The 144,179-nt window shown below is 43.5% G+C and overlaps 2 protein-coding genes, 1 long non-coding RNA gene and 1 pseudogene across 6 annotated transcripts in view; 2 read left to right on the top strand and 2 right to left on the bottom strand.

The window, feature by feature from the left end:
• Positions 1–45,543: 45,543 nt before the first annotated feature.
• Positions 45,544–47,402, bottom strand: LOC140525203 (protein LZIC pseudogene; annotated as a pseudogene).
• A 422-nt stretch (positions 47,403–47,824) lies between these two features.
• On the bottom strand, positions 47,825–91,200 carry FAS (Fas cell surface death receptor). Of its 4 annotated transcripts, XM_072628981.1 has the most exons (11): positions 90,915–91,191; positions 90,698–90,741; positions 69,908–70,073; positions 65,239–65,376; positions 62,345–62,453; positions 61,257–61,318; positions 60,993–61,058; positions 59,914–59,966; positions 56,354–56,378; positions 54,413–54,499; positions 47,825–53,553 (listed from the first exon to the last, which is right to left on the bottom strand). In XM_072628981.1, exons 2-11 carry the CDS (start codon positions 90,737–90,739, stop codon positions 53,213–53,215), a joined length of 1,089 nt encoding a protein of 362 aa, XP_072485082.1. In that variant the 5' UTR covers positions 90,740–90,741; positions 90,915–91,191; the 3' UTR covers positions 47,825–53,212. The 4 variants fall into 4 exon arrangements, with proteins under 4 accessions (XP_072485082.1, XP_072485084.1, XP_072485083.1 ...); XM_072628983.1 differs by lacking the exon at positions 54,413–54,499 and having other exon boundaries at positions 90,915–91,200; XM_072628982.1 differs by lacking the exon at positions 60,993–61,058 and having other exon boundaries at positions 90,915–91,192.
• A 5,994-nt stretch (positions 91,201–97,194) lies between these two features.
• LOC140517593 (uncharacterized) lies at positions 97,195–101,409 on the top strand. Its single transcript, XR_011971647.1, has 2 exons — positions 97,195–98,990; positions 101,279–101,409. It is a non-coding gene; the product is annotated as an uncharacterized lncRNA (long non-coding RNA).
• A 32,818-nt stretch (positions 101,410–134,227) lies between these two features.
• Positions 134,228–144,179, top strand: part of ACTA2 (actin alpha 2, smooth muscle) — a 14,264-nt gene continuing 4,312 nt past the window's right edge. Inside the window, exons 1-3 of the mRNA XM_072628980.1 lie at positions 134,228–134,579; positions 141,049–141,197; positions 143,720–143,848. Of these exons, the coding sequence (XP_072485081.1) occupies positions 141,069–141,197; positions 143,720–143,848 (258 nt within the window). The 5' untranslated portion in view covers positions 134,228–134,579; positions 141,049–141,068. The remainder of the gene's footprint in view (positions 134,580–141,048; positions 141,198–143,719; positions 143,849–144,179) is intronic.

Genomic DNA, 144,179 nt, shown 5'->3' with positions numbered 1-144,179 from the left:
CAGCCTGTCTTGTTAGCTTCATCCCTGGCCCAAGTGGTCTTCTCTCTGCCAGACCCTTCCACGGTCACCTCTCATCTTTGCACCAGCTGTCCTGGAACGCTGTCTCTCCTCATCCTCCCTTCATTTACTTCAAGCATGACCTTCCCCTCAAAACTTTCCTGAGACCCTGAATGTCAGTCAGTCTCCACCAACTCCCTTGAATTGAACCACCTTGTATCACATTATGTGTATTCTGTGTTTATTTCTTCTACATATTTTCACATGTGTACATGTTGTTTTTCCCACTAGGGTTTAAGCTCCCTGAGATTAGAAAAGTTTTGTCTCTTTGTACCCCCATCCCTAAGCATAGGGGCCTACCCCTAGGATATGCTTCAGAAATGCTGGCTGATTTATGGAGAAATCATTCCCCTTTCCCAGACTGCACTCCTCCTTCCACATCAATGTCTCTGAATCCTCCCATCCCTTCTCAGCTCAGTGTCACCTTCTATGAGAAGGCTTCCCCCTCTGTCTCTCTCCTCCATCTGCTAATGTTCTCATCCTCCTCAAATGACCTTGAATTTTCTTTTCTGGGGCATGTTTTGCACCCTGACCAAATGTAAGGGACTTGAAGTAAGGAATCATTCTTTTCTTGTCTTTGAATCCTTTGTCCTCACCACAGGGCTGGACCCCCAGTGGGTGATTAATAAATGCTTGCTGAATTCAGCCAAGAATCAAAGATGACACTGGGGTTTCCAGTCTGTGTGTGTGGGCCAATGGTCAACATGTTCAATAGCAGCAGGGAAGCCTGGAGGAGGGGGAGGGGGAAGGCGGTGTTGGGCCAGAGGATGAGTCCTATGTTGGGTGTGTCCAATCTGGATTTGTTCCTGGAAAACAAGCTCCACAGAGACCTCTTTTAGATTTGTGCTCTCTTCTTCTCTGTAGGTCCCCGAGATCATAAAGGGTCAGCTACAAAGCATCCTGACCTTAGGCAGACCAAAGAGCAGAGTGTTCTGTCAGACAGAGGCTCTGACAGATGAAGGATGTTTGGAAAAAGAGAGAGGGAAACAGCTTCATTGAATCCCTGTATTTCACAGGAGAACCTGGAACCTGGCACATAACTGACAAAGACCAAAGCATCCCAGGCCAGATCTACTGTTTCTAAACACGTTGTCTTTGGCCCTAACTCACTCTCCTCCATATGTCCACTTCTTTCTTCCTCCGCCCACCTTCCCAGGAGTTAAATTTTATAACCAGAGGTCAGAAGGACACATATGGAGTTCCAGGAAAGAAGTTGCTAGCTCTTGATGTGATTTGGCTCAACTGGTGACTTTCACAGCTTTTCTGGTAAGCCCCGGCCATGCATAGGAACTGACATTGTATAAAAGTAGTCAGCAAGGCTGTCTGCAGAAGGTCATGTTTGGGATTCTTGGGAGATATTTGGGGAAAGCTAGTATTTTTTGTCTTTGGCTCAAGTGTGAAAGTATGAAAAAAATAGGATAAGGCTTCACATGCTGCATCAACAGAAGGATTTCTGGTCTAATGGGAAAGAGACAAGGACCATGGAGTAATTCCCTCTTTCTGGGACCTTTTCTTAATTTAGACAACCAGAAATCAAAAGGCCAGAGGATCAGTTTAACCAGATACAGCAAAGTAAATTTATGTGCGTGCACTTTTAAAAATATTCAATAAATTTTTTAATGTAATGGGTTTCCTTTGGAATCTTATGTATATATAAATTTTCTTTTGCATTTAAAAATGATTCTGAGGAGTCCAGTGTTTCCTCAAAATGTGAAAGGAGAAGGGTGAAATGATGCCAAGTGAAGAATCCATGAATTAAATGAAGATATTGATGATATTATGATTGTGTTTGGATCATCACGCCATTTGGGATCTTCTTGGGAAAGATACTGGAGTGGTTGGCCATTTCCTTCTCCAGCTCATTTTAGGAGCCCTTATTATCCCCATTTTATAGTCATGAATGAGAAAATTGAGGTTCTGAGAAGGCTGATGATTTCCCCAAAGTCACATAACTCCTATATCTCTGAGGCATGACTTGACTCTACATCTTCCAGTGTTCTAAGGGACCTCAGAAGTCATCTGGTCCAACTGCTTCATTTCACAGATGAGCAAACTGAGGCTGAGAGGGTAGGAGTGATTTGCTCAAGGCCATCTAGATAATGGGTGACTGAGGTGAGCTTTGAACTGGTGTTCAGTTACTCCAAATCCAGCCCTTTTGCTTTTAGATTCTTCGAGGCTGGTGCCCGAAGATTTTTACTTCCTGGTACCCTTAGACATCACCTCCATTTCTCATTTTATATTACAAAATATAAGACAGCTCACCAGAGTTACTGAATTCATTTTAGCTAGAATGAATAATTTTATTGGATTATTTTTATCAAGTTAATAATAGACAGAATTTATATAGCGCTTTAGGGTTGTAAAGTGCTTTGTAAATATTTCCGTATTTAATCCTCATAACAACCCTGGGAGGTAGTAGTAGCTGCAAAAACAGCAGCAGTAGCAGCAACAGTAGTGAGTAGAAGTTGTAACAGCTAACATTTGTGTAGTATTGTTAACTATTACATAGTTCATTTTAAGAAAGACAGATAGAATTTGGATGCACGTACATGTGTATTCCTCTCAAAGCTGGTAGGTTGTGCATCTGGAGACATGCATGGCAATTCATTGTGGAAATGAATCCAAGGAAGAAAAGACAAAAGGGACCTTATATCTTCACTGCAATTCCCTCTCACCCCTAACTCCCTCCTTTCCTGGCTCAGGATGCCTGTGTCAGCCAAAATTATAGTCTCCATATGGGTTAACCATACTATAAGAAAGGAAATTTCTTAATAGGATATATTGTAAATACAAGATGTGTCAAAACATAAACTGAAATTATAGTTCCAGGATGCCTGCGTTTCTTCTATCAGTAACATGACATAATATAATACAACTCACCTAACATAATATCTGTCCATAAAATACCAAGATACAAAAAGTCCCAATATTCAAAATAGTGTCTGGTTCAAGGTGTCCTGCCCTGGACAAACACAACAGAAGGATGTGCCTGGTTATCATTGCTGACACAGAAAGGGACATTTTGGGTTCATTCAAAGAGAAAAGAAAAGCCTCCCTCTTACGACAGAGCGCATGAAACATTATGGTAGATAAAGCTCAGAGGGGGCCAAAATGACTTTCTCCTGATGGGTCCATTCAGGTATCAGGCCTTTTTCAGGTACTGGGGGCTCAAAATCATCTCCAAGGATCCTTAGCACTTACTATATATCAGGCACTGTGCTAAGCACTTTTCTACCAACATCTCATTGAATCCTCACACTGTGAGGTAGGCATCATGATGATCCTCCAGAGGCTCCTGGCCCTACCAGCTTGATTTATCTGTTTGTTTATTTGTGTATTTACTTATTTTCTGTTTAAAGGGGCCATCCCCTGATTACTTTTTAAAGAGGCCTATTCACTTAATGGGCATTATCTCACTCTAAGTGAGTACCTAAAAAGGCCTTAGCCTAAAAGTCCAAGGTCTCCCATTGCGTCCTGGGCCATCTCCAGTCATCCTGATGAAAATCTGGCCACTAGATCCAGATGGTACAGGAGGAGAAAGTGAGACTGGTCACCTTGCACAGCCCTCACTTACTCAAAACAAAGTCAAGTGTAAGTCATGTCCTCATTTCTCTGATGTCATGGTCCTCTTAAAAAATGGAAGATGAACACAACAAACCCCTATTTTACAGATAAAGAACTAAGGCAGACAGAGGTTAGGTGACTTTCCTAGAGTCACACAGCTAGTAAGTATCTGAGGCTGGATTTGAACTCAGATCTTCCTGACTCCAGCTTCATTACCTTATTTACAACACTGCCTAGTTGAAATGAATTGAAATATTTCCTAACAGAAATAACAGCTAATGTGAGCTGATCCAACCATTCTGGAGAGCAATTTGGAAATATGCCCAAAGGGCTACAAAAATGTGCATACCCTTTGAACTGGCTTCTAGGACTGTATCCCCAAAAGATCATAAAAATGGGAAAAGGTCTCACATGTACAACAATATTTACAGCAGCACTCATTGTGGTGGCCAAAACTGGAAATTAAAGGAATGCCCATCAGTTGGGGAATGGCTGAATAAATTATGGTATATGAATGTAATGGAGTACTACTGTGCTATAAGAAATGATGAACAGGAAGACTTCAGAGAGGCCTGGAAAGACTTATATGATCTGATGCTGAGCAAAAGGAACAGAACCAGGAGAACTCTGTACACAGCAACAACCACAGTGTGCGAGGATTTTTTCTGGTAGACTTAGAACTTCATTGCAATGTACGGACTTAAAAAATTCCCAAAGGACTCTTGAGGCAAAATGCCTTCCACATACAGAGAAAGAACTATGGAATTCAATTGCAGAATGTAGCAGATGATTTTCTTTTGTATTATGTTTTGGTTTGTTACATGATTTCTCTCATTCATTTTAATTCTTCTATACAACATGACTATGGTGAAAATGTATTTAATAGGAGTGTATGTGTAGAACCTACGTAAAATTGTATGCCGTCTTGGGGAGGGAATGAGTAGGTAGGGGGGAAGGAGGGGGAGGGAGGGAAAAAATCTGAGATATGTGGAAGTGATTGTAGAACACTGAAAATAAATAAAAAAAGAAATATCAGCTAACATTTATAAAGTCCTTTAAAGTTTATAAAGTGCTTTATATTATCTCATTTGATCCTCATCACAGCCCTAGGAGATAGGTGCTATTGTTGTTGTCACTTTACAGGTGAAGAAATCAAGGCTTAGTGACTTAAAGTGACTTGTCTATGGCAAAAGAGGGGAATGGACCAGGGAACATTTGTATGAGGTGGGGGAGGAGAAAACTGGAGCTGCAGCCAAGAGGCCTGGGTTTAAACCGCAGCTTTCCTGCTTGCTTCCCTTATGATCTGGGTTAAGGAAACCTGGGTCTGCTTTTCCTCCTCTGCATAATGAATGTCTTGGACAGAATCTCTTACATGCCTTCTGTTTCTGACTTAGGAACAGAACTCCTGATTGTCTCAATAATCCACACAACAAAAAAGGAGCAGACCCAGCAAAAACTTGAAACTTCTCCAATCAAATACCTTAGAGCTGGGGGTGGGGGACCCAAGAGGCCCCTTGGCTTCCTTTCTCATGCCACCCTCATCCTCACATGAGGACACAGACTCAGAGAGGAATCATACAGGTAGTCATCAGTCTCGTGGGCAAGACAAACTCATATCTTCAAGATTCCTGCCTACTTTTTCTGTGGAACCACTCCTTCCAGCCCGAATCCTCCCAGCATTTGGCCCCAGAAAGGAGACATTTGTCCTTCTTGGCTTATCTTTGTCAAGGAGACACAGAACTTGCTTCTCCTATGCCCTGACATCATTCCCTCCGTGGGCGTCACTAATGGGACATCACAGTTATGCAATCTGACTGCACATCCACAGGGAACTAGCAAGTCAAAATGACAGCTCTGATTGTGGGAAGAGAAGGTGGGTGAGCCGCTGAAGCACACCCATGGTGGGGCCGCCTCATTCCCGAGGCTCTTTCACCTTTCTTCTCTGGGTAGAGCCTCCTTGCCAATCCTGGGGCAGCCACCTACCTTCTTCCATATTCTTCTCAGGGAGCTCAGATCCTTGCTCACAGGTTTTTTCCTTTCCACCAAGCCCTGCCATTATACTTGGGGTTTCAATATACCTATTGAATAGGTATATTCCCTATGAATAGGCAAATTCATGAAATTCCTCAATCCTTATGATCTGCCTCTTCAACCTCCTTAACCACCGATAGGGATGGTCACATTCTTGAGCTGATCATCACCCATAACTCTTCTACCTCCATGATCCAAAACCATGAAATCCTTTCCTTTAATCATAACCTTCTAAGGGGAGCCAAGATGGTGGACTAGATGTAGAGACCTGCTGGGGCTCTCTTCTCCAAACTCCTCAAGCTCCTCAAAAACAATCTGTAAAAAATGACTCTAAATAAATTCTAGAGCAGCAGAAGCCACAAAATGACAGACTGAAGCAAATTTCCAGCCCAAGACAATCTGGAAGGTTGACAGAAAGGGTCTATTGCACCAAGCTGGGAATGGAGCACAGTTTGGGATTGGACATGCCAGTGGTACTGAACTGGAGCAGGCCTTGGGGGACTGAATCGCTGGCAGCTGCTGTGGATTCCAGACTTCTCAACCCACAAATGCTAAAGACATCCTCAAAGGTCAGCGGGAAGGGTCTCTCACTTACCTGTGAGGGAAGCATGGTCCGACCCCAGCCCCAGGGTGGCTGCAACCACTGCTAAAGCTGAGGCTGCTTCTAGAGCCCTCAACTTAACAAAGCTCAAAAGTCAAGTAATTGACGGGGAAAATGAGAAAATGGGAAAAAGAAACAGACTATATAGATTCTTACTTTTTCAGTGAAGAGGTATTTTCTTACATCATTGGTGACAAGGAAGATTAAAACAAATAGCCAGAAGAAGACAACAAAACCAAAGCTCCTCCATCCAAAGCTTCTAAGAAAGATATGAATTGGTCTCACGCCATGGAAGAGCTCAAAAAGGATTTTGAAAATTAAGTAAGAGAAGTAGAGGAAAAATTGGGAAGAGAAATGAGAGTAATGCAAGAAAATCATGAAAAATGAGTCAACAGCTCCCTAAAGGAAACCCCCAAAATGCTGAAGAAAATCATGACCTATCTCTCTATTCCTGTGCTTTATTCCTTCTAAGTTGACTATCCATCCTTGCCAAAGTCTTCTGTCACTCAGTAGCTCCTTATTTACCCAGGGCATTACCCTGCTCTGACCTAATTTTCTTCCTTCAAAATCTTGACCCTATGGTTAATTCTTTAATTCTTGACTCCTTCAGCACCTTTGTCTGACACCCATTTGTCCTTATCCAACCCTCAGTCCTGCAGGACCTCAGCCATCTGACTTCACATCACTGAAGAGAGCCACATACCATGCTTGCTACAGGTCACCTGGGCCCTTACTATGACAGGCTAGTCTTTAAAATCATTCCTGATGGATTCTCCCAAACTCTCCACAGCAACTGTTTCCAATAAACATCTCTCCTTCCCTTCAATTCTCTGCTCCATTGCTTGAGTATTGGAGAAAATGGCTCTTTTCTTGCCAATGTCAACCAACCCACATTGGCCCTTGATCCCTTGCCACAACCTGGGAGACCTCTGCTTCCCTCTTCAATCATTCCTCCTCTAATCATCAATCTCTGTGTATCCACTGGCTTCTTCACTGTTGCCTATTCAGATGTCCAAATCCCATTTTTGAAAAAATTCATGTGATCCCATCATCCCCTCAATCTATCATTTTCTATCCCTCCTCCCTTTCACAGATAAATTCCTAGAAAATGTTGTCTTCCCTGATGGCTCCCACTTCTTCAACCCTCCTTGACCTCTGATTTCTGACCTCTGCCCTGTCATCAGTGATCCTTTTGTGTATCACCTCCTTTGGGGCACTTGAACTATTACTAGGATTTGAAGGTGCCCAGAGGGTGACTGCTCCCTTGAAGTGTCAGGTTCTTCATGGTAGAAGGAAACTGAATTTGACTTTGAAGAACAGATAGGGCTTTGTAGAGTGGACGTGATCTGTTTCTGTTGAGGATACCATGGTCTTCTAGACCCCTCAGATCAGAACCTCTGAGCAAGCTTAGGTTCTTCTGTCCTCTTCACCTTCCACATCCCAAATTGCCAAGTCCTGACCCAAATATTTCCTGAGCATCACCTGTTATGTGCCTACCCTTGTTCTCAGTTCTGGGGGGAAGGTAGTAGGAGGAACAGGTCCTGCTCATTAGAAACTTATGGTCAGTTTGAGCAGACAGGCTACTTCCATGGAACAATTGGTGACAACAGAATTCTCTAGCAAGGGTACTATGTAGGTTGATGGAAAGAGCTCTGGATTGAGAATAGGAAGATTTGGGGTACAGTTTCAATTCTGTCACTCCCTGACTAGGTCAGACCTTCCCTGTCTGGGCTTCATTGTCCTCCTATGTAAAATAAGGATTTCAGATGGGATAATCTCTAGGAATGGAGCTTTACCTTCTACATGAAACCATTCTTGATACCCCATCTTCTGACACCAACTAATGACCCCTCTCCCCATCCCCTGGCAGCATGATCCCAAGCTACTTTGTAATTATTTTGAAAACATACATACAAACATATGTACATATACATATAAAAACTATATATATTATATATAACTGTATATGCACACACATAACTATATATGTGTGTATATCTATCTATGTATCTATCTATCTATCTCTCTATCTGATTTCATAAATTGATGATACATTTTCCCTCAAAAGAATAAAAGATTCTTGAGGACAGAAATTATTTTATCTTTGTATTTCTTGAGCCTAGCACAGCACGTGGATTATAATAGGTACTTTATAAATGCTGGTTGACTGCTTGATTCTTTCTCCAAGACTCAATAACTCTAAGCTATTTTAAAAGATTAATTCAATGTAGAGACCAAAAGCAGGCTCCAAAGTAAACATAACTTCCTGCTGTTACCAAGTTCCAAGAAGAAAACAACATAACTGGAGGCACATTGAAATCCATTTTTTTTTCCAGGAATGATAAATGTGTTAGAGCTGTTGGAATCCTTTTGTAGTTCTTTGAAGGGATATAGATGGATCAAAAGGTTGCCCTCAATTTTTCCTGCTGGTAAAATCCTGACCTTTAGTCTTGATGGCTTTGGAGCCAGGCCAACACTAGTCGTGTGTTTTCCTTTGCTTAGAAAACTTGGTTTGCAAATTGATTCTCTACACAATGACAAGTTCTTGGAATGGAATATGGGTTTCCAAAGATTCTGAGTAGAACATGAGGGCAGATTACAGGAGCAACCATAGAGATTGAGTTCTTTATATAAATGGCAACATCTTTTAGAGATAGCTGATATATGGAATAATTGAGGCAGGATCCAAAGAGGTCACAGCAGATGAGAAGATGAGGGAGCTATTAATGGTTTACACCAAGAGTTTTCTCTTGTCTTCTTGTCCTCTTTCCTTTCAGAAACATCTACAACTGTATCTCTTATCAATAAATCCTGTTAAGCATCCTCAGAGGCAACATGATCTTGGATATATGTTTCCTCTCCCACCATTATATTTCAGGACATAACCACTGTAGACTTCTGGCTCTTGTAAGGACTTTCTGATGTCTCTTTATCTCAGTTTTCCAGCATCTAACTCAATTCTTGGAACCTTGTGATTGTTCCTTATCACTTCTGTCTCAACACAATACTCTTCTTAAGGCATTCTTTCAATACTCAAAGCCTTCCAAACCAATTGACTTTCCTTCCCACCATCTCTCATCACACTGAAGCTATAGACCCTTAACCCAAAATCTCTAGTCATATTGGAGCTATAGACCCCTAATCCTATTTGCCCCTCCTTACACAGAACCTCCTTATTTAGGATTAAAGTTTGAACTTGAGACCACTACTTCCTTAGCATTTCTTGGCTGGGTATGTCCAAGACCTTCACGCTCTTCTTCTTGATCTGGGTTCAAGACAATGGTTATCAGTACTATCTGGCAGTTAAAGGTGGGAGCTCAGCTGGGATACTTTGATTTTTTTAGCAGAAGATGAAGGAATGACTTACAATTCCCAAGGGTCAAATCTTCTAGGGAACTTTTCTAGGGTCATTTAGTGGTACCTTTTGAAAAAAAAAAAGCTGGATTTATCCATTTATCATATGGTGTGTCAATACTTCTTAGCCACTCTTTAGTGATGATTTTTTTGAGCTTGACTACTTGCCCTAGCATGGGATGGATTAGGACAAATTGGATGGGATAAGTTAATGAGGATTTTTTTTGTTTGTTTTCTACAATTGAGTAAACCAGGAAATCTCAGGAGAGGTTCTCCAAGAATGTTGTATTCTTCAAGAAGTCATATTTCTGGGGCTTACTTGAACGCTTTCCACTTATTTTCAAGGGGGAGGAGGAACTACTCATTTGGGGGGAAGGAGGAACTATTAATAGTGGCTTTATTTTAAAATTTTAACCTAATTGTTTTTTTATGTGCTTGGAACCAACATTTCCAAGCACCAAAACAGGCATGAGTCTAGGGACATTTTGGAAAACCTTGTTTGTTTATTCAATGTGTACACATAAGTGTTGGAACTGAGCTTAAGCTCTAATCCTACCTAACTAAGGGAGGTCTGACCCGTCACCAGACTGTTAATTTGAGGAGCTTTGAAAACTGGGTCTGGTGAATATGATTAGGATTTTTAAGACAAGTCATGGGGCTAAATCATCCAGAATCAGACAAGGGCTAAAGTCCTCTGGTTCCACAGAGAGCTGTCCAGAACTGGGGATATGGAACAACCAGGGATAGAAAATATCTACCTAGGGGGAGAGAGTAGCAAGGGAATTATTTAGTGAAGTTGATGAGCTTACAAGATGGTGAGTCTTTGCCAGAGATGCACAACTCCCTATAGTGCGTGCCCATTGGTACCATGTCAAGATGACAAAGACAACTAGATCCCAAAGGTTGAGGTTACCTCAAGGGGAATTCGCTGATTTAGAGATGACCCCTTAGCAACTCCCAGGGGATGGACTTCAGTGACTGGTCACCACCTAGGGCCTTTCTCCTGGTGTGTAATGGGCAAGGAGGGAATTTCCTAGACTCTGAATGTTGGAAGGGGCCTTAGAGATGAGCCAGCACAGTCATTCTTTACCTTTTTTGGTGCTATTGGTCCTTAGTCTGGTGAAGACTATGGACTCCTCAGAATAATGTTTTTTAAATGCAGAAAATAAAACATACAGATTTAAAAAGGAAACCAATTGAAATAAAAAAATATTTTTTCCCATACAAGTTCACAGATCCTCTGAAATCCAGGAACCCACGGACCACAGGTTAAAGAAATCTTGATCTAGGACAAACCATCCATAAGAGGACCCGCTCAGACTAGCCATATCCCCACCAGACAAGTGGTCCTCTAGAACTACCTCACTTACCATTGGCTAAGGGCTATCTTTATCCAGAAGCATGTGGCTGGCTGAATGGGAACCTCCTTCACATTCCTAGCTGTCTCCTGCCTTTCTGTTTCCATTTCTGAGCACAAGCCAGAGGCTAGCAGAATATAAGACCAGACAAGAAATGGCATTAGCCTTGAACAGAAGCACCTTTGTATTTACTCATGTGGCCCAAGAGGGGAGTCCATGGACAGTCCCTGCACCTTCACATTCCCAAACCCCTATGTTGTGTAGAGAAATGGGTGTGTATGGGGGGAGATTCCTGGCAGCATGACCCCAGGGTTCTGCCCTCAAGAACGGAAGGGAGATTTCTTATGTAGTTCCAGTGTTGGAGAGGGAACCCCAAGTTTAGGAGTTCAGAGAATTCCTCCAGAAGAGAGGGAATGACAGAGAAGTGAGCCTCTTGAAGAAAAGAGGGCATCACCTCTGGAACCCTCTCCTACTTTTTAATCTCTTGCATTTTACAATACCAGTGTAATGGAAAGGGGGCTCCCTGTCCTGGGATCTCAGCTTTGCTTGTGTCTCCAGGGCTCCTTGCCACATTATGAAGACTTTCTGGGATAAACCATTCTGGATGGTCCTCTTCAATCTGTGATGCACATTACTTTCCCTGACTGTATAGAAGTAGCAGCACCTATTTTTGTAGCTGACCTTATTTATGTCACAGGGCAAAGCAAAGGTTTGGAAATTGTAAGTTAATGACAGGGAAGTAACATCACAGTGTACCACACTGTGGCACCACAGTGCACAGAGTGTTGGGCCCTGGAGTCAGGAAGACTCATCTTCATGAGTTCAAATATGGCTGAAGACACTTATTAGCTGTTTGATGTTGGGCAAGTCACCTCACCCTGTGTGCCTCAGTTTCCTTGCCTGTAAAATGAACTGAAGGAGGAAATAGCAAACCATTCCAGTGTCTCTGCCAAGAAAACCCCAAATGGGGTCATGGAGAGTTGGGCACAACTGAAAAATGACTTAACACAAGTAACTATACTTTGCTGGGTAGGACCATCAGCCTGTGCAGAGAGACAGAACAACTCGAGACAGAATTCCTGGCACTCAAACAGATGAAATGCAGTAAAAATGATCTAAGTGGATTGAATCATTCAGCCTAAAGAGCCAGGATGGGCCTCAGCTTCCTTGTCTATAAAATGGAGATGGTCTTGAATTAGATGATCTCCATGTCTTTTCTTGGCCTGAATTCTATGGCCTATGATCCTTCTGGTTGTGGGGTCCCAGGAGAACAGAAAAAAACAGCCCAGGATGAGGAGTTATCAGGAGGATATTTTTGATCCAAGTCTGTAAAGTGTCCCTGGAGAAAAACAAAATAAACAGACAAACAAAAAGTCCCCAGACCAAATGAGAGATGTTTCCTTATGGAACTGAAGAGTTCCAAGACAGCTCTACCTTGGGCTGCATGTGGCAGCAAAGCAGAACCACGAAAAGAAATAGGACTTTTCCAAAATCCTAACAGAGTGAGGAAGATGCTGAGCACAGTTGAATTTAGGGCACTTCAAGCCCAGCCTTGTATATCATGTTCTGCACAAGCTGGACTCCACTTTTTCTACTCTACAAAAGCCTCACATTCATGATGTCTACACCTGTGCAGTTGTTTCTGCATTCTAAAGGACAGAGTGTGTGATATCCTGATGACACCCATCTGAGGAGGGGCAAGGGTAGAACTGGGAGGTCAGGGTTCCCAGGAAGAACTCCTTTTTTAGGTAGCAGCTTGAGGTGGGAAAAGTCAGAAGCAAAGGACAATTCTTCCTTTCTGAGGATGACCTGGGACTTTTATTCTGACATTTCCTCTTCAGCCCCAACCCCATCCTGGCCCCAAACCAGATAATTCAGTGTTTGGTGCTATGATTTGGCTGCTTTTCCCCTGTCATTGCTTTTGGTGTACTGGAAGGGACAGGCCAAAGAAGGTTCTGGAAATCTTCCTTCTGAGCCGATTCTCAGATTTGGGTCCAGGATCAAAAGATTGGAAGGGAGTTCTTGTCCATCTCGAACAGCCAGTACGTGAACAAGAATTCCCTTTCCCAAACACTGGACATGGCTGGTCATTCATCTGTGGCTTGAAGACCAGCAGGAACACTTCCTTGTGGGCAGAAGTTCCTGATGGAAGCTTAGCATTGCCTCCTTTCACTAGTTCTATCTAGTGGGACCAAATGGAACCTGTGGATTCCTCTTCCATGGGACAACTCTTGAAATGCTTGAAGACAATTTATCATGTCCCCCCTTAATCTTCTCTTCTCTGAATTAGACATGCCCAGTTCCATCCATCCATCCATCCTCTTTTTATGAGCATGAGCTAAGACCCTCCTCCATCCTGGTCACTCTTCTTTGGTCTCCAGCTTAATGTCACTCATTCAAGTAAGAAGAGAGTATGTACTTGTCGAGTTTGATCCTCAGTAGATGGTTGGGCATTTGGGTTGAGCCCTTATATGGTCATTTGGGGTTCACAAGATGCCCAAGAAGCTTCAGCCCAAAATGGGAAGGAAGACTCTGTGTTGGCTTGAGTGGCTGAAATTCCGTATCTTTCTGTATCTTCTAGTGACTGTATTTCAGTTGTGTTCAACTCTTTGTGACCCCATTTTGGGGTTTTCTTGGCAAAGATACTAGAGTATTTTGCCATTTTCTTCTGCTCATTCTTCAGGTGAGGAAACAGAAATCAACAGGGTGATTGACTTGCTCAGGGTCACACAGCTAATAAGTGTCTGAGGCTGAATTTGAACTCAGGTTCTCCTGATTCCTGGGCCAATAGTCTTCTATCCACTGAGCCTGCATCTTTCAGTAATCAGCTACTAAATGTCATTAAATTCTAAACAAGAAGAAAAGGTCCCATGGGCCATCTAGTCTGCTTTTCTTTGTCATTAATTCCTGAGTGCAGGGAGATTTATAACCTGTTTCAGCTTGTGTGAATTTGTCATGCAATTAATTTTTCAAATACTTTTAATTCAAGTTCTCTTCAATTGTTTTCTACATCAGTGGTAATCTGTCCTCATATAAACAAGCAGACTTAGACTCCATGTGGTAAATCCTTGACTCCAACATCTGCCAAGGGACTTTTAACAACAAAAGACCCTGGGGCTGTCAGGGTTCCAAGGCTGGCTTTGCCTCCAGTGTAGCCTGGTTCATGTTTTTTTAAAATCTCTCCTTGTTTTTGGCTGCTTGTTCTTTCCTAATTCTACTTTGATTTTTAAATGGTCATTTGATTAAGAGCTAGGATTCCTATATGCTCCTCACCAGAGGAATACCTCTGGCTTTTTGGCAAGTGGAATCAGACAGAGTACAGCTGTGTGAGATGTTAACAATAATAGCTCGTGCTTACATAATGATTTTAATTTAGTGAAGGGCTTTACAGATGAGAATACTTTATAGGGCTATTGTAACAGCCCTGTGTGTACGTCGGGGTGAGATGCTTATTATCCTCACTTTACAGATGGGGTAACTGAGGCTGGGAGCAGTTACATAAATTGTCCAAGGTGATTTGGTTGTAAAGTATTTTGTTCATGCAGACTCCAGGTCCAGGGTCTCTACACCACTCTGGTGTATAATGTCAGGTATTTATGTCCTTCTTTCTTGTGAGGAAAGGGACTGAGAGTTTAAGTGACTGCCTAAAGTACCATAGGTTACAAGGTAAGATTTGAACCTACTTGAACCTGTAAAATAAAGGAGTCAAACTCAATGATCCCAAGGTCCCTCAAAGGTCCCAGCTCTTGGTGACTGCCTCCTTGGTGCCATGTGACCCCACCCTTGGAGGAGCTGCTGATGGAGCTAGCCAGAAACCGGCTATCAGCTCCTCTGAAATGCTGCTGGGAAACATTTTTTTCAAGTCTCAAAGAAGCCAAGTCTCAGGGAATACCAGTTGCTGCCTGACTCTTGCAGGGGAGGGTTTATTGTTTCACATGTGCTTTTCCTTTTAAAAGGAACTTTGGAATAGTAGCCCAGATCATATAAGACCCCAGGCAAGAATCCATGCCAGGTGCCACGAAGAGTGGGGAACTCTTCAGGGGAGGCAGAGGCAGGACAGAGCTGCTGCCATGTTGGGCCACACCTCTCTCATGGACCACTGTGTACTGTGCTCTCTGTGCAAGGCTGGAGAAACTTGGGAAAGCCAGACTGCGACTGGGCCCCAAAGGAAAGGATCAGGAATGACAGAGTGAGGGGCAGGGGCAGAAACTTCAAGGAAGCAGATTTGGGCTGAAGGTTTATCTGGAGGCAGACAGACCCATGGCAGGGTGCTAGAGAGTGTCTTGCCAGATGCTGGATGGAGCAGAGTATCTAGGAGCCCTGGAATCTCTGAGATTCTGAAAGGAAGACAGTAAGGGAGCCACTTTGGAGGCCTCCTGTTGCAGCTGAGGGAACTGATGCCCAGAGATGTGAAGTAACTTGCCCAAGGGCACTAAGGTGACAGTAAAGGCCAGAGCTGGGGGATTCTTGGTGATTGATTGATTTCTATAAAGCTAGGTTTTCTGCCTCCAAATCCAGCACATTCTCCATCTGGCTGCAACCTTTTCTTCAGCCTCATTGAACATCATTTCTCCTGCCACCCTCAGCAAGACAGCCATACCAGCCTCTCAGGCTCTGTTCCTTGCAATGAGATGGAGATCTCCCATCACCCAGCCTTTGTGCTAGAATGATTTCATTCTTTGTGTCTGTATCCCCTGTGCCTAGCATGGGGCCTGGAATGCAGTAAGCACTTAACTGCTTTTCATTCATTCATTCAAAGCCAATAATTGAGGCCAGGTTCACTCCCTTTGGGCCCCTTGTCTTCCTGAGGTGGAAGGTAGATGTTGGATGTTCTGAATGGGAGAGTGCTGCTACCTTCATGGAGTGGGCTTAGCCCACTCTCTCCCTAAGATTGGGGATCTGGTTCATGCCTTCCCCAAGGCAGAGCTCCTCCTTGCCCCCTTTTCTGATGGAACCACCTCCTATGTCTGATCATTCTTGCTAGGATCAGAGAGAGGAGGTGGCTGGAGGCGGATCATGGAGCAGAACCGGGGAAATCTTTCCGCAGTCTTAGAAATCAAATCCTGTCTTAGACACTTAGTAGCTCTAAGACCATTGGTAAGTCCCTTTGACCTCCCAGAGACTCTTTCCTCATCTTTAAAATGCATTCAGCAGGATTCCCACACAATAAAGAACTTTGGAGGTGTGGGCTATTGTCATTCTCTATTATCAATATGAATCTCCTAATTTTGATGCTGCTTTGTAACCTGATGATCAATCAACACGCATTGATTAAGCACTTAGTCTCTACTTTGCACTGTGCTCAGTGATGGAAAAGGTGAAAAACAGTCCCTGCCTTCAAGGGGTTTTACATTCTAATGGAGGAGACAACATTTTTGAGGGAAAGCCCACCTGGGGTCCCTAGCCATTTGGGGGCTGGCTCAGGTCCTTTCTATCCTGGATGTGGAGTCCCTCTTGTCCATTAATCAGTGGTCATTATATGAACTTGAGAATTCTCCAGAGGCTTGGCTGTTGTTTGTTCAGGACTAGGTTTGAGCCACATTTAAACTGGAGTAATTCATCATCCTCCTACCAAGGCTGGCATTTTCTTTTCAATTTATGTATACATCCTATTGCGTCGGCCTCAGATTCTTTTTTTTTTTTTTAAATTTGTTCAGTTCTGGATGACCCTTTTATTTTTTTAAAATTAATTTATTTGTTTTCAGATATCAACGATTCCTTCCATAAGTCTTAAATTTTCTTCCTCTCTCCCCTTCTTCTCCAAGACGGCATGTAATCTTATATGGGTTCTACACATATGTTGTTTTAAAACACATTTTCATGTTGCATAGAAGAATTAAATGAATTGGAGAAATCATGAGAAAAAGCAAACAAAAACAAAATATAACACAAGAGAAAATAATCTGCTTCATTCTGTATTCCGGTTCCATAGTTCTTTCTCTGGATGTGGATGGCATTTTGCCTCAAGAGTCCTTTGGGAATGTTTTAGGTCCTTGCTTTACTGTGAAGGGCTAAGTCTGTCAGGAACAGTCCTCACACGCTGTGGCTGTTACTGTGTATAATGTTCTCCTGGTTCTGCTCATGACACTCACCATCAGTTTACATAAGTCCTTCCAGGCTTTTCTGAAGTCCTCTTGTTCATGATTTCTTATAGCACAATGATATTCCATTACATTCGTATGCCACAGCTTGTATATTTCCCCAGTTGATGGGCATTCCCTAGATTTCCAGTTCTTCAACACTGCCAAGAGAGCTGCTACATGTGCCTCAGATTCTTGAGCTTGGGACACATCTTGGTGCTTTGGTAATTTTTCAGTCCATACACAAACTTTCCCGGTTTGGCTCTGAATTACCAGCGGTTCAGTGTCATAGGCTGAAGGCCAGAGGGACATAGCACATCCTATACTGCCCTTAGATCCAGCTAGTGTTAGTTCGATCTGTGTGACCTTGGCAGCCTTGTCCTGCTCTGAGTTTCAGTTTCCTGCTCTTTAGAATGGGTACATAGGATTAGATGAGCTCTAAGATCATTTCATGGCTTAATCCTATGATCATGTGACTCCCTTTCCTGTACTTTTGGCCCCCTGCTCTGCTTAGCTCTAAGTGAGATTCCAAAGCTCAATTATCTTCACAGAAAAACAGCTCATCCCAGCTCCCCTCCTCCAGGCAGACCCTCTCCACACCTGGTTTTTGACTTACTCAGTTCTGGACTTTCCCCATGAAAGGAAAATTTGTGACCATCCTTAAAATTTCTCTGTGAAAATGGGAGGATCTGACTCAAGAAAAATGAGATATAACTAGACAAGTTGGATCTGGCTTCTGTTGGAATTTGAATTTTGCTTACACCTGATTCTCTTTTCAAAGAAGCTGGATGTCACCTGATAGTGCATCTCCTTAGCTAAATACGGAGCAGGCAAGCGCTCAGTGGTTCATTCATTCAGCAAACATTTGCTGAAGCCTTGTTCTGTGTAAATTCCTGGATCCTGTGCTAGAAGAGGGCAGTGAGAATGTCCCTCACTGTTTTATGTGTCCCCAAGCTGACTTGTAAGCACTTGCCTGCACACATACATAGTCACCCTCAAGATGGAATGCTTTCTGAGCTGAGGCAGAACTAGGAAAGTGGAAATCCAATTGGGGTCAAGAGGGCAAATCTCTCTTGGTGGGTGCAGCAGCTCCCAGGAGATGGGCTAGCCCATCTCCTGGAGAGTCTGGCCCTGGCCTCATGCCCCCATCCATGCGTGAAGGTAGAGACAGGGTGAGGTCGTGGGGGATATGACATGGTGGGGGCAAGTAGACCCTAGGAGAGGGTTAACTCCTCAGGAATGTCTGGGGGTCCTATGGAAGACCTGGGGTTGTCACAGGTCAACAAGTGAGATCTGCTCCTCAAGGGATTCCATGAAAACAATTCACTTCATTCCAACAAACATTTGTGTGAGAGGCACAGGAAACACAAAACCAAAAAGGAAACATCTCTTGCTCTCAGGGAACTTGTTCTCCTGGGGGACAGCAACATGGAACTACAAAGTGTATGCAAAGTGACATAAAGTAATGAGAAAGAGAGAGGAAACAGAGAGACAGAAACAGAGACAAAGAAACAGAGAGAGAAAAAGACACAGAGACAGACACACAAGAGAGAGAGACAAACAAACAGACAGACAGAGATATCTTTCATCACACTTCTTGACTGGCTCCCAAACTATGTTTTCTGCAACAGCTAAGTGAACCAAACCAGGTAGAGCTCCCTTGTTCCTGCCCTGTTCTATTTGTCTGTAAGACAGTCCACTTGGAGACTGGTCTAGCAGAACTCAAGAGTGCCTACTATCCACGCCTAAGCCTGCTATGGGAAGGGCAGACAATGATTGGGTCATGGTCCAGGCCACTTAGGTGGATAAAGCCTGCCTTCCCCAGCATGTTAAACCCTCTTTCTCACTTGCAAGCATTTCTTTACCCTGAAACTAATTAAACTTCTGTTTAATTCCCAACACACCTGCCACTGGCCTGATGTGGTTGGCTCTGGCCATTCCCAGGATAGAGGCTGGTTCTGGTCTGGTTGACAGGTTGCTGTTAGGAGGGAAGGCATTCCAGCCATGGGGGCTGACTTAGGCAGGAGCTTGGAGGCAGAAGATGCAAAGTCATGCATGGAGAAGAGTTCAGGGGTTGGTTGGACAATAACAGAGAGGGCAGGAATTAGAGGAGAATAAAATAAGGGGTTAAGGACTGAAGCAGATTCAATTGTGGCCAACTTTGAGTATCAAATTAGGGATTTTGTGCTTTCTCCCTGAGGTAATAGGGAGTCATGTTTTTTTAGGGGGTTTAAGAGGATGGGTGCGGGGAGGGGACATGATAAAATCTTTGTTTCAGGAATTCAGCAGCTGGGTGGGGGGCAGAGAATTAGAGGTAGGAGAAGCACTTAGAAGGCTCCTTAAGAGTTCAGGCTAGAGCAGTAGAGGCCTGAACTGGGGAAGGGGGCTGAATGAGTAGAGAAAAGAGGACAGATGGGAGGAAGCCGTGGAAGTGGGAGCAACAACTCTTGGCAGCTGAATGGACAAGAGAAGATGAAGGAGAGGGAAGGCTTGTGCCTGGGTCTGTTGGTAAAGAATCTTTGCCCTCATGGAGCTTATAGCCTAGCAGCAAGGGGTGATATATGTCTGTATGTGCATGTGGAGGGGGTGGTTCTTGGAGATAACGAGGTTTCAGCACAGCAGTCTAGATCCGGCTCTCCTCTTCACTCCTCCTCCCTCTTTAGAAGACTATCTCTGGACTCTGCCAAAACTCGCTAGGACTTGTTAGGCTCCTCACTAGCTGATCAACAGCCTCTCCATGAGGTGGACAATGACTCAGACATTCAAGGAGGCAAGGCATTCAAGAAGACCTCATCTCCCAAGAAAGTCCATGACCCCAGCCTCCTGAGGCTATTCTGAGCTGGGTGTGGCCCTGTCTAGATGCCCTGGCCACCCTAGTTCGGGGCTTTCAAGTGTGGAAGGTGGAGGAGAGAAGTTCACCTTCCATACCACCTCAGGAGACTTGATCTTCTGAGAAAGGAAGCTTGGCATGAAAGGCCCAGACCAAGGAGTAGCGCTCCCACCAGCCATCACTGAAGCCCCTTCATCCTGCTGTCTCAGCCCAAATATGACGATGCCCAAGGTGTAGAATCTCTCTGCTTGCTGGTTCTGCCTTTTCTTTGTGCTCCCATCGCAGGTGTCTCCTTCAACCTTGAGTCTTCCCTTAATCAAGGCCTCTTACCTCTAGGATCCCTAGCTGTTCTGAGGCCACTTCTGAGTCCTTAAACTATTGTGACAGACGAGAACAGCCCCAGTGAGTGTTCAGCATCAGTGGGCAAGATGGACAGGTGGAGATGTCTAGGAAATATCTGGAAATAAGGACAGAGGGCAGTCCTATGGATGCGGAATCTACCCAGAGGGCCCAGCACTGTGCTGAGTTAGCCCTGGGGAGGCAAAGACAAGACCAAAGCAATCCTTGCTTTGATCTTTATCCCTGCTTGATATTCCATCAAGTGTGTGTTGGGGGGGAGGAAGATCAGTGAAAGAGAAGACCAAAAGCAACATTGTTGGGAGCAAAGAGCGAGAATTCTATCTGGTGTGCTGTGGTACATGGTGGACACAAGATTGTGGCAGGTGATGGGCCGGGTGGTGAGGGCAGAGATGCACCTAGAAGAATCTGATTTGGAGGGCCAGAGCCTGGAAGGAGCTGAGCCCAGGATGGATAGATGGGTCTTTCTGAATGGGTTTGGTTTGGTTTTGTTTTTTAAAGTTATGTTGGGTGAAGAAAGAACTTCAAAGAAGGAATAGGGTCCTTGGTTTGTAGTCAGGTGAAGGGGATGAGGTGATAACAACTTAAAATGGAGAGAGGCCAGAGATGCTCAAATGTGCCTTTGCTTTGATATTCTCTGCTGAGAAGGATGACCCATAGATTCCAAAGGGGAGTAGGAGATGGATTCCCCCACTAAGTAGGGCCAGTTACTAGCTAGCCTTTCCATGACTGAGACATTGGAGGTGAGCATGTGGTAAGAGAACACCTAGTGATCCTTGGTGAGTTGGAGTCCCCAAGGCTAGGAGAGGAAGCAACAGATGAGACTGACTGAGCCACTGTCAGTGATACTTGGGAGATCACGGAGAGTGGGAGATGAGAGAAGGGCAAATAGCATTCCAGAAGGAATGAAGACGATGGACTATAGGCCAGTGAGTTTGACTTAGAATTTTGGAAAACTTTGAAAGATGACTAACAAACACCTCGAGAAGAAAGCAATGACACCAAGCTTTGCTAAGAACAGGGGAGACTTGCCTCCTTCCCTTGTTTTACTGAATTCTAAGATAGGTAGAAATCTTCCCACAGACTGGCCCAGACCTTTCCTGACCTTCCCCTCTTCCAGTTTCTGGCACCCTCCTTCCCTCTCTTGATTTCATTTTGTGTTTATTTTGCACGTGCTTAGATATGTGTCTGCCATTTCCTTCCAATAGAATGGAAACTCCAAGAGCAGGGATTGTTTGGGACTCTTTTGTTTTCATATATTCAGAGCCTGGCATAGTGCATGGCACATAGTAGGTGGTCATCGTGTGCTGGTTGTTTGACTAATCAATTGATTTTAACAAAGTGGTACACAAGGTCCTTTCTACTGCTACTCTTGTGGATAAGATGAAGGGATGTGGACTAAACCATAATGAGTATATTTGTATAAACCCAGATGTTCAAACCCAGCTGTGGGGAGGTCTATAGTGGATGGTCCAAAGGAGTGGTGCTTGGCTCAAAGTTATTTTGTATTTTTTAATTTTTTGTAAGGGGGAAGGCAATGCAATTGGGGTTAAGTGACTTGTCCAAGGTCACACAGTTAGTAGGTGTGTCAAGTATTGGAGGCCAGATTTGAACTCAGATCCTCCTGACCCCATGACTGGTGCTCTACTCACTGTGCCACCTAGATGCCCCTGTTTTGTATATTTATCAGTGACTTGGATAAAGGCAGAGATAGCATGTTTGTCAAATCTGCACAGATTCAAAGATAATTAAAACACTGGATAATAGACTGAGGACCCCCAAAGATCTAAACAAACAAGAAAGTGGGTTGAATTGTAAAAGATGCAATTGAGTAGTCCTTTAGGCCTCCTCGATGGCTTTGGGGGAGCTTTTGAGGTTGGCTGATCAGCTGCAGATTGGGTCTGTTTCAGTAAGGATCCCTCCCATGTATGGGTTCCAGGGAGGTTGCTTCAGGCTTTCCCACTTTGTGGTTTTTGTGAAGCTGAACCTCCCCAAGGGGGGGGTTGTGGTTAGTCAGAAGGTGCTTATAATTTCTTCTACAAACGAGTAGATTTTCTAAGGGACATGGTAGGATGACTCTTCCTTCTTTTTGGTTCCCTGCATCAGGTCTAGTGGCCTGACTGGTGCTGCCAACCCTGGAATGAGAAGCTAAGCTCATTTCTTAGAATTTACTTGTGTATCTTGAAAAGGATGGGGGTGAGGAGCTGTCAGAAACTGCCCTCTTGGCACACTTCTTTCTGCCTCATGAGAAAGTTTGCCCTTCCTGCCTCTTAAATCTTAAGAAAGGGACTTCCCTGAGTGCATTCTGAAGCCATTACTTCCCCCTCAAAAGGATGAGTCAGGTATGATACATTCCCAGTGGTCCTTGTAATGTACGGGCTTAGACTGGATCACCCACCCTCAAGGCAAGAGAAAGGCAACTTTGATCTCTGTCAAGTCCCCACTTAACCTTGAGCAAGTAGAAGTGATGATTGTCAGCAAAAAGTTTCCTCTTCTAGGCTTTGAAGGCTTAGCTGAAGTGACTTTAGTGGGAGGAGGGGGGTAATGGCCAAGGAAAGAAATGACCTGGTCTTTGGAATGGGGATGGAGCCCTCCAAACTTCTCAGGGCTGGTCCTTGGTCAGAAGACACACTTGGAACCCTGACCCATATTGGGAGACTTTCAGGCTGGCCACCCAAGGAAGCAAGGTTTGGTAATGGGAGCATCACTGACCTCTATGCCAACTTCTCACATTATCCTAAAACCTTCAAGCTGGCCTACTGTGTGTTTGGTGTCCTTTCTCTCTCCCAGCTCCTTAGGAGGCTAACCTTCTTTTGAAATGTCCATGGGGCCTGGCAGTCAAAGACTCAGGCTAAGCCCGTGAGCCTGCCTTTCCTGCTAAAGGTCTGTGTGCCTTCTCTCCTTCATACAAAAGCCAAGGGATCAAGGGCATCTTGGCCACTTATTTCAAGTCTTACAGTCATCAAAATGTGGCCTCTATTTTACTCTTCTCCCTTCAGCCCCCTGCCCTGAGTTCAACTCAGCTGAAGAAATATGCTGTTCATCTCTAAAAAGAGGACCCCCTACTTTCCTTTCCAATTTTATCTATCTACACATTAAGTAAAACAAAATGTGTGGATTTTTGTTGCCCTCAAATTTCACCATATTTTAAAGACTTAGGAACTGAAAGGGGCCCTTTGAGGACAGCCACAGCAGGGAACAGGACATCAAGGGGTTGACCAGCATCAGGGATGCTCACTTTTGCCTGGAGTGGGGAGGGCTTCATCATCTCTTCTGCCTCCCTCTGGGTCAGGAATCCGTAGAACTGCCACACTCTGTAACAATTTTCAGTGACATCTTGGAGGGTGATGTACTCAGGGACCCTATTCCCTGTTTCCATTCTCATTTAGGCCCCTCTTCCCTCTACCCACCACTCACCACCCACATGATCATGATTCCAGCTAGCATTTGCAGAGCAGCCATCCAGAACAGATTATCTTGTCAGATCAGTACAGATGAATAAACTGAGGCCCAGAGAGGTGAAGTCACTTTCCCAGAGACATACCCCTGGACAGGATTCAAACTCAGAACTTTCCAACTGCCAGGTCAGCACTGCCCAGCTTGTCACTTTGCTTTCTCTATTTGCCCCACCTGCCTGATCCTACCACCTCCAGACCTGCTGGCTTTCTCCTGATGCTTCTTTATCAGGGTCCTCTAACCACTCTCAACTGCCTTGGGTCAGATCCCCATGTCCTCTCTCTATACATTGACAACATCACACCTTTGCTGACATGGAATACAAACTGCTCCATTGGCCTCCTCCAGTCCTGAGCAATATGGCTCCCACCTGGCTCAGCAGGCTGATTGCATGTTGCTTGGACTTCATATTCCAGTCAAACTACCTGTTCCTTCTGCATGATCTTTGTATGAACTGTCTCCCATGCCTGAAGCGCAGTCCTTCACTTCTGACTTTCAGAATCCTGAGCCTCCTTCAAGACTGGGAAGGTCTTTTCTTGAACCCCCTCCCTCACTTGCTTCCTCTCTCCATTTGTGGTGCGTTTTCAATGTATTTACACATGTAGTTCCCCCTAGAAAGTGAACCCTTAAGGACAGAGACTGGTCAGCTGGTTCTCCTTGCCCACCTACCTTCTCCTTCTCCTCCAGGCAGTCTCTCACACAAGTCCTGTAGGAATGCTTGCTGAAGGAATGAATGCTCTTTTTGCATTCATTCTATAAATATTGCTTGGGCATTTCTTATGGAGAAGGCTTTGTGCTGGGCACAGGCCCCTTCTCCACCCTCCAAGCTGGCCCTCACTAGAAGCTTCCAGGCCTTTTTTCCCCCTTCCCTATTGCCAGCAGGGATGGTTTTTGTGTTCAAAGACTCACAGGATTTGGAGCTGGGGAAGAGAGAGCCCACGCAGATCTCCACACATAGGAGGCAAACAAACACTGTTATATAACCACAGAAATCACCAGTTATGGCAGAGTAGCATCCCGGGGATATTCAGCTAGGAGGGCCACAGATCCAGGGCCTCCTGTGGGAGCTTTGTTCTCCTTGGGCCCAGAGGTCAGAATGGTGGCCACCTTGCAGGAGAGGGAGTTGGTCCCTGAGGCTTGAAAGAAATGGCTTCCCCTGGAGAGTTCCAAGTCGAGTTGGCTGCCTTCAAAGAGACTGGTTTTCTCCTTCTTGTGGTTGTTAAGTGAAGCCTAACTGACCACCGGCTGATGATCAGAAGCTCTCCTGGCATTCTCACCAATGACTTTTGTGACCTTGGGCAAATCCCTTCACCTGACGAACCTTTGTTTCCTCCTGTGGAACATGAGGGAGTTGGAGATGACCCTGAAGGGTCTCTTCCAAATCCAAGACTCTCTCATCCTGTGTTCTTTACCACAAGATTGACAGAAGGGAACAAAATAAAGGCAGCAAGGTCCAGAGTCAGAGGCCCTGGCTCAGATTTTGGCTGTGGCATCCATGGCTTGCTGGTGTGCTCTTAGGCAGGTCACTTAATTTCCTGGACACCTGTGAAATGAAGGGTTTGACTAGATGGCCTTGGAGGTCCCTTCCAGCCTTAAGTCTATGATCCTGTGAAGGGTCTGGACCACAATGGAAGAATCTGGAAGCAAAGGTGGGCATGGTGAATGCATTGAATAAAGAGCCTGCCCATTACCTTTCTGAAGGGCTGAAGGTGGGAGGGTATGAGCTTTTTCTGAGATACTGGTTCAAACGCTTGGCAGTGCCCTCCCTCCCCATCGCAGTAGATGTAAGCATTCTGGCCTTTGATGAACTGATTTCTTTTCAAAACAAGGAATTACTTTCTTCTTAGAGTGTATCAAACTCTCAGCCCAAAAGCTGAAAAATTCTCAAAGCAGACTGATGTAGTATGAGCCCTGTACTGGGAAGACTGTATGTCTAACGGGACTGTGGGTGAGAAGATCTGAGTGGCTCATTTTGGCACCTGGCATTATTTAGAAAAGAAAGTTCTGGATTTGGAGTCTCAGATCCTGGATTCAAATCCTGGACCTCCTACTACTTCCTGAGTTAGTTCAGGCAAATCCTTTCCCTCCCTAAGACTTCATTGACTCATTTCTAAAACAAGGGGATTGTGCCCAGTGGTTTCTAAAGTCCCTTGGAGTTCTCATTTCTTTGAGCCCAGCCCTAATTGTGCTGTAGAACCCTCAGTCAAGGGCAGGGGGAAGTGGGCACATCCTCATCTTCGTGTAGGAAAGAAGGCCCCTTCTGCTTTGTTGATGTCCCATTTGGTCCATGCCCTGGAGATCCTAACTGGAGATGTGCTCCCTCTTGTGGTCTTGTGAAGAATCTAAATGAGGACTATTTGGAAGGATGGGATGATCAGTGAATGGAGAATGTAGGCTTGTTGTTTTAGAGCTGGAAGAGTCTTAGGGAGGATGCTACTCAATACCCATTTTTATAGATGAAAAAGCTGGAGAGGGGCCAGGCCTCAGGGTTGCTGGTTGACCACCTGAAGGACATGTTCATGGCAGATCCTTTCCCTCAGTGTCTGGCCTTGTGGCCCTGACTAGACAGGCAGCTGGATGCTGAGGTTCCTTCTAGCTCCGGACCTCACAATTTGGGTTCTAACTGATGGATCCAGATTGAGTCCTTTTTAAACATGTGTGTTTCTAGGCCTCCAGCACTGTTACCATGGTTACTCAAGACTGAGGAGCAGCGTAACGTTGGATGGGAGGGTTTGCTGATTGCCTCAAGTTAGGGGTCTTTAGGGAAGGAGGCTTCCAGCAGGGCTTGCACAGGCACAGACACAGAGTTCAGGGCTGCTGCAGTTTGTGGGAAATGACTCACAAGGGAGGAGAACAGCCCAAGAAACAAGAAAATAATATGAAGTGAAATTTGTCAAGAACTGATGCCCTCATGATGGTCCAAGAGGATCCAGGCAGCCATGAAAACATCCCCATCAATTTACCAAGCTCTTCCATGCTCTGTGTGCCTTGAACCCAGTAGATGCTTCATAAGGGTTCAGGGTTGGCTTGTCCCACTCGGAGGTCCAGCAGGAAGAGCACAGGATTCAGACCCAAGAGGCTGGACTGGGGTCTGCTACTTGCTAACTACATAGACCTGAGACAAGGACCTCTCTCACTGGACCTCAGTTTTCCCATTTGTCTAATAAGAGGGTAAAGCTAGCATGGCTTTGAAGGTCTCTTCCAGGTCTGGCTCCCCCAAGGCTAGAACCCTGCTGGAACCCATTCTCTAGTGTTCCCTCCACCTCCTCCATGATGACTTGGATAGAACCTTGGTTCTCTGGAGTGGCTCTGGAGGGCATGGTGTCCTCACTCTTTTTATGTCCTGGACCCCTTTGGCTGAAGTCTGGTGAGGCCTGGGGTCCCCTTCTCATAACTGTGTTATTAAGTACACAAAATCCAGCTCAATTATATTAGAATAGTTATCAAGATATGAAAAAAGCAAGTTTACAGACTCCAGGTACAGATCCCGTGCTTAGGGCTGGCTCCTTGGTTCACCCTCCCCCCCCCCATTTCTGCCTCAGAGACAAATGAAGCAGTCCTTGTTCTAGGGGTGCCTACATTCTGAGAGTGAGGAGTGTATGAGGAACCACAGATAGGACTGGACCTGTGATTTCAGTACAGAAGGCACTCCCAGATGAGGAAATTCCCTCCACTAATACAGGTCAGTGCCTTTCTTCCACTGGAAGTGTTAGAGCATGGCCCCTTGGTCACCTAGACAGTGTGTATAGGAGGCATTATTTGAACCCAGGATTCTCTGACTTGGAGGCAGGAATCCTTGTGCCTCCAAGGAGCCTCATGTCCTCCCTTTCTCCTTATTGTTATGATTATCTATACGATGGGGGGGTTATTGTGATTAAAGGCTCTTTCTTTAGAGGTTTTCCTTTATCCCCTCAGATTTCAGGCAAAGCCCAGGCGGGGGGAGCCAGAGCCACATCCAAGTAGGAGAATAGCCTGAGTCAGTTAACAAACATTGATTAAATACCTAGGATGTGCCAGGTACTTTCATGCAAGCAATAAACATTTATGAAGCACCTACTGTGTGTCAGGTACTATGAGAAGTACTATAGATACAAAGAACTTCCATTCTAACAAGAGAAATAATATCTAGATAAATGTGAACATATAAGATCCACATGCGGTCACTTTGCATGTGGGGTCACTAGGAACTAAAAGGATGGAGAAAGGTCCCCTGGAGAAGGTAAGGCTTGATCTGAGTCTTAAAGAAAGTGAGGAATTGTGAGACGTGGGGGTGAGGAAGGAAGGAATTCCAGGCAGGGGACATGACTTACACAAGGGTGTGGAGTTGGGAGATGTCACACTGTGTGCAAAGAACACAAGTCAACTGCAAAGGCTATGTTGTAATGTGTCAGGAGAGAAGTAACAGAGACAAGACTGGAAAAGGACAGACAATTTTGTATTTGGTCCTGAAAGTAATGGGGAACTACTGGAGGTTTTGATTAAGGGGATAACATGGCCATATCTTCACTTTAGGAAATTCCTATTGACAGCTGAGTGGAGGATGGGCTGGAGAAGGAAGAGCCAGGAGGCAGGCAGGCCCATCAGCAGCGATTGCAAAAGGGCCAGGCATGAGGTCAAGGGACCCTGCACTACGGTGGTGGGCTGTGTCAGAGGAGAGGAGGGGGCAGATGTGAGGGATATTTGTAAAGAGAAGCAAGATTTGGTGATTGATCAGAATGGGGCAAGGGCGAGTGAGGCCTCAATGCCAGCACCAGCACCAAAGCTGCAAACCTGGGAGACTGGAGGGACCCTGATGCCCTTTACAACTGTAGAAACATTCCCAAGGGGGAAGGGTTCAGGGAAAGACCATTAAATGGGTTCATGGGCAGGAAGGAACAGCTCCTGTCAGTCCCAGGGGCAAGCAGAGCTCTGTCTGATGTCCTGGGCATCCAAGCATAGAGTCCTCCTGCTCTGGGCCTTTTAAGGACTCCAGCTGAGATTGACCTGAGCTGAGAGCTTCAGGGCATCCCACAGAGAAGGAAGGGAAGGCCTCCACACAGATCAAGAAGCATGACCCCCCCCCCCAAGGACCCTCCCAGGGCTCAGGTCCAAGGGGCCCCAGGAGTTCTTAATCTATCAACCCTGAGAGTCCAGCCCCCAAAAGCAAAGGTTCTTGTCCAGCCTATGACTTTGAGGAAGTCCTTCCTCTCTATGAACCTCAATTTCCCCAGTGTGAAAATGAAGGAGGTTGGGCTGGGTGACCTTTAAGGTCCCTCCTAGCTCTAGTTCCAAGCTCTCAGACTTCTCATTGGTACAAGGAGGGGTTTGGACTGGGTTTTACATCTCCAAGGAGGCTTCCCAGGTTGGATCCTAGAATGGAGAACAGGAGAAGCCAAGAGAAGTGGTGGAGTCTGACCTTGGTGGCTCGTGCCCAGGCCCTCAGGCCCTATTCTGAACCCTGGACAGCAGGGCTTGGACAGAAGGCCAGTAGGATGGCACAAATTCCAATGTCTTCAAACCTTAAAGCAAACTGGAGACCCAAGTGGGCACTTTCCTTTCTGGTTCCTTACTGTTGACTGCCACCCTGTGGCCAAGGAGGGTAAGTCCGACTGGGCACATGGATGCAAGGTACCCCTGCTCCAGCTTTTCTCCCCCAAACTGGTGACAGGATTATGCCAAGTGAGGCAAGTCAGGTGAGATGCCCATGTGGGCCAGATGTTGGCACATACACTCAACCAAGGAAAGGCAATAAAGAGAAGAGATAACATTCCTGGAGGAGATTTTATTTTTTTTTAATCTCTAATCATTAGGAATTTTTTCCTCAAATTTATTTATTTATTTGTTTTCAGTTTTCAACAATCACTTCCATAAGTTTTATATTTTCTCCTCCTCCCTCCTCTCTCCCCTGCCCAAGATAGCCTGCAATCTGATATGGGCTCTACACATACATTCTTATTATTTTCATATGTTCACATTAGTCATGTTGCATAGACCAATTAAAAAAAAAAATGGGAGAAAGCATGAGTAAAACTAAACAAAACCAAACATAAGAGAACATAGTCTGCTTCACTCTGTGTTTCGACTCCATAGTTCTTTCTCTGGATGTGGATGGCATTTTGAATCCAGAGTCCTTTGGAAATATTTTAAGTCCTTGCAATGCTGTGAAGGGCTAAGTCTATCAAAATCAGTCCTCACACACTGTGGCTGTTACTGTGTATAATGATCTCTTGGCTCTGCTTGCTTCACTCAGCATCAGCTTATACAAGTCTTTCCAGGTTTTTCTGAAGTTTACCTGTTGGTCATTTCCTACAGCACAATAATATTTCATTACCTTCATATACCTTTCCCAATTGATGGGCATCCCCTCAATTCTGGAGGAGATTTTATATAAATATATGGGCATGTGTTCATGTATACACAATTTATATACACAGTACACAGAGTTCATGTACACATAGAGTACATGTAGTATAGAGCATATGTAGAGTTTGTGTGGAATATATAATAATATGGTATTTGTGTATTAGATGTGTGTGTGCATGTATGTATGTGTAAACAGGTGGAGGCAGTTAGGTGATGCAATGGACAGAATTCTGAACTCAGGTCAGGAAGACCATAAGTCTTGTCCGAAATAACTCACTAGCTGTGTGACCCTGGGCAAGTCACTTAATTGGTTTTTGCCTCAGTTTCTTTATCTGAAAAATTGGAATATAATGCCAGAACCTGCCTCACCAGATTGTTGAGAGAATCTCATGAGATAAGATTCACGAAGTCCTTAGAGAGACACATAAATACTCATTAGCCTCCTCCTCCTCTTCCTCCTCCCTAAATATATGTCAAACATTTACCAGGCATGCTGTGGGGTAGGGTGTGCCTCTCTGGGCAGGGGAGAGGAGCCAGGAAAGACTCCAGGTAGACAGTTTGGATGGAAATAAGGGATTTTAACAGGTGAGGGTGAGGATGGGGAACAGAGAGGCAAACCTCTGTTTGGGACATGAGAGGAAGCATCTTTCTCCAGAGTTACTCTGGGACCATACCCCTGCAGACATCATGGTGAGGATGGAGGATCGCTTGTGAGCACCAGGGATGATTTGTTTACCTTGACTCCTGTGGTGCTCCCCACTTCATGGTAAGACTGCAATTAATCAATCCACAAATATTTATGAAACCTTACTGTGTACTGAGGTCTCTGCTAGGTACTGGGACCATAAAGATGAATAATGATGCCTTTGAGGACCTTAACATTATTGGGGGATATAACATGTAAACATATAAGTATAGGGAGGGGGTGTAGGGGATGATCAATGGACCCAGGTTTGAATGTTACCTCAGACACTCCCTTGTGTGTCCTTGGGCCTTTGACTATCTTTAGGCTCCTGTGATTCCTTTTTTTCCATTTTCTGCATTATTTATGGGTGCCTGGCACATAGTAGGCACTTAATAAATGGTTATTGAATTAACAACAACCACAGTGAATACTTATTAAGCACCTACTAGACACTGAGAATGGTGTTGAATGTCAGAGATACAAAGAAAGGCAAAAAGCAGTCTTTTGATGGAGAAAGACACAAGTAAACAACTTTGTACAAACAAGATCAACACAGGATAATGGAAGAGATTCTCATAGGGGAAGCTTTGAGATGAAGGAGGATTGGGAAAAGCTTCTTGTAGAAGGTCAGATGTTAGCTGGGCCCTGAAGGAAGTCAGGGAAACAGAAGGCAGAGATGAGGGGGCAGAGGGTTCGAGGCTTGGGGGGCGGCCATGCAAAATTCAGAGTGAGAAGACAGAATGTTTTGTTCAAGGAAACCAGTAGAACAGCATCACTGGGTCACTGAGTGCATGGAGGAGGTAAGATGTTAGAAGACTGGAAAGATAGGAGGGGGACAGATTATGCCTGGCTTTAAAAGCCAAATGGGATTATGTGTTTAATCTGGAGGTAACAGGGAGTTACCAGAATTTAATGGAGTGGGGGGTTTACTATGTCAATAGTCTTATGACTTAATAGTTTCATGAAAAAATGTTCTAATACTTAATTGTAAGTGAAGTGCTTAACAGATTTAAATACATCTATTATAGAAATTAGAAAACAACCAAAAAACTAAATACTGAGGAAAATGAAATCTTGTATTACCAGATCTCAAAATATATTATGAAATTGTCATGATCAAAATTATTTAGTACAAATTTAAAAGCAGAAAATCACATTAATGGAACAGAATATTTAAGGAATTCAATAAACAATAATGCACAGATTAATATTTGAAAAGCCAAGTTGGTGGAGCCAAGATGGTGGACTAGAAAGACACACTTACCCAGGGTCCTCCCCATAGCCCATAAAATACCTGTAGAGAAGGACTCTTAACAAATTCTGGAGCAGCAGAAGTGGAGAACAACAGAGTAGAGGAGATTTCCAGCCCACGGTGACCTGAAAGGCCCATGGAAATGTTGGTTGCACCAGACTTGGAGCTGAGCACAGAGCCCAGCCAAGCGTTGGCCAAATGGTGGTGTGGCGCAACGAGACTCTGGGGGGAGGACACCTCAGGAGGACACTGTCACAGCAGCGGGCCCTCAGATCCCTCAATCCACAGGCGCCAAAGGTCAGTGATGGGGTTTAATCAGCAGGCCAGGAAGGGAGAAGGGCTTTCCCATAGCTCTGGCAGCAGGCAGTGGCCACAGAGCCTGCACAGCAGCCTGTACGGAAGCTCCACTGTTGGAGTGTAAAAACCCCTGGGGGCATTGAAGAGCTGAGTCTTGCCTCCGCCTTCGGTGGAGGCCCTGGCTGAGCTGGTCTTTGTCTCACACTGAATGGCAGCCCTGCCAATCCAGCTTATCTGAAAATCATACCCAAGTGCTGACTTGGGAACTGGAGGCTAAGTGGCTGTGGAGAGGTATCTACTAACATTATGGGCACAAAAATCTCTCTCTGCATCCAGACCAGTATATGCTTGATCATGTCACCTTGGAGGAACTGAGATCTTGCAGATTCCCAGAGTTTACCCTACTCTTGACAAAGGACACAGAAGTCAAGTAACTGGTTGGGAAAATGGCCCCAAAAGGGAAAAAAAATAAGACCATAGAAGGTTACTTTCTTGGTGAACAGATATTTCCTCCCATCCTTTCTGATGAGGAAGAACAATCTTTACCATCAGGGAAAGACATAGAATTCAAGGCTTCTGTATCCCAAACATCCAAAATAAATATTCAATGGACTCAGGCCATGGAATAGCTCAAAAGGGATTTTGAAAATCAAGTTAGAGAGGTGGAGGAAAAACTGGGAAGAGAAATGAGAGAGATGCAAGAAAAGCATGAAAAGCAGGTCAACACCTTGCTAAAGGAGACCCAAAAAAATGCTGAAGAAAATAACACCTTGAAAAATACGCTAACTCAATTGGCAAAAGAGGTTCAAAAAGCCAATGAGGAGAAGAATGCTTTCAAAAGCAGAATTAGCCAAATGGAAAAGGAGGTTCAAAAGCTCACTGAAGAAAATAGTTCTTTCAAAATTAGAATGGAACAGGTGGAGGCTAATGACTTTATGAGAAACCAAGAAATCACAAAACAAAACCAAAAGAATGAAAAAATGGAAGATAATGTGAAATATCTCATTGGAAAAACAAATGACCTGGAAAATAGATCCAGAAGAGATAATTTAAAAATTATGGGTTTACCTGAAAGCCATGATCAAAAAAAGAGCCTAGACATCATCTTTCATGAAATTATCAAGGAAAACTTCCCTGATATTCTAGAACCAGAGGGCAAAATAAACATTGAAAGAATACACTGGTGGAGCCAAGATGGAGGAGTGAGAGCAACACTCACCTAAGCTCTTGGACAAACTCCATCAGATACCTCTGAAAGGAGAATCTCACTAAATTTTGGAGGTGCAGAATCCAGTGGGAGACAGACTGGGACAGATTCAGAGCCCAGGTTAGACTGGAATGTCCACAGGAAAGATCTGTTCCGCGGGGGTGAGCCCCCAGCACACAGCTCAGTGTGGCCAGCGCAGCAGAGTGGAAGGGACCTGAGAAACCTGAGAGCAGCGGGCAGAACTGGCGGAGTGGCACCGAGGGTGGGAGACAAGCCGAACTGAACCACTGAGAGCCCCTGAGCACCAGATATCAGCACAGCAGCTCCTGAGACCTTCATCCCAAAGATTAAACTTCGGTAAGACACCTATTTGAACTCCTGGGAGCTGGGATGGTGGAGTGATCAGTAAATGCTCTCTCCTCCCCCCTTGATGACCATGAAAGATCCATAAAATATTTCCCCTGAAAAATCCTGAATCAGCGGGAACAGCAGAAGGGGGCAAATAGTCTCACAACACCTGAGGCTAGAAAAATAGCTAAGGGGGATTCCTCCTACTGTGGCGGAGGCAAACCAGAAGGACAGAGGACACAGGGCAGAGAAAACTCACACTAGGACCCAAGCAAGCCTCCGCTCCAGGAGAAGAGCACCAGGAGCGGTGGGAACATGCATTAGCATCTAGGCATGCCTCAGCCCTCCAGGGGAAATGGGAAGACAATAGAGCAGCTGGGATCACCATCCCCTGAGCTTGCCTTTGCCTCAGTTCAGCTGAGAAGATCTCCTGGGACCAGACCACTCCTCCCCCACACTTAACAAGCCAATGCCAGGGTTGATAGGGGAAACACGAAACAAAAACCTGCTTTTAGCTTTTTCACACATCAGCTCAACACAAAGTTCTGCAGCTTCTGACTGAAAGAATCAGAAGTCACAACACTCAATCAACATCATGAACAAGAAAAAGCAGAAGGGAGAAAAAACCATAGAATCTTTCTATGGAGATAAGGACCAAAACACAAACACCAAAGAGGTCAGAGCTGAGACTGTACTTCCATGTGAAACTTCAGAAGGGACTATGAACTACTCACAAGAACAAGCAGCTCTCCTGGAACAGCTGAAGAAGGAAATAGAAGAAAAACTGGCCAATGATTTTAAAATTATAAAAAAAGAATTCACTGATGAGAACATCTCTTTGAAAAGGAAAATTGAACAAATGGAAAAGAAAGTTCAAAAATTAACTGGAGAAAATAATTCCCTAAAAGGAACAGCTGACCAAATGGAAAAGGAAACCCAAAACCTAACTGGGAAAATTGGTTGAATGGAAAAGAACGTACAAAAATTAACTGGAGAAAATAGCTCCTTAAAAGGAAAAATTGGTCAGATGGAAAAAGAGATGCAAAAGTTAACTGAAGAAAACAATTTGATAAAGATTAGAATTGGGCAAGTAGAAACTAATGACTTAATGAGACATCAAGAATCAGTCAAACAAAATCTAAAGAATGAAAAGATAGAAGAAAATGTAAAATATCTAATTGGAAAAACAACTGACCTGGAAAATAGATCCAGGAGAGAAAATTTAAGAATTATTGGCCTGCCAGAAACCCATGATGGAGAAAAGAGTCTGGACAATATCTTCCAGGAAATCATCAAGGAAAACTGCCCAAAAGTGCTAGATTCAGAGGACAAAATAGTCATCCAAAGTATCCACCATTCCCCTCCCAAAAGGGATCCCAAACTCAAAACTCCAAGAAATATTGTTGCCAAATTCCAGAACTATCAAGTGAAGGAGAAAATACTACAGGCAGCCAGAAAGAAACAATTCAAATATCAAGGAGATACAGTCAGGATCACACAGGACCTTGCAGCTTCTACATTAAAAGATTGGAAGAACTGGAACCCAATATTCCGTAAGGCAAAGGAGTTGGGACTACAACCAAGGATCAATTACCCAGCAAAGTTCAGCATAACATTTCAGGCAAGGAGAAAGTCATTCATCGAAATAAGGGATTTCCAGAGCTTCCTGACCAAATCGCCAGAACTCAATAGACAATTCCATCTTCAAATGCAGGTCTCAAGAGAATCATAAAAAGGTAAACAGGGGGGAAAAAAAAAACCAAAAACTTGTTACTCAATTAGGGCAAACTGTTTACCTCCATATAAGGGAAGATGATATCTGTTAATCTTGAGAATTGTGCAGCTATTATGATAAAAGGGATATACATAGAGGGAATGGGTATAAAGTAAATGATGTCACGTTAAAAATATGATTTAAGTATGCAAAGGGATTGTAATAGGAGGTGTGAAAAGGAGGAAGCAGAAAATGGCAAATTACATCACAGGAAGAAGTACAAAATTATAGTAGAGGGAAAGAGGGGAGGGAGATGAGCATTGTTTGAGAGGTACTCTCATCGGATTTGTTTAAAGGAGGGAACAATAAACCTAAGTAGATAATCCTAACTAGCTCTATAGGCAGTAGGAGGGGAAGGGGGAAGAAAGGGGAGGGAGGCTAAAAGGGAGGGAAGAAGCAATAAGAGTAAAGGGGGGTAAAAGGGAGGGGGGCTAAAAGAAGGAGGGGAAGGCTGCAAGAGGAGGTGGTGAAAAGTGAATACTATTGAGGAGGGGAAGGGAGACAGGAGAGCTAAAGGCACCAATGGTGGGAAAGAGGATGGAGAGAAATACACAGATTGTAACCATAACTGTGAATGTGAATGGAATGAATTCTCCCATAAAACGGAGATGGATAGCAGAATGGATTAAAAGCCATAATCCAACAACATGCCGCTTACAAGAAACACATTTGAAACGGGGGGATACACATAGGATAAAGGTCAAAGGATGGAGCAGAATATATTGTGCTTCAGCTCATGTAAGAAAGGCAGGAGTAGCAATCCTAATCTCAGACAAAGCAAAAGCAGAAATAGATCTAATCAAAAGAGATAAGGATGGAAACTATATCCTGCTAAAAGACACCATAGACAATGAAGCAATATCATTACTAAACATGTATGCTCCAAGTGGTATAGCATCCAGATTCTTAGAGGAGAGGTTGGGGGAGATGAAGGAAGAAATTGACAGCAAAACTATACTAGTGGGGGACCTCAACCTCCCCCTCTCTGAACTCGATAAATCTAACCTCAAAATAAACAAGAAAGAGGTTAAGGAGGTAAATAAAACTCTGGATAAGAGAGATATGATAGATCTTTGAAGAAAACAGAATGGGAATAGAAAGGAATATACCTTTTTCTCAGTGGTACATGGAAGATTTACAAAAATTGACCATGTACTAGGACATAAAAATCTCACAATCCAGTGCAGAAAGGCAGAGATAATCAATGCATCCTTCTCAGATCATAATGCAATAAAAATTACATGTAATAAAAGGCCATGGAAAGATAAACCAAAAATCAATTGGAAACTAAATAATCCAATCCTAAAGAAGGAATGAGTTAAAGAATAAATCATAGAAACAATCAATAATTTCATTCAAGAGAATGACAATAATGAGACAACCTACCAAATCTTATGGAATACTGCAAAAGCAGTTCTTAGGGGAAGTTTTATATCTTTGAATGTCTACATAAATAAAATAGAGAAAGAGGAGATCAATGACTTGGGCATGCAGCTGAAAAAGCTAGAAAAAGAACAAACTGAAAATCCCCAAGTAAATACCAAATTAGAAATACTGAAAACCAAAGGAGAGATTAATAAAATTGAAATTAAGAAAACTATTGAATTAATAAATAAAGCCAATAGTTAGTTTTATGAAAAAACTAATAAAATCGATAAACCTTTGGTCAATTTGATTAAAAAAAAGAAAGAAGAAAATCAAATTACTAATATAAAAAATAAAAGGGGTGAATTCACCTCCAATGAGGAGGAAATTAAAACAATTATTAGAAACTACTTTGCCCAGCTTTATGGCCACAAATTCGATAATCTAAACGAGATGTATGAATATTTTAAAAAATACAAATTGCCCAGATTAACAGAAGAGGAAGTTGAATACATAAACAACCCCATCTCAGAAAAAGAAATTGAACAAGCCATCAATGAACTCCCTAGGAAAAAATCTCCAGGGCCAGATGGATTCGCAAGTGAATTCTATCAAACATTTAAAGAACAGTTAATTCCAATATTATATAGACTGTTTTTGAAAATTGGGGAAGGAGTCCTCCCAAATTCTTTCTATGATGCAAATATGGTTTTGATACCTAAACCAGGGAGAGACAAAACAGAGAAAGAAAATTATAGACCAATTTCCCTAATGAATATAGATGCAAAAATTTTAAATAAGATTTTAGCAAAATGAATGCAGCATCTTATCACGAGAATAATACATTATGGTCAGGAAGGATTCATACTAGGAATGCAGAGCTGATTCAATATTAGGAAAACTATTAGCATTATTAATCATATCAACAACAAAACTAACAAAAATCACATGATTATCTCAATAGATGCAGAAAAAGCTTTTGACAAAATACAACACCCATTCCTATTAAAAGCACTGGAGAGCAATAGGAATAAATGGAACTTTCTATAAAATAATAAGCAGTATCTATCTAAAACCTTCAGCAAGCATTATAAGCAATGGAGATAAGCTAGATGCATTTCCAATAAGATCAGGGGTGAAACAAGGATGTCCATTATCATCACTATTATTCAATATGGTACTAGAAATGTTAGCTGTAGCAGTTAGACAAGATAAAGATATTGAAGGAATAAGAATAGCCAGAGAAGAAACTAAGTTATCACTCTTTGCAGATGATACGACGATTTACTTAGAGAATCCCAGAGATTCAAGTAAAAAACTACTTGAAATAATAAACAACTTTGGCAAAGTTGCAGGTTGTAAAATAAACCCACACAAATCTTCTGCATTCCTATATATTAGCAACAAAGTCCAACAGCAAGAGATAGAAAGAGAAATCCCATTTAAAGCTAGGGTACACACTATAAAATATTTAGGAGTTTACCTGCCAAAACAAACCCAGGGATTATATGAACACAATTACAAGACACTTTTTTGCACAAATAAAGTCAGATTTAAGTAAGTGGAAAAACATCAGTTGCTCATGGGGAGGCCATGCCAATATAATAAAAATGACAATTCTCCCTAAATTAATTAATTTATTTAGTGCCATACCAATTAAACTACCAGATAATTATTTTCTAGAAAGGGATAAAATAATATCAAAATTCATTTGGAAGAACAAAAGGTCCAGAATATCAAAGGGACTAATGAAAAGAAATGCTTGGGAAGGTAGCCTATAAAGCAGCAGTTATCAAAACCACTTGGTATTGGCTAAGAAACAGAGAGGTAGACAAGTGGAATAGACTTGGCACTCAAGACACAGTAGGCAATGAACATAGCAACCTCCTGTTTGATAAACCCAAGGACCCCAGCTTCTGGGATAAGAACTCACTGTTCAACAAAAATTGCTGGGAAAACTGGATAACAGTGTGGAGGAAATTAGGCAGAGACCCATGCCTGACACCAGACACAAGAATAAAGTCCAAATGGGTACATGATTTAGGTATAAAGATTGATACCATGGATAAACTGGAGGAGCAAGGAATAGTATATTTATCAGATTTAAGGAGAAGAGAAGAATTTTTTACTAAAGAAGAGATAGAAAGCATTATGAAATGCAAGATGGATAATTTTGATTACATTAAACTGAAATGTTTTTGCACAACCAAACCTAATGCAACCAAAATTCAGAGGGATGTAGTAAATTGGGAAAGAATTTTTATGGCTAAGCTTGGGGATAAAGGCCTCATTTCTAGAATATATAGAGAACTGACTCAAATGTATAACTATACAAGACATTCCCCAACTGATAAATGGTCAAAGGATATGAGCAGGCAATTTTCAGAGGAAGAAATTAAAGATATCTATAATCATATGAAAAACTGCTCTAAATCACTATTGATTAGACAGATGCAAATCAAAATAACTCTGAGGTACCACATCACACCTATAAGATTGGCAAACATGACAGAACAAGAAAATGATAAATGCTGGAGAGGATGTGGGAGAGTTGGAACACTAATTCATTGTTGGTGGAGCTGTGAGCTCATCCAACCATTCTGGAGAGCAATTTGGAACTATGCCCAAAGGGCTACAAAAATGTGCATACTCTTTGAGCCAGCAATATCACTACTAGGACTGTATCCCCAAGAGATCAAAAATATGGGAAAGGGTCCCACATGTACAAAAATATTTATAGCAGCACTCTTTGTAGTTGCCAAAAACTGGAAGTCAAGAGGATGCCCATTAATTGGGGAATGGCTGAATAAATTGTGGTATATGAATGTAATGGAGTACTATTGTGCCATAAGAAATGATGAACAAGAAGACTTCAGAGAGGCCTGGAAGGACTTATATGATCTGATGCTGAGTGAAAGGAGCAGAACCAGGAGAACTTTGTGCACAGCAACGACCACAGTGTGAGAGAGTTTTTTCTGGTAGACTTGGAATTTCATAATAATGCAAGAACTTATTAAAAAAAAAATCCCAGAGGTGGTTTTCTAAGGCAAGATGCCTTCCACACTCAGAGAAAGAAATATGGAAGTCATTCACAGAATGTAGCAGATCTTGTTTGTGTGTGTGTGTGTTTTTGTGTATTATGCTTTGATTTGTTATATGATTTCTTCCATTTATTTTAGTTCGACTACATAACATGACTAAAGTGAAAACATACTCAATAGGAAAGTATATGTAGAACCTATACAGAATTGTATGCTGTCATGGGGATGGAGGGGGGTAGTGGGGGGTAGGTGTAGGGAGGATAAAATCTTAATTTTATGGCAGTGATTGTAAAGCATTAAAAAATAATAATAAAATTAAATTTAAAAAAATAAAATAAAATCCACATTCAGTTAAGTTTAAAAAAGAAAAGAAAAAAAGAAGCCACCGATCACCTCCTGAAAGAGATCCAAAAAGAGAAACTCCTGGGAACGTTGTGGCCAAATTTCAGAGTTCCCAGGTCAAGGAGAAAATATTGCAAGCAGCTAGAAAGAAACAATTCAAGTATTGTGGAAATACAATCAGGATAACACAAGATCTAGCAGCTTCTACATTAAGGGATCAAAAGGCATGGAATAGGATATTCCAGAAGTCAAAGGAACTAGGACTAAAACCAAGAATCACCTACCCAGCAAAACTGAGTATAATACTTCAGGGGAAAAATTGGTCTTTCAGTGAAATAGAGGACTTTCAAACATTCTTGACGAAAAGACCAGAGCTGAAAAGAAAATTTGACTTTCAAACACAAGAATGAAGAGAAGCATGAAAAGGTAAACAGCAAAGAGAAGTCATAAAGGACTTACTAAAGCTGAACTGTTTACATTCCCACATGGAAAGACAATATTTGTAACTCTTGACACTTTTCAGTATCTGGGTAGTGGGTGGGATTACACACATACACACACACACACACACACACAGAGCACAGAGTGAATTGATTAGGATGGGATCATATCTTACAAAAATGAAATTAAGCAGTGAGAGAGAAATATATTGGGAGGAAAAAGGGAGAAATTGAATGGGGCAAATTATCTCTCATAAAAGAGGCAAGCAAAAGACTTTTCAGTGAAGGGAAAAAGAGGGGAGGTGAGAGAAAAACATGAAGCTTACTCTCATCAATTCGACTAAAGGAAGGAATAAAATGCACACTCATTTTGGTATGAAAACTTATCTTACAGTACAGGAAAGTGGGGGAGAAAGGGATAAGCAGGGTGGGGGGGATGATGGAAGGGAGGGCAGTGGGAGGAGGATGCAATTTGAAGTCAACACTCTTGGGGAGGGACAGGATCCTAAGAGAGAACAGAAGCAATGGGGGGCAGGATAGGATGGAGGGAAATATAGTTAGTCTTACACAACATGACTATTATGGAAGTCATTTGCAAAACTACACAGATATGGCCTATATTGAATTGTTTGCCTTCCTAAAGGGAATGGGTGGGGAGGGAGGGATGAAGAGAAATTGGAACTCAAAGTTTTAGGAACAACTGTCGAGTACTGTTCTTGCTATTAGGAAATAAGAAATACACGTAATAGGGTATAGAAAGTTATCTGGCCCTACAGGACAAAAGAGAAAATGGGGACAAGGGAAGGGAGGGATGTAAGAAGAGAGGGCAGATTGGTGATAGGGGCAATTAGAATGCTCTGTGTTTTGGAGTGGGGGGAGGGGAGAAATGGGGAGAAAATTTGGAACCATTTTGTGAAAATGAATGTTAAAAGTTAAATAAATAAAAAAGAAAAGAATAGCCAAGTCATAAAAACCAGCCACAATAGACTTAGCTCTTGTCAGTAATACAATGATCCAAGACAATCCCAAAAGACTCATGATAGAAAATGCTATTCATGTCCAGAGAAAGAACTGATGGAGTCTGAATGCAGATCGGAGCTTATTGTTTTCTTGTGTTTTTTTTCTTTCTTGTGGTTTTTCCCTTTTGTTCTGATTCTTCTTTCACAGCATGACGAATGCTGAAATATGTTTAATATGATTGTATATGCATATAGCCTGTATCAGATCGTTCGTGGTCTTGGGAAGGGGAGAAGGAAACATTTTAGAACTCAAAATCTTATAAAAGTGAATGTTGAAAACTACAAATAAATAAATTAATAAAAAATCAATGAAAGGAAAGTTAGGAGAACTTGGGGGAAAGGATAACGAGGTTAGTTTTAGATGTCCACTGGATACCTAGTTACAGATGTTCAATAGGCCAGGAGAGAGGCTGGGGCCTGAGAATCATCTTCGTGGAGGTGATAATTGAATCTGAGGGAGTTGATGAGATCTCTCAGAGAGGTGGTCTGGAGGGAGAAGAGAAGAAGGGCAGGACAGAGTTCTGGGGGATGTTCAACGGTTAGTGAGCAGAACCTACACCAAGATCCAGCCAAGAAAGCTGAGAGGGAACGGCCAGATAAGGAGGAGGAAAGCTGGGAGAGAATAGTGTCCCAAAGACCTAGGGAGAAGGAGTAGTCTGGGAGCTTGGCCACAAAGGCAGGAGGGTTCAAGGAAGGGGAGACATGGGCATGTCTGCAGGCAACTGGGCAGCTGTCCACAGACAGGGAGACACTGAAGACTGATGAGAGAATGGGGCTCACAGAAGGGGTGGTTTGTTGGAGAAGACAAGAAGGGATGTGTATCTAGAGGGATCTGCCTTGAAAAGGATAAGGTCCCATCTTCATGTGAGACTGGAAGGGGGAGAGAGTGAAGAAATGAAGTTGTGAACGATGTGAGATGGGGAGAAATAGTCATACCAGCCATCACGCATTTATTTAATTTTTAAGATTTGCAAATCGCTTTACACACTACAATACTGTCCTTACAACAGCCTTGTGAGGTTGGTGTAATTATTTCCATTTTATACAAAGCTGAGCCTCAGAAAGAAAGTGGCCTGCACAGAAGAAATTTAGACTTGATGGAAGGAGAGTCTTCTTAAGAATGAGAAGTATCCAGAAATGGGATGAGCGACCTGAAAAGGCCATCCCTCTGTAAGAATGGGTCTGGGTATGCCCAATGGGCCTGGTCCTTGTGTGTATGTGTGGCATGCTCCCGTGATGGAATTTCCACATAGACTTCAGACTAGGCACAGATATTGGTTTGTTTTGTTTTTTCCCTTTGATGAACAGGGAATGCAGAATAAATCCAAGAGGCAATGACTAAATAAGATTATTCCTGTCCCTAAGAAGACAGAGACAAGACTTGAATCTGACCTGGTCTTCTTACCAGGCCTGTCTAGGCCTGTTACCCCTATAGCACTCCACAAGTCACCTTGCTAAGGTGCCTGGACACACAGACATGAGAAAGACAAGGTCTCTGTACTGAAAGGACAAAAAATTAATTGGGAATGGAATGAATCTAAGACCCAGTGGAATGGGTACAAGACAGTTGTATGCCACACAGACTCTGAAGTCCAGGCACTGAACACTCTGGCTGGGCCAGAAGGCCAGGAACAATTTGTAGATGAGGAGGGAATTGAGCTGGGTCTTTGAGGACTCATAAGATTTAGAGAGTCACAGAATAGTGGGGATTGGAGGGGACATAGTGTGAGCAAAATCTTAAGCTGTCTCTTTGAGGCCTGGGGCCAGTAGATGAAGCAATTTAATGGAGATAAGGACTTGGGAGGGGACTGTAAGATGACATCTCTAGAGCTGAACAGGACCTCAGGGCCATCAGTCTGAACCCCTCATTGCACAGATGAGGACACTGAGGCTTAGGGAGGTTGACTTGCCCAAGAAGGCATGCCGGGACTTGAGCTCATTCCATTCTTGTACATTGTCAGGAAGGTCCCTTGAATGTCCATCTGAGATGCCTCTTCTTCCAGGGCTAGATTGTGCTGGGCCTCAAAGGTCATGGAGATGCTTTAAGAAATGCATTTTTGTGACCCAGGCCAGGTTCCTGAGAGAATCAAACTCTGATTAAACACATTATTCACACAGCAGAATAAATGAGTCACAGCTGATCTTCAAAGATGCCCTGAGTTTGCAGGTTCTCTGGCTGCCCAGGGGTTCAGTTCAATTATCTTTCTGTCCCCTGTGGAGTGCTGAGTGCTTACAGGAACCTGTCAGCCTCACTCAGCCTCTGGTACCTTCCCACGCAGCCCTATCAGGTGCTCATTGCTAAAAAGAATGAGGCATCAATTTGTATGTGAGATGTGTGCATCCTGGTACAGGTGATTCAGTGCTCCTCCTATCCCCCCAACAACAGAAGCAAATGCCCCCCATTGTTCTCCCCTCTACCATGGCCCCCAAAGGTCACCTACCTCCATCCTCCCTCTGTCTCAGAATAGCCTTTAAGACTACTCCTCTCAAGGAGGCCAGTCTGGCTTAGTGGACAGACACCTGGTCTCAGAGTCAGGAAATCTTGGGGTTCTTATCTCCAGCTCAGTGAGGGGTCTGCCTCAGGTGAAGCAGGTCATTCAGAGCCTAAGATCTTGTCTGGCTCCAAAAATTGATGTTCAGATTATGAAATAAGATCCATAAACCCCAAGAGCCGAGAACACCCCAACAATCTCCTGCTTAGGACCAGAGTCTCCCATGAGGTCCTCTTGGCTTCCCCCCAATCTCTTCCCAGAAAGACTTTTATTAGAATAAAGAGGAAGAAAAAAGGTCAGAAAAACTAACCAACATATTGGCAAAGTCTGAAATTACTGTGTAATGCAGTATTCCTCTCCCTCAGTTCCTCACCTCTATAAAGAAGTAGAGTGAGATGTCTTCTCATTTTTCTTCCATGGAGCGAAACTTGGTCATTATAATTTCAAAGGATTCAGTTTCCATCTTTGGTTGTTTATTGTTGTTTAAAGCCATTGACTATACTGTTTTCTTGACTCTGCTTAAGTTACTTTGCACTAGATTCTTAGGTCAGGAAGACCTTATCCCTACCATTTGACCATTTTTAGTACCTTGAAGTCCTGTGGGGACAGACAGTGTCTATGCAGCAGGTGTGGATACTCCTGGAGCTGTAGTCACAACCCTGCACACAGGCATCCCAGGCATGACTGAATCCACAGTGGGATTCAGAAGCCCCCTAGGTGTCTGGGCAGCTTTTTTTAAGGCCCACACTGCTCACCTTCTTGCAAGGAGAAAGGATTAGAAAAGGTAACCTACACATTATCTGCTTCATCCAACCTTGGCCTGCTTCTCAGGACAGGTTGGGACCCCACCCTCATGGATGATGCCATGCAGCCATGAAAGAATCCCATGCAGTCAAACATCACAGGTAGGGTGAGCTGGAGTGGGGGGCATGTGGTCCGATGTTTAAGGTCATCTGGCAAACATTCATGTGAGATGAAAAGGGCTAGAACAAGCCATGGAGAAGGCAATGGTGGACCCCTCCAGCTTCTCTGCCAAGAAAACCCCAAATGGGGTCATGAAGAGTCAGGCTCGACTAAGAGGAGTCAACAGCAACAACAAATGCTAAATAAACAAAGCAGAGCAGAACAAGGGTAAAAGCAAAAGCCACAACTGCTGTGCAAACAACATGAAATATCCAATCAATTTAATTTAAAACTTTTGTAATTTAATTTTTTGGTTATTTTTTTTATTAAAAAAAAACTCTCTTAACAAATATACCTGGACAATCAGAACAAATTCCTGACTTGGCCATGTCCAAAAACCTGCATCTTGTTCTGTGTCTCGAGTCTGTAGATTCTTTATCAGGAGGTAGGGAATATGCTTCAATTCATCCAGGAATTCTATTTGATCTCATGTTCAAAGTGCATTTTTTTCAAAGTTTGAAAATTATTTAATGACTATGGTTTGCATGGGATGTGATTCACTTTTTAAGGTTTCTCCTTTACTGGAATACCAGATGTGTAGCAGAGTCCACGGCACAGACAAAACCATTCAGCAGTATACTGTCTCTCCAACAATCTCCTACTACATTCCACCCTGGGCAGACTTTGGGGAGCACTCAGCCCAAAAGCCATTTAGGAAGAAGTGAGGAGTTTCTCAGTGGTCGAGATCTCACCTCATCTGAAAGAAGCCAGCAGGGACTCTTTTTACTCTGGGCATCACAAACCTGACCATTTCAACCAAGTTTTTTAAGTTTTATTTTAAAGGAAAATCAGCTTCAAAATGCACACAATCAAACTCGAGATCAAAATGATCAAAGTCAAGTTATGTTCTAGAAGGTCATGACTTGGTTTGAAAACAAAACAAAAACTAGATTCCAGGTTCCTTGATCCCCTTCCTAAGAGGGCTTGGATAGAATCTATTTCTCATTTTCTCGCTATGGTAACAGATAAGAAAAGCAGACTGCCGAGGAATGACCACAGAAGGAAAAGAAAACAGAAGCATGAGATGGTGAATGGCAGGTGCTTCTAGGTGGTGAGCCACAACCTCATCCGGTAGGGGACTGGGGTGTCACTTGTGCTGTGATCAGTGGCCAGGGATTCTACACAGCTCCTCATCATTTTTTTTTCTATTTCAAAACTTGCCAAAATGAGGACTTTGTCCCCAGAATCAAGGTCAGTGGAGACTTTCTCAAACTGGCTGAAGGCAGTGCCTGCATTTGAGGTCAGGAAGGCCTCAGCTTTTCTCCAGGTTTCTGCAGGATGGTCAGTATCTTCAGCTTCTGCAGGCTGTATACATCTCTTTCCAACCATCAGGTCTGTGTCCATCTCTGTAAATCTTATCTGCAGCTGGCCTGGCTGCTTCTTTGCAAACAAACTGATAACCTCTGGTGTTTTAAAGGTCTGGCTGATGGCCGCCTCAATGATCAGTTGCACCCCACTAAGTTCATCTACCAAGGCTATGTTTCCAAATATAATTTTCTTTAGTGAATCATTGAATTCACCTAGTTGTTCCAAAGTTTGCTTTTTGTTTTCTTCATGCTCATCTGCTTCAAGCTCTTCTCTGCATTCTTCCAGATCTTATAAACTGTTGCATTTGTCTGCCCAATTATTCTTCTAAGTTCTATTTTAGTTTGCTTCTCTCTCTTTCCTCTAGAAGAAATTTTAATTTTTTCATAGAAAGATGTATAAATGTACCTGAAGGCTTGAGCCAGACAGCCACCGGAGTGGGCAGGCAGACCTGGGCAGGGACCACTTCCCCAGGTGCATTTTTTTTTGAAGCTTCGCTTGTTTGGAATTTATTTAGGAGTCCTTTCTGTTATTGCTGACCCATTCTTTAGACTTCCTTCTTGAATTGGAACTTTGCATTAGTAAGAACCCTGGCATACACAGAATGACCTGCTAGCCCAGGTTCTTTGATATGCTTTTCTAAAAGGAAAGTAACTTTTGAGGGACCAACAATCTACTTTAATTACATTCACCAACAGAGAAAATAGAAGCAGAGAAATAAAGACCAACAGACAGGGCTTCTCATTGTCTGACCATAAGCAATACATGCATCAGAGATCCACAGAGAGATCCAACTGTCTGACCATTACATACATACATAGTTACCAGAGAGAGAAACACCATCTTTGGGGTTTTTAAAGCTGGGGGGCTTCTTAATAGCTTCCCAGAGTCTCATCTGGCACATGAACCTTCTTCCAAAGAGTCAGCCCCAAAGCAAAACCTCACCTCAGAGTGTATATATATATATATATATATATACATATGTATATGTGTACATATGTACATATATGTATGTGTGTGTGTGTGTGTGTGTGTGTGTGTGTGTGTAGGCAGCTAGGTGGTGCAGTGGATAGAGCACCAGTGCAGGAGTCAGGAGGACCTGAGTTCAAATTTCACCTCAGACACTTGATACTCACTAGCTGTGTGACCTTGGGCAAGTCACTCAATCCCAATTACCTCATCCTGGGTTATCTCCAGTCTTCCTGATTGTGTGGGATGAAAAGACCCTTACTCAGAATTTTAAATAAATGAAGAGGCTTCTCAATAAGAACAGAAAGAAAAAGATTTATTACAATTGTAGAGAAAGGGACATCCTTTCACCAGGTCTGGGAACCTGGTGGAGGGAGGCAACTTACAGAAATTGAAGCACAATTTTTATACCCTAACACAGAGAATCCCACCTCCCCACTATCCCACCTCTCCATTGGCTGGGAGGCAGGCTCACAATCTAAGCGTGAAAAACTAAACAAACCCCAGGAAATCTTCACCTATCCTAACACAGTTACCTCATCTAATATCTAACTGAACTGCTGATGTGGCTTTAGAAAGGAGGGGAGGGAGAGAAGCGGGAGCTGGTAGCATTGATGTGGCAACAGTACAACAAACAAAGGGAAGATCTGAGTAACTCCCAAGTTTTGGTTATAGCCCACAACACTTTCACAAAGAAAGCTGGTAGCTGGTAAGGGGTGGGTGGAGGGGAACCAACTGACTGTCCACAAGCCCTGAATACCTGAAACTCAGGTATCCAGGGAGAGAGGCCTTATGGAAGAGAAATTTTATTCAGAAAATCCAATATTCCCCATATTTTTATTATGAAAAGTCTTCACAATTTCCTTATCTCACTCAATCCCTCCTCTTTTCTATCATCTGAAGACTTTTCACACCACTACTAATACAGATTATCTGTTAATTGATCTCCTTCACTTTTCATACTCTCATACCACTCCTTCTTCTCCTTCATGCTTTTAAAGGAGAAGACCAAATTTGGACAAAAACATGGTCAATCTCTAAAATTAAATACAATCCTCACATTCTTTCCCCTATACATTATTTCCTTCATCTATCCCCTTAAATGAATATAGGTAGAGAGCAAAGTTAATCAATACATTGACAAATTACAAGGGGACTGTCCCTATGTTATAAGTACAAATACAGATTTAAATCAATGAATTATCCATTCAGAGGTTCCATCTCATCTGGGGAAGGACATCATCTGATGCAGTTTTCTGATCTAGATGCTCCTTCGGGCCATCTTCAACACAGCATCTCTGCACATTTCTTTATCTTCTTGTAGAAATCCAGATGTCCACTCTCCTACAAAACTGACCTTAATACCATTTTAGATGACCATTCTTAAGCTTTATACACTCATCACTCTACAAAATCAAAATTGGGACTTTGGCCAATTATCATATTTAAGAAATCCACTTAGAACCCAGTATTTACATCTTACATCCAGGTAATATTTCTTTTAAAGCATTTACAATAAAGGCCACAAACCATTTTTCTTTTAACCAACTGAGACACAATAATGATTAGCTATGTATGCTAACCTCACAAGCCTTATTAACCTGATGGTCTCCACACTATTACTAGAAATTAAAAAACCCTAATTTATTGTTGTTAAGTCTTAAGTTAATAGCTAAATCTTAGACTTAACCTCAGATGTTCCCCTACCAACAATCTGTTATTTAATAAATCTGACATTAAGCTTACAAAACTTTTGACTACAGGAAATTGCCACTAAGAGTAGGGACATTGCAGGGAAACAATATCTCCCTAACTTCATGTCAGTTCCAGGTAGGAGCAGATTGTCAGCTGGCATTCAGCTAGGCTTAAAATCCACCAGGTGTCAGTGGGGAAATTGAGTCAGGAGAATCCTACTTCAGCCCAGGCTGAACAGCCACTCGAGTTCCCAACTTTACCATGAGATCACCTTTTGCAGTTCATGGCCAGCATCTCACAGGCTTACTGACATCATGGATCAGAGGCTCAAACCACCTTTCTTGCTATCCATACCTGGAGTTAGACTCAGAAGAACAGTCAGTTAATAGTCCCATAAAATCTTAGAATAGCAAGTTCCAATAATCAGGTTTCAGATATGACTATAATTTCACATTGGCTAAGGAACATCTTTTGAAGCAAGTCTGAAGGCTTGCATAGATTTCTGTACATGTTCTTGTTCCTTATAGATTTACATCTGCTTCCCAAGCTTCTCTATACCTTTATAACTCTGCTCAGTCTAAGAGAATGAGCTACACATATGACAAATTCAAACATTAATTTCTTGAAATGAATTCAAATCAAAACAGAAACATTTAACTTTTCCATAAATGCCAAATTTTACCAGAGATTACCTGCCTCTAAGAAACTTAAACTAAAATTCATTTCCCTAAACTAAGAATATCTGATTTTAGTCTCAGTAATTAATTCAGTCAATTGTTTTAATGCTAATTGCCTTATATCACTTTGTAACATGTAAAATCCTTATCCCAAATTGGGACCTTTGTCCATTATCCTCAAAGAGTTATAGTCCCATTTATCTAAAAGGGCCCTGGAAAACCTCACCTTGTGCCACGTACTGACTCTCTAGAGGCCCGTAAAGGCATGTCACTATGCCCTGTTAATCCAATTGCTGGAAACCCCTAAACCTCCTGGAACCATCCTGGACTCCTTCCTCAGTCCCTCTATCACAATGGGGAACTGAGCCAGAAGGATCCCATTACAGGCTAAGGGCACAATTGTTCCCTGAGGCTTGTCCATTAGATAATAAATTTCACTTAATCAAAAATTTTACCGGGACTCACTACTTAAATTTTAAATTTGTCCTAAAAGCCAATCATTAGAAACTATTTACCACCAAAACAAATTCCTAGTTTAGGAATTCTATACACAGCCTACACTTCACATAAAGATTACAACTTTAACAAAGTGAAGGGCCACACCTCTTAGGTGCTCACTTTAGACTCTTCAAATCTTAGAGGCCCCTAGATGGGGCTGGGGCCACTCTTTTCCTTCACCATAAAAAATAGTTAACATCTCTCCTCTGAGTATCTCCAGTTCAAATTAGATCTTAAGAAATCCTTCTGTGATGACTGAACTTCCAAATAAAGAGAGGGGATGGGACCAGGAAGCTTTCCTAAAATTTTCCAGAGAGCTACCTGGAACCATAAAATTCCTTGTCTCCTTTCTTATAACAGATTAGCTTACAAATATAAATTTGATAGGTAAACCTTTCAAAAAATCATACAAAAATATATTATAAAGCATTTCTTAATACAACAAATATCTTCCTCTTTTTAAGAACAGTTTACAATTTATCACAAAACCTTCATGAACCTAATTGACAAAAAAATTACAAGACCTAAAACGTAAGGTCTTTTCACATTTAGCCATAAGCTTCCTTTTAAATACTTTTGTAAATGCTTTATTCATAGCAAAAACCAATTTTAGTTAAAACTTCTTTCTTAACAACAGAAATGAACTTTTTAATCTACTTGCTACATCCTTAAATGGAACAGGCTTAAGAATCACAAACCAATTCATCATTAATGTAGCAAAGCAATTTCTAAATGCTAAATAACGATATCTTTCTGCTTGATCCTGATAGGAAGAGTATTCTCAGATGCTGCCTGTTATTCCTTCAGGACAGATTTTAACTTGAAACCATATCAAACCTAGGTTTATATTAAAAAAAAAAAAACCATTTTAACCCTCCTCTTCTTTTACTCTACTTCTTTAAAGGGCTAAAGAGCCCTCTTCCATCTCCCTCCCCTCCCAAGTCCAGCAGACCTGCTCTCGGGGTCTCACTCCAACCTTTAAATCATATGGGAGGGGAGTAACTTTCCCTTTGTCCACGTTGTCTAAGCACGTGGACAGAGTTAACACTTCTAAAAGAAATCTCATCAAAATTCTAAAGTGTGTTTGCAATTTTTACACACACAGCCTTTTGCTATCAAATGTATTTATTTAATTGAAACATAAATTACAAATTTTAGCTTTCAGATCTCATTAAATCAAAACTCAGCTTTTCACTCCAGACTGCCTGTCTTTTACTCTGCTAATTTCCATTACTGATCTTTCTTCAGGTAAGGTAGAGAATTGCCTGCCACTCCTGTATAATTAAAAAAACCCTCCTTACCCAGGCAAAAGGGACTAAATAATTTAATAATACTTACAAATCACAGCAAACAATTTTTAAATGCAATAACCTTCCATAACTTTTTGGTTTCCTAATCAAGCTAAGCATTTTCTTAAGTGGGAAAAGGAAGGAGGAAGCACAAAGTCTAAACACATCCCACCCATATTCCTCCCTTCCTTTTGTATTTTAAAGGAACCAAATACTCACTACCTTTTCCTTAAAAAGAAACGTAGAGGTTAAAAACCTAACCATTTAATTTAACTTCACAATTTAACGAATAGAGCCACTATGCAAGTGCTCTGCAAAGTATCATAAATCTTCCTTTTCAACTTCAAAAACTGGCCAGGCATTGGTAACAAATTGTAGTTTAATGTTCTTGAGTTTAGGGACAGCATTCCTAATGCCAGTTATAATTAACTCTCCCAAGTCCTGCATATGGATTCTATGGACTTCGTTATTATGGTCCCACCAAAGGTCCTGAGTTAGATAGTTCTGGACAGCTGGCACCACCCCGGCCGTGGGTGGGTGCTGGCGTTCCCATTCTATCATAGCAGCCCTTCTTATCATGTCCCATTCTTCTTGAGAGAATAAGATATTTAAGACATTCATTAATTCACTCCCAGTATATATTTATTAGGTCCCCAAAACTGATCTAGTTGCTCTGATAAGCCCTGTGGGTCTGCCATTAGGTCTTTTATTTCTTTCTTAGAATTTCTCACCTCAGCTGCACTAAGAGGTGCATTGACATAAATCAAGCCTCCTTGAGCTGATTGGACCTCTCTTAAAGCAAATAACTCAGTGGATGTTTTTGATTTCATTTTTAAGGGTAAATTTTCCTGACCTTTTAATAGTTGTCTCTGTTCCTCTAAACAGAGGACCACATAGCTCACTAGAACTACATAAGTCCTCTTCCCCTTTTTCTTTAGGTTCAGAGTGGGGGGGAAGTGGAGCCACCAAGCCCTCTGCATAGGGAGGGGGGAGTGAGAGGAGCGGATCCTTTCTCCTCTTCCTCCCCCTTTTTCCCTTTCAATATCATCTGCTGCACTTCTGGCATCCAAAGGGCAGCAGAAATGCCTTCCTCTGAATCAAAGGGGTTTTTAGCATTTACATACAGATTCAACTTTTAGCATACCCAATCTTCTAAAGACCCATATTTGTACCATATTACTCCTCCTACATATGCTTCACCCCAGATAAAACAACACTATCTTATCATTTTTTTTTAATCTTTTCCCCTATATTTTGGTTACTTCATTCCAATTCTGAAGTCTATTCCCCACAAGGCGGGGGGAGGTAGGGGTGACCTTCCCCAAATCCCTGATTTACACAGGTAGATTCAGATATATTTCTATATAAATATCTATGTCCTGACAAAAGAAGAACTGCTCTTAAAGTTGTTATATTTATACCCCAAACTACTTATGACCCTGAAAATGAGGGCTGATTTTACTATCCCCCTCCCTCTGCACTGTCTCTGAGATTGCCTGGAGAAGCACTGGGCTCCAGAGACCTCTAGCTGGAGGCCAGGCCTTGGTTATGTAGGACATTGGGGTTTCCATTCTCATGTTCATTCTCTGGGGGGGTCTTGATGACTTCTTGTAGCTCTTCAGCAACAACTCTCAGCCCAATCTCCCGAAGGCCCGACATGAGTTGTGCGTAAGCCCCCTTCTTCCCGTGGTTCTCATACCAAAGTCTGAGCAGCTGGAATTTCTGCTCCTCTGAGTCACTGATATAATTGTGCTTGACTCCGTCAATTTTGACTTCATCTAGGCCCACCTTCCGGACAAACTTCTTAACCTGGTCTAGTTCCATTTTCTCAGCAATTTTTGGAATATATTTATTCAAGTCAATATCTGAAAAGCAATAAACAAACACAAAGAGAAAATATCCCATGAAACGAGGAATTTTGGAAATGAACCTCTGCTCCTTCCTTTCCCACAAGGGCCCAAAGGATGATGTTTTTATGACTTTTAATTCTGTTTTTTAGGAACATAGGAGCATAGCTGTAGGGCTGGGGAAGACCCTCAAGGTCATTGAGGATAGGAGTTTGTAACCTGAAGTCTGCATGGCTTTATTTCAATACACTTTTTAACAACATTTTTCTGAGAAGGGGACCAGAGACTTGACAAGACTTCTAAAGTGGTCCAGACACAAAAGCGGGACTCCATTTCTCATTTTACATCAGGAAACTGAGACCCAGGGACTGCATTGTTCCCTCAACAACCAAGTGACCCCAAGAGTCAGAAAGAAGAGAAAGGCACCCCTCCCTCTGATCTCCTGATTCCCATCCCCCAGGGGAAGAAAAACGAATTCTGTGATTTTACAGAAGCTTGCAGAGTGCATTTGGATCCATTCTCAGGATAATGTTTTTAAGTGTACAAACATACACAGGAATACAAGGGAACCGACTATTAATGTGGTTATCAAAATAATAAAAACAATAATTGCCACCACTAAGCTTGCAGACCTCAGGTTAAGACCTCCCATTTTAGAGCACTAAGGGATTGCCAAGCACAATCCTCTAATTTTACAGATGAAGAAACTGAGACTCAGAAAGGTTGAGGGACTTGCCCAGGACCACACAGACAAGAATCCAGGTTTTCCCAAGCCCAAATCCCATGCCCTCTCCTCTGTGCCACCTGACATATAGATTTGGACTAGCTGCTTCTGTCTCTGTAAGACTGAGCTACCCCCACCTCCTCCACCTCTAACCTGAATAGCAGCAGGGTTCAGTGGATGAAAAGCTTGCCTCCGAGTGAGGAAGACCTGGGTTCGAATTCTGCCTCTGCCACAATGTAGCTGCACGACAATGGACAAGTCACTTCATCTCCCAATGTCCCAGGCAAGTTTCAGATCTACAGTGGGGGAGGTGGGAGGTTTCCATACTGGGAGTCACCCAGGCTGAGGAAATCAAATCTGGATGAAAATGTACTTCTCACATAGAGTTCTGAATTAGACTTACCTGTGGGGACACTTGATTCCCACCCCCACTCCCAGCCCCAGCTCCAGACCATAAGCCCTGTGAGAGCAGGAGTTATGTCTCATGTAAACAACCAACACCTAGCTCAGTGTTCTGCATGCAGTAGAGACTTACAAATTGTCTTGGTATGGTTATTATCTGAATGGTATCGTCTGGTTTTGAGATGGTATGACATTGCAAGTAGCTCTGGAATCTTTTTGCCTGCTTGGGATTAAGGTCTAAATCGGGGGGTGATGAGATAGGAAACAGTGGTCAGGGTATTTTTTTTTTTTTGGCCAGGGTCCTATGAAAGATGGAGTCTGCTGGTGGGAGCATGGCAGAGACAGCTACACCCCAATCAAAGATTTTGACTCAACAAAAGGAACAACTTGATGACAATGAAAGCTATCCAAAACCAGAAAGGGACTGCAATGAGTCCCCCATCACTGGAAGTATACAAACAGGCTAGAGTATCATTTGTTAGAGGGAGCCAGGAGGAGGACTCAAAGATTGTCCATTTAAAGCCAAAAGGAAACTAAGAGGTCAAGAACTGAGTCCAAGAGATGCAGTGTTCCCCAGGTCCTTACTGCTTCCTCCCAATAACATCTAGATGGCACAGTGGAGAAATCACTGAGTTGAAACCCAGTTTCCATTTCACTCTTATTAGCTGTGTGGCCCTGGGTAAGTCATTGAACTTTTGTCTGTTTCCTTTTCCTCCACTGTAAAATAGAGATAATAGTAGCACCTCCCTCACAGGATTGTTGTGAGGATCAAATGAGAAAATATTTATAAAGCATTTAGCACAGCGTTGGGCACATGGGAGATGCTTGATAAATATCTATTTTTTTCCTTCCTTCCATTTGTCTTGCTAGAAAAGTGTAAGCATTTAATGGGACTATTTGAGTTCATTTTGCTTTATTCTTGGTCTCAGGATCTCAGGGTCAGAGGCGATCCCAGAGTTTATGGAATCTTAGGCTTACAGCAGAGACTGCAGAGGTCACTAAATCTAACCTGCTCATTTTACAGAGGAGGAAACTAAGGCACAGAAATGTTAAGTCCAAGATCGCATAGCTACTAAGTGTCTGAGGTGGGATTTGAATTCTGAATCTAGCTCTGCATTCATTACATCAAGTTTCTGGTCCAGTAGAGTCTAAACAAGAATCTTCTTTATGACATCTCAACAAGTAACCTGACAAACAATACTTGAAGACTACCAGTGAAGGTGAACCCATTACCTCTCCCCATCAACTCCTGCCCTTTCAGTTAACAGGCATTTATTATCCCTCCCTTCCCTTCCCAGTACCTACTGAAAAAGAAAAAAATAACCCAGCCCTCAAAACCAAAGTACAAACAAAACAAATTCTCTCATTGGTTAGCTCCAACTCTGCATCTTGAGTCCATCCTCTCTCTGGGAGGAGGTGAGCAGCAGAGTTTGCCATTCATCTTAAGGAATCACAGTTTGTTATCCCACTAATCAAAATTCGAGTCTTTCAAATTTTGTTTTTCTTTATAATGTTGTCATTTCAATTCAACAAACAATTACTTAGCAGCTACTGGGTACATGCCACTATTTTTTAATGAGCACGCAATGATGTAATTTAATGCATGTAATTAATTTAATGATGTAGTAGAATTGGGGAGAAGGCAATAATTCTGCAGTCTATTGCTTCTGGGGAAATAAAATAATATCTTACCTCTATGATTCAGAGGAATATCTTCCTATGGGAGAAAGAAGGGAGTGAGAATAAATGTACATGATAGCATTACAGAATTTTACAAACTGGACAGGACATTAGAGGTCATTCTACTTGACACCCCCTTCTTCTCTTGCAGTAATCTTTTCTACACACCATCCCCAAAAGATGGTCACCAGATAACTTCTGGGTTTGGTCATCCTGCCATTTACCTGAGCTGTCTTGCCACCTGCATCACTGCCAAATTTCTCCCCTCATAAATGAGCCTATTTCAGAAGGGACTCCCACAACCCATGTCTAAACACTTGAAGAAGTTAATTGATTCAATTCTGGAACTTTAATCTTGTGGCTGAATCATCTTGATTGATTAACTTAGCCCATTCTCAGCTGGTGCTGAGATGCCTCACATCTCATCCAGATATTTACATATTGTCCCATATTACATTTCTTGCCATCTGCCTTGATGCCTCACCCTCTTCCATCTCTCCAGTTTTCTATCTCATGTTTTCTATCTCACAATAATCAAAACACCAATGGTACTAGAAAGAACATGTCAATTGATTGGCTTATGGATCAAATCACTGTCCTTGAGATGATACCCCCTGATCACCATTTCCTTTATGAGTTATCTTTCCTATTAGAACATAAGTTTCTTGAGGGAATGGACTATCTCACTTCTTGAATTTTATCTCCACTACTTAACATAGTGCTGCGTACCTAGTAAGTACTTATTAATTTTTTTTTTTTACTAATTCATTCATTGGCCTTAAATATTCAATACTTTTATCGCTGACTTGGATATATGTCATTTTGGTCGATTTTTCAGATGACCCAAACCTAGAAGGAACAGTTAATTAGGACCCCAAAAGATTTCAGTCAACTAGAATGATGGACCAACCCTGAGGAGATAAAATTCAATAGGGATACATGCAAGGTTCTATGCTTAGAAGTAATAAAAGCCAAGATCACAAGTAAAGGATGAGGAAAGAGTAGCTTGTCAGTTGTTTGCATAAAAAACTTTGGGAATTTTGGGGGACTGCAAGCATAGTGGATGAAAATGTTGGCATGAGAGCTTAAAGTTAGTGTGACTGTGGGTCAAATTAACACATGCATTGTGTCTGGAACAAAGAAAATGGCAGTCCAGTGGCCTTCTGCTATGGTCATACCATGTATGGAATACTGTGTTCAGTTTGGTGCCGCCTTTTAGAAAGAACTCTGAACTTGGTACTAGAAGGCACCCAGAAGAGGACAATCACAGTGTCTGAGGTTCTGTTGAGGCAATGAGGATGTTTATCAGAGAGGAAATAAGACTTGGGGAGGAGGGTCTTCAAGATGGATTAGACTTCTTCTTAGCCCTAAGGGACAGAAGCAAGAAGTGGGTGGGTGTCACCAGAAGAGATCAAGTCATGATGTGAGGAAAACTTTCCTATCAGAACTGATCCAAAGGCTTCAAGTAGAGGCCACATGAGCAGCCTAGTGGAATGGAGATTCTTGGTCAGGTATGACTTGGACTCAATGCCCTTGTTGCTCTGAGATTCTAGGATTCTGCTCTACCCAATAAAACCTAAAACAACTCCAAAAGACTCATGATAGAAAATGCCATCCACATCCACAGAAAGAAGTATGGAGTCTGAATGAAGACTGAAGCAGACTATTGTTCTCTTTTTTGTTTTTTTCTGTCTTTCATGGTTCCTCCGATTTGTTCTAACTCTTCTATACAACATGACTAACGTGAAAATATGTTTAATAAGAATTTATATGTAGACCCAAAACAGATTGCACATTGTCTTGGGGAGAAGGGTGGGAAGGGAGGGGGAGAAAATTTAAAACTCATGAAGTGAGTGTTGAAAACTAAAAATAAAGAAATAATGTTTTTTAAAAATCTAAAAGAACACTCTCTACTCCTTCTTTTGCACCATGTTAGGGCCTATCTTTACTTCTCATTCTCCCCCTCTTTAGTTCCATAATAATTATATATTTAGTTTCATTCTTAAAACACCTATACAGGTCAACTAGGTTCGAGTTATTATTTAAAAAGACAGCCTTGGTATAAATGATGCTAAGATAGACATAAATACATACATACATACATACATACATACATACATACATACATACATACATACCCAAAACTTCATATGCACAAACACACACACACACACACACACACACACATACACACAGCCTTCTAAGCTTGTCTTTGTCCAAATCTGATAGACTATTTAACTTTCTTACATTTTATTTCATTGGATTGCAGAGCCAATGGTCAAACTTTGGCCCAGTTCAACCCTGTATTGACCTGGTAGCTCCAATCTACTCTATGATAAGTGGACCATGGATATAGAGATGGAAGGGCCCTTCAACGCCATCTCAACCAACCCCTTCAATTTGCAGATAGGGAAACTGAGTGGCTAAGGTCACTCAAATAGTAAGCCGGGATTAGAACCCAGTCTTCTGATTCCAATTCCAATTCCAAATCCAGTGTTGCTTCCACTATACTGCATGACTGCACTGTACTCATAAGCCTCATCCACCATCTGAAAATATCTGGGTGATGAGGGACCACCAGGAAACAGAGCTGTGGTTCAGTTACCTTGCTCCCAGGAAAGCAACTTGGAGCCTTGGCATAAATGATGGTGGGTGGGAAGCAATATCTTTGCATGTGCAGGACTGAACAGTGTTTTCAACCCTGTCCAGAGACTTTCCCCATCAGCAATACGGGAGTTCCTTGGAGCAAATGAGGTCCCATAATTTTTCTAAAGCCCTGACAGAGTGGAAAGAATGTTGCAGCTGGAGTCAGGAAACCAAATGCTGATCCAAAATGTGACCACAGCAGGTACCTCCTCCCAAGAACCTTTCTATTTGGAAGGACCTACTAGAGCTTGTACTTCACTGACAGAGCCAAGACTCTAAGAACCCACCTCCATATTGAGATGTGGTATCAAAGGATGACTTTCTGTTGTCATCATAAATATAGAGTGCTGGACTTGGGAATCAGAAGAACCTGTGTTTGAAACAAATCTCTGATACTTATTGTCTTTGTGACCTTGAGGAAGACACTTAAATCTCCCTATACCCCAGCTTCCCCATCTGTAACATGAGGAGGATGGACTTGATGGCATCTTCTATTGAGATAACTCCCCTGAAGCTCTTGTCTCATATTTTCCATGCCTGATGACTAAAATCAAAGGATTTCCTAGCATATCTTGATATTATTTCTCCACCACTTCAATTGCCTTTTCCGAGATCTTTTCTGGAGCATGAAACTCATTCTTCATCCTAGTATATACTATCTCCAACCTCCTCCAGAGTCCCCCACTCTTGTCATGTGGTCTGAGATGTCTTTTACCTTATTTGTAAGGGAGAAGACAAAATGGCCTCTATGGATGGCCACCCAACTTATGGTCTTGTCCATATGTTACGTGTTACTCTAGACTGAGAAGTCATTCGTTTCATGGCTAGAATCTGGTCCATCCAGTCTACTGTGACTCATCCATTCCTCTGTGAATGGCATGAGGACTGGACTCATCCATTGTCCTTTAACAAAGGTTAATACCTACCTCATTTCTCCTATCTGAGGTATGGGAATTCGCTTTATGCTTTCTTCTCCAGACTGAAAAGGAAAAACAAAAGCAGAGTGAATCATCTCTGAGACAGAACAAACAAAGCAAAGTGCAGCAAGGCCCTTGGAGAACATTGCCTCTAATGCCCCAGTATTCAGAGTACAAAAATTCAGACAAGAAGTGAAATCTTTCCCACTAGGGATGGGGGACTATTCCCTGGGGAGACCAAGGCAACCAGGCTTTCCACAGAATTTCCAAATGTGTTTGATTTTAAACTCTCTAAACCTCCCCAGCAAGAGTCTTAGGACTGGTCTGAATTCTGTCATCTGGTCACTGGTCTGATCTAAAGCTGCCTCTGAACCTCATGTGGGAGACTGTCACCCCTCATTTGCACTCATCCACCCCCATCCCCACCCATCCACCCACACTCCCACCTACCCATCCCCATATAATAGTGAAGTCTAATGGTGTAGTGGATAGGGTGCCAGAGTTGGAGTCAAGAAGTGTTCCACTCCTGCTTCTGACACTTAACTAGCTGTGTGACCTTGAGGCTTTCTGAGCCCTTGTATTCTCAACTGTAAAATCAGGTGGTTGTACTTGATGCCCTTCTGAAGTCTCTTCTATCTCTAAATAAATCTAAGATCCTACAATCCTACAAAATTCCTGCCTCAGTTTTCATATCTGTAAAATGATGGCATTGTAGCAGAGGAAAAGTCCCTTCCTATTGTGGATCTAGGACCCGATGGTCCAGAAGTCAGCAAATTCCTGGTCTAGTAACAGATCTCCAAGAGCTTTAGAGTTTGGAAAGTGCTTCACATAAAAATCTCTCACTCATCTACTTGTAAGGCACTATAGGAATGACAAGACCCATTTTACAGATGAGGGGACTGAGGCTCAGAAAGGATAAAGGCCCGTGGTCATCACTCAGTAAGATCAGTGATTATTCCAAGTCCAAGGAGTCTAATCCACTAAGCCATGCTGCCAGTCAGAATATAGATGTCAGTTATTAGGTAATTATGTGATTAATAATAATCTCAGCCCTCTCCAGCAACAATGTGAAAAAAGAAAGAACTTACAATAAATGATCAGGATGATTACAACTGGGATTAACAGCAGGAAGAGCAGGTAGATGTTTCTATTCTCTGGGATTTAAGGAAGTGGCAGGTTAGATGAAAGCCAACCACCCACTGTAGGGCTCCCATGAGGCTCTGCAGAAAGCAGGAGAAGCTCCTTCCAGAACAACCTGGTATCCTCCTCCTCCCTCGCATATCCAGATGCTGCCTTGCCTCTACCTGGGTTGTTCTTGGGGTTGGGGGACAGAGAGGAAAAAGACCCATTACCCTGAACTTGGCAGATGGCATTTCTGTTCTCAGTGCATTCCTCGAGGACGCCATGTTCACACCTGAAAGAGGACATCACAGAATATCCACTTGAAAAGGTGGGAGCCCTTCTCACTTTACAGATGCTAAAAGGTTGAACGGGAGTTCATGCTTGTAGCTTGTTTTTTCCTGACCTATGAAATCTTCAACCATTAAGAGTTTATTCATTCATTCATTGAGAATTTATTAAATGTATCTCCTCTGTGCCAGGCAGTGGGGCTACAAGGACAAAACCAAAATCATGCTCATCCTTTTATCCTCTTTCCTCCCCTCATCACATTCTTCCACCACCAGCACAGCTTCCTAGGCCTCTCAGTAGGTTTACCTATTCAATCAATCTGTTAATCAGTTGACCATCTTTACGAAGCAACTACTTGGTGCTAAGCTCTGAGGATACAGAGACAAAAGCACAGGAGTCCCTGCCCTCGTGGGGTTTATGCTCAAGACTATAATTATCAGCCCTGCGGTGGTCATGGTACTCTCTACAGTGCCAGGAAGCTATGCCAACGTAGGGGACAAAGTTTCTAGGTAAAAAACAAGGATGACATCAGAGGGGCAGGTTTATGCATAGAGTTCAAATGGGGGGTATGGGACAGTGATTTGTGGCAATGGAGAATCTAGGAGGTTAAGTGAGAAGCCATGAGGGATGAATGTCCACATTCCCCCCGCCCCTTGCCCTACCAGGTCCTGCTACCCACCTGGTTGCCATGAAGCCATTTTGGGGGGTGGGGCTGAACTCAGAATCTCTTGGCAGCATTTTCCTCCACCCAGCACTTAGGGAGGGAGGCAGTGTATTCTATCCCTTGCCTCACTACACAAGTTACGATCATGGAAATTCTATGAGAAGCATGCTGGAGAGATCATCTTAGGGAAATCTCTCATAGACAAGGAAATAGACCCAGAAAGGAGAAGTCATTTGAGTAGGATGAGAAATGAGGGTCCTGGTTCCCAATTTGTGTTCTGCCCTGGGAGGCTGCCTCCAGTAAGCTCCCCTTGAGAACTCATACCCCGAGTGGCTTAGACTGAGAAATGAGGAACATTGGACTTACTGGGTACAGGGTTCACAGTGCTTACACTCAGGAGTGTTGCAGAAAAAATGCTTGGCACATCCACAAACGACATTATGAGCCATGGTACAGTTCTTTCTGACTTCTAAGCCTAAAAAGAAATTCCACAGAGTTCCACATTTTTATCTGGAACGTCTTCTCTTGGTCCACTAACTACATCTTCTCTCCTCATCCCCACCAGTTTTACCCCATAGTCCTCAAAAATCTCCAGTAAATCTCTATTGTCTCTTCCCCTGGCATCAAATGCCCTCCCTAACCTGGCTCCTACTGACTTTTCCCATGATTCCTTCTCATGCACTTGACGTGGAATGCCCACCTGCTGCCTTCCCTTGCCTGGTGCATTCCTGTAGCCCATCCCTTAGCTCTGGAAATGTGTCCTCCTGCAGAACCCCTGACTTCTTGCTCCCTAGCTTAGCTGGGCAGCCCCTCCCCATAGATGGATGGCTCTCTTCCCTCCTCCAATCTTCCCAGTCACCTTTGCCTGGATTTCTCTTCTGCCTCATCTCATCTAACCTCAGAATAACCAGGATAGGATATGTATACATTTTTAAGGGTAGGGACTGTGGCACCTTTTAGCTTTGTAACCCTGGCACCCAGCAACATATGGCTTACATAGAGTGGGTGTAGTTAGAAATATTGTCCAAATTAAGAATGAATAAAAGGATTTTTGGTAAAACATAACTTTTCCCCCATCTATCCATGTTTATCGATTAACAAGCATTTATTAAGAGCCTACTATGTGCCAGGCATTGTGCTAACATGGACACATTCCCTGAACTCAAGGAATTTGCATTCAAATGGATGAGATGACATGCACATAGATAGGTGGAAATGAGAGTTGTGCAAAGCAGAAACAAGATAACCTTAGAAAAGAAGGTGCTATCAGTAGGGGAGTTAAGAAAAGCTTCATGCAAGAGGTGACTACTGAGCAGAGTTGTCAAAGAAACCAGGGATTCTGAGAGGCAGAGGTGACAAAGGAGAGAGGGCATTCCAGGCATGAGGCACAGCCAGGGCAAAGGCCTGGAGGAGGAAGATGGATTTAAACTGTGAAGGGTACAGAGCCGGATGACAAGTGGGCAGATTGCAAGGAGCCAGGTCTTAATGAACTTTAAGTGCCTGACTAAGCACTTTCTATTTGATCTTACAGGTAATAGAGAGAGTTTATTGAGGCAGTTCTGATCTGAGCTGTAAGAAAATCACTTCAGCATTTATATGGAGAGGGGAGACAGGGAGACCAGGTCGGAGGTTACTGCCACAGTCCAGGCCAAAGAGAGAGTGAGGCCCAAACTAAGCTGGAGGCTGGGTGAGGCTGAGGAAGAGCAGAAACATTAGGTGTGGTGGAGGCAGAAATGACTGAGCAGAGAATGAGAGGGAGGAGCCCAGGACTCCCCAAAGCTGCAGATCCAGATGCCTCTGATGGCCATGGCAAAGCATAGATGAGGGCAAGGTTGGGGAGCCTCTGATCACCGATCCTTTTCCCCTCAGTGAGGAATGTGGGTAAGCAGGAATCAAAAAGGAAGCCTGAATAATCCACTAGCCTTAGGAGAACTGAAATGGTCCCACATTTCAGATCACTCTGGGAAGTGACCGATCCACATCTCAGATCAGAGGGGAGGGAATTCATGTCCCTGAGCTCTTTCAGACTAAAACCAGTCCTTTTGGAGCCAGTGGGAAGCCTGGGAAAAGGCTGAGAGGAGGCATCCTACAGCAGAATGACCAGTTCTATTCCTAGGGATGCAATTTCTGACCTCCTTAGTTTGCTCTCTCCCCTGCCCCAGGCCACATAATTATATTGTTTCGATTCTGTATGTACATATTTTACATGTACATGTATGTATTTGTATGTGCATGTATGTACATTTACGTATACGTTCCCAGAGGGAAGAGACTTTTTACCTTTCTCTTTGCATCCCCACTGCATAGTCCAATGCCTGGCTCACAGTTAGTGCTTTAAAAATGCCTATTGATTGACTGGCTGATAGTTGTACCCCTGACCTTCTCTGTGTGGTCAGTGCCAGGCAGCCAGTGGCTCCTGGCTCTGAGGAGGGCACCTCCCTCAGCCTCCTTCTCATGCTAGTGCTGCCCTCAGTTGGCACATGGAGACTGGCTGGGAAACAGCTAAACCAGAGGCATGTGAGGCTGAGGGAAAGAGAGGAGAGAGGCCAGGGATTAGGCATTGGGCTCTGGGGCCAGGGATTCTGGCAAACTCTGCCCTGTGTCCGAGATGCTTTTCTCTGAGCTGCGTCTGTGTGTTTCCTGGTGTGGTCTTATGTGCTGGCCATAGTGCTACTGAGGTGAATGAACATGACCCACAAGCTCAGGGAAAGTCACGTTCCTTGGGCATCTTGGGAGCATCCTATGTCTCCTCAAGGTTCACTGGTCTACAGAGACTTTCAGCATCCTCTTGCCCTTCCTGTTGGCTGGGCTCCCTGTCCAAGCCCTCTCTCAGACTGTCCCGATCCATTGTCCCTTAGGTACTGGATGCCATTACACTCCTTCACAAATGCCCTTGCCTCACGAGACCCTTTCTTGGTTCCCCTAGTAGTTGGCATCTCCTCTAGCCCACCCCTCACACATCACTGTGCATCTAATGAATGATTTTAGTGAATATAAACTACTTTCATTCTCAGTGTACATCCTGGATTTAGTTCTCTGTGAACATTTATGACCTTCCCTTTTCCTTCCCCCAGATACACAGGAGAATGTCTTTATGTACACAAAATTTCTAGCGTGGCTCCTTGAACATCACAGACAGGAAAGAAACATTTCCTGAACCTAACTGACTGGCATGTTCTGTCTGCAGCCCTGTCTGAATGAAAGGAACATGGGTTCCATGTGGAGTCTCAGTTTTTTTCATTGTCCTTTGATAGACTTACCATGCTCTCCATCACAAAGGCCACATCGTAGACATTTGTCATAATAGTGAGGACGGTCCGTGTACTCCTCTCCAGCGGTACAGTTTGTGCAGCTTGGTTTACCTCTATCCTCCGTACAGTCAAGAGTTTTCTTTGTGCCTGTGCAAAAGTAGAGAAAAGTTTGCAAGGGTATGCTGCAAATGTTTAGCAATCACCTCTCCAAAAAAATGTATGTGTGCCACACTTATAGGCTTAATCTGCATTATCAATGTCTTCTCCATCATTTTCTTAAGTCTAGACACTCAATAAGACAATGAACCAAGCCCTGATAAATAGCATTTGACCATTTCTGAGAGGTAAATGTTCACAATGAAAATTTAACAACCAGTTCTCAAAAGCATGGGCGAGTTTCAGCACACCCCTGAAAATATGCAAAAATGTGCTCAGAGAAGGAACGAGTCCACCCTGGTCTTCAGCTAGCAGAAAACTCATTTGGATGCGGGTGAGGATAACACTTACTCTTATGGTGGGGCTGTAGTGTACTCTCTCTCTTTGGGAGTCTACGGGCAAAGTCTAGTGGAACCTTGGGCACAAGGTGGAGGAGAATCTTGATCAGAACTGGACTCACCAGCCTCAGGAGTCCTTCCTGTTCTGACATTCTGCGTCCTACTTCAAGTTTCAGCTGAAATCCTGCCTTCTGTGAGAGACCCCTCCCTCTGATATGATGCCCAATGTAACCTGTGAGCATAGAGAGTGGGGAGCCCCACAAGGGGAGACATGTCTTTGCCTTTCTTTGTATCCTCACTGCTTAGCACATAGTAGGTGCTTCATAAATGTTTGTTGACTGACTAAAGTTGAAGACAAACAGGAAGAGCTCTCTAAAGTGAAGGGGAAAGAAGGCTAATGGATATTTATAAAGTACTTTTCAGATATCTTCTCATATGAACCTCACAACAGGCTGGAGAGGTAGAAACTGGGTAGTATTACACCTATTTGTAGATAAGGAAACTGAAGCTTAGCTGCGAGACCCTGGACAAGTAACATTAACTCTATGACCCTCTATTTCCTCTGCTGTCAAATGGGAATAAGAACCCAGATATGCCCTGCCTCATGAGGGTGCTGAAAGTGCTTTCAACATGGGTGTTATTTTGGTGATTGTTACTGTTCTCCTACAGAGACTTCTGGGGGTTCTCTTACATGCCCATTCCCCTGTGAATCCTTTCCCCTTTCCCTTCCCCCTACTCTCAGAGATCCATGAGTCCTCTTCAAAGGAGAATCATAGACTCTGGGTGTTGAAGGGGATGTCAGAGCCCATTTGGTTCCACACTACAACATGTGGAGAGGAGCTGTCCAGCGTTTCTGTCATCTGAACACCTCTCTTCGTTGGGCATTTTTTTCCAGAAACCAAGACAGTTTGCCTCTTTGTACCTACTTTCCATTGCTTCTGGTTCTGCACTCTGGAGATGGACAAAATGATCATTCTTTCCATGGGGAAGGATTTAATGGGCCCTTCCATGTGGCCCTTCAGACACTCACACACAACCCTCTTTCTTTTCTGGGCTAAACATCCCCATTTCCTTCACATAAATTCTCATATGGCATGACTTTGAAGCCCTTATCACCATGGTTGTCCAAAACATGCCTGAGATTGTAAAATGTTCTTCCTAAAACGGAGTGACCAAAATATCTTAAAGGTGGTCTGGCTAGAGCAGTCATGCCTTCTGACCTCCTTAGGCCTGGTCATCAGGATGCACAAAATGTAGCCAGAGACCACATTCCAGCTGAACACAAGGAGGGAGGAGGGGAGCATGGGTGGGTCTGATCACAGCAAAGGCCTCTCTTCCCCACCTGCCTTTGGGCATACTTAAAGAAAAAAAAATAAAACAAAGGAGTAATAGGAGGAGCCTGAAAGTGAAAAGCATCTTTACCAAGGCTTTAAAAAAAGTCTTTCCTAGGATACTTGGCTATTGACAGGGAGGAGAATTAGAAAGAAAAGATGAAAAGGATGGATGAGGGAGAGACGGGCAGAAAATGGCATTATTAGTGGCACCAGGTGAGGAAGATGGTGAGAGAGAGAGAAAGAGACAGAGAGAGAGAGAGAGAGAGAGAGAGAGAGAGAGAGAGAGAGAGAGAGAGAGAGACAGAGAGACAGAGAGACAGAGACAGAGAGACAGAGACAGAAAGAGTTAGAGAGAGGAAGGGAGGGAGGGAGAGGGAGAGAGAATGAGTACTGGCCTTGGAACAATGAACATTTGGGCTCAAGCCTTCATCACCTGGCCTCTTGGTGCCCCAGGAAACACCTGAAGCCTACCAGCTGCACAGCAGGGCCCAAGCAGATTTGGAAGAAGGAGTTACTTTTCTGGGGATTTTCTTACACCAAAGAAATCCCAAATCCAATCCCTATATCTAGCCTAAAGGGGCATCTTAGTGGAGCATGCCCACCATGTGCAAACACGTTTGCAAAGAAAAGTGAGAGGGAGGTGAAATTATCAATATGTTGCCTGTTACTTACTAGGTGCTTCACAAACGATTGTTTGATTGATCTGAATTCAAATGCCACCTAACCATCTACTGTAGACATCTGCTCTATTCAAAAGGGGCTATTATTATTACCCCTAGTTGAGAGATAAGGGAACTGAGGCTTAGACCAGGTAAATGATTTGAAACAGGATTTGAATGTTTTTTTACCTCGTGTCCACTGTGGTTTCCACTGAACAACACTGCCTCTCTACATTGTCATTTGATTATCTAAATATCTCTAAGTAGCCCTCTGAGCTAGGAGTTAGACCCATTTGACACCTAAGGAAACTGAGTCATGAAGAAGTCAAATGACTTGCTAGGGTCACACAGCTAAGTGTCTGAGATGGGATCTGAACTCATGTGTTCCTGACTCCAGGTCTAGTGTTCTAAGTAGTGCACTATGTTGCCTTTATAGTAATACATCTGGGAAACTCACCAAGGTCTGACTCCAAAGTCTCTGTTATTTTCATCCCATCATGGGTCAGTTCTCTCATTGTTGCCTGGGAGATCACATAGACTGTGTATCAGAGAGTGAGAACTGGCAGGGACTTTGGAGGAAAAATAGGAACCCCCTCATTTTATAGGGCAGGAAACTGAGGCCCAGGGAAATGAAATGATTTTACTGGATCATAGGATCAGAGGCACCAGGGATCTCAGAGCTGATTCTCACTGAAGAAGAGCCCAAGATCAAGAGAAGTAACCTAAAGCTAAGGGTAGTAAATACTGATGGCAGGATTTGAACCCAAAACCTCTGACTCTGGAATGAATAGATCAGGTGGACTCTGAAGCCCTTTGAGGTGCAGAAGCACTTGGCTCTCAGACTCTCACCCCATCTTAATGCTCTGACATGCTCTGTCTTCCTGTCTTGTCTGACTGAGGTTTCTGGGAGGGCCCAGGGCTATTCTGAGCTGGAGATCTCTTTGCCCTCCTCCTTCAAAAGCTGCTGCCATATTTGCATTTTGTGGGATTTCTAATTTGTTGCTGCTGTTTGCAGGCTTTCCTGCCCAGGCTGGGTTTCCTATTGCAACCAGTACTGGGGTATTGCTGTCAGTGGTATATCCAGCCCACTCTGCCACTTGGATGAAAAATGCAAATACTCTTTGCATCCCCCAACTCTGGGCAGACCCTGTTTGCTGCATGCTCAGTTGTCTAGGGGGAGGTGCCAGGCCAAACAGGGAGGGCAGAGGCTCCAACCCACAGGTATGACTCATCTGCCTCAGAAATGGCGCCAGCAGTTCAGGCCCTCCCTCCCCAAGCATTCTGGCCTTCTTGAGAAGGCAGGCAGATATTCAGTTTGAGTTGATTCGGCAAGCATCTGCCATGGGCCAGGCACAGGGCTGGGCACTGGAGATACAAAGATAAAAATAACACTCTCCGTTCTCACAAGGCATTTGCATTCTGCTGGGGTCTATAGTATTCACACACACAAGTAAATGATGAAGTCATTTCAGAGCAGGTGAATATTAATAACTGAGAGATGAGAAGAGGAATCAGGAAAGGCATGGGAGAGACAGCATGCGGATGAAGCTAGGATTCCAAGAGATTACAGTAATAAGAAAGGGCATGCCAAGAATGGGGGCAACCATGCCTTTGCATGGAAGCAAGAGATTGAATTTCATAAATGGGAAAAAGCAAAAAAGTCAGGCTGACTGGAATGCCCCATGTGTGAGGGAGAGGTATATGCAATAAACCTGTAAAGCTGGCAACTAATTATAATAATAATAGCAGTGACTAATATTTATATGGTGCCTACTATGGTCAGGCACTGGGCTAAGCTCTTTGCAAATAGTACTTCATTTGACTCTTACAACAGTTCTGGGAAATAGGTGCTATTATTACCTATCTCCATTTTACAGATGAGGAAACTGAGCAAAAGGGTGAACTGGCTTGCCCCGGGGTCACACAGCTAGCAAATGACTGAGGCTGGATTTGAAGTCTTCCTGATTTCAGGCTTCTAGTTCTTCATCCCCTAGTGGCCACTAAGCACTTATGACTCACCAATCTTTGTGCTAAGCTCTTGGGAATCATACAAGTCAAAAGAAAGAATTCCCAACAGCCTTCGATGCAACCATCCAACAGAGGAAGATGATCCATAAAAGGAAGTTGAGGTTGGAGTGAGATCATGAAAGAAGGCTTTAATACCAAACAGAGGGGTTGGTCAGGTACCTACCAGAAGGGCATAACTGGCAGCAGATGTCTCCTACACGGTGATGGTCTATGGGGCATGTGGCCTCCCTCTTAGTGAAGTTTTTCTTTACTTGAGGCCACTTGGAATCAATATCAAGCCAAGGAGACATGATGTTTCTGCACAAGGTTCCATCAATGCCAATCAGAAGCTACAAAAGAAACATGGTAAGGTCATCTTGATGAGCATTACCTAGAGCTGAATAAAACTCTCTGCTCAGGCCTTGTTTACACAAAGAAGCTTATAATTAATTTAACTTATCCTTGAAGCATTTATAAGCTATGCCATTGGGTTAATGTCTGTTAAATTCTAAAATAAACGTTATCTTTCAGCAAAACATAGTTTCTCTTTTTATCTCTTTTAATTTAGTCTATTTTTTCCTTCTCTGAAATCATAACGAAAATCATAATTTGTGTGTTCATCTACAAATAACAGATTTTGCCCCAACCTCTTAGTTTAATTTCATGTGAATCTTTATTTTTCATGTGTGTTTCTTATAAACATCAGTATTGTTGGATTTTGCTTTCTAATCCATTCTGCTAACTTTTTTCATTTTATGAGTAAGTTTAAACTATTCACACTCAAAGTTATGACTTAATTGTTTATTCCCTTCCATTCTACTCTCTAATACTTTTTCTTCTCTATATTCCTACTCTCTACTTATTTTGAGTTTCATCTTTTCTCTTTTTTCCCTTTTCTAACTAATCCCTCCCTGTCAAAGCAGAAAAAGAACACTATAGACCATGATCCCTAATGAACAGACATGTGAAACATTTAAATAAAATATTAGCAACGAAGCTAAAACAACATATCACAAAGATTATACACTACGATCAGTTTGGATTTAAATAAAGGCTTAGTTTAATATTGGGAAAACAAAAAACACATCCAGTCATATTTATTTTTCTTTGACAATATATAATACTGATTGTTAGAAGGGAGGGCAGATTGGTGGAAGGGGTAATCAGAATGCTCGGTGTTTTGGGGTGGGGGAGGGGAGAGATGGGGAGAAAATTTGGAACTCAAAATTTTGTGGAAATGAATGTTGAAAACTTAAAATAAATTAATAATTTTTAAAAATAATTTTAAAAATTAAAAAAGAAAGTGTGAAAAAAGGTTAGAATGACAAAAAATATATAATATTGCTTTCTGTCAAAAACACTTCAAAAATAGGAATAAATAAATCTTTCCTTAATATGATAAATAGTTTATATCTAAAACCAAGAGATACTATCATTTAAGATGGATTTAAAGCAGAATCTTTTCCAATGCGTTCTGGGGTGAAACAAGGATGTTCATTATCACCACTTCTTTTTGACTTAGTACTACAAATGCTGTCCATAGCAATAAGACAAGAAATAGATTGAGAGAATAACACCGATAAAGAAGAAAAAAGTTAACCCTTTTTGCAGACGATATGAGGGTGTACTTAAAGAACCTTAAAGGGTCAGCTAAAAGTTCATTGAAGCAATAACGTTAGCAAGTTTGGAGAATATAAGCTAAATCCATGTAAATCATCTGCATTTCTTTATAACAGCAATAAAATCTAGCAAAGAAATAGAAAGAGAAAGTTCATTTAAAATTTCTGTAGAAAAATACATAGGAGTCTGCCTTCCAAGAGAAACACAAAGCTACGTCACTGCAAACAAACGGTAACAGAAATACAGAATTAAATAACTGGGAAAATATTAATTATTCAGGTAGGATTGGTCAATATGATAACAACAATACTATTTACATTAATTTACTTATTCAATGCTATATTAATTAAACTTCTAAAAGATTACCTTGTAGATCTATAAAAAAGTAGTAATGAAATTCATATGGAAGGGAAAAAAAAGTCAAGACTCTCAAGAGAAATAATGAAATAGAAATGAGAATAAAGAGGAACTCACACCATCAGATCTCAAACTATATTATAAAGTAAATTTAGTACTAGTGAAAAATAGAGAGAGTGATCAGGGGAACAGTTTTGGTACTCAACATACAGAAAAAAGTATATCTGATATCTTAACACAAGGCTCCTGCTCCGGGTATGAGAACTCACCATTTGACAAAAACTGATTGGAAAATTTGAAGAGCAGAATACAAAAAAATAGATTTAGGCTAACACCCCATACCTTGTACAAAGAGAAACTCCAAATGAATGTGTGGCCTAGATTTAAAAGGGCATTTCAAACACAAATTAGAGAAAAATACCTATCAGAGCAATAAATAGGGGAAAAGTTCATGACTTAACAAGGGCCACAGAAGATAAAATGCATAATTTTGATTAAATAAAATAAAAAAAGGTTTTGCACAAACAAATCTAATAAAGTTAAAAGGGAAACAATGAACTAGGAAAAAGCTTTACTGATGATTTTTCTGATAAAGGTCTCATTTCCAAGATACATAAGAAACTAATTAAAATTTACAAGAAAAAGAACCATTCTCCAATTTACAAATAGTCTAAGGATATGAACAGATATGAACAGACAAGGATAGAAACCTAGCTTCTCTATCTATAATCATATGGGAAATTCAAAACCATTACTAATTAGCCAAATAAAAATTAAATTTTATGGTTACACATTGCATCTATTAGAGAAGTGAAGAAGGTAAAGAAAAATGACAAATATTGGAGACCCTGTGGGAAAACACACACACTGAAGAACTGTTAGTGGACCTATGAATGGGCATGACCATTCTGGAAAGCAATTCGGAATTATGGTTAAAAAAAAAAAAAAAAAGAACATGCTCTTTGACCCAGAAATACCACTGCTAGGCCTATACCCAAGAAAAATCAAAGAAACAGCAAACAGTCCTATATGTACAAGAGTATTTATAATAAGTCTGTTTATAGTGGCACAAACTGGGATGACTGAATAAGGCATGGAATATGAATGTGACAGAATCAATCATGTGGTAAGAAAGGAGAAAATAAATGGTTTCTTTTTTTAATAGTGTTTTATTTTTCCTCAATTACATGTCAAGACAATTTTTAGCATTTATTTTTATAAGATTTTGAGTTCCAAATTTTCCTCCTTCCCTCCCTCCTAAAATGGTAGACGTGCTATCATGTAGAGCATATTTCCATATTCGTCATAGTTGTGAAAGAAAAAGACAGATTAGAAGGCAAAAAAACAATGACAAAGAATAAAATAAGTGGGAAAAGTATGCTTTGATTTGCTTTCAAGGTCCATCAGTTCTTTATCTGAATATGGATAGCATTTTCCTTCATGAATCTTTTATACTTGTCTTGGATCACTGTGTTGCTGAGAAGAGCTGAGTTATTCATAGTTGATCATCACATGATGTTGCTGATACCGTATACAATGTTTTTCTGGTTCTGTCCATTTCACTTTGTATCAATTTATACAAGTCTTTCCAGGTTTTTCTGAAATCTGACTGTTCATCATTTGCTGTTGTGCCATAGTATTCCATTATTTATATACCACAGCCAGTTCAGGCATCCCCCAATTGATAAGCATCCCCTCAGTTTCCAATATTTTGTCAACACACAAGGGGCTGCTATAAATATTTTTGCATATGTAGGTCCTTTTCCCTTTATAATGATATCTTTGGAATACAGACCTAATACCCTTATTTCTGGATCAAAAGATATGCACAATTTAGTTGCCTTTTGGGAATAATTCCAAATTACTGTCCAGAATGGTCACAACTTCACCAACAATGTATTATTGTCCCAACTTTCCTATGTCCTCTCCAACATTTATCATTTTCCTTTTTTTGTCATATTAGACAATCTGGCAGGTATGAAGAGGTATCTCAGAGTTGTTTTAATTTTCATTTCTCCAACCAAAAGTGATTTAGGGCACTTTTGCATATGTCTATAGATTGCTTTGACTGCAACATTTGGAAACTGCCTATTCATACGCTTTGTCCATTTATAAATTGAGTAATAGCTTGTATGTTTTATAAATTTGACTCAGTTCTTTATATATTTGAGAAATGAGACCTTTATCAGAAACACTTACTATAAAGATTGTTTCCCAGAGTTCTATTTTTCTTCTAATCTTTGTTGCATTGGCTTTGTTTGCACAAAAGTTTCCTAATTCAGTATAATCAAAAAGATCTATTTTGCATTTCTTAATGCTCTCTATCTTTTGTTTGGTCATGACCTTATAACTCACTTAATTTCTCCTTTAAGAATTTGGATGTTCTACCACTTGGTGCATATATGTTTAGAATTGATATCACTTCATTGTTTATGGTAACTTTTAGCAAGATGTATTTTCCTTCCTTATCTCTTTTAATTAGGTCTCTTTTTGCTTTTGCATTGTCTGAGGTCAGGATTGCTCCCTCTGGTTTTTTTTTTTTTTTTACTTCAATTGACTCATAATAGATTCTGCTCTAGTCCCTCATCTTTTTACCCTGTGGGTGTCTCTCTGCTTCAAGTGTGTTTCTTGTAAACAACTATTGTAGAAGTCTGTTTTTTGATCCACTCTGCTATCTGCTTCCATTTTATGGAAGAATTCATCTCATTCAGAGTTATGATTACTACCTGTGTATTTCTCTCCATCCTATTTTTCCTCGTTTGTCCTCTCTCTTTTCACCCTTTGCCATCTCACTAGTGTTTTGCTTCTGTATACCACTTCCTCCAGTCTGCCATGCTTTCTGTAGATCCCCCTTACCTTTACTTAATCTCTTCTCCTCCTACTTCCCTGTTGGGTTAAATAGATTTTTATATTTGATTGATTGTGCATATTATTCTGTCTCTGAGACAATACTTATGAGAGTAAGGTTCAAATGATGTCTATCACCCACCCTCCCATCTTTCCCTCCACTGTAATAGCTTTTTCTTTCACTTTCATGTGAAATAATTTACCCCATTCTGCTTCTCCCTTCCTTCTGCATCCAGTGCACTCCTCTTTCTCATAGAGTCATTGTCTTCTACTTGTCCAATTCTAGCATTTAAGGAGTTGTTTTCCTCAGTTGGCTTTTGTACCTCCTTTTCCACTTGGCCAATTGTACCTCTTAAGGAGTTGTTTCCTTCAATGGATTTTTGTATCTATCTCTTTTTCCATTTGACCAATTCTATTTTTTAAGTAGTTGTTTTCTTTCTCTAACTGTTGACTCTTTTTTCATAATTCCCTTGCATCACTCATTTTCCCCCAATTTTTCTTCTACCCTCTTACATGATTTTTAAGCTCCCTTTTGAGCTCCTCTTTGAGCCCTTTTTGGGCTTGAGACATTTCCTGTTTATCTTGGGGGTTTTGCCCATAGGTGTGTCTTGGTCTTCCCTGTGGTCTTCTCTATGGTCAGATTTCTTTTGTTTATTTTTTGTTGATCTTTTTTGATCTTTTTCCTTTCTTTTCAATTTGAGCTTTGCTCCTGGAGTGGAAGGGACATTATCTCAGGCTTCTTGTGCCAGGAGCTACAGGTCCTGGCTGTTTACCTGATGGTGGGCTGATGTTGTCCTGAAGCCCACAGGGGACCCTCTGGTCTAGTGCTATGCTGAAGGGGTGGGGTGGGTGGCACTGCTGGAGGCACTGCGAGTCTGGCAGCTTACCTGATACTGAGCTAGGGTCCTCATGCTGGTATCTGGTGTGTGTTCAGGCTGCTGAGGGGTTTCTGAGTTTCCCAGGGTGTACGTTGAAACTGCCTGTTTGTCTGGGGCTATGCTGAAGCACTCTGCATTTCTTGGAGCTGGAATCTGCCCATTCTTCTGGCTATACTGAGACACATGGAGAGCTGGTGTTGTCATTTGTCTGTTCCACTGCATTGGGATTCAGGTTCTCCTACTGGTTTGCTGAAGCAGGGCTTGCTGCCGACTTGCTGGGATGCTTTCTGTCCTGGGTTGCCTTCCCCTTTTACCTAAGTGAGACAGACCTTTCTTGCCAATCTCCCAAGTTTCTTGGGCTAAAAGATTGTTTTACCCCATCTTTTTGCTGGTTCTGCTGTTCCAGAATTTGTCTTGGGGTGTTGTTTGGAGGTGAATGTGGGAGAACTATGTCAATTCACTACTTACTCTACCGTCTTGGCCCAAAACAGATGATTTCAGGGAAACATGGAAAGACATGTATGATAAATGAAGCTGAGGAAAATGAACTAAAGTGGGACAATTTACACTAAAACAGCAATATTATAGAAATGAATCATTTTAAGATTTTTATAAACTAGTAAAGAAGGAAATGTGCAGAACCAGGAGAATAGTTTATGCAATAACTACAACGCTGTGAAAACAAACTCCTTTGAAAGCTGAAAAGAGAAGGATTGATACAATGACCATGCATGATTTCTGACAACCAATGGTGATACATGCCATTCAGAACATGGAGGTGAGGAATTTAGGTGCAGAAATACAAATCATGTGTAATATAATCAACATATTATATTATGTTATACTAAATTATATGTTGTTGCATGATATTAATTATAGACATGCATATTGTTGTTTAGCCATTTCAGTTGTGTCTGACTCTCCGTGACCCTATTTTGGGGTTTTCTTGGCAGAGATCCTACAGAGGTTTGCCATTTCCTTCTTCAGCTCATTTTACAGGTGAAGAAACTGAGGTAAACAGGGTCAAGTGACTTGCCCAGGGTCACCCAACTAGGAAGTGTCTGAGGCTGGATTTGAACTCAGGTTTTCCTGACTCTAGGTCTGGCATGTTTATTATATTGTGATACATACACACATTATACATATATATACATATATATAATATTTCGATATACATATGTATGCTATATTATTGCGCTATGTATGTATACATATAATATGTATAATTTGTTATGCTATATATATTACACTATTGTGCTATATATATGTGTGTATGTGTGTGTGTGTGTATATATATATATATATACACATGCACACACACACAACCCCATATACACACAAATTCCACTCACTGTCTCTAGAGGAAAGGTGGCCTGTCCTTGGGACCCAGAGGCACATCACCCATGCTATTGCTCCATAAATACCCCAAGGAGAATGCTGGAAGCCTCCTCACTCTTCCCAAGGAAGCCTCTTTGTGCTGTGGATTTAGTTCATGCTAAAACTCTCACCTGGGTACAGCAGATCAGACATGGTAGCTGGGAATGGGGAGGGAGACACAGCCAGGACAGGAGGAAGTGGGGGTCGTGTGGTGTCTCATGGAGGAGGCTGTGAAGAACCTGCCACCCAGACAGTGAGTACCCAGGGTACCTCCCACTGCACTGACCTGCTTTTGAGTTTTTTAGTACCTACTCAGGTCAGCAGGATGAAAACCCCTGACTCTACTGCCAGGCAGCGGACAGCGTGGAGGGTCAGGAGGACGGAAGCCCATAAATAGCTGGGTGGCCTACATAATCAAAAACCTTTGAGAGAGACTCATTGAGATGTAGGGATAGACTGGAGAGGGGGGAAAGTCTGAAAAGTATGGTGGGTTGGAAATTAAAAGACCTTGATCTGTCACTTTCTACCTGTGGGATTTTGGACAAGTCCCTTCCACACCTCTCTGGGCATCAGTTTGCCCATCTGTAAGGTGAGGGGCTGCATCTCCAAGGCCCCTTCTAGATTCAGCTCTGTGGTCCTCTAACTAAGCCAAGTTTCAGCCAGACAGGTAGAAGGGTCAATACAACTGGCCACAGGGGGGAGAGAAATAGATCTAAATCTGACCACTGTGAGTGAAAGTCAAAAGCTGGAGGGCTGAGAACACTCAGAGAGGCTTACCAGGGAGCAGAGGTGGAGGAGAAAGGGGGCCTACCATGTCAGATGCTGGAAGACATCTAGTCTGGCTCCCTCAGTGTACACAGATGGAAACTGAGGGCCAGGGACAGATGGCCCACACCCAGAGTCACACAAAATTGGCCTTTAAGTCCAGTCAACTAAAAACTTAGCATTCAGCAGAAGTGAGTTCTTTGAGGATAGGAGATTTCTTTTGTTTCCTTACATAACCCCAGCACTCAGCACAGGGCCTGGCATACAGCTGTTGCTTAATAAATACTAAATGACTTGAATTCAATCTCTCAGGAAGGACCTAAGGCTAAGTCATGCTCAGAATGTCACAGCTAGGATTCACAGTGTGGTCCCCTGACTCCAGAGCCCTGTCCCAGCAGGATGCAGCTCACTTAGAACCACTAAACATCAGGATTCGCACTTCCACAATTCTTCAGGGAAGCACAACAATTGTTTGGCTAGGAAGTTTATTCAGAAAAACAAACGCCTGACATAATGGGGCTGTTTCACAATACTTACTTATGTACACATGAATCTAAAAATAAACCCAAATGAGACACACCCAGAAAACAGAGCAACAGCTCCAGAAAGTACCAGAGAGATGATCTTTTCCACTCTCATTTTGCAGGGAGGCGGACCCTGCACCGAGAGGCATGGCCCTTTCTTACACAGGGCTGCCTAGCAGCTAATCTGCTACTCAATTCACAATAACCAACGTCTATCAAACACCTCCCATGGGCCAGCACTTGGACCCGACTCAAGACACAAGACCAAGATCTGCCTTTGGAGGGGGCAGGCTTTCCATCAGGGGCTGGATTCCTGTTCAGGTTTGGACTGGACTGCATGGCCTTCCAAGGTCCTTCACAACTCTGAGATTTTGTGAGGATACTGTCTGTATTTCTAGGAGAAAGACATCATAGGGAGTGAGTAAACTCAGAGACAGGGTGAGAGGAGCAGACCTGATAAACCTAAGGACACTGAATCTTGGGCTAAGGATTCTCTATTCAACAGAACCTACTGGAAAAACTGGAAAGCAGTCTGGCAGAAATTAGGCTTAGACCAACCTCTCATATCACATACCACAATAAACTCCAAATGGATGCATGACCTAGATGTACAAAATGTTATATTATAAACAAATCCCACAGGTAGAAAGCGGCAGATCAGGGTCTTTTAACTTCCAACCCACCATACTTTTCAGACTTTCCTCCCTCTCCAGTCTATCCTTACATCTCAATGAAAATGGGAAGGAGGCATTTTTCACAATGATGGATGGGGGGAAATTCTTGAGTAGAAAAGAGGCAGAGATGATCATAAAAGATAAAACTGAAATTTTTGGTGAAATTAAATTGGAAAGCTATTGCACAAACAAGACCAATTCAGTTTAAAACTTTGCTTTTGTATCTGCTACAGATGAGGCCAATGGAGGAAGACCAGGATGGGCCGTCACTTCCCTATCTCATCCTCTCAAGGCAGCCCAAGCCTGAAGCTCTTTTGCTGGGCCTCAGTTGCTGCACGTACCAGCTCCCCAGAAGAAGAAAAATAGAAGTCCTTGGCGGGACCCCTGGGCACTGACCAAGCTAACAGAGGCCTGCATTGCAGATAGAAATCTGGCCTCTGGTGGCTCTGAGGCCACAGTATCTCCTAACACTCAACACACCACTGTGAGTCATCGGCACAAAGTCAGAGTGAGAGGTGCTCTCCTCCCAAAGTGGCCCACTAAGGGTTTCCTCTCTCACAGAAAACAAAGTGACGGAGCCCCAGGAAACAGGAGTAACAAACTGACTTTTATTCTGCAGAAAAACTGAATTAAACAAACTAACCAAGACAAGCTTTTAAGATTAAGATTCTGAGAAACTGCTTTGTTTGGACACAAAAGCCACATTTATGTTATTTTTGCAAACTAACCCAATGCCACTGACCATAGTCCAGCCCAGCAGGGCTGACTGGGTTTGCAACTACTGCACCTGGGATGCTGAATTATGATAGACAAAGGCCCAAATTACCTTTAAAAAATACTAACGTATCCTGGACAAATATCTAGCATGGGGCACCTCTGACTCCTCTCTCCTTCACACCGATGTATTCCTGGCCCCAGATTGTACAAGACTCCCCTCCCTTCCCTGCCAAAGTGGAGGGTTAGGATGGCAGGAGAAAGGGGAATGTCCAAAGAACTCCAGCTTCCTTCCAGGACCAATCTATGAGGTCCTTCCTGATGGCCCCACTTACTAATACTTCTTCTTGAAATGATGTTCAATTACTTTGTATATAAAAGGCAGCGTGGTGGAATGGCTTGAGAGCTGGTTTTAGAGTCAGGGAGATCTGGGTTCAAGTTCATACTGGCTATATGTCCTCTTAGTGCCCTAAGAGATACTCCAAGATGAAGGTGCAAAACAGGGGCTGATTGGAATTGGTAGAGTAAATTTTTTGTCTGAGGGTTCTCATGGCAATAAAATTATAGGGTCAGAAAACACACACACATACGCACGCATGCACGCGCACACACACACACACACACACACACACACACACACACACACACACACACACACACACACACACACACACACCCCTCCTAAAAACCTTGGTATTTACTTCTATTTCCTGGGTGACTCTACTTCCCCATTATCTCTAGCATGCCTTTTCTCTCCACTTCCTCCCCTCCCCTCACAGCCACTGGAACACATGCCCTCCTCACTGCTCATCTGCCTACTGTAAGAGTCCCCTGATAACCCTTCTTGCACGCATCCTCTCCCCACTTGGTTCCATCTTTCACACAGCTGCCAAAGAGATATTCCTACATCACTCTCCCATTGTCATGTCATTTTCCCATTCAAGTAGCTTCCATTGCCTGTCAGATAACATGCAAACTCCCCCTTTTGGCATTTAAGACTCTTCTCAATCTATTTCCAGATCAATCTTGCCAGACTCATCACACATGAACACTGAACCATTGTTTGATCCAAAGTGGCTTCCTTGCTGTCCTCCTTATGTAGTATGTCATACACCACCTCCATGCTTTTGTACTGATTCCCTCTCCACCTGTGAAAGTGTCTAGCAGGCTTCAAGACTCATCTCAGGTGCCTTTCCTGATTTTCCCAGTTGTCTCGATTCCCGTCCCTCAACAACCAACATTTTTTTATATGTATTTGTATATTGTTTGCCTTTACATGCTTCCCCTCCCCAATAGAATATAAACTCCTTGAGGGTAAGGATTATTTGAGTTTTCTTCTTTCCTTTGTATTCCCAGCACAGTGAGTGCCACAGAGCACACAACTAAGAGATGCTTGTTGAATTGAATTGATACCATGTACATGTTTCTCTCCTCAAATGAGATGTTTGTAAGATTCTAAGCACAGAACTTGACACAGAGTAGATGCTTACTAAATGAGTATTCCCTCCCTTTTCCCCTCAGTACAATATAAGTTCCTTGAGGGCAGAGATTGTTTCCTTTTTGCCTTTTAATTGCATCACATCACACAGTAGCTGATTAATAAATGTTTGTTTAACTGAATTATATTTTTACATGGTAAAGCCTTCCAGTGGAATGTAAGTTCCTTAAAGCCTTTTTTTCTGGTTTCGTAACTCCCATCTATAGTAGGGTGCCTTGCATACTCCTAATGTACTCTGTTTTTGCCCATTCTTTCGTGCCTGCAATGTGTATTTGTGGGGACAGCATGCCTCATTTGAGGAGGTAGGATAGGAGGATACTTTGTAGTTGCTCTTTTATTTCATTTTAGTAAATTATTTTGCTTTGAGTTAATTGTGTCTACTGGCTTACTAGTAAAGGAGAGCTCACCAATTGAGGTTTGTGATCTATAGTTTTAAGTTTTAAGAGTGTACCTTAGAAACCTGAAAGTTATAGTCACTTCCTGAGGACCCAACTTGTGAGTTGAGGGATGCTATACTAAAAAATATTAGCTGAATCCAACTGAAAGGAGCTCTGGTTTTGAGTCACCCAGCTGGATGACTGTGGGCAACTGACTGCACCTCTCTGGGCTCAGAGTCTTTATTTACAAAATAGGGGTGTTAACATAAGGAACTGTACTTTATAAGCCTTGACATGCCACAAAAATGTGAGTCAATATTAGCTGGAAGGCCAAATTCTAACTTCCTCTTTCCTTTCTTGCCCAGGTGGGATATGAAGCAAAGCAAGGCAAGGCAAGGGTGTCTCCAAGCTCCCACTGACCTCCTTTCCACTCTGCCTTCCACACAACTCAGCCCCACTTCTGCAGCAGACAGGTTACTGGCAGCTCAGATAACTTACTTCATTTAACACTGTTTGGCTGATCTGGAGAACAACGGCAGAGGTGCCCCAATCTCACGAGAATTGAAAGAAAGACTTCTTCTTTTCAAGGCAAATATATGTCCGGAATAAGGTGGGGTGAAGACAAAATGGTTTTTTATCATCACCATCAAGTAGAGAAAGTATTTACTATTAGAATAAGAGGCAGAGTAGTAAAGAGGTTAGAGATGGTGTCAAAGCCAAGCTGTCTGGGAGTTACGTTCCACTGTGGATGCAAAGTGATTGTGTCACCCTGGGCAAGTCACTTAACCTCTTACTGATCCCAAGTAACTCTGTAGGAGTTACATAACTTGTAGAGAAAGTGATGCCCTGCTTTGCTAGAGAGTTGTCTCATTCTATACTAATGAAATCATGAGTCTAGTCTGTAATATTTGAACACTGCCATACCTTTGCTCAAAGTGATCCTTATGCTTGGAATTCCATCCTCCTCCTATTTTACTTGTTGAAGACTTACCCAGCCTTGAAAGCACAGGTCAAATGCCATCTCCTCTAGTAAGACTTCCCCGGTATTCTATACCTCCCATCATTACCAGCAGTCAAGGCTCCTACCCCTCAGCCTTCACATATCTCTGCTCGTGTAACTCATTAATGCAGCTATCAGGGGGCAGCTAGGTGGCACCATCATGTACAGAATGTTGCCTCTGGAGTAAAGAAGACCTGAGTTCAAATGTGACCTCAGACCCTTACTAGTTGTATGACCCTGGGCAAGTCACTTAACCCTGTTTGCATCCATTTCCATATATGTCAAATGAGTCAGAGGAGGAAATGGTGAATCTCTTTAGTATCTCTGAAATGAAATCCCAAATGGGGTCACGGAGAGTCAGCCATGACTGAAATGACTAAACAACAATTCAGATATCATGCACAATGTCCAATAAGGATCCTAGAGCTGAAAAAGATCTTGGAGGCCATGGAGTCAACCCTCTTATTTTGTAGGTGAGGAAACTGAGGTACATTATTGTATATAATATATATTATATAATATAGAGATATTAAAGGACTTGTCCAGGGTGCTAGAGGCTTTCTAGTCCAATTCCTCATCCACTACGCCCCATCTTGTTCCCTTTTTGGACCACAACTCCTTGAGGTTAGGGACTATGCTGTAAGTCTCCATTAGAATAAAAGCTTATTCTTTGTACTTGTGTCCTCAGCACCCAGCACAGTGACTGACTATGTTCTCCATTGCCTGGCACATAGTAGGCACCTAATACTTGTTGACTTAAATAAATCTCCATTTCCATCCCCACTCTCACCTCCAGGACCCAGCACAACTCTCTGCACACAATAGGCACTTATTAAAAGCTTACTCTCATTTGAGAATTCACCCTTTCCTGAACAAAGGGAAATCTTCCTTTTGAGATTGCAGATGAAGGTTTGAAACCCGTGATATACAGAGGTGGAAACTGAGATCTAGAGAGAAGTAGTCACATGTCCAAGGTCACATGCATAATCAGCATAGATCCTGGATTGGAAATAGCTAATAGCTAACCCACACACACACACACACACAATAAAATTTGGATCCCAGGAAAGAGACTAGGAAGGAAGCAACAAAGAAGTGAATTAAGGCTGAATGTTAGGAACAATTTCCTAACCATTAGAACTCCTCCAAACTGGAAAAGGTTGTCTTTGGGGATAGCTCAATGCCCTTCATTAGATATCTTCACTTCTTGGGGGTGGGATGGAGTGTAGAGGAATTCTATCATCATCACCATCATCACCACTGTCATCAACACCATCACCACCATTACCACTATCATCACCACCATCACCACTGTCATCAACACCATCACCACCATTACCACTATCATCACCACCATCACCACTGTCATCACCATCATCACCAAACAGAGGTAGCTAGGGAGCACCGCAGTACAAAGTGCTGAACAAGGACAGAGTCAGGAAGACCGGGTTCAAATGTGTCCTAAGACACTTACTAGCCATATGACCCTGGGCAAGTCACTTCATCACTGTCTGCTTTAGTTTTCTCATCTGTAAAAATGGGGATAACAGCATCTACCTCCTAGGGTTGTGGTGAGGATCAAATGAGGTAATATTTATAAAGCAGTTTGTAAACCTGAAAATGCTACCTCCTAGCTATTGCTATCACCATCATTATTTCATTCTCATCTTTTTATGGAATTTAGGTAGAAACAGCCAATCACAATCACTATTGTGCCAATATTCTTTTTTATTTAATGTTCTATTGACTATTGCATAGGTAGACAAAATGATTTTGTGTTTTGTAGTTGAATAAAAGCCTTGGGACAGGAGCTCATCCTCCGCAGCAAACAGCACGCATCCTGGGAAATCCCAGGAACATAGAGAATGATGAACAGATTATGGCCCAGTATCCTCCTCCCATATGGAACCTGTCCAGTGGGTATCTCTGCTCCAAGACTACAGGTTTTGGAGTTTGAGTCCCAGCTATTCAAAGGGCTGACTTTCCATTTTTACCTCTAGTGCTATGCAATACATTATTACTGTTGCTGTTTCTTCAGTGAACCTGGGACTTCATTCTCATAGGGAACTGGAAAGGAGGAGCTGATTTCCTCTCACTTTGGGGGTGGTCCAATGTCCTTCCCTACAGATCAGCCTCTCTGTGCCTTCTAGTCTGGGAGAGCTGCTTTGGGCATGAGAATGAGGCGCCCAGGAACTTCCAAGGTGGTACTGGAAACACCAAGAGAGGCACCCCATCTCAACCATGCCAAGCTGCCTGTTGTTATGACTACAATTATTCTTGCTATCATCATTGTCACATTATCATTAAATGTTTTTACCCGAAATGCAACATTAGACATCAGCATAAGCAGCTATACTTCCTTAGGAACTGTTTACATTTGAATTCGGTGTTCTAAACTCTTTTTTTGTGGTGTAGACTCCATTAGCAGTGTATGAACCCCTTCTCAGAATCATATTTTTAATTCATACAACAAAATTCATAGGATTGCAAAGCAAAACCAATTATATTGAAAAAGTTATCAAAACCTTTTTAAGCACACTTAAATGATTTCATTTCCACCAAGTACTCTAACATGGGTTCTGTTTCTCCCTCTAAGTTTGTCTCACTATTCTCTCTCCAGTCAGACTCATTTATATTTCCTCATCTGATTCCCCTTAGCAGGAAGGTATCATTCATTTTTTCTAGCCTTGCATTATATTTCATAACGAATATATCCAGATTTCTTTACCACCTTCACCCTTGTGTATCTGAACTGCATGATGGTGTTTCAATGCATGAATGTACCACATTTTATTTAATCATCCACTGACTGCTTGCTTTGTGAGTTTCTTCCTGTTTCTTGCAATTCAAACAATGTGGCTATGGCCACTTTTGGGCAACTGACTCAGTCTGTGCTGTTTTACTTGCTCCTTGTCAACAATGTCTTTCCTGGCATGTTGATATCCTTTCCAGCACCCAGGGCCATGCCTCTCTTGAGATGCTCTTGACAGGTCTCAGAGCATGGGTTCTAGGGACTTTCACAGCCTAGGTGATTTTCCCAGAAGATGCTGAACTCATCAGGGACTTTCAAGTGGGGGATTTCCTGCTCTCTAGAAGCATCACCTCGGAGCAGATCTGTTTTCTGTAAGATGCTGCTTTCTTTGGGGGCTTTAAGGTCTGGTTCTGGATATGAGACATCAGTTTGCCCACTGTGTGTCAGCTGGCCCCGCGAAACCAATTCCTCCTCCTCTCCTCATGCTTCTTGGTATTGTGATCATTTAGAAATACTACATTCCTGAGCTAGGTTGAGAGAGAGGGACTCATCCTTCACAGCAAATAGCCGAGACAGGACAAGATGGCGCTGAGTGTGCTCCTTTTTAGAGACTTACATGCTCTCCTCAAGAGGGCTCCACAGCACGTCTGTACTGACAACTGCATGTGGTGGCTAAGAAACCTAATGGGGTGTTAGATTTCATCAAGAAGGGCATGGAACCAGTCTGGGATGATACGGTCCCATCAGCCTCTGCCCTGCACAGGTCATGTTGGGGATTCTTGTTCAGAGCTGGGCACCACAGTTTGGGAAGGCCACTGGACAGCTTCCAGGAGAGGGCAGACAGAATGGTGAAGGGTCCTAAGATCAGGTTAATGGAAGGAGAGAAGGAATGAGGGAGGGAAGGAGGGAAGGAAAGAAGAAAGAAAGGAAGAAACAAAAGAGGGAAGAAGGGAAGGAAAGAAAGAAATCTTTGAGGATAGGGACTGTTTCTTTTTTGGCTTTGCATCCTCAGCATCACCTGGCACACAGCAGGTACTGAATAAATGTTTGCTGATTGACTGATTATAGTGGGGATTGGTCACTGAGGTCCCTTCTATCTCTGAAATTCTATGATTTGGGCAGGATAGAGGTCATTATCCCCATTTGATAGATGTAAAAACTGATTCAGGAATATCATACTTAACAAGTAAGAGAGAGGGCTAGACCGTAGGGCTGCAGCCCCTGCTGGGTGTTTTGTTCCTTGGTTCTGCTGCTGTCTTTGGAGGTTTCCATGCCCTTTCACCGTGGTTGTGCCATTTCGAGCATCCAAATAATGGTGCAAAGGTCAACTCTTACTCCCTGGAAATTGTGACGTTGGCTCAATGTCATGGAGTGGGTAAGTAGGAAACCTGAGAGTAGATGGGAATCTTCTGATGTTGCCTCATTCATGGCCTCTATGCTAAGCCAGGACTGCCAGGTGGAGAAGAGAGGTCACTGTGTGTCCACACTGCCTGAGGCAGCTGGGGCAGAGGAATGATGGGAAGGATGACTGCCATTCCTGGCTCCACCTGTGCTTTTCACTCTCTGTTAGAACCCTCCTAAACTTAATGCAGATATTTGAATTTCTTCCTTTGTGTTAAACTCTATATTTACCACAGAAGCAAGGTAGGGCCATGAAGCAAGGAAAGACATTGGATCTGGAGGATCTAAGGTTGAATTCCAGCTCTGTATCCTACTACTCTGTGACCCTGTGACACATGATGGAAATTTCCTAAGGGCCTCAGTTTTATCATTTGTCAAAAAAAAAAAAAACCAACCCAAAACCAAGGGGTTGGATTGGATAGCTTCTGAACCCATGATCTTAGGAGGCTGCTTTCATCCTAGGTGGGAGCGGAGAAAAGGGAATGAGCATTTATAGAGCACCTACTATGTGCTGGGCACTGGGCTCAGTTTCTTCTCTCTCTCTCTCTCTCTCTCTCTCACACACACACACACACACACACACACACACACACACACACAGATTGATCTTCACAACAACCTTGTAAATTAGGTGTTATTATTATCCCCATTTTGCAGTTAAAGAAACTGAGGTTAAGTGACTTGCCTAAGGTCACACTACTAGTGTCTAAGAACAAATCTAAACTCAGATCTTCCTGACTCCAGGCTGCATGTTCTGTCTATTGTTCCACTTGTAGGTCTGAACAAAAGGACTTTGATTTTTCTTTCTAGGTCTTGGGAGTTGGAGAATTAAAAAGATTAGGTATTGATTTAAATTAAGTTTGGAGTAGTCAGGTCAGTTCTAGAAGGGAGGGAAAAATTCTCCTGCTCCTTCTCTAGAAGGCAGTAGTGGTGCCATGGAAAGTGAGGTGAAACTGGAGGCAAAGGATATGGTTTCAAATCCTACTTTTGCTATTCCTTGGCTTCTCTCTGCCTCCATTGCCTCACCTGTAAAGTGGAAGGCTTGCCCTAATTCCATTTATCTCACAAAGGGCTGAACTGGAAGCTTGGATTTAATGATGTCCAAGGAGTCTTCTAGCCTAAAGCCCATCATTCCACAGCATCCTGGCTCCTCCCCTGGTTACTGGATCTCAGCTCCACCTGAGGAGCCCCTGAGAACAGGAGGACTGACCATGCTCCAGGAAACTGGCCTGAGCATGTGTTTTTGTGAAGAACCAGGTATCAACACAAACCATGGGAAATGAGGAAAAGACATCAGAAATGCTCTGGAGAGGAATGAAGGCAACACAACAGGGTGGAAGGAAGCTGCCTTGGTGCTCTGTCCATGAATGTGTGTGTGTGTGTGTGTGTGTGTGTGTGTGTGTGTGTGTGTGTGTGTGTGCGCAAGCGCGCATGTGTATAGCAGGGGACATCAGGCAGTCCTGATCCAGCACTGCTGCTAAATATTGTATCATATTGGGCACTTCATAAGACTCAGTTTTCTACCAGTGGGATGATGGCTGGACTACACAGCCTTCAAGAGGCTCGTGGCAGGGGAGAGATCACCACATCTAGCCATCCACACCCTGTCCCACCTCCCCCCACACTGCTCTCTCCCCTCCACCACACTCCCAGTGTGCAAGGCACACACCTTACCCTCTTGGCCTCGGGGAAGCCACCACTGGTCTCCTTGGGGAGGATGCGGCCAGGGGCCTGGGGTTCAAATCTCCAACCCTTTGATGTCCTGAACCAAAACATCCCGCCTCCCCCACCCCAGGCCACCACCAGCACTTCTCTCTATGTCTTGTCTTTCATCATTATTACATAAGTCCCTTGAGGGTAAGGATGGACTGTCTTTTTGTATTTCTATTCTCAGCATCCTAATATAGCACATGGCACATTCATCAGTGCCCCTCCCTCCCTCCCTCCTGCCACAGGTCACTGTGAGACACTTTATCTGTACCTAAGTTACTGAACTGACCCAATGGAGGCAGAATCCACACTGAAAGTTCCTCAAACAATGAAATCACTCATCTCAACTCCCCCTCCCCAATGCATAAGCCCAGCTGTTGCCTGAAGACTTCCAACAAAGGGGTCCCACTGCCTCCCAAGTCCCACTTTTGCACAGTTCTCTAAAGGTTAGGAAGTGTCTCACCTTGAGCCTAAAGCAGACTTTTTACAACTCTCCCCCCAGGCTGCCCTTCTGAGACACAGTACAGAGGAAAGGGGGAGGGCTGGGAATCAGAAGACCTGGGTTCAAATCATGGCTCTGCTCTGTGACTTGGAGCAAGTGCCTTTCCCTCTCCGGCCTCTGTTCCATCATGAGTAAAGCGAGGGGGTGACTTAGATGGGCCCTAAGGCCCCTGCAGTCCTGAGACTAAGATACCCAATGCTGCTTCTTCATGAAAGTCTATCAAATACTTGAAGAAGTTTACCCCATTCTCCCTTCTCCCCCAATCCCATCTCTTCTTCAGGATAAGCATCCCTGGTCCCTTCTGCTGGGCCTCCTGTGGCCCAGCCTCCAGTCGGTTGCCCTCCTGGGTGCCCTCCCATGGGCATGCTTCATGTGAGAGGACAGTGTGTAAAAAGGTAGCCCTGTCCTACCCTGAAGAGCAGGGTCCATTCTTTCACAAGAGGAGGAGATGAGGAATCTGGGTGGGGGTACCAGCAGCCTTCTAAAATGTCCTCAGCATATGATCCACTATTGCTAATGAGCCACAATGAAATCTTCCCATCAAAGGGAAAGGGAGAAACAGAGAGGGCTGGGCTGTGTATCAAGCTGACTGACCATAGGCAAGGTACTTGAGCCTCAGTTTCCTCATCTGTAAAATGGGGGCAATAATTCCTGCAGTTCCCAGCTCATTAAGTTGTTCTGAAGCCCATAGGAGATAAGGTATGTCCAGGGCTTGGTCAACCTTAAAGCACAACCAAGATTTCTATTAGTGCTCTCTTTACTATTATTATGTTATCTTTACTACTACTACTACTGTTACTGCTGCTGCTGCTGTTTACTGTTACCACCACCACCACCACCACCACCACCACCACTGAGATATGCTACTGCCCTGGCTTTCCGCAGCCCATGAAGGAACAAACCAGCCTGGTGACTGAGGAATACACTGTTCTTTTGATCACAGACGGAAAGACTTAGAGCTGAAGGGATCTTTGAGACCATCTAAATCAGTTTGCAGACAGGCAAACTGAGGCCCAGAGAGGAAAGGTGACTTGAATAGGATCACACAGCTAGTCAATAGAAGGACAAGATTAGAAACAGGCCCCTGCGCTCCAATCCATTGCTCTCCTCCGCACTGACTTTCCTTGTGCTTCCTTGGCTTCGGATGCATTGGCAAAAATTCATTTTCAGTTTGGGCTCCTCCACCAGATACTGAGAGGCTGAGGTTGAGGCTAGCTAAGCAGGAAACCCCAGTTGTGCCACCCACAGCCCTCTCCCTTGTTGGGAAGCCCCCCGAAGCTGTTGGGAACCTTTTGGTTCCGGCCCAGCAATCCAGAGGGGGAGCCATAGGAAGAATATTAAGGATGAAGCCCCAGGATCCGCACCCTCAGAGCTGGTGAAAGCTCCGTGGTCGCTCCCTTTCCCAACAGTCTTCCCCGGACCTTCTGGGCTGGGGAACTCACTCCCTCTGAATCGAACCTTGCCCTCTGGGGCAGTTCTGGAAGGTTCTTTATGTTCAAGTCCAAGTTGACCTAATGGTGACTTCCAGTCATTGTTCCTGGCTCTCCCCTCCTGGGGCCAAACAGTGGATGTCCACTCACTGTCACGTGACAGACCTTTGAAGAGGCAACTACACTCCTTTTTCTTTCAGTCTCCTCCCACTCCCACATGCCAGTCCTGCCCTGATTGTGAATCCTACTGTGACGCTTGGTACATTTAGAGCTTTGAACAAATCTCTTTTACCTGCCTCCAGAGGTAGTTTGTCATAGTGGCTCAACCACTGGACTGGGAATCAGTTAGACTGGATTCAGTTCCTGGCCCAGAGACTCGTTAATTCAGTGACCCTAAGCGAGTCTAAGTACTTACGCGCTGTATCTCAGTTTCCTCCCCTGTAAAACCGGGAATTGGGCCCGCAGTCCCGGAGGGCTCCGCCGCCCAGCCCTTCAAACGGTCCTCCGAAGGCTTGCGGAAGGCAAGGAGGCGCCAGTGTTTTACTCACCAGAAGCAGAAGCGGGACCTCCGGCCGGCTGCAGCCTCCCATGGCTGGCAGAGGGCAGAAAATGAAAGTAGAAGAGGCGAGGCAATGGATGAGGCCGGTCCCCGGCGGGACCCGCCCCATCTCCTCCCCCACTAAATCCCCGCGTGCTCCCCTGGGTGTCCCAGTCCCAGACCCCTGCCGCCCTTCACCCACCCAGTCTCCCGAGCCCTTTCATTACTTTCTCTGTGATCTCCTAGCCCCGGGCTTCTTTGGGCCACGCTGCACTTTCTCTGTCGGACGCAATGAATGCCATTCTAAAGGGGGAGCCGGTTAAGTCAGTCCCAGCCCTACAGTTCAGTGTTTGTCCGTGTGCCCTCGGGTACTGAACTTTCCCTCTCTGAGACTTTTCCTCTCCCTAAAATAGAAATAATAATGCTCGCACTTCTTTTTCTAGGCAGCTCTTGCAAGCAATCAGCGCGTCAAACAAGCATTTAGCTCGGTGCCAGACGCTAAGAAGTTGAAATACAAAGGAAGAATCTCTGCGGCGCTCCCCTCCCCAACCCTTCGGAAGCGCTTTGCTGAGTTCATAGCTCCATAGTCAAGTGAATCCCAACATATTAATGTATGACCCTGACCAAACTCCCAGTATGGAAACTGCTTCAGCCAAGGTTAGTCTCGAGGGCTGTCACTTATCGTATTAGAGACTTGTCAGTCCTCTCTCCCCCCTCCCTCTCTCTTGTACCTCACAAACTTCTGAACCCCAGTGAAATCTCAAGAGTGGTATTAGAGAAAAGGAGAAGAAAGGATAGGGAGAGGGAGAGAGGCAAAGACAGAGACAGAGAGAGACATAAGGGAGAGAGAGAGAGAGAAAGAGAGACAGAGAGAGAGAGACAGAGAGAGAGAGACAGAGAGAGAGAGAGAGAGAGAGAGAGAGAGAGAGAGAGAGAGAGAGAGAGAGAGAGAGAGAGAGAGAGAGAGAGAGAGAGAGAGAGAGAGATGGGGGTGCATGTTGGCCTCACGTCTTCCTGACTGAGGGAGCCAACTGCATCAGGCTCTCTTCCTCTATGATAATTTCTTACACAACTGGGGATGGAGGTGGGGATAGGGTTGATCCAGACCTGTGGCTTTATCCTTGTGAGGAGCTCCAGGTATGGCATAAAGGAATTCCCTCCATCTGTCCATACACATCAGCATTTCCTTTCCAATCTACAGTCTTAGATAGTTGTTTGGGGCCTAGAGAGGTTGAGGCACCAGTCTAGGTCATCCATGTGTCGGAATATGTCAGAAGCAGGACCGAAAGCTCCCATTTTCCTGATTCCACTCTATGCAGCGGACCTCATTGCTTCTCACTCACTATTTGATGGCCTTCTCGTTGAAAACATTAGCGCTGGGGAGGTCAGCACAGTTTCACAGACTTTGTATCCCAACAGGTCTATAGTTAGTAATGGAGTTAGCTCAGAGTTCATTAAGCCCCAGCTCCCTCATTCGAGAGATGGAAACTAAGGTTTCTTGGGAGGGGAAATGACTTGTCCAGAGTCACTCAGACTGAAAGACAGATGGAAAGATCTGGGGCTTGATGTCAGGAGACCTGACTCAGACCCTTTCCCAGGGGCTCCCCAGGGCAGCCACTTCCCTGGGGTTTCCTCCTCAGTAGAATCTCAATGTTGAGACCTTATCTGCCTTCTCCACTTCCTAGAGCAGTTGTAAGAGAGATGGCACAGTGAAGAGCATTGGCTCTGGAGTCAGGAAGACCTGAGTTCAAATGTGACCTCAGACACTTGACACTCATTTAGCTGTGTGACTTTGGGCAAGTCACTTAGCCCCAAGTGCCTTGCATTTCCCCCTCCAAGAAAAAAAAAAAAGAAAAGATAAGAAAGGTACTTTGCAAACATGGAAGCCTTCTGGAGCCTCTTCCTGTCTTTCCCTCCCTCAGCTCCTCCAGCCTGGCCTGAGAGCAGCTTTGTTCCACACAAGAAGCAGTTTCAGTAGATTCGGGCATCCGCAGTATTCGCTGATGTCCATCATCCTTACAGGGTGGACAGGGAGTAGATTGAAAGGTACAAAGATCTTGTCTTCCTATATTTTCTCTGGCTGACCATGCCCCAAGCCTGCACTCTCTCTCCTCATTGCCACCACCTGACTTCCCTGGCTTCCTTCAAATCCCAGTTCTAATCTGCCTTCTACCAGGAGCCTTTCTAAATTCCCCTTAATTGTAGGACCTTCCCTCTGTTGATTGCTGTTGAATTGCTTCAGTCATCTCGGACTCTTTGTGGCCCCATTTGGGGTTTTCTTGGCAAAGATCCTGCAGTGCTTTGCCATTTCCTTCTCCAGCTCATCCTGAAGATGAGGAGACTGAGGCAAACAGGATGAAGTGAACTTTTCCAGAGTCACACAGCTGGTAAGTGAGACTAGATTTGAACTCAAGTCTAGTTCTGACTACAAGCCTACCGCTGTAATCCACTGCATCACCTAGCTGCCCTCTGGCTGATTACTTACCAGTTATCCTATATATAACTTGGATGTTGTATATATTTCTTTGCATGTAGTTTCCCCCATTAATACTGTGAGCTCCTTGAAGGCAGGGACTGGTGCTTAATGAATGTTTCTGGACTGACTTCCTACCTGGACAATCTTGACCAAGTCACTTCATCTTTCTGGGCCTCAGTTTCCTCATTTGAAAAATGAAGGAGTGAGACTAGATCTTCTGTTCAGTCCCTCCCAGCTCTAAATTTGTGATCCTTAATGTCTGATCACAGCATTTGGAGCTAGCAGAGCCCTTAGAGATCTTCTGTCCCAACTACCTCTCCTTTAATAGAGGAAGAAACCTTGAGGCCAGAGCTCTCACTAAGCTACTGTTATTTAATAGATGTTTGCCAAAGTTTCTTTGTTTTTAACGAAAACATCTAGTGGTGCTCTGTTGGCCAGTGTACTTCCCCAGGAAGCTGGGACATCTCTATTGGGTGAGCCCCATATCTGGAAGCAGAGGATGTGGGCTGTAATGAGGAATTTGGACAAGATGAGCTTCCAGATCTAGATTAGGAGATACTCTCAAGCCTTGATCCACTGGGGAAACTTTCTTGGATTTCTGGGTAGAGACCTAGGCCAAGAGATGTCCCCCACCTCCAGAAACTGTGACCCACACTTTCTTGGGGGTGGGGGTGGGGACGTATGTCCTGCTGTTTTTTTCTAGTGAGAGTGAAGCTGTTGTGTGTGTGTGTGTGTGTGTGTGTGTGTGTTTTGCACTCCTCTACTGAAGGGAAATTTTAGTGACCCATTCTCCTAGAGTGATGGATAATAATTGTGTCATGATGAACACTCTGAGAGCAGGAAGTGAATGGGGGTGGGGCTAGAGAGGCATCGCTCTCCCACATTGCTCCCCTGTATTTCTATCTCAACTGAGTCAATGAGTCTATCAGAGAAGGGAGTCTGAAAAAGACAGCTCTGGTAGGAGGCTTATCCCACTGTGGGTTAGAGGAGGAAAAAAGAAAGGGAGCTTGTAGGTCCTGTTTGTTGCTTCTTTCACTTCTATCTCTGCACCTTTGCATACATCTCCTCTCTGTCTCAGATTCTCAAATGAGCTTTCTTCACAGTTCAGGACAGGAATCACCTTCTAAATGAAGATTTTATTATTCCTGCCCAGATGTTATCACCTCTCCTCACCTAATTTCCTTATATTTACTTGGGATATTTAATAAACTCTTTCCCCATAACTATTTACTTATCTATTATCTATCTATCTATCTATCTGTCTGTCTGTCTCTCTCTCTCTGTCTGTCTCTCTGTCTGTCCATCTGTCTATCTATCTACCTATCTCCCCCAGAATCCTAGAGTGAATAAAAATCAGAGTTAACTGGCTAAAGAATGTATTAACGGTGTAACAAATAATAAAAGAGTAATAATTATTTATAATATATCAGCTATGAGAGATCACAGTCAAAGTCACCTTGAATCATCACTATAACTGTTTACCTTCTCAATTCTAGAAACATACTCTGCCATTCAGTACTCTCAGAATACCAATTCCAATCTGTTTTCACAACTTCTTTTCCATGTCTCTTTACAAAATAAGGGTTAAACACAGTTCTCTCAGAAATATATTCTCTTAGTCCTTTTTCTTTGTCTTCTCCTCAGCAGTCTTAACTGACGATCTCTCCAAAATGATAGTTAAACTCTATCCTCAAGTTAAACTCTATCCCTCATGACAGAATGACATATTGTCATTATCCAACATTCCATTTTTTCTGAAAGATACAATAACAATGTTTACAGCCTCTGTGGCAGGAGTAAATTGAAAGTATTGTATGTATGTATATGTATGTGTGTGTATATACACACATGGTATAGATAGCTACGCTGAATTTCACAATTTCTGAGACAAGCCTGAATTCAGTTTCAAACAAGATCCAATACAGAAAGGCAAGTCTTGAAGACAGAAATGCTTTTATTTTGAGTTCATGTGGGTGTGGGAGAGAGAACTATGAAGATACTATACATACATGCATGCATCTATCTATCTATATATGCATATATCTACAAATGTACATATATGTGCTTATGTTTTTCCTCTTGGAGGAATATAAGCTTCTTGTGGGCAGGGACTGTTTCTTTTCTCTCTATCTTGTGGACACAGCACAGTACCTGGCACATAGATATGTTTACTGAGTGCTTATTGATTGATTCAAGGGTCCTGTGCTGGGAAGTGTGGATTAATTCACAAACATTTGTTTGCTAAGTATGGGGACCTTATCCTGGGTTCTGGACTAGATAGAATGGAACAAGGCTTCAGGAAGCTTAACATCTAGCAGGCAGATGGGTTCCCAGCACTGATATCTATAATGATGCAGGATAAGTGTTCTACATCTTCTGTAAAGTGGGTAGAGGTGGGGCAGAGAGGGTTGGATTAAAGGATCTTTAACTCATTTTCCAAAGGTGTTGCCTTTATCAGTAGGGAGGATGTATGTGTGGTGGTGGTGGGAGGGCATTTTTTCTGTGAGGAGGTGACTTTTGAGTTGACCTTTGAAGGGTTATAGGGAAAGGAGGGATATTGAAAGTTCAGGAAATATGGTGAGCCAGTCACAGTCAGGAAGGAACAGGCATATCTGAGGGACAGTTAGCTGCGTAGAGTGCATGGTAGGGAGACATGCGATAAGGACTTGGAGGTGGTGGGCCAGAATTTATTAAACAACTACTATGTACTCCTGTGTTTAACTCTAGATATACAGAGAAAGGTAAAAGACCATCCCTGTCCTCATGAAGTTCACCGTGGAATGGAGCATACAACACGCAGACAATTGTACATACAATGTAAATGGAAGGAAATCTCAGAGCGAAGGAGTAGGGATGTGGAAAGATCTTCTGAAGAAAGTGGGCAGTCTTAAAAGAAGTGAGGAAGGAGGGTTGAGGACAAAGGACATCCCAGGTATCTGGCACAGTTAGCGCAAATGCATAGAGTTTGGAGATGATGGGTCCTGGATAAGGAACAAGCAGTGTGATTAGACCATAGAATGCCTGGAAGGACATAGGTGTAAGACAACAGGGAAGGTAGGAGGGCTGGAAGTGGAAGAGAGGAGTCTATAGAGAAGGGCCTTGAAGGGCAGGCTCTTTGCTCCATTGCAGGTGGGGAGATCCTCACCTTTCTCACGTGGGAAACTGTGAAGGAGGGGAGGTTACAGGATAAAGTGATTGCTTTATAGTGGAAAAGAGTGGGTCCAGGAGGGGCAAAGTTCCTCCACAGTTCCCTTTCCCCGCCCTCCCTACGACGAAGAGATAAGGATCACTAGGGCTTTGTGACCTAGTGTCCTGGCTGAGTACACTGAATGTCAGTTTCCTGTAACCTTTTAATTGGTATTTCCGGATGTTTTACTATAAATGAAAAACAGTGGAAATGAAACAAAAACTGGGATCCCTGTGGCTGGTTCTATTCTCCAGAAGGCTGTGCCTGAATTTAGTGTCATGCAGGATCTGATACAGAAAGGAAGCCTTGAAAACAGAAATGCCTTTATTTTGAGTTTATGTGGATATTGGAGGAGGAATTGGGAAGGGTGAAATGGTCCTTTTTGTCTCCCCCCTCTCCCTTGCCCCTTCTCCTCCCTTCAGTTCCTAACTGTGCACAGAATGGACTCTGAATGACTTTGGACTGAGTGGACTCAGGGGATCTTAGGCAAGTCACTGCCCCACCCCAACTCCCGGCACTTGGGTTTGCTGATCTTTTAGCAGATATTCATAAGACAGGACCAGACAGCTGCTTTAGAAAACACCCAATAACTACACTATTTCAATGCAATAATTTTCCTTTCTAAAGTAATTCCTAGATATTTTATTTTATGCATTTAAAAATATTCTGAGAAAGGGTTCATGGGCTTCACCAGATCGGCTAAAGGATTCCATTACACACACACACACACACACACACACACAGAGACAGAGAGAGAGACAGAGAGACAGAGACAGAGAGAGACAGAGACAGAGAGAGAGACAGAGACACACACACACACAGAGAGAGAGAGAGAGAGAGAGAGAGAGAGAGAGAGAGAGAGAGAGAGAGAGAGAGAGAGAGAGTTCAGAATTCGTTTTGAGTTTTTTTTTCCATCTCTAAATTTTGAGGACCAGAAATTCGTCTCTTCTTTCTTTCAGAAATTATTTTTGCCACTAGAGGGCAACACAGCCTACTACAAAGAAACTGAAAGATAAATGTACTTCAGGTCTTCCTAAGTTCTGGAAACACCAATAAAAGCAGAAAGCCAGTCCCTGTCCTCAAGACTCTCTTATTCTAGTTTGAGCAGACAAAAAAAAAGAAAAAGAAAAAAAAAGAAAAAGAAAAAGAAGGTTAAACTCAGCTTCCTCCTCCTGCGTGGGCAATTGTCAGGAGGTGGGAAATTGATTTTCTGTACACCCAACAGTGTCTTGGCTGAGTACACTGAATGTCAATTTCCTGTAACTGGGTAGGCAAAGAGGGAGTCTCCATGGTAAAGAGGTATGAAATCCACTGAAGGCTTTTCCTTGCTCAGCCTGGAGGAGTGAATTCTATTTCCTGCCTCCATCTCTCCCTCTCTGACAGGTCAGATACTAGAGACTGAGAGTTCTTGTTGAAAGACAGACAAGGCAAGGGGAGCAAAAAGGTGACAGAGTAGAGGCTTTCTGTCCTCATTAACATTCAAAAACAAAGATGAAAGAGGAATTATGGACCTTACAGGACAAAAAGAGTGAGACTAGACCATTCTTTAAAGTGGTCACTCAGTAACACTCCCTGCCCCCCTTCCCCTAACCCAAGGCTCCAGACTGATGTCAGAGACGTGGTGGTTTTGGTCCTTTCTCAAGAAGGACCGAAATGGCATCATTATTTTGGGTACAATGTGTCTGACTGTGGCTGATCACACCAATAAAAGCTCGGAAGCCTCTACCACAGGTCAGGCACAAATAGTCCATGTGAACATTTAGGGTAGAGATGGCTCTAAGTTTGGGCATCTCACATTTCTTTTGAGCTGCTGCAATTCTGCTTCACTCATAGAGCACAATGCCTTCTTTAATGTGGGCATGCCATGCCGGGCAAGTGTCTCCCATGTCTCACAATATATTCCAAAGCTTTTCAAAGAGGCCTTGAGACTGTCCTTGCATCTTGTCTTCTGACCTCTGTGTGAGCACTTGCCATGTGTGAGTTCTCCATAAAATAGTTTTTTTAGGCAAATGCACTTTCACATTTGAACAACATGGTCAGCCCATCAGAGTTGTGCTCTGTACAATAGAGTCTGAATGCTTGACAGTTCAGTTTGAGAAAGGACCTCAGTGTCTGGTGCCTTACCTTGCCAGGTGATCTTCAGAATCTTCCTACAACAACTCAGATTGAAGAGATTTAGTTTCCTGCCATGGCACTGGTAGACTGTCCAGGTTTCACAGACATGGAACAATGAGGTCAGCACAAGGGCTCTATAGATCTTCACTTTGGTGGACAGCCTAATGCTTCTTCTCTCCCACACTTTCCTTCAGAGCCTCCCCAACACTGAACTAGCTCTGGCAATGTGTGTGTCAAGCTCATCATCTGTACATCTCTGAACAGTATCTGCTCTGACTACTCTCCTCTCCAGTTTCCTTTCAGTCTCAACTAAAATTCCCCCTCTCTTTTTTTTTTTTACTGGAAGTATCCCCAAGCCCCCTTAAGTCCAGTAACTTTCCTGCATTTAATTATTTCCTATTTATCCTGTTATATTCGCTTGCATGTGGAAAGTTCACCAAGTCAGAAGAGCAGCTGGGAAGATGACAATGTTGGAAGACATCAAGGAATTCTGGAGGTCATCTAATCAGTCTGGATTTGTGTCTGGTGAGTGCTTCTGCCATACTGACTGATCTTCTGCCATCTGTTATCTGTTGCCTTGAGCTCTAGTGACATGAAATCAGATCCATCCCAGCCTGCACTTCTCAGACTTGCCCCAGAGCCTCAGGATGGAACCTGGTTCATAGGAACTCTGGTACAATTACATCTGAAGATCATTCCAGCCACTCTCAGGAGTATTTTGGGGCTGTGTATTGGACACCTCTGGCCTAGAATGCTAGAATTCAAATGACTTACCCAGGGTCACCCAGACTAGACTGTGTGTCAGAGTCAGAAGCTTTAATGCATCATTCATTCATTCATTCATAGAATGTCAGAAGAACACAGAATGTTAGAACATAAGACATGGAACATAGATTGTTAGCACATAGGCCTTTGTAACATAAAATGTCAGTGGTGGAAGGGGCCTCAGATCATAGGATGTTAAATCATAGTACATAGAATGTTAGATCTGAAAGGAACTCATGAAAGTCAAATGTTAGGACATAGAGATAAAAAGAACATTATAGTTCAACAGTTCAAATCCCCAATTTTACAGAAGAGGAAACTGCGGTTCAGGCAGGGGAAATGGTTTGTCTAAGCTAGCAAGTCAAAGTGTCAGAATTTGAATTCAACAGAAACCAGGAGAACATGGTACCCAATACAAGTAACACTGTTCAATGACCAACTTTGATAGACTTGACTCTTCTCAGCAATACTATGATCTAAGGCAATTCCAAAAGACTCATGATGGAAAATATTATCCACATCCAGGGAAAGAACTATGGATTCAGAATGCAGATCAAAGCATACTATTTTATCTTTTTTTTCTTGTGGTTTTCCCCCTTTTATTCTGATTCTTCTTTCACAACATGACTAATATGGAAATATGTTTAATATAAATTGTACGCATATAGACTATATCTGATTGTTTGCCATCTTGGGGAGGGGGGAGAGGAGGAAGGTAGGGAGATAAAATTTGGAACTCAAAATCTTATAAAAGTGAATGTTGAAAACTTTTTAAAACATTAATTAATTTTTAAAAAAGAATTTGAATTCAAGTCTTATGCTTGCAAATTCAAATTCTCTCCACAACACCATTTCATTTTCTCTTGAGAGAAAGCAGTGTTTCCTGTTTAATTAAAGCAAGTCCTAGTTCATTTGCTCTCAGCTTACTGTGTTATAGGAAGAGCTATTTATTACAATGGGAAATACTATCCAGGCAAAAGTCTACAATAACTTTGGATCCATTTCAGCATCTGGAAATCCTAACTAGAGCTATGCAAATTGGATTGATTTAAGGCTGTCTGTCTACTCAACTCCACACTATTAATCTGGACAATTAAAAAAAAGTTGGCAAAGTCAATTGTAGGATGCCCTGCCAACAAAGTAATCTACATGCTTGATTTTAGGATGTCCCCAAGGTCTCTTAGAACTAAGATTTTGGGATACCCTGTGTATTGGGGAGGCAGCCTGGCCTGGTGGTTGGGGTGGTGGTCTTGGAGTTGGGAAGATGGACAAAATCCTGCCTCTAATATTTGTTACTGGTGAGATCCTGGGTAAGAATCAACCTCTTTAGTGTCAATTTCCTCATCCAAAAAATGGGGGGATCATTTGTCTGATGGAGCTCTTGCAAGGACCAAATGAGGCAATGTGCGTAAAATATTTCACAAACCTTAAACCTCTGTGTGAATGATAGCTATAATTATCATTAATAATAATTTGAGACAGAGGTAAGGTAAGGAGAAAAGACAGGAATATGGTGAGACAGCCATCTAATAGTCAACTCAATTCAGATCAGCTTAATGAACACTTATTAACAATCTGTCTTGGGTAAGGTACTGGAGAGAAAAGGACAGAGAGACTGAGGCCCTGCCTTCCCTGAGCTTCTACTCGGAGGATACAGCATAGATAAATATACAGAGTTTATACAAATTGTACAAAGTATCTCCAATGATACAAAGTCATTTCAAGGGGGAGAATACTGACCCCTAGGGCATCAGGAAGGGGCTTCCCCTCCAAGGGGAAGGAAGGAGGGATGGGTTCTTAGAGTCAGAGATGGGGGGTGGGGAAGGAACTCTTTCCCTCCTCAGCAAGTGTGGCCTGCCATCAGAGGCTGAATTGTTGTGGGCTGTGACTTCCATGGGCAGCCCCTATAATTTCCAAGGTATTAACTGGGGAGTTCAGGAGGTTTCCATACAGTTTGTTGATCTGAGTCACCCTGCCTTCTCAGGCCTGTTTTCCTTTAGCTGAACCAAGCTTGCCTTTTGCCTACGTCAATAAATTCTTCTCATCAGGAAAAAAGAAGAAAAAGAAGGCCATTTTCCAGCACAGCACATTTCCGTGAGGGAGCTGGAGGGGCTGGCAAGGAGCCTGCTGCCTCTTGCAGCCAATCAGAAGAATGTGCCCATAAATGTCGATATCTTCATTCCCTTGTCTCTGACTTTTCTGCTGTTTTCCTTTTGTCACAGAGACATGTGTGGGCCATACCCATGGGGCTGTCTCCTTGGGGCCAGAGGACTTTGCACGTTCCCTTTTTGGCCATGATTTCTCATCTGAAACTCCTGCTTTCATCCCAACATGAGCTGGGGTCTAGAAGCATTTTCAGTTCCAGTGACAGATAATAAATTACTCAATCACCATGAATCCTTTTAGGGCAGAAAAAGACAATTTGCCTCCACAGGGCAGTGGGAGGGCACTGAACTTGAAGCAAAAGATCTAGGCACTCCCTCTAACCTTGCTAGCTATGTAACCAAAGGTCATTGAGCTTCAGTTTCCTTATTTGTAAAATGAGGATTATAGCACTTTATGGCATCTTAGGGTCGAAAGGTACCTCAGAAGGCATGAATTCCAATGGGCATGGGGACAGTATTATCTCCTCGGCAACATCCCCAAGAACTGCTGAACCCTTGGCATAGTGCCCAGCACACAGTAGGCACTTAATGAAGACATTCAAGGAGGGGAACCTCCACCTCTCCCAGTGTCCTCTTCCACTTTGGGAGAGCTCTGATTCTTAGGGACTTTTTTTTGTGACATCCAACCTAGCTCTCCCTCTCTGCCCTTCCTCCCACTGCCCACTTCTGCTCTGAAGGCTCAGGCAGAAATACACTTAAACTTTCTTCCCCATTGATAGTCCCCCCAAAACTTGAAGACTCAGCCATGCCCCTTCAACCTAAGTCTTCTCAGAGCTCAATGTCCAATGAACCTTTGGTCTAGAAAGGGTTAGGAGACCGAAGTGATGGCCTTTCCTGTTCCTGCCTCTCTTATGCAACAAGCATTTTTAAGGCACCTACTGTGTGCCACACATCATTTCAGGTGCCGAAAATATGAAAACAGACAAAAGAGTCCCTGCCCTCAAGGAACTCATAGTCTAGCAAACACAGGCTCTGAACACATATTTTAAGTATATAGAAAATACAAGGGATCCAATATCCATGGTAGTTTGGGGGGTGGTGGCTCTAGGAGCTGTGGGCTTCTGGAATGGCTTGCAATTCACTTCAGGGACAACATATATATACAGTAACTTGAAGAAAAGTGAGCATGAACATCTAGGAAGAGCAATCAATCATCAAAATTTATTAAGCGCCTACTATGTGCCAGGTACTAGTTTTAAGTACTGAGGGTACAAAAAGAGGCAAAAGACAGCCCCTGCCCTCAAGGAGCTCACAGGCTAATGGGGGAGACAATGTGCACAGAACTACATATAGGATGAGTAGGAGAAAATTAACAGAAGGAAGGCACTGGGATTAAGAGGGTGCAGGGAAGGCTACCTGTAGGAGGCAGGATTTTAATTGGAATTTTAAGGAAGCCAGACAGGTCAGTAGTCAGAACAAAGGAAGGAGAGCTTTTCAGGATAGCCAGCGGATATGCCTGGAGCTGAGAGATGGAGTGTCTTCGGGGAGGAACATCCATGAAGCTGGTGTTACTGGATTAAGGGGTATTCAGGGAGAGTAAGATCTAAGAAGATTGTAAAGATAAGAGGGGACAGGTTATGAAGGGCTTAGAATGCCAAGAAGAGGATTTTGAATTTGCTCCTGGAGGTAACAGGGAGCCACTGGAGTGATCAGAACTGCATGTTAGGAAAATCACTTTGGTGGCTAAATGGAGGACAGACTGAAGAGAGGAGACACTTGAGGTAGGCAGAACCCTCCCCCCCCACTCCAGCATGAGGTGAACAGGGCCTGCAGCAGGGTGGGAGCAGGGTTAGAGGAGAGAAGGGGGTGTATTGGAGCAATGGTGCCAGGGTGAAATCCAGGAAGGCTGCATGGAGGAAGTGCACCTGGTCTGTATTAAAGAAGCTGAGGGAGCAGAGAAGTTGGGTGGAGGTGGAAGGGGACTGAAGACAATGAGGCATGAGGATGTACATGGGGGTTGTCCAGAAGTGGGACATGGAGGATTTCCTGCAGAGGTGCCAAGTAGGTCAGTTTTATGGGAAGGTAGAGTTCAAGGAGAGGGTTATTACAATTTAATGCTAGAAGGGGAAGAAAGAAGTGGACTGTGACTGGCCTTAAAGCCAGGCTAAGTGATGAAGGTGAGAACTAGACTCCGCATCTGGTCAGGAAGAACAAGCTTTAGGTCTGACATGTGGTCTGTGTGATTCTGAGCCAATCTCTTCCCTCTGCGAACCCCAGGCAATAGGCTAAGACTACACCATGTATTGCAGTTTCCTTATCAGGAGGGGTTCCCTCTGCCTTTGAAATCACAGGAGAAGACAAAGAAGGGGGGATTGCATTTTATCCCATAAGAATGGGGAATCATTGCAGGCATCTGAAAAGGAGAATGACCCAGTCTCATGTGCGCTTTTGGAAGAATGCTGTGGCAGCTGTGTGGGGAGGGCCTGCCCTGGAAGAAAGCAGGACACTAAGACAGTAAATGTTGAGGCCAGAACCTCACATTGGTGACTAAGGGGAACAAGTGAGAGATGTTAGGGAAGAATTGACTTTTTGGATAGGGGAAGGGGGAGGGAGAGAGAAGAGAGGAGGAGAACTCCTACGCAGTGACCCTGGGTGACAAGAAGGCTGGTGGTACCTCGGACAGAACCAGGGAAACGAGAACAGCCAAGATTGGGAGGAATCCTGTCCTGGGCTGAGAGACCTATGGACTCCTAGCTCAGGGAGCAGGGCACCCCATTGCCCACAGCATTGGGTCAGAGGAACAACAGGGCACCAGAAGCCAAAGGGTTGTTAGGTATCTAAGTTACAGACCAGGTGCTGCCCCCACCCCTGCTCCTCCCTGTCTATCACAATAGCTTTCTTAATAGTCTCTCCTCTATCCATCCTTCACTCCACTTTTCCTAAATTCTTGCCCCACCCCAGTCTCACACTCTTACTTGATAAATTCCTGCCTTCTGACTGGAGACTTCTAAGTGGTGCAGTGGATAGAGCCTTGGGTCATAAAGACCTCAATTCACATCTACACACTCACTAGCCCAGACACCCTGGGCAAGTTACTTTACTTTTGTTTGCCTCAGTTTCCTAAATTATAAAATGAGGAATAATAATAGCCCCTACCTCCCAGGGATGTGAGGATCATATAAGATAATATTTGTAATGCATTTAGTACAATGCCAAGTGCCTGTTTCTTTCAAAAATATGTAAAATATATTATATATCAAATATAAAATCCTCTCAGCTTTTAAAACCTTCAGAGACGATCTCTTCCCATCTTTCCAGTAGAGGGTCATTCTTTCGCCCTCCTCCCCTTCCTGCTCCTTTGCCCAGGTCATCCTCTGACCCCTCAGGGTATTCTCTCCTCACCTCTACCTCATCAAATCCCTCTCGTCCTTCAAGATCCATCTCCATCACCTCCTCTCCCCCACTGTCTACATCTCTGGGTTGTCTACAGTTGCTTGTATGTCATCTCCATCAGATTGTGAGTCAGTCTGGATCCTATTATGTGCCAAGCACCATGGTAAGTACTGGACAAACTCAAAGTTAAATTACTCATTTAATCTGCTTGTTTCTGTCTCTCTGTCCCCCTGTGTGTCTTTCTGTCTCTCCTCTCTCTTTCCTTCTGTCTCTCTCTTCCTCTCTCTCTCTTCATTTCTGTGTCTCTCTCTGTTTCTCTCTCTGTGTGTCTCCCCTTCTTTTTCCCTCTCTCTCTGCCTCTCTGTCTCTCTGTGTGTCTCTCTTCTTCTCTTATCTCTTTCCTTCTCTTGGTCTCTCTCTTTCTCTCTTTCTTCCTCTCTCTCAGCCCTCCCCCTCTCTCTTCATATCTATATCTGTCTTTGTTTCTTTCTCTCTGAGTCTCTCTCCCCTGAAATGACAAAGCCCTTTCCCCACTTTAGGAGTTGGATGGGATTTGCTTCTCCCTTTTCCTTTCCCTGGCCTGCCTGCCATGGCAGACATGCTCAAACCTTCATCTTCAGGTTGAAACCGCTGCATTCTGTCCTTGGACTTGATCCCAGCTCCTTCCTCCCACGCTGGCCAAAATCTCCTAGCCTTTCATAGTGAAGGCTCACTTGGCTCCTGAACCCGGACTGTCTTTGTCCATAGATCTCTGGACAATAAAACCAGACCCTGTCCAAGGAGGGGAGGCTGGAGAGGGGGTTGAGAGCCTCCTCTTCCATCCCCCATGGTCCAGGGGAATCAGTCCAAGGACAGTGACTGTAATTTACCCTGTCTTTCATGGGTTTTTAGGGGTATTGTCTATGGCTATTGCCTTGTTGGCAGTGAAAGCCAGCCAACATCTGCTCTACACAGTTCCCAAAATATCATCTGAAATAACTCCTGGTTTTTCTGCTGTCCGAAAATGTTTGATTTTCAACATGCATATCTCCTCTCGCCTTTTCCAAGGTCACTTATTTTCTCTTGCCAAGAGAGAGATCACATGGGGTGACTCAGTGTATCAGTGGGCCCAACAACAGAAAAAAGCTAGGCTGATTGGCCAAATTTAATAGATATAAATAAAAAGTCTTATATCTGCATTAAAAACAATTAACTTCCCACAGACACAATGCAGGAGATGTGGCTGGACCTATGTTTGACTGACAAAGATCTGAAGGACACAGTGAATTGTGAATCAGTAGAGTGCTATGGATGCTTTAAGAAAAAAAAAGTTGTAAGAATAGGTGCTTTTAGAGGGATAGTGCCAGAACTGGGGAGGCCCGCTGAAGAGAGCAATGGGATTCAGGCTTGATGTCAAGATAGGATTCGTGAGCATGAGAGCAGCTCCATAGCGTACTGGGCTGCCTTGAAAGGTAGTGAGCTGCCCCTCATTTGAGGTCTGCATTACCACTTATTGTATCTATTGCAGAAGAACACCTTGCTTGGATCTCAAAGGGACTCAAAGTCCTCTCAGAGCTCTTCTCACTCTAAAATCCTATGACACGGTGATTCCAGCTTAGTTTGTTTTGTTTTTACTGATTATTGAGGAAGCTAGGTAACTAAGGATAGTCAGGAAGCCCTGAGTTCAAATTCCATCTCAGACAACTTAATGGCTGTGCTCTTGGACCAGCCACTTAACCTCTGTCTGCCTCAGTTTTCTTATCTGTGAAATGGAGTTAATAGCAGCACTTACCTCCCAGGGTTTTATCAGGATAAATTGAGATGATATTTGTAAAGTGCTTTGCAAACCTTGAAGTATTACATGAACGCTAACTATTATGATTTCCTGGTGGGTTGTTGTCCTTCATTTTCGAAGAGGACCAAAATGACATCACCATGATAAAGGGAAGTTTCACTGTGGCTGGTCAGACCAATATGAGCTCGGAATGCTCTACTATGGGTTGGGCACAGATATGTGTGAATATTTGGGGTGGGTACTCCAAATCTGCACATCCTATGTTTACTGTGTGCTGTCTCAATTCTGCTTTGCTGATAGAGCACAGCACCCTTTCTGATGTGGGCACACCATGCTGAGCAGTCCTGTGCCAGGGTCTTCCATGTTGCACAGTCAAATCTAAAGTTCTTGAGAGAGACCTTGAGAGTGTCTTTGTATTGCTTGTGATTGCCTGCCCCATGTGAGTTCTCCATAAAATAGTCTTTTTGGCAAGCGTACATTTTCCATTTGAACAATGTGGTCAGCCCATCTGAGTTGTGGTCTCTGAAGGATAGTTTGAATGCTTGGCAGTTCAGCTCCATCAAGGACTTCAGTGTCTGATACCTCATCCTGCCAGGTGATCCTCAGAATCTTCCTAAGACAGTTCAAATGGAAGCAATGTAGGGTGTGTTCAGGGAAGACCATTACTTTTGGTGTGATGGCTGCTGAGCCCTTTTCGGGGCTCTTTCCACCTTTTGGTGTTCACCTGTTCCACCCAACTCTCACCTGTGGCTCCAAGAAGCTGCAGCATAGGCAGCGGCCACACCCTGGTAAACCATTTAGGCACACAGGCCAAACCAGGTTGAGGGTAACCAAGGGGTCTCAAACCCATTGGTGAGTTAAGGAGTGTCTACTCCAAGCATGTGAAGACTTCCCCTGGTGGAATGGGAGGATGAGAACAATTTGTTGCAATGGTCATGAAGGCAGTTGAAGCAGGCAATGTGGAGCGCTTAGAGCTTGGTTAGAAACGGAAGGTGCCAAGGTCATCCACTACATCCTGAGCCATTGCCAGCCATCTTGACTCTGTCCTGCCCCTGGACTATGATGACTCTGGAGGAGAGAGTGAGGCTGACAACTTTGTGCAACTCTACCTCACTTAAATCTAATTTATGCATGAATCAAAAGACATAGCCTATACCATTTACTATATGATTTCTTAGTGCAAAACTGAATAAATGAGTGTTGACTGACACTTGCTATTATTACTATTGACATTTTTGCTGTAACCACCCCCTCTTCCACAGCACACCTTTTTTCCTGAGGGTACAGCTCAAAGTGGAGCAGCTTCCCTAGCCTTGGGGGGAGAGGAAAAAGGGAGGGGGTCATGCATCAAACTGTCTGAGCTGAGAACTGAGTCAAAGAGTCTGAGAGCACCTGAAGATTTCTCCTTTTTGGCAAAACTATTGTCCTTTCCTTTTATGCTCTCCAGCCTCTCTGGGGAGTGAGCCTAAACTAGACCAACTGGCAAATCCAGCCTTCTCAGTGGGAGGCCCTCAGCTTTGTCTCCTTTGCCATCATGTAGGGATGTTCATTGTTGAGTCATTTTTGGTTATTCTCTGGAATCTCATTTGGAGTTTTTCTGGCAAAGATGCTGGGGCGGGGGGAGGGTGGTTTGCTATTTCCTTCTCCAACTCATTTTATAGATGATGAGACAGGCAAACAGGATTGAGTGATTTGCCCAGGATTGGACAGCTAGTAAGTAGCTGAGACTGGATTTGAATTCAAATCCTCTTGACTTCAGGTTCAGTCCGTTGCACCACCAAGCTGTCCAAATGCACATATATATAGGTAGATATCAATGTAGATGTACATTCCCTTAATAATGTATTTGTCTTTGTCTATTCCCTGCTGCCCAAATCCTTCTCTAAGCCACCATCTCCTTGAGTTGGAAGGATCCCATCCTGAGGGTCATGGACCATTGGATTCTTTGGAGATTGTGATGATTCATGAGTCACTGACTAGAGAGCATCACCAGAAGGATCCTTCAAATCTTCAATGGATAGATCGGAAAACTCTTTAACGTGCAGACTCCCTCCTTTAGTTCACATAGCAGCCCTTACCTGACTTTTCCACCCATGTGATCTTTGTTCATCTTCTCCCATAGAGACCCCAAGAATATCTGCCCAATGCCCTGGGGGTCCTTCCCTAAGCATTTTGTACTTCATGAGGAAAGGTGAAATATGTGTTCTGTCCATTCTCACTTCCCTGATGCCACTCCTTACTCTTGGCTCATCAATGAAAGTGGACTGCTGGTACCCACCATGAGTCTCTCCATTGACCTTTGAGACACCTGCCATCCTGATTTATTGGAGACTTTACCCCCAGGTTTCTGAGCATAAAGCATTACCACGAGAACATCTGTGTTAAAAAAACAAACAAACTTCATGTTTGTGTTGAATTGACCAAGCTCCCAAATGCAATGAATTCTGTGATCATCTTCTTCTGCAGTTCTTGACCCAGCTCATTGCTCATCTTTAGGGTCCAGCTCCATGGACTAGTCATCCAGCTACACATTGTACAGTAAGTCCTATGTCAAGGCCACTTCCTGTCACAAATAACTTAGGGCATACCTGGGGGGAGGAGAGAATTGTCTCGTTTTTCTTTCTGCCTTGCCCATCTCCACACAGTGGAATGACTAAAACTGTCATTTCCCATCAGTTCATTGCTCCCATCCACACAAAGGAATATTAGCTCTGCTCTTTCCCAGCTGAATCGATTTAGGCAAGCCCTTTCCCCTCCCTTGGCCTCATTTTCCCCATATGTAAAATGAGAAGGCTAGACAAAGTGATCTTGAAGATCCCGTTCAGATCCAGGACTCTTTCCAATATGTTACATGGCCTCCCCTTGGGATGATTGTACGTGCCCTTTAAGACCAGAGCTGTCGATGTCAGTCAAACCATGAGGGGCCAGCGCTGCAGTGACTGCTCTCTGTGCACCTGCCTGAGTGTCCTACAGCTCCACAAAGCTAAATGAAAGAAATGGGAAGGATATGTCCCTTGGCATTCCTCAGTACCCAATGAAGATCATGATGAGTAGCCAAATTAACTGGAGACTTGGATAAAATGAAACATGAGCTTGGTCTGGAGCCACTTTGGTGACTACTTCAACACTTTATGTCCCCAAAACCTAGCACAGACTTGCACATAGTAGATGCTTCATAAACACTTATTGATTGGATAATGGATCATTTTTGTCTTGCCTCAGGAACCAGAGGAGCCTGAATACCCCTGGGCAATGGTGACATCTGTGGATTTTCTACCTCTGTTTTCACAAAACTCTTCTTTGTTTTAAGGGTCAGTCACAAGTAACATGTCTGGCCTCAGGAGTATTAACCTACACCTTTCAGCTTCTGCACACATTGTTCAGCTCTAGTCTGTCTTTCCCCACTAAAACATGAGTCAGTGTCAGTGGGACTGTTGGGATTAACTCATTTTTGCTGCCACAGGCCTGGGTTCTGATGTTTCCTGATCTACTTTCAGCAATTCAAGGTTCATAAAACACTATAAACATTATTCCATTTTACAGATGAAGGTGCAGAGGTGACATTATTTGCCCATGGTCATAGAGCTAGCAAGCACTCACAGTGGGGTTTGGAAACAGGACTATTCTGACTCTGAGTGCTTCTGTCTTCTCACTCCTCTTAGACCCAGGTCTGGTGGCTATAGCACACTGCTGGATACAAAGGATCATAGGTCAAGGGTTGAGCTGGGACCTTTCTTGGAATCCTCTAGGTCACCCCCTCATTCATGGAGGAGGAAACTAAAAACCAAAACCGGGCCATGAGATCATTGGCTTCACAGATTTAAAACTTGAAGGGGCTTTAGAAGGCATCTTGTCCAAACTCCTTATTTTACAGATGAGGAAAAAGGCCCTGGAGGCCTTTCCTGAAACGCAGAGAAGTGAAATGAATTGGACAAGGTCACACAATTAGGAAACAGATAGCCAGGTTCACTCCTTTGCTTCTTCCTGTATTTCATGTCACCTCCATAGAAGGATTAATTGAAGGACCAGAAAATGGTGAAAGTTTTCTGCCAGGAGAACATCCACTGTGACGCTCAACCCAAGGCCTAAAGCGAAGGTATGTGATTTTGACGAAGACTTGACTGCTGTCCTCAATCACCTCCTCCAGGGTCTCACCACACCCATGATCGGTCATTTCCTCTTTAGCAGAACTTAAATCCATCATGATCTCAGTAGAAGCCTGTTTCTTTTTGTTCTGATGAGAACGATGAGCCTTCCAGAAGACAGTATGGAAAGCTGTTTGCATGACCGAAAGACATGGGGTCAGCATTCAGTGGGCTCTGGAAACCACCCCAGTGTGGAATCCCTGGATGTATCTAGTGTCCTGAATTATGTAACCAAATTCGGGATTCAGAGGAGCAAGTTTCATCCTCCCAGCCCCATACCCCCATCCCATTCCCTACTCATTTAGGGTTAAATTCACACTCCTCCAGCACCTCCATCCCAGTCTCACCAGTTCCCTTTCTGGGCTCTACCTTTCAGACTCACTGGCAGTCCCCAGTGTTTCCTGTCCTGTCCCCCCATCTTAGCCAAGGCTGGTCGCCCATGCAGGCCCTTCTCTGCTTGGTGTATTCCTGCCTATGATCACTGTGCGTTGAAGAGCCCAGACTGTCCATGATCACTTCTCTCCTGACTTTTCAGACTTGTCTATTTTGACCCTGCCCTGGTAATTCTTTCTTCCCATTTCTCCTCTCTTTTATCTTGTTTATTAGAACATAAGCTCCCTTAGGGGACAGAAAGTCTCTTTTTTGCTTGTATTTGTAATTCTAGTGCTTAGCACAATGCCTGGCATATAGTAAGCACGTAATAAATGCTTTGTCCATCCTACCTTTCTATCTATCATTCTACCTATCATCTCTCTCTCTCTCTCTCTCTCTCTCTCTCTCACTCACTCTCTCTCTCTCACTGTATCTATCTACTCTTTGATATAAGGATGGTTCTTTGGCTACCATCTTACTATGAAAGATGGTTCTCTCTCTCTGCACACGAGAGAAAAGAGAGAGAAGGGAGGGGGAAGAGGGAGAGAGAGTTGGAAATATGGGAGATATAAAAAAGAGATATCAATAAACCCTTTAAAAAAAAGAACAAAGTAAGGAATCAGATTTGGTGAAAGCTTGCCTCTATGGAAAATGCATCTGAAGGCAAAACTCTTCCTATCTGCTTGCATTAAAAAAGAAAGGACAGAATGCAAAGTCCAAAGATGGAGCAAAAGACTTGTATGGGAGGGAAGGGGGGACATGGAGCATTTCAGAAATCTATTTTAATCTTTTGGGACTTTTTTTAGGACTGTGTTTCCTTTTCACTCAGCAACCAGAAGCCTTCATTCTAAGCTTGTTATTTAGTCTTGAGTAATAGCCAGTCTGTAAAAAGGAGTGACCTATCTTAGGTCTTTCCTACTATCTTCAAGGTGACCCAGTTAATTGAGAGTTCCTCCCCATGTCCCAGCTAAATACACATGTTCAAAGACTATCAGAAAGTTAGAAAGGTGTCTCTGACTTCATCTTGCCCAGTCCACTCATTTTTGAAATAGGGAAACAGCCCCAAACAGGGTAGTGGCCACCCCACGGCTCCTCCCCAAACTCTCCCCAATGTATGTAATTTGTAAGTCTCCACCAGCTAGCTTTTGCAGGGTTCAGAACCCTCAACTGCCTGACTCAGACAACAGGGAATGTCAATGGGATTTTCATCGTATAATTGGGTAATGACGTATCATAAAATAGTAAAAGCTCTCATTATATTCGGTGCTGTTTTGTCCTCCCTACAATCTCTGAGAGTTAGAGAAAAGTCACTTTTAAAATCATCAGTGGATCTGGGCAACAGACAGAAGAACGATGACATTCACTGACTTGTTATGAGTAGAAAAAAACCCTTCGGTCCAAAGGAGCCTGAGTCATTTTTAGCTGAGGCTCATTCCAGGGCAGCCAGGGAGCAAGCAGCCGGAAGGCTCTTGGCTGCATCAGAAGCTGTTTGTCCTTATAAAGTCAAGGGACTTGGGAGAGGTATTTTGACTTCGGGGCTGCAGGGATTGCCTTCACCCCAGCCTCTGCAGGAAGCCCGGAGCAGCTTCCAGACACTGCCCTTCTGTCCCAGAAAAGCCAGACATGGACAAATATGTCCACGGAATCCACAGAAAGCATTCTTCAGGCCTCACTGTCCCCAAGCTGTGGCTCACGTCGTCACAAGGTGGGAAGGAAAGCTCCAGAGTCATGGAGTCTTAACAGGAAACGGTTGGTTCTGGTACCAGCCTAGACCCACGTTGATAGGCTGCTTCTGCTGCACTGTCACCCCAGCTGGTCCTTGTATGCTTCTCCTGGGACGGGAGGCTGCATGGGATTCCCTATCAGGCCTGGGAAATTAGCTGGCCAGCCACGTGCTGATGGGATGATGGCTGGGGTAGCTCTCAGCTATTCACTGGTAGAAGATGGGATGCACCCCATGCCTGCTTGGGCTGTAGGGCTAGGGAATGTGGAGCTCAGGAGAAACTATGCCCCTGATTTGGAGCGGGGGGGGGGGGGGGGGGGGAGAGGGGGGGAGGGGGAGGAGTGGTGGGGGAGGTGGTGTCAGGTTTTTTGGAACTGGAATGGGCGACAGAGTTAACTGATGGTCACTATGTACTCCTATCTTCAAAGAATCATTGACGGTTAGACAGAAGAGGGGCTGCTAAGTGATACAGTGGATAAAGCACTGGGCTTGAAGTCAGGAAGACCTGAGTTCAAATTCAGCCTCAGACATTTAAAATAAGCTGGAGAAGGAAGTGGCAAACCACTCTGGTATCTTTGCTAAGAAAACCCCAAATGAGGTTATGAAGAGTTATCCAAGACTAAACAAACAAACAAACCAAAAAGACAGAAGGGACCAATGTCAGAGAGTCCAACAGCATTCAAAAAATGATCAAGGGACCATAGAGGCAGCTAGTCAGTGTAATGGACAGAGCTCTGCCCATAGAGGCAGGAACATCTAAATTTAATCCCACCTCTCTTATTAGCTGTTTGACCCTGGTAAACACCTTTCCACTCTTTGGCCTCTGTTTCCAAATGAATGTAATGACTTCTAAATTCCTCTTTAGCTCTGCAGTCTCCTCCTGAATTACCCAGGGGCCTCACAAAGGTGCCAGACTCAGTAAAGAAAAAAAAAAAGGAAAGAAAAATGCCCCTTTAAAGTTCATAGAAACCCATGAAATTCATAATAAGGGAAAAAATTAAAAATTAAGAATAAAAATAAAATGAGTGGAAATTGAGATTGAAAGCAGCAAGGTGACGGTGTTCTCAGATGTTTCATTGACTCTCTGATCCTTTCCATGGGAGCAGTCCCTTCAATGGTGCAGAGTGCAGCCCATCTGTGTCTACCCACCCCGAATGACTTTTCTTCCTGTCTTCTCTGAGCTTGATCCCAGGGACCTGTCTTCACTTTCCTCTTACCATCTCTAGGACGTCGGTGGGCACACAGCCTGTCATTCCCTCTGTTAGAATGTTATCATGCCCATGTCACAGAGGATGCTGAGGCAGAGAGAGGTGTAGTTATTGGGCCAGGTCGTCACACAGCTAGAGAGTGAGAAAAGATTTGAAATCGAGTCTTGTGTCCAACACTGTCCAGTGGGTCATCAAACTGCCTCAATAAAAGTTTGATCAACATTTGTTTGGAATGGATTGAATTGGATCAAGAACTGAAAAGACCTCATGCTCAGAACCATCTGGTCCACTACTCTTCTACCAACACAGAGGTTCCTAGATCACCCCCACCCCCAGGCCTGGGAGAGCAACTCTGTTTAGGGAGGCCCCTAATGCCAAGAATGGTCCAACCCCAGCCCAGAAATGTGCTGCAGGAAGTCTGCCACCCAAAGAGCTGATCTTATCTCAGACTTCTTAGCAATGATTTCCCTAAAATAAGTCAGGAAAGCTTTCTCAAAATAGCCTCGTCTGAGATCATCTGGCAAAAGGAGCAGCCACCAATTCCAGCTCACCTTCTGAGTGCCCATCTCAAGCAGATTAACCCAACGAGGGAGCTGGGGACCAAAGGATAGACCATAGCATGGTGAGAAAAGCCCTGGCTTCAGAGTTAGAGGTCCTGAGTTCAGATCCTGGCTACTATGGGCGAGAGTCACTTCTTCTCTCTTGAGAGGTCTTAGTTTCCTCATCTGTAAAAGGAGGGATTAAATGTTGAGTGTTAGTGGCTAGATTTAAAGCCTTTCTCTGACACTTACTCCCTGGGTAATTGTAATAATTGTAATCCTGACCTCGACTTTGCCCTTTAGCTTTTTCCCTTCTGTAAAATGAGGGGACTAGAAGAGAGGACTTCTAATGCTCCATCTAATTTTAAATTTTAAGATCCATCTCTAGGTTTGCAACACCATGAGCTTTCTGTATAATCCCTTGGTCACTGAAGCCACCTGCAAAATGTCTCAACTAGATAAACATTTATTAAATACCTACTGTGTGCACTCACCAGAGCTGAGGGGCAGCATGGTACAGTGGATAGTGAACCAGCCTCAGGGTCAGAAAGACCTGGGGTCGAGTAAGACTTCATGACTCTGAACACGTCAGTTAACCTCTCAGTGTCCCCTAGGAGCTCTCAAAATGAATTGCAGAGGAGGTGCTCAACTGCCTTGGTAGAGAGTTTCCTTCCTTGGAATTTCCTATACTGACAAAATCTCAATTCCAGTCAGTTCTGAGCTCAGGGGCATTTATAAAGTTTATTCACCAAGAGTCACAGGTTATAGGACTGGATGACATATAGACCCTACCCTTGTGGACATCAATCAACAGACATTCATTAAGTGCCTATTATGTGCCAGACACTGTGTACAGTCTAGGAAACAAGATACAAGCACTGATTACACAAGGCATAATATTATTTGATCCATTTGTAGTGCATACATAATCTAGGCTCACGCATAATTCCCACACCCACTGGCAAACTGGTTCCACTCAGGCTGGCTACTCTCCTAAGAACATAAGGGTATCTCTGAGGGATGGTGTGGTGTGGAGTATTTCTAATGATTGAGCTCCTGAGTCCCCATTGGTATGCTTCCCTTCATGATTATCAGCTGATATTCATTAGTTAGCCAGACTTAATTAGACTTTTTAAAAGAGTGATATAATGGTTAAAGTGGAATACTAAGATCAGTTGTGTACAAACCCTCCCCCTGCCAAAAAAAACTGTCATACTTTCCTAAGAGCATATGCAGAGTGCAAGAGAAAGGGGACTCCTGTTTAGAGCACATGTGGCAGGGGTAACTCATAGCTACTACCTCCTAAAAGTCCTTTTTCCCCATGGGAGGAATACTCATAAAGTTCTCCCTAAGCACGGCATAACTTATGTTTCCTTCCTTATAAAGTCTTGTTAGTCTTTCCTCAGTACACTTAGCTTATTCCTTGTCCTGAAGCAGATGAACCCACCAGATGTGGCTGACCCAGGGACACTGCTAGGATGCTGATGAAAAGTCCACTCATGTTCCAAAGTTCACAAGGTCATTGTGTAGCCAAGAGGGGAGGGGGAAGAAGAGGCTGAGGTCAAGGTGATGGGGTACAGGCTCCGGGATCCCTCTTGAACTCTCCTTCCCACTTGATCTGGCATTTGCCTGAGGCCATAAACCTTCATTATCCTTAACAGAACCTAACCCTCCATTTTCTGTTACCTCCTGATAGCCTCCAGCTGCTTCCCACCCTTGATCCCATCAAAATCCCACTCTCTTGCGTCTGACCTCCAGTCACCCTAGTCCCATCAAGATCCTCCTTAGACTGCTCCTCAAGACTCTCCCTAAACCCCTCCTCCCAGACTACCAGACCACTGCTAGATTCCTCCCACAGTCTTTCTCTATGTAAGATCCATCCCACCTTCACCAAGTGCTCAGATTCAATCTACATCTTGGATTCTACAAGCATCAAGAATGGTGAGGCTTCTTAAGAGTCAATCCAATATGACAGATCTTTAATAAACTTTGTTTCTCTTTGGCTAAAAGAAGGCTTGAGTTGAATTCATTTGGGCAGGACACAGGGTGTCAGTATTTTGGGCTCCCAAGACCCCTAACCTCAACAAAGGCACTTTCTTCTCCTACAAGAAAAGATTTCTCAGGAGCTTGGTGCTTTTTCTGCCACTAGATACTTGAGTCATTAGGTTTTGAATTGTCTGGATATTTTATACAAAACCCACAGGGCATGACCAAGTCTTTTCACCAATATGAATCTACTTGTAATTGTTCCTGATGATTTCTAAATTGATCAAGGATTTTTTACACCTAATCAAAATATCTTTTGATTGTTTAACTAGAAGGAGTCTCATCCTGCCAAGCTAATTACTCTTAAAAGGGATAGGATGATTAATTGATTTATTGAATGTATCCCTACTATTATAAATATATAGAATTTTCCCCAAGGTCCAATCAATCAAGGTCACTACTACATGTAGCAGATTTGAGAAAGTTTCACTAAGGAAATTTGAGAGTCCTTAAGGATGGCTTGAGGCATTCCACGCACTGTTTGACAGAAGGGAAAGAGGCAGAGAGGAGGAGGGCATGTACAAGGGACAGTGTGGGTCATCCAGTTTGTCTGAAGCATGAAGTACATGGAGGAGAGAACAGGAAGGGTAGAGTGGGGCTGGATTGGATGGACTAAGCAGAAAGGAATGTGGATTTCATTTTGATGCCAAAGCAACCACCATAGCCAGGACTGGACCAGAGACTGAGTGGCTATTGACTCCAGGGCCTATGGGGCAGCTGACCCTTTTCCCACACTGAGTAGGAAACTGAGAAGCATCTAAGTCCTCAGAATTGCTTGGTGACTCACCTGGCCTACTGGGAATCTGCCTCCATTCTTCTGGGGGATTATTTCAATATTCCACCCAGTTTAGAAGTGAGGGTGGAGGGATACTTTTCCCACCTTTATTCACTAATTGACCCTTTCAGGCTTTCTCAAACCCTTGGGAATCTTTCCACTAGTCTTCAGCTTAAAAGAAAGAGCAGAATGTTTCTAGCCACATCTTCCTAAAATGGGGGTTTGACCCCAAATATGGAGCACTCTCTGGGCCAGGACAAAGATCAGGCTTGGCCCAGTGAAGTGAGCTCTGCCAGCCAGTCAGAGAGCTCACTGTGCATCCATCAGATGGCTCACCCCGATGATTTTTCTGTTCGAAGGAAAAGCTGATGGGAGACTTTTTCTTCACATGATCTCAGTTCCTAGAGACCCATTACAGTAAAACCAGAAGAGATCTTACACATCATCTGGTCCCTTCCTCTTATTTTACAAAGGAGGAAACTGAGCACATTGTTCAAAGTCACCTAAATTTGACGGAGGCTGGGACTTAAAATCTGGACATCTGATTCCCAGGTCAGGGTCCTAACCACTGAACCAAATCCAACTGACATTTAAAGTCTGAGCAACTTCTCTGTTAGGAAGAAATCAATGAGGGAGCAAACCACAGGGTTCTGGGGTCTTTCTCTCTTATGACAATCTTCTCATGGAGGAAACCATGAAGATGAATCCCAAATATCTGCTTCTTGTCTAGGAATCTCCGGGTCTACCTCACATCACTGGTTTAGGGGCCCAGGAGCACAGATTTTAAACTGGAAAGGCCCTGGAGTTCACCTGATCCACCCTTCTCTTTTTACAGAGAGAGACCCAGGCATGGGGAGGGACATGCCCAGGATCTCACATACTGAGGGAATGGCCTATATAGCACACTGGGAGAACAGGAATTTGGAATGAGGTCATCTGGGTTCAAAGCCTTGTGGTTCTACTCACTACTTGTCTGACTTGGAAAGGGAAAGGAACAAGTGTTCCTTAAGTGCCTACTGTGTGCCAAACACTGTGCTAAGGCTGTGGAAATATTGTCTCATTTCGATGCTCACAACTCTGGGAGGGAGGTACGATTATTAGTCCCATTTTATAGTTGAAGAAACTGAGGCAGACCCAGCATCACATGGCCAGAGCTGAACTCATCTTCCTCTGTTCCATCCAATGTGCCACCTAGGGGCATTTAACCCTCTTGGGGCTTCACATCCTTTTAGTTGTAAAATGAGGGCATATGGTTTCACATCCTCTAAGATCCTTTTTGGCTCTAAATCTGATTCTCTGTTCCAATCCAAGTCTTCCGACTTCAATTCTGGCAGTCTTCCCATTTCAGCAGAACCCTTTTGGTGCAGAGCCTAGTTTTAGCCAGAGAAAGAAGACAAAGGCAGGCCCAGAAGGTGGATTTTTTTTCACTAAAACTCTTTCTTATTCCCACTAAGGGAATGGAGTAAGCAAGAAAACAAAAAAAAAGCATTTATTAAGCACTTACTGTATTCCACAAACTGTTCTAAGCACTGAGAGATACTACAAAAACCCCAAATAGTGACCTCCCCTAAGGAAGAAGGGATGTTAAAGTGACCCACTATGAGGAGCACTCCTTGCCAGGCACACACACACACACACACACACACACACACACACACACACACACACATTCAGGTGGCTTTGCCATGATCCCTCCCACATTTTCCTGGAATGTGCTCCCACTTTAGCCAATCCAGGTTGGTATTTCACACTAAGCCATGAACCCCTGAGCAGCTGGAAGGTCCCCTTAGTTTCCTCCTGCATTCTCCAAATGCCCCAGAAACAACCCAAAACCTCAAAACCCTAAAAACCTGTGGTGTTTTCCTTGTCAGGCCTCTTTATGAAATCACTGAGAGACTGCTTGAAATTGTTCAAATTGTTTTCCTTAAACGGGATTTGGAGTTATCTCCAAATGTCTAAAAAAATTACTGAAGGATGCTATGAAGTCAGCCTGATTCTTGCATGGCTTCTCCTCTGCCAAATTCCTGCTCTAAGTGGCCTGACATCAAGTGAAAAGTCATCGATTGAAATGTTCAGGCACATTCCTTGGGAAAGAGATTCACTCCTGCAAGGACCTGGTCACCACCCCTTTCATTCCATCTTTAAGATAGGATCATGTTTTCAGGGATTATAGATTTGGTTATTGTGACGATCCGAGAAGAGAATGGTGGCAAAAAATTTTGTAAATCTTGAAGCTGTGCACAAATTCTATCTATTAAAGTTGGAAAGGATCTCAGAGAGCATCTAGTCTAAGCTTTTATTTTACAGAGGAGGAAATTGATGCAAGCAACCAGATTCAAGCCTGTGACTCTCATTTTCTTACTTTTCTCATTGTACCCTTCTGTCTCCTATAGTGAGCTAAGCATCTCCACCAGGGATGTTTGCTCAAGTCTCTATTAACTGACTCTAACTAATACTAATAACTAGTACTAATAACCACAAAATCAAAGAATATCAGAACCAGAAGAGACGTTAGAGATCATCTGGACTAAAGCCCAAGTCTCCTAATTCCCAGGCCAGGGACCCCCAAGAGAGAGGAATCCACAATCAAACACTAACTGGCTCAGTACATTGGTTGGACACCTCACCCTAGCTTATAGCGAATGTCTAACACATCCCCACTATTCACCTCTTAAGACTAGGGTTGAAACATTGTTGTTTGGCTTTCATTCTCAAAGACAGCCATGACATCAGGAAGGTGATGCCATGACTTTGCAAGTGAATTTAAGTGAGGAAGGGCTGTGCAAAGTCACTAGACTCACTTTCTCTTCTGGAGCCATATGGATCCAGTGGCAAGATATAGATCAGGACAACTGGACATAGATCCAGATATAGTGGGAGACTTTGGTCTTTTTAAGCAAAGGTCTTTTCCCAGGTCTCAGTTTGACAGAGGCAACACCCATTCAGTGATTAGAGCCAGGTAAGAAATTAGGCAAAGAATGGTTTCTGTTATCTAGTAAAAAAAAACAAAAAAATCAAACAAAAAAATGGAAGGGAAAGACACTCAGAGTTTCTGTCCAAAACAGAAACAATTGCTTTCTTTTTTTACGTTCTTTTTTTTTATTATATTCACTTTAGCAATCAGGGTCCAAACAATGAAACTGTGGGCTTGGCCTGGGACCTGTTGTTGGCCAATCAATGAGATCAGGAGTGATTTGGGTTTAAAACACGGTCCATAAGAAAGAAATCTAGCCTATAAACCCCAAGCTTTATGAGGTTTCAGGGATCAAAATTTATATTCCTTTGGGCAGAGCCCCTGTTGGTAAGGGTATGATATCCTGTGTAGACAAAAGAGAGGAGAGGAGGAAAGAAGGATTTGGGTTGCCCAACTGGAACTGACCAGTTGGGTCCCCAGTGGGGCAGCTCATAGTATTCTCGAAGAGGACCATGACATCAGATAATGATCAAATAGCTCTAGGTTTCATAGTTCCCCAGGTTTTAAATCCAGAGTTTCTCTTTTTTTGACCACATAGATGAGTGAGTAGAGAAAAGGTGTAGCAGCAATTATATCTGCTAACCATGTAATGCTGTATTCCTGGCTTTTTCATGAGCAAATGTGGTGACTCAAAGCCAGGAGGGGATTTTTGCCTGATAATCTTAGGTTTGGTTAATGTGGCCACTCACGGTCTGACTAGACCATGCCTTTTCACTTTCTCTGATGGCAGTCCTACTGAGCTGCTCTCCTTGCTTGGAAGAGTAGTTTAAGCCTGTCCCAGACAGTTACCAGCTGTGTGATTTGAGCCTCAGTTTCATCATCTCTTAAAAAGGGATACTAATAGCACCCACCTCACAGGTGTCATGAGGAACAAATAAGATAACATCTGCAATTGTTTTGCAAACCCTAAACCGTTATACAAATGCAAGCTTTATCTATTGTTCAATTGTTTCAGTTATGTCCAACGCTTCCTGACCTCATTTGCAGTTTTCTTGGCAAAGATACTGATGTGGTTTGCCATCCTCTAAGCTGGCTCATTGTACAGATGAGGAAACTGAGGCAAAGAGGGATAAGTGGTTTGCCTAGGGTCACACAGTGAGTGTCTGAAGCCAGATTTGAAATGAGCTCAGTGGAGGGGCTCTGTGCACTATGGCGCCACCTAGCCGCCCAAGCTGTTATCACTTTATGACTTTGCTCCTCACCTTGCTAGTGGCGTCACAACAATGTCCCAGGGTTGCTGGGAGTACCCCGGGGAGGCAGTCAGGGCTCCCCATCTCCTCCGAATGGTCAGACCTCATCTTGCCACTTGCCTCAGGCTAGTTACAGCTTGGTGTTCTCTGCCTCAGGGGTAATCCAGGAGAACTGGAAAGCCACCTAAAGAGCAATGAATGCCTTCAGGCTGAACATCTCTCAGGGGTGAATTGCTTAGCTTGTGATTGGTGCTTGGGGTGACCTTCCTTCCTTGGCTTGCTGAGGTGCTTCTGAGGCTCAGAATCCTGCCTACTGAGGCCCTTGCACCAGAGCAGAGCCATCAGGGCTTCTGCCCTACTAATTGCCCGGCTGTGTGGATAAATACTCCTTGGCTTAGAGCCTGAGTGGATAACTGGCCGCTCTCCTGCATACTCCCCAACACAAATACGACTCATTCAGTTAACTGCTTTCCTTCACTGCAGTCTTGGATGGGGCTAACAAACCATAAATCTCTAGCCAGACAATGAAAATATTAATGGGCTGCCTAGCCATTTATTTTCAGCTTGTGAAACACTTACATTCTGTCTGGTTAGTGTCAGACATTAAAACTAAAAAACTTTCTAAGAAAAACTCTACCTGGATAAGTCTTTGAAGACACACAGCATGTTAGAACTGGAAGAAAACTTAGAGGTATCCTGACCAAATCTCTCATAAGGCAGAGAAGGAAACAGAGGCCCAGAGCAGTGGAATGATTTGTCTCAAGTTTACAGGTCTTGCCCTTAGGCTATAGCTTGTTATAGATTTAGTGTGGAGAGTGACTTGACAGGTTATTTAGGTTCAACCACTCCATTTTGTAGATGAGGAAACTGAGGCACAAGTAAAGTGACTTATCCAAGATCAAACAGTAGGTGAGGGGTAGAGTCAGAATTTGAATCGAGGTCTTTCATTTAAAATCCACTATTGTTGGCATCTGTTGTGTATTTACTCCTGTGGTACAAATCTAGGTCTGAGATTTTTCCTGTAACAGACCCAATGAAACTAATCTACTTCTTTGCACCAGAATGGGCTACTGGTGATGGGAGAAGCATGGGGGAACCATGGTTATTTCCCATGCAGAGGCATGGGTATGTTAGATAGAGTTCTAGACTTGAAGTCAGAATGATCTGTATTAAAATTCTGCTTCAGACACATACTGGTTGTATTTATTTAACTATCCACACAGGAAAAACCAAGTGAATGAAGAATGCCTTTCATCCAGTCTTTGGTTTGGATGGACAGCCTATAGACCTATCAGACACTTCAAACAGTCAATAGGGAGGGACCAGAACTGAGGTGGAGGAGCAAAGTGGATTGAGTTGCCTTAGTGAATTATATGGAGCTTTGATGACTGCTTCCAGCAAAGGTCTATCTTTTGAGTAGCAGTATCTTTCAGGGATGCTATGTGTCTGGGGTTGTAGAATTCCTTCCAAAGACTCCAAATGGTTAAAGTTAAAGGTCCCATAAAGGTCAGTTGAGGGATTGATGGTAACTAAGCAAGATATTGTCGGGAGCCAAGATGGCGTAGTAGAAAGACGCACATACACATAGCTCCGAACCCACAACCCATAGAACAACTACAAAGAAGTAACTCACGGCGAATTCTGCACCCAGAGGCCACAGAACATTGGAGCGAGGGAGATTTCTGTTCCGGAGAGACCTGCAAACCTCTCGTAAAAGGTCCTTCGTGCTGCGGACTGGGCGCCGGGACTGGGAGCTGAGTACAGCCCTGCCGTGGCCGCGGCACCGAGAGGAACAGATCCCAGCAGGCTTCAGGGACGGGATCTCCAGCGGCCGCACAAGTACCTCCACCCACAGGTGACGGGGGTCGGTGAGAGAGTCTCTTTGGCGGGTCGAGCGGGGAGTGGGGTGCCCCCATGGCTCGGGCCCCCTCGGGAGACAGAAGCTGAGGGGCAGTGGCAGACCAGGGCTCCCCAAGCAGGCAGGAGCCTGGATCCATTGTTGAAGGTCTGTGCATAAACTCCCTGAGGGAACTGAGCCTGAGAGGCAGCCCTGCCCTCACCTGAACATCTGAATTTAATCTCACACTGAATAGCAGCCCTGCCCCCGCCCAAAGCCCTGAGGCTGAAAGCAGCATTTGAATCTCAGACCCCAAACACTGGCTGGGAGGATCAGGAGGTAAGGTGGGTGTGAGGAAAATATTCAGAAGTCAAGTCACTGGCTGGGAAAATGCCCAGAAAAGGGAAAAGAAATAAGACTATAGAAGGCTACTTTCTTGGTGAACAGGCATTTCCTCCCTTCCTTTCTGATGAGGAAGAACAATGCTTACCATCAGGCAAAGACACAGAAATCAAGGGTTCTGTGTCTCAGCCCACTCAATGGGCTCAGGCCATGGAAGAGCTCAAAAAGAATTTTGAAAATCAAGTTAGAGAGGTGGAGGAAAAGCTGGGAAGAGAAATGAGAGATATGAAGTCAAAGCATGAACAGCAAATCAGCTCCCTGCTAAAGGAGACCCAAAAAAATGTTGAAGAAAATAACACCTTGAAAACTAGCCTAACTCAATTGGCAAAAGAGGTTCAAAAAGCCAATGAGGAGAAGAATGCTTTCAAAAGCAGAATTAGCCAAATGGAAAAGGAGATTCAAAAGCTCACTGAAGAAAATAGTTCTTTCAAAATTAGAATGGCACAGATGGAGGCTAAGGACTGTATGAGAAAGCAAGAAATCGCAGAACAAAGCCAGAGGAATGGAAAAATGGAAGATAATGTGAAATATCTCATTGGAAAAACAACTGACCTTGAAAATAGATCCAGGAGAGACAATTTAAAAATTTTGGGACTACCTGAAAGTCATGATCAAAAGAAGAGCCTAGACACCATCTTTCATGAAATTATCAATGAAAACTGCCCTGAGATTCTAGAACCAGAGGGCAAAATAAATATTCAAGGAATCCACAGAACACCACCTGAAAGAGATCCAAAAAGAGAAACTCCTAGGAACATTGTGGCCAAATTCCAGAACTCCCAGGTGAAAGAGAAAATATTGCAAGCAGCTAGAAAGAAACAATTCAAGTATTGTGGAAATACAATCAGGATAACACAAGATCTAGCAGCTTCTACATTAGGGATCGAAGGGCATGGAATAGGATATTCCAGAAGTCAAAGGAACTAGGACTAAAACCAAGAATCACCTACCCAGCAAAACTGAGTATAATACTTCAGGGGAAAAATTGGTCTTTCAATGAAATAGAGGATTTTCAAGCATTCTTGATGAAAAGACCAGAGCTGAAAAGAAAATTTGACTTCCAAACACAAGAATGAAGAGAACCATGAAAAGGTGAACAGCAAAGAGAAGTCATAAGGGACTTAGTAAAGTTGAACTGTTTACATTCCTACATGGAAAGACAATATTTGTAACTCTTGAAACATTTCAGTATCTGGGTACTGGATGGGATTACATACACACACATGCACACACGCACACACACATAGAGACAGAGTGCACAGAGTGAATCGAAGAGGATGGGACCATATCTTAAAAAAAATGAAATCAAGCAGTGAGAGAGAAAGATATTGGGAGGAGAAAGGGAGAATTGAATGGGGCAAATTATCTCTCATAAAAGAGGCAAGCAAAAGACTCATTAGTGGAGGGATAAAGAGGGGAGGTGAGAGAAAAACATGAAGTCTACTCTCATCACATTCCACTAAAGGAAAGAATAAAATGCCTACTCATTTTGGTATGAAAACCTATCTTACAACACAGGAAAGTGGAGGATAAGGGGATAAGCAGAGTGGGGGGGGATGATAGAAGGGAGGGCATGGGGAGGAGAGTGCAATTTGAGGTGGACACTCATGGGGAGGGATAGGATCAAAAGAGAATAGAAGTAATGGGGGACAGGATAGGATGGAGGGAAATATAGTTAGTCCTATACAACACAACTATTATGGAAGTCATTTGCAAAACTACACAGATTTGGCCTATATTGAATTGCTTGCCTTCCAAAGGGAAGGGGTGGAGAGGGAGGGAGGTAAAGAAGTTGGAACTCAAAGTGTTAGGATCAACTGTAATGTTCTTACCACTAGGAAATAAGAAATACAGGTAAAGGGGTATAGAAAGCTATCTGGCCCTACAGGACAAAAGAGAAGACAGAGACAAGGGCAGAGAGGGATGATAGAAGAGAGAGCAGATTGGTCATAGGGGCAATTAGAATGCTTGGCGTTTGAGGGGGGAGGGGAGAAAAGGGGAGAAAATTTGTAACCCAAAATTTTGTGAAAATGAATGTTAAAAGCTAAATAAATAAAAAAAAAAAAGATATTGTCAAGTAAGGACTAAATAAGAGAAGTGATGAGGATGGCATCCTCAGAGAGAAGGAAAGTGACCAGACATGTGGTGGGAGCAGAGTGACCATCCATTAATGCATCGCTCCATTGTTGTCCATTGATGTCCACCTACTCTGAATTTATCTGGTCTGTACTCGTTTACATAGATGTTGTTTCCTCAAAAAGAGGAATAGGAGCTCCTTAGGGACAGGGACTAGTTTTGCTCTTTCCTGGCACCCTCAGCACTGTCCCTCTAGCACAGTGCCTAGAACACTGTAATGCTTGTCACTTGATAAAAGCTAGAGGAAGTCCCCAACCCCCACTCCAGCATGTTGGGCAAGTCTCCTATGGATGATTTATGAATGGGAGTGGATTAACCTAGTGCAGGCTGAGGTGTAGATGGGTTATGATATTTATCACCGGAGAGTGTAACCACATCAGTGAGATTGTGGAGTCTTTGAAATAGTGAAAGTTTCTGTCATATTCTGTTGTGCTAAATTGTGTACTGCATGGCATTGCATTGAGTTGCATTGGATCTCTGCAATAGGTTGTATTGCCTTGTGAAAGACAAGATTTCAGGCCATCCGGTTCCTGAACTTTACTCATCATTCTTTTCTTTCCTTATGTCTTCTTGCATGGATACACACACAAACAGATACATGTATATTTGCTATATACCAGCCCCATCTGGGAACTTGACCCTGGTCAACAGCTGGTTACAGCTGGAAAGTAGAACCATTTGGGGGGGGGGGGAGAATTCCACTGGGAACTTCCATTTAAAAGGTTACCGTTGTGGACTTGGTACATGACTTGGCTTGATCTACACTCCTCCTCCCAACAAATATATTTCCAAGAAAATTCATGTTTTCCCATGAGCCCAGGAGGAAAGCTGTAGTTCAGAGAGTTCATACCTTGACAATCTCTGAGACCTGGGAGGCCACTTGGTCTCTCTGTCTTCAGCTACAAAGTTGGGGAGACGATTCAGAGAGGAAGGAACACAGGGTGATTTGTTAAAGCAAACCCTTCAGAGAGGGGAGAATACATAGTGACATTAAAGCAGACTCCATAGAAATGAGGTCTGTTCTAATGTCCTCCAACAATAACCAGCTATGTGAGCCTCTGACATTTCTTCCATCTCTAGATCCCTGATTCTCTGTTCCTATCTGGTAGGAAAGGGCTATTGTGGATTCCATTAGCTCTCTGGCCATTTTCAGTCATGCCATGTCACTCCAATGGGGTGCTTCAGTTCCCTGCCTGAAGTCTCTCCCTGGGGCTTTGGGCTTCTGACCAATCAGAGTTTGCCATATCTAGTTTGACCCAGGCTCAGGGCCATCCTCATGTTATTCTATTGCACCGTGTATCTTCTCAGCTTTACTAGTCAGCCAAAAGACCATCCAATGAGCATTTATCAAACACCAACAATATGCCAGGCAACATGCTTAGTCCTGGGGATATGAAGAAAGACAAAAAACACAGTTCAACGAACTCACATCCTGAAGTAAAAGACAATATACAAAGAAATAGGTATACAAGATATATGGAGAGGTGAAGAAATTGGCTGCCATGTTGAGAATAGGGGGAGGGATGTGAAGGAGGGAGAAATATATACTAAAAAATAATGCCATTTATATACTAATCCCCTCCCAGTACCCTAACCAAGCTCATAAGAAAGTAATTCTCTTTTAGAGATACTATCAAGAGTCAGGTTTCCACTTGGTTCAGGCTTTAGAAAGTATTGAAATGGGAGGTAAGACTTCAGGCCCCCAGTGATCAGCATCCTCTTGGACTCATCAAAGAAAGGGTGAGAGTGGGATTCAGGTGCCTTTTTCAGATTATTGTCCCTACATCCATCCCCCTCCTACTACTCAGTCTACTATGGATGGCAGCAGGAAGATGTTAAGGGGATATTGTTGACTCTTCTGTCTAGCCCTAGCTTCTGCCATTGGACATTTGGTTATATTGCTGAAAATTCTCATTGCCGCTGTCTCAGATTTTAGATTTCAGAGCTGATGGTGATGTTTGTTTCTCCTTTAGATGACTGAGTATTGGGGATGCAAGATGACACTTGGGAGATATGGGACTCTGGCCTCTTTTCTTCATGATTATAGAAACTGAGATCATAGGACAGGATCGGTTTCCCCAGTTGTGGTTTTGCCCTCTATTCTTTGTCATTATACTTATTAGTATGACCAGGCTAGATGGGTGAAGTTGAGATTTCTCCCAGGCAAGAGACTGGGATTTTTTAAAAGAGATGTTCCCTACATGGAGACCAGAGGCAAAGAGGCTGCTATAACTGAACAAGGAAGGAACGAGTGGAGGTTAGCGAAAAACTCAATGCAGAATTCTGTTTTCAGTTTAGAGCTAGGAGGCCTATGTGTCAAGTTGATGTTTTATACAAGACTAAGGTTTGCTAAAGTCTTTGCCAACATTGTCAAAATAGACTAACTCCATCCCAACCTTTTCATCATTCCCCTCCTCCTGGAACCTGGGCTCTGCCTCAGAGGCCCTGAGATCTGACAGGGGACCTTTCACCTTTGCTTGCTTGGAACCAGGCTGCCTCACCACCTGCTGGCTATGTCCACACCAGGGCACTGCCCATGCTGCCTACTCTTCCCCCATTAGAATGTAAGGTCTTTGAGAACAGAGACTGTCTTGACTGCTGGTGTGTGCATTCACGATGCTTAGCAGGGGACCTTGCATACAGAGTTCTTCATAAGCGTGGTTTCATTTACTTGTTAATCTTACCCATTAGAAAGACATCGAAGTGTCTTTGTCATATTTCCAGCCCAAATTCTCTTGTGTTCTAAGAAGCACCTTAAAAACAGTAAGTGAAATTGCCACACAATTATTTTTTTCTACCAGAGTAACTTAGGGCAACTAGGTGGTGCAGTGGATAGAGCACCAGTGCAGGAGTCAGGAGGACCTGAGTTCAAATCTCACCTCAGATACTTGACACTCACTAGTCGTGTGACCTTGGCCAAGTCACTTAACCGCAATTGCCTCATCCTGGGTCATCTCCAGTCATCCTGATGAATATGTGGTCACTGGATTCAGATGGCTCTGGAGGAGGAGTGAGGCTGGTGACCTGCACAGCCCTCCCTCACTCAAAACAAAGTCAAGTTCAAGTCATGTCATTATTGCTCTAATGGCATGGTCTTCTTCTGCAACAAAGGATGAACACACATATCAGAGTAACTTATTTCCTTCTCTTTTTATTTATTTACTTAAAACATTAATTTCTTAAAATTTTGAGTTCTAAATTTTCTCACTCCCTCCAGCCTCTCCCCCACCCACTGAGAAGGTAAAAAACATGATATCAATTATACATGTGAAGCCATGTAAAACATATTTCCCCATTGTTGGTCAGTCATTTCAGTCACATCTAACTCTTCATGACCTCATCTGGAGTTTTCTTGGCAAAGATACTAGAATAGTTTACACTTTCCTCCTCCAGATGATTTTACAGATAAGAAAACAGACAAACAGGGTTAAGTGACTTGTCCAGGGTCACATAACTAGTAGGTATCTAGAGTCAGATTTGAACTCAGGAAGATGAGTCTTCCAGACTCCAAGTCTGGTGCTCTGTGCACTATGACACCCCCTATCTTCTCTTAAAGATATATCTCTAGCTCTCTATAAACACACATACATACACACACGCAAACAAATATTTTGTTTCTCACATAGCACTTAATAAATGCTTTTTCCCTTTCCTTTGCCCTTAAAATGTAAAAAATATCACCATAGAATGTAAAAACAAATATTTCTTTCAGCAACCTAAAAGATGACTCACTTTAAGAGGGGCAAAAGAACAAACAGAATATATCAGTTTCTGCAAAGACAGGGACTGGACCTGTGGGTAAGGAACCCCCAGGTGATGAAAGAAATGCCTTTCATCACGGCAGGCTGGCATTTTCTCTGCAACTTCTGGTCTTGGAGAGTTGCCTAGAGCACTGAGAGATCATCTGTCTTTGCTCAGGGTCTCATCGCCTGTATGTGGTAGGGACTGTCCTGGAGCAAGTCTTCCTGGCTCCAAGGCCAGTTCTCTATGTACTTTGTCATTTCAGTCAGTCAATCAATAATCATGTATTAAGTCTGGGTGTTGTTTCACCCTAAGTGAGTACCTGCAAAGACCTTGGTCTAAAGGGTCCAAGGTCTCCCAGTGCATCCTGGGCCATCTCCAGTCATCCTGAGGAATATCAGATCACTGGATTCAGATGGCTCTGGAGGAGAAGTGAGGCTGGCGACCTGCACAGCCCTCCTTCACTCAAAACAAAGTCAAGTGCAAATCATGTCATCATTTCTCTGATGGCACGGTCTTCTTTGGTAATGAAGGACGAATACGACGATGTATTAAGTCCCTACTATATGCTAGGCACTGTGCTAAGTGCTGGGGATACAAAAAGAAGCAAAAAGATAGTTTCTGCCCTCAAGGGAGCTTACAACCTACTTTCAGAGAAGGTGACGCAGGATTCTTTGTATAAAATGAACATGCTGGTTTTTGGTAAGAAGAAAGAAAATGGACTATTTTAGCTGACTGTTAAATTGAACTGGAATCCTCCCTGGTGTGATAATCTGTACAGAAAAATAAAAGAGAAAACTAATGAAAACATCCTTAGAGAAGAGTGACCTTAACTTTTGCTTATTGTTTAGACTTCATTTTTCTAGATTTAAAAAAAAATGGACTACTTTATGCATTGAGAGGTTGATAAAATTTTCCTTTGAGCTATGGAAACTTGACAGTTCAACCTTTCTTCTTGCTCTTGGCATCCTGTATCCTGGTTCCTGAAGTATTCATCAACTCTTTTGTGTTCAACACTCTTGTGCATGGGATGGCTGCTCCCTCTTGTATATGTTTGTTTTCCATATTTAAAGGTTTCCCTTTGTTGTGGAGGAATCAGGGCAGAGGAATCAGGACGGTTTCTTTTCTTTCCTTGATTGTTCCAGGACAAATCATTCTTGATGCCTTGTATGCAGCTTTGCTTCTCCCCTTATTTACATAGGGTGCTGGAGGTCAGGTGGGGGACACTGTGTGTTACCTTAAACAGGCCGTGGTCATTTCCACGAAGAGGCCAAATAGTCTCTTGGTACGTTTCTTCCCTGCAGGGTCATCATAAGTTCACAGTAGCATCTGCTTATATGCATAACTGCATATGGTGACGAGAAAAGGTAATCACAGCAACGGTGCTAAATAATAGTTGGCTGATTGGCTGTTGTCCTTCATTTTCGAAGAGGACCAAAATGACATCACCATGATAAAGGGAAGTTTCACTGTGGCTGGTCAGACCAATATGAGCTCGGAATGCTCTGCTATGGGTTGGGCACAGATATGTGTGAATATTTGGGGTGGATACTCCAAATTTGCACATCCTATGTTTACTGTGTGCTGTCTCAATTCTGCTTTGCTGATAGAGCACAGCACCCTTTCTGATGTGGGCACACCATGCTGAGCAGTCCTGTGCCAGGGTCTCCCATGTTGCACAGTCAAATCCAAAGTTCTTGGGAGAGACCTTGAGAGTGTCTTTGTATCGCTTCTTCTTCTGACCACCATGTGATTGCCTGCCCCATGTGAATTCTCCATAAAATAATCTTTTTGGCAAGCGTACATTTTCCATTTGAACAATGTGGTCAGCCCATCTGAGTTGCGGTTTCTGAAGGATAGTTTGAATGCTTGGCAGTTCAGCTCCATCAAGGACTTCAGTGTCTGATACCTCATCCTGCCAGGTGATCCTCAGAATCTTCCTAAAACAGTTCAAATGGGGGCGATTCAGTTTCCAGGCATGGCTCTGGTAGACTATCCATGTTTCACAGGCATACAACAATGAGGTCAACACAATGGCTCTGTAGACCTTCAGTTTGGTAGTCAGTCTAATACCTCTTCTCTCCCAAACTTCTCTTCAGAGCCTCCCAAACACTGAGCTAAATAATAGGTGAGCTAATCAAAGCAGTTCAATGCCACTGCTTCTGGGTGCCCCAAACCTTCACTGCTGTCCTGATCAGACATGACTCAAATTACTTTTGATGAAATAATAGGAAATGTGTCTTTGCCTCAACAAGGGTTCATTTGAAAAAGATGCAGACATCAACACAAGTTCAAAAAGGAATCTGAGAAAAGAGGAGGCTCAAAATGATATGCCAAGTTCAGTTATGGTGGGAGAATACCAATGAGGCTGATGGAAGGGTACTTACTTGTAAAAGGAGATTTCTGAGAGCAGTTGAATAATGTGAGTCAGGTTAAATCTCACTTTAGAAATGAGAACAATGAAAATCTACCATGTCCCTGCACACCATTGTCATCTTTAAAATGGGCAGTAAGGCAGGGTGGTGCATAGAACACTGGTTTTGTCTGTCAGAAAGACCTCAAGACACATGTTCCCTTAGTCACTTAATAGCTGTGTGACTCTGGGCAAGTTGGGTAACTTCTCCATGCCTCAGTTTCCTCATCTGTAAAATGGAGGTAATAATAGCACCTACCTCACAAGGTTAATGTGAAGATCAAATGAGATGATAAGTATGAAGTGTTTTGTAAACCTTAAGGCATTGTGTAAATGCCAGCTGTTATTATAGATTGAACACCCCCAGCCCCCAATCTCCTTTAGATGAACTATCTCTCTGAATTTGTTCTTGTGAAGTTGCTTTTTGGAATTCATTACTAAAACCTTAAATTTACCAGTATTAAGCTTCATCGTATTCAGTGTAGCCCACTGTCCAGCCTGTAAAGATCTTTTTGAACCCTAACCCTAATACTGGATGTGTTAGCTGTCCCTCCCAGCTTGGCAATATTTGAAAATTTGATAAACAAATCATCCATTTCTTCATCAAAATCAGTGATAAAGATGATAAAACAGCCAAAAGCCAAATAGATCCTTGGGTCACTCCACTGGAGACCACTTTCCAAGCTGCCGTGGATCTACAAATCTCTCCTGCTCTTTTTGCATGGTCATTCAATCAGTGCCTAATGGTCTTATCTTACTGCCATCTAGCCTATATCTCTCCATCTTTTCCACAAGGATAACACCAAAAATTTTGTCAAGTGCTTGGCTCAGTCCCTTCTGTGAGTCTGAAGGTGTCTGCCCTAAACATGTGATGACTTCTCCCAAGAGAAATGGGAGGATGAGAACAACTTGCTCCAGTGGCCATGATGGTGGCTGAAGCAGGCACTGTGGAGCAGCACTTAGGGCTTGGTCAGACATGGAAGATGCCAAGGTCATCTATGATCAAGTTCTTCCACTGCATTTCGGGCCATGGTCTGCTGTCCTGACTTATGTCCTGCCACTGGACTCCAAAGACTCTGGAAGAGAAGGTAAGGCTGTCCAATCCTACCTCCCTTAAATCCAATATGTGGGAGCATAGATATCACCACATGATGTCATTGGTTCTGTTAGAAAATGACAATCAATCCATCAGGCTGGAATTGACATAAACCATATGTACTGCACTTTCCTGCTCTAGCACTTTAGTGAGCCTATCAAAATAAGATGAGTTCCATCTGTTATGAATGAAGCACAGCTAGCTCTCTGTGATCTTCACTTCCTGCTCTAGACATTCACTACCCATCCTTTTAATTAAGCCTGTGTTCTAGAATCTTATCAGGAACTGATGTCTTAAACCTAGTGGAAGTTAGGCTCAGTTGATAGAGTACTTGACTTGGGGGTGGGGAGGTGGGGATTGAGGTCAGAGAGACCAGAGTTCTGAGTTCTTTATGTCTTACTAGGTGATCCTGAACAAATCACTTAACTTGTCTCTGACTCAGTTTCCCTATCTGTAAAATGGTAATAATAATAGTAACTGTTTCCCGGTACTATTATTTGCAGGGTTGATGTGAGGATCAAATGAGATAACATTTGTAAAGCAATTTGCAAACCTTACAGTAGTGTATAAATGTTAGCTTTTATTAAGCACCCAGCCTGCCCCCTTCCAGCAGTAAGGGTGATGAATAAAGTCTTTTGGAGACAGGTGAGATGGCGTAGTAGAAAGAGCTGGAGTTAGAGGATGTAAGTTTGAGTCAGGACTCTGCTATTTGTAATAATACTTCAAATCCACCCTCTATGCAAATGCCCAAGTGATTCCCCTTAAAAGCAGATCTGACCCTGTCACACTCCTTTCCACCCACTCCACTCTTTCTCAGTTAACTCCAGTGGCTTTCCATGACTGCTGGGATCCGATATAAACTCTGTTTCCCAATTGCTTCCAACCTGGCTCTGGCTTAGATACCCACTGCTCCCCTGCATGCCCACTGTAGTCTGGTGTGTCTAATACTTGCTGCCTTTGTGACTCTAGACAAGTCTGTGCACTCTGAGCCCTCCTTCCCTTATCTGTGACACCAAAGGAGTGGGTTAGGACATCCTTCCACTCTAGAGCCTTGGGATTTAAGCCTCCCAAATTTCAGGGGACACCTCAATGTGCTCTCCAAGCCCTAGTCCTCTTTGTGACGTAGTTGCTGCATGTGTCTCCTCCATTCCCTGTTAGCGGCCCCCATCTGGGGTTGTTGTCTCCCCAGGCTGCAGCTTTGTGTATATTCTTGCCCGCCAGCCTTGCTCTGCTCCTGTTGCAGCGGAATGCAGTAGCAGAGACTGGGCCTGGGCCACCCAGATGAGAGGTTTTTGTGCTGAGGTCCCTATATGGCTGTGTTAGCCTGAAAGATGAGGCTCAGGCCTGTCTCTGTTCCTTGTTTGGGAAGTCAGTGGGAGGAGAACAGGCCGAAGGGCTATATAACCTAAGAGCATTCAGCTTCCCCGGACAAACACTCTCCCTGAGGAGCAGCCAAGCCCAGCAGCCAAGCTCAGTCAGGGTAAGTGCAATCAGCCCGGAAAGGAAGCTCTGGGAGAGGTCAGGGTTCCCTGGGGTACAGGGGCTGGGATGAGGGAGAGAATTCACATGATGGATATGCACTGAGAAAATGAACGCCATATGTAGACAGTCTTGCAGACTTTTGGACTTAAGCCCTACCTGGCTGGCTGCCGGGATGGTGTGGGGGCAGGGATGGTATGGGCAGCCAGCAAGGGGGAAAGTGGGCATGGTTCATGCATGTCAGCTGTAACATCCAGTGTGCACCAAGCAAAGAGCTTGAGACAAGAGACCATGATGCAAGCAGATGTTTCCAGGGAAGCTTCTGCTATGTTTCAGAGTCAATCTGAGGCTCAGATTTGGCACACAAGGCTTCCACAATCTAACTTTGGGATTATCTTTTCCAGAGTTTTTGGAAATGGGGAGCTTAGATGGTCTGGCTCTGTCACTGCTGTTAGAGGTCTGTAGGACCCTCTCCTCTAGAATGCTCACAGTGGTTAGTAAGGGCATGTCAGCTAGTGGTTAGAGTACTCAGCTTGGAATCTGGGAGACCCATGTTCAGATCCACCCTCTCCCCCCCCCCACACATCCTAGCTGTGTGGCCCGAGGCAAGTAAGTTGTTCAAACTTAGGGATCCTCAGTTTTCCTCTCTGCAAAATGAAAATCATAATGGCCAGTAATGCTCAACCCCTCCATTCTTTCTAGGAGGCTCAAATGAGAAAGTGCATATACGGTGTTTCGCAAACTTTTAAGCCCTCATAAATGACAGTTGTGAGGGTGATTAGTAGGTGCCAAGTGCCCTGTGGATGGAGAGCATCCAAGAAGACTTGGCTGCTAGTTCTCTCTCAGACACTTAGGTGACAGCCTTTCTAAGTCTCAATTTCCTGATCTGTAATGGATAAAATCCTGTCTCATGTTTGCAAGCCCTGCATGCTTGTCATGCATGTCAGAAACTATTAAGGAACTAGCCTAGATTTGGAGAGTTTGAAAGACTTGGATCTGAGTTCCAGTTAGTTGTTCCACCCTGGGCAATTCACCTCTCCCGTCTGGGCCTCAGTTTCTTCAGCTGTAAAATAAGGGGGTCAGGCTTGTCTTGCCTCTAATTTCCCCTTCCCCAGTTGAAAACAACCTCTTTATCTGGGTGTTTGCTGGGAAGTTGGACATTGAGAAGAAGAAGCAAGGCAGCTGATGCGGGAGAGGGAATCCCAGCCATGGTTCCCATCTGAGTCCTGCCCACTGGCAAGGTTCTCCTATAAAATAAGGGGGCCCCCTCTGGCTTTCCCGCTGGGATGCTCCCTTGGGTGCTCACTTGGGCTTGAGTGTTCGTCTCACTTCTGCAGGGGGCCTGGCTCAGCTCCTGCTCCTGCAGCCTGGCTCTCCTCCACCAGCTGCTTCTGATGGGGCAGCTGCCCAGGGCAAGGAAGGACTGAACAGGAAGTCAGCCTGGGCCCTTTTCTTGAGTAAATTTCTTCTTCTCCCCATTTCATTCTTTATGCCTAAATATGGTTTGCTTTGGAGCCTGGCAAGCCTGGGGCTGCATCCAGCACTCCCTCCCCTGCTCTCTGGCTTCCCCATCTCCCTCCCCCCTTCCCCTCCTCCTCAGTCTCACCGCCTCCCCCCCTCCCCTTGGGCTTTCTGGCACAGGCTGAGCTCCAGTTGGTTGAAGCAACCCCCTGACCTGGAACTTGGTTCCAAAAGCAGCAATTTCAGTGCGGATTGCCTAATTAGGAAGTGACTTGTCCCAAACCCGCCCCTGCTCATTCAGGTTAGAGAAGGGCTGGAACCCACCCACTAGCTCCCGCCCCTCCCCTTGCCCCACCCCACCCCCACTTTTAGTGAACACTTTCTTTGAAGAAACTGCATCAGCCTCCTTGGGCATATTACTTCCTCCCCTTTATTTATTGGAAAAGAAAAAGAGTTAACATTTATATAACACCCAACACCCATCAGCTCACTGGAGTTTCACAATAACCCTGAAAAGCAGCTACTACAATGATTATACTGTTCATTGTGCAGATAAGGAAACTGAGGCTCAGAGAGATCTAGTGGATTGTTCATGGTCCCGCGGCTGCTAAGGGCTGAGATCGGGCTCGAGCCTGTGATCCTGGCTCCAAATCCAGCAGCTTAGCCATAGCAGTCCCAGCTGCCAATCAAATAAAAACTCACCCCGAATATCGTCTGTGTGTTTACTTTTCACGCATTCTCCGTGGGGCCGAAGGTCACCTTCATCCCGCTGCAAACTAGGCAGATCCCTCCGGGATGCCTGCCCATAATCTAGGAGATGGTTAGAAGGGCCCCGAGGGAGGCAGCGCGGAAGGATGCTCTGGTACTCGCCAGCTGTGTGACTGCGGCCAAATTGCTCGACTCTCTGAACCCCAGCTCCTTATTTGTAAAAAGAGGGGCAATGGTGTTTGTGTTAACATCTGAACTCACGGAATTGTTCAGGGAAAGTGCTTCACAAATATCAAAAGGGAATACCAATGTGAACTGTTCTCATTTTTAAAAAAATATTAAAATGTTTATATCTTTTGGTTTCACATCACCTTCCTTTCCGAATAGACCCCCTTCCCCTCCGCCCCAAGGAGTCACCCTTGTAACAAAGACTTTAAAAAGGGGGAAAAATAAGGAGCTCAGCAAAACTACAAGTCAGCCCAGTTCGAGAGAGTGCACAGCCTTAGTGTTTGAATCAGGCTGTGATTCACCTCTTACCATTTCATAGTCTTTTCATTTGGGCTGCATTCTGCATCTGGGCATCTTAGTTTCCTCATTTGTAAAATTAGAGGATTAGACCAGCTGATCTGTATGGTCCCTCTTGGCTCTAAATCCTTGACCCTGTGATCTCCTACAACTCCCCCCCTCCCCCACCCCCCACCCCCCCCCCCCCACCGCCCCAATCCCTTCTCTCTCTTTTTCTACTGTTGAGATTTGGTGAGGAGAAGGGCAGGGGTGGGTGTGCAGGATGGAACCAGTGCATTAGCCAATTGTGAGCGTATGTTTAAATCTGGAACGTTGGAAATGAGGCTTGAGTAATTAATTTTTTGGTTGATTGTCTACACTTAAGGAAGTGAGGAGAAAAAGTTAATAGTAAAGATTAAACTTAAAAGTGTGCTCCCTTCCTCCCTCTCTCCCTCACCCCTCCCTTCCCTTCCCCCCCCCCCCCTCCCCCCTTACGCAATGGTTAAACATTTCCCAGTACACTCCTGGGTGGGGTAGGAATCAGGGCATCGAAGAGCTGGGTCGTGGAAGAGAATTTGGTGGGGGAGGGGAATAAAATGTAAAAGGAGCTCACAATGTTCTTGAATGAATTTTGAAAGTCCAGTGCTTTTCTGGCAAATGATATTCTAAAGTGAAATGTGTACATACATTCAGAAGTATTTCTCTATGAACTGACTTTCCTATAGGGGGCAACATACTACACAAGAGCCATGCTCCATATGGGTTCAAACCCTCTTACCAGTGTAATCATGGTCAAGTCACTGCCCTCTCCAAGCTTCAGTTTCCTGCTCAGTTAAAATGGGCATAATGATGTATGCTGTACTTGCCCCACACAGCTGAACTGAGGCTCAAATGAGATAATATATGTAAAAGCTTCACCAATTCTAATATTTTGTAGGAATGTCAGCGATTATGATGATTATTATTCATTAATCAGTAAATCAAGAAGCGTTCATTAAGTTCTTGGTATGTGTCAGGAAGTATGGCAAACACTGGGGACACCAAGACAAAAGTGAACCAGTGCCTCCCCTCAAGGAGCTTACACTCCAGTGGGGACAATGCTTAGGCTTGTATGTAGTGACTATGGTACTGCTGGTTTCCCAGAACCTCTCCCAGTGCCTGCCTGGCACATAATGAGTGCTGAGCATATATCCTTAGAATGTGCTGGATATTTACTTTATGCTCAAATTTATTGAATTGAGTAGAATTTTGAGAGATTAGACAATAAAAATCACCACCTCCTGTTTCTCCTTTTTTCTTTCTTCTTTTTCTTCATCTTCATCTTTTCTTTCTCCTAGTCTTCCTTTTCCTCTTTTTTCCCTTTCCTTTCCTTTCCTTTCCTTTCCTTTCCTTTCCTTTCCTTTCCTTTCCTTTCCTTTCCTTTCCTTTCCTTTCCTTTCCTTTCCTTTCCTTTCCTTTCCTTTCCTTTCCTTTCCTTTCCTTTCCTTTCCTTTCCTTTCCTTCCATCCTTCTTCTTTCCCTAAACTTGGCTCTTGGATTGAATCATCCAGAAGAAATTTTCTTTTTTATTGACTTGTGAAGGGAATTGACCCTGAGCCTTCAAGCTTCTGGATCCCTCTGGACCACTCCATGGAACTATGAATCCCAACACTCTCCCATGCAGAACTGAATGACTTCTAAAGTTCTCTTTCCCAGAAGTCACTTAACCCAGCTGTTGGTAGTCCATTCTACTTAGACAGAAGTACAATATGTGAAAAGATAATTGATTCTGGAGTCAGGGGCTCTGGGTTCAAATTTCACTTGTGGTACCTACTATCTGTATGATATTAAGTAAGTCATTCAAACCTCTAGAACCTCAATTTTATCCTCTGTTGGATTATGTGACCCCAAGGTCCCTTCCAGCTCTTGAGTTTGGATCCTGTGCCCTATCCAAACCTTATTTCTTGACCCATGGCACGCTGCCAGTGGCAGGGCTTTTTTCCTCTCTTCTTCCTGCCTTTCTACTATTCTTGTTTAGGATAGTGGAAGGGGTCCTGGACGGCAAGTCAAGAGCTGTGGATTTTAGCCTTAGCTCTGCTACTAACTTGCTGTGTGGCCAAAGACAAATCCCTTTCCCTCTCTGGGCTTTGGTTTCTATAGATAAATCTGTAAAACGAGGGAATGGGTTAGGGGTTCATTTTGGACCCAACTTAGTCCTCAATCCACTCCTGCCCTTTGAAATGTTGTCCAGTTATCCTGCATACCCTTGGAGCTTCAATGAAGTGGGAAGACTATCAGCTAACTAAATAAATATTTATTATACTCCTACTATGTGCTGGTCACCAGGGAGACACAGACAACGAATGAAACAATTTCTACTTGCAAGTCACTTATACTCACCAAGATGAACTGCAGATGCTCAGACAACAAAACCTTCCCAAGAAGGTGTTGATTGGGCTGTTTTCCATGCCCCAAATACCTTTACTCCTGGTGTTCACCAACTTCATTTTCCCTCTGTTTTCAGAGCCCAACATCAATGCCACCTGCTCCAAGGCAGTCCACAGCCACTCCCTTGGACCATGTTCAATGCTTTATGCCTGAAACACATATCCTACTAGACTGTGCATCCATATGGTTAAGGACTGGGTCTGGTCTCAATCTCATATCTCTCCCAATGGGCATTTAATCATGTTGGTTGAAATTAATTTTTTTTTCTAAATTGAGCTGGTTTAGTGAACATAAAAGAACCAAATTTAAAGTTATTTCTTCAACATTTAGCTAGAAAGAGAATGTGGCATAATGGATAGAAAACTGCTCTGTGTGTCAGGATGACCTGAGTTCAAATTTTACCTCTGATATCCTGACGGTTTTACCCTGGGCGAGTCACACCACCTCACAATGTTCCAGGCAAGTCTCTGAGACTCAGAACAGGAGCCAATCTACATTGGGAGAGGGAGTCTACACACATTAATGAAAGTTCCAGACATCAATGAAATCTGAAATGGAATGATTTAGAGGAGATTTTTATTTATTTTAAATATTTATTTCTGCCTTCTATATATGTAACGATTTCCAAACATAAAGGTAGCTCCCTTTCTTTCATTCTTTCCTTTCTTTCTCTTTCCCTCTTTTTTCTTTCCCTCCCTTGTCTCTTCTTTCTCTCTTTCCCTCCCACTCTCTCTCTTTCCTTCCTTCTTCCTTCCTTCCTTTCTATTTCTTGGAATCTTCCTTTAAAAGAAAATAAATCGGTGAAACAGGAAATCAGATTTTCTCTTCAGGTGTTTTTAAAAGTAGTCTTGTGAATGGGTCCTTCCTAGAGCACTTCAAAGTTTACAAAGGGCTTTCCCCACAACATTCCTTGGAGGAAATTATCTTTAACCCCATTTTCAGATAAGGAAACTGAGGCTCTCAGTGACTTGTCACTGAGTTCATATAGCTAGTGTGCCATCCCACCAGGAGCCACATCCAGGTCTTCTAACTCCCAAGTCCTTTGTTTTCTCCATCAAGTCCCCTCAGTGAGGAGGGTTGGGTCCTCCCTCATGGGAGATCTTTACAAAAAGGCTTGCTGGCCAATGCCCTAGTGTACTGTAGTGAGATTCTGTACCAGTTGAACTAGCTGACCACTCAGGCCCTTCCCAACTGTGAGGTTCTGAGAGTTTGTGATGTTGAGATCTACTTCCTACCAGCTGCGACTCACCCTCAGGCAGCTCTGATTCTCATACCTATGTGACCCCTGAAAAGGGCAAACGTGGTATCTGACACACTGATTGTTCTATGGGTGCTGAGTTCCAGGTGGGATGAGTTTCTTCTCTCTTCAGGTAGCCCTGTGTTATAGAAGATGTGTGAAGAAGAGGACAGCACTGCCCTGGTGTGTGATAATGGCTCAGGGCTCTGTAAGGCTGGTTTTGCTGGGGACGATGCCCCCAGAGCCGTCTTCCCTTCCATCGTGGGCCGTCCCCGACATCAGGTGAGCCAAACACTTTCTCCCTATCAGTAAGGGTGGAGAGCTTTGGACATTCCAATTGAACCAAAGTAGAAATCCCACCTTCACTTGGCCCCAGAGGGAAGAGCTGGGACAATGCATGGAAGGTCTAGAGATGGATGGAGAGGCAGATTTCAGATTAAGGTCAGAGTAATGTCCTATCATAGAGAGCTGACTTCCTTATCCCTGAGGGGCTTCAAACAGGGGCTGGATGACCATTTATCAGAGATGTTTTAGAGGGGATTCTGGTCCAGGTATGAAAATGGCAAGTTGATCTTGAAGGCCCCTTCCAAGGCTCTATGATTTTGTGAAATGGAGGCAGATTCAGCACCTACATCCCAAATACCCACAGAGATACACAGATACTTTATAATTCTGACTGAAGAAATCTCGCTGGTTTTGAAAAAAAACACCAAGTGGGTACAGCTGGCACATTTGAGGTAGGTCAGTGCCTGACAGGTGCATGTTATCTAAGGATTAATTAGAAAAGCTCATACTATATACTCTCCTTACCTTCTGACACTGTGCATCATTATGACCACCAAAAACGTTGATATATTCTTCTGATTTACTTGACACTTTCCTAGCCACAGAAATACACTTCCACCTCCCTGAAAAACTTAATGTTATGGTGGAATAACAAAAGCTAGCTGCATGTAATGTCATTTTGTTTTTGAGGAGGAGGATTAAGTAGGAAAAGAGAAAGCAAGATGGATAAAGTAATCATCAGGGAACCGTAATTCACTGATGGTGTTGGCACAGCAGAGAAAGTGATAAAGCAAAACGACGGTATGGGAATGGGCCAAGGGCAGTACTTCTATTTACACTAAGGCTCAGATATATGAGCGAGAGACAATGCAACCCTTGCCTGTGGACATGTAATCAACCCATTATAGCTCTGAACAGGATCAATGAAGTAGTGGCTGGGGAAGAAAGGAAGGGGTCATATGGCCTCTCAAGGTGGCAAGGCAGTCCAGCTATGCTAGTCTGAAGTCTCCAGAGAATCCTCGTCTTATGAATTCCCCTATCATGGTACTGGGGGTCCATAGGAGGACTCTGCTGTTGAGGCATTAGGACACTTGTAAGAGAGATGCTGCTTGCATTTCTGTGCCTGCAGGTTCAGCAGAAGTTATGTATCTGAGCAGCAGGTCCTGAGTCCACTGTCTTCTTTCCAGGTGTTTCTGATTCTGTCTAGAGATGATGAATGGAATGGTTCTAGATTGTTCTGTCAGAGCACTTTTCTCAGATACTCTGGATATGAGAGAAGGATTTTTTTATAGAATTGGATTAATATCTTTTTTTTTACATCATTACATCACATTACATTACTGGGGTCTATAAGAACCCAGGGTCATCTCCTTGCCACAATGGCACCACGTAAGACCTGGGTTCAAATCTTGACTCTCATGCTTACTACCTTCATGGCTTTGGGTAAGTCATTTACCTTTCATGGGCCTCAGTTTACTAATTTGCAGAATAGAGGAATTGGATTACATGGTCTTAATGGCCCCTTCTGGCTCTAGAGCTATAACTCTGACTTGGAGTATTTTTTAAAGACTCATCTATTATCTGGGACTGTCTTCATGGCTAACCAGGATTGTTCCATGGTCAGTACAGTTGTTTGCATAACAATTGTGTATTTACAACAACTGGCTTAAAAAGAGTTGACTTGACCATTAGGACCAATGTTGAGTACTAACATCCTGTCTGATAGGGGGTCTTGCCACCCTCCACCCTACCCCCCACCCCCACCACATATCCGCAACAAAATGTGAAGGCTTCAAAGGGGAGATGCTCTTTCTTGGTATTGTCCATGCTCAGAGTCATAACCACACCCAAGTATTTGAGGGCAGTGTCCTATTAGGTGCTACCCCAGGCCCAGTTTGGAAATATTCTCTCTTCTCTTTTCCTTTCACTCATGCACATTTCTACGTGCCTCAAACCTGTGTCAGGAGTTAATTCATTCACAATTCCTTAATATCATTTGAACAATGCTGTTCAGTTGGGGATTGAAATTTCCCTTTTTAGATAGGTCCCTCCATCTTTCACTAATGCCATGGTGTGACACTGAGGTGTCCCCAGGCTTTCAAAGGACTCTTCTCTGATGAAAAGCCTGACCCTGGGTCTTTTATCCGATGCCTCATCTAATTCAGTTTGGAAATGCTTTTCACCAGAAAGTTGACCACTAGCTGAGGCTTTTTTTTGGTCAGAGCAGCTCACAAAGGTCTATCTACTATAGTGCAGAAGAGTTTGGATGTACTTCAGCTAAAAAGTGCTAACACCAAGGAATGTTGGTTCTTTGAAGTTCCCACTATCAAATGGGGCAATTGGCAACTTGGACGGAGAATCCCAAGAGCCCCTATTGAGAGAAGATCTGCATCTCATCAACCCATTGGAACTTGACCAGAAGAGTGTCTGGGGCTAGGAACTTGACCCTTGGATTGTTTCACTCAACTTCATTGAAAAGTCTTGTGAGAGGATGACCTTTCCTTTCTTGTACTTTTCAGGGAGTGATGGTGGGCATGGGCCAAAAGGACAGCTATGTAGGGGATGAAGCACAAAGCAAAAGAGGAATCTTGACCTTGAAATATCCGATAGAACACGGGATCATCACAAACTGGGATGACATGGAGAAGGTACTGGCTGTGGATCAAGGGCTCAGTCCATTGTGATGAGGTGTGCTTATTTGAGCCAAAGGTTCCAACCTCCAGAACATCAGGCTGGTTGGTCCCTGGACTAACCTTTAGCCGATAGTGAAAATCATTTGAAGATGTTTCTCAAAGAAGTCTGCCTTGTTTAACTCATCTCAGTGAGTGTTTTTAAACAACTCATGAGAATCTGGCATGAGGCTAGGCTCTGGGGGTGCAAACAAAAAGTGAAGCAGATTCTGGAGGAATTGGCGTTCTCTCAGGGATGGGAGGGATGCAACATATACACAGAAAATGAAACACACAAACACACACATAC

Source organism: Notamacropus eugenii, chromosome 1 (genome assembly GCF_028372415.1).
Source record: "Notamacropus eugenii isolate mMacEug1 chromosome 1, mMacEug1.pri_v2, whole genome shotgun sequence".
Lineage (NCBI taxonomy): Eukaryota > Metazoa > Chordata > Mammalia > Diprotodontia > Macropodidae > Notamacropus > Notamacropus eugenii.
The sequence above is the reverse complement of the archived record's forward strand: the minus strand, read 5'-3'. Positions and strand labels throughout refer to the sequence as shown.

What these genes read in the sequence shown, in the direction of transcription:
- FAS (XM_072628981.1), bottom strand. Translation starts at nt 90,739, where the DNA reads ATGGGAGGCTGCAGCCGGCCGGAGGTCCCGCTTCTGCTTCTG. An exon ending in CCTTTGTGATGGAGAGCATG is followed by an intron (nt 62,454 to 65,238) that starts GTAAGTCTATCA and finishes ATTTCTTTTTAG; the next exon opens with GCTTAGAAGTCAGAAAGAAC. An exon ending in AATCATCCTGATCATTTATT is followed by an intron (nt 59,967 to 60,992) that starts GTAAGTTCTTTC and finishes TTTCCTTTTCAG; the next exon opens with TCTGGAGAAGAAAGCATAAA.